We start from the raw sequence: 121896 nt of genomic DNA, 5'->3' as shown, positions 1-121896 counted from the left end.
GTCTTTGATACAGTAGATCAAAGTAAACATCTGTTGAATGAAAGGTTGATGGAGGAGGTGGGGGTGGGGTTCTAAGGCAGAATGACTGCTAATGGGAAGGGGTTTCTTTCGGCTGGTGGCTAAGCGTTATTTGCATAACAAAGGGGTCCCCCAGAATTTCCTTTACCTATGGAGCTCTAGTAGGTCAATACCATTTAAGGGTCTTTTTACATTTCTTAGGGGCAGATAAGAATCTGACGGGACCTTCTCCCATTGAATCCTTGAAGTCATTTAGCCCGGAAGGGGCTGAGTGACAGGTTCAAAGTCACAGGGCTAGAAAGCTGCAGGGCCATTATCCACTCTCAGTCTTGCTTAACTCCCAGCACCCACCCTCTTCATGAGGCCTCAGAGGCCCAACCGAGAACTGACAGCATGAGAGGGGAGGGGGGGCACGGAAGGATGAAGATTACAGAGAAACTCAAAGTCCCTGCCAATTAAGGGTCCAAGGAAATGCATGTAAAGCATCTCCAACACGTGGGAGCAGGTCACTAGCGTCTTCACATGACTTCTTCAGGGTCACAGTCCGTGAGTTGCTCATCTGGTGCCAAATACGCTTACCCCCCATGAGCTAGCCCTGCTCAGACCCACTCAGGCTTGCTTTCTTGGCCGCAGTGAGAACTCTCTTGGCAACATGGAAGCATCCAGTCTGGGAACTGGGGGCCCCACGTGATCGCTCAGGATATTCAGTGACAGCAACTTGCGTCAGGCTCATCCAGTGAGAATGAGGCTCCTGAGCTCCTGAGGCTCACTCCCTGGTCAGAAAATCCTCATCAGGCTAAGCCAAGAAGACACCACCCACAGAATCATTAAATTATAACAAGCCCTGAAACTCACTCCAGAAGCCTGGGTCTGTTTGTCCTTGCAGTCGGAAGGAAGCAGCTGATTGGCTGTCTGAGCTCAGACTAGCAGGCCTTATCTCGGACTAGTTATTATTTGATTAAAGAGGCCTCCTCCTGTGGTGTTTCAAAACCATGCTGGGAGAGTTTACTGCTGCCTAGGGACTTTTTCTGAGGTTACTACAGAACACCCAAAGTCCTTCAGTCTCCAGCTATACAAACAGACACCCAGAGGAGCTTTGTCCACTTCCACACCCAGGCGGGGGCTGTGTTCTCCAGAGTCTCCAGCAGCTTTGCTAATCAGCTGGTTGAAAATAATTCCTTAAACACCACAGAGTCAAGGATACAGGTATTAAAGGTAATTTGGCGGGGGTGGGGGGGTGTCTAATTTCCTAGGATGTCATGGCATTCGAAAAGGGGGTAGGGTGCAGGTCTGGGGTGCAGAGTGGAGAGCAGGAGAGGCAGAGGAAATGGAAAAAGAATGTGCAAGAAAAAAGAAATCTTGAAATTCTACAAAAGGCAAGGCCAAGGTGTGAGTTATTTGCAGCTGGAGAGAGGCGTGAGCATGATCGCGATGTATCATTCACATCTGCAGGCTTTTGCTCCCCGGGAAACCTTTCTCGAGGTCTGTCCACTCCCTTGGTATGTCTGTCATCCTTCCCCCTGGCTCAGAACCCCAAAGTCCCAGTAGGGTTTTGGGCATTATGAGAATCTGGTGGCTTTAGCTTGAAACATTGTCTGATGTGATTTGCAAATGGGACAAGGCCCCCTGAAGGTTCTGCTTGGTGACACGCATCCTTGTGATGTTGACCACAGAGAGAAAAATGGGGCCGAGCATCTCATTTATGAGAATTTGTTTCCCGCTTTGCCTGGGATCTGTGTGTGATGTGCACTCTCGGTTCTCACGCCCCTCATGGCCCCAGCTCGGCGATGTTTTCCGCGCTTGGGCTGAGAGGTCAAGTCAAAGGGCTTCCTCGCTAAGAATGCAAGCTGGGCTCTGGGCTCCACATGATGCCAGCAGGGATTTACCCACCTGGGAAGAGGATGGAAAAGTCCCCTCTAATTGTTACATTTGGCTGGAGGTGCCCGAGGAGGGGAGGATATGATGCAAGACAAGGAAAACATCATTTTATTTGGGTGGAAAACAACGCTTTCATAGTAAATCAGCATTAAAATTGTTGGGTTTTTTTCTTTCTTTCTTTTTGTTTTTTGCTGTGCATTTTCGATTACTGCATTTCCTCTCTCTGGCCGTAGTGGTTGTCTTAATTTCCACATGTTTCCATCCAGGTTGTCTTCATTGTGAACTGTTTGTACCTGGGTTGCTTGCGCTGTGTCAGCTTTGGCAGCATGTTTTCCTGGCTTGCCCCCCCCGCCCCCCCCCCCCCCCCCCGCCAACCCCCGCCAACCAGCTCTGCAGGAGGGGGCGTGGGGGGGGGGAGATTTTCTCGGCAGAGGCCCCATTGGATTTCCTGAGACTATTTGGGGTAATGGTCTGAGGCGCTTGTCAAAGTAAATCCCCTCCCCCCTCACAATTTTAAGGGAAATGGCAAGAGGGAGGACAAACTCAGAGCCAGGAGTTGTACCTCCTGGACCTGGTTCCTTCCTGCTCTTTTGGGAGCACTTTCTCCCTTTACCATCATCCGGATGGCCTGAGTCTGCTCCTCCTCTCTCACTGTTCTCCCATCTCTGTTCTCCACACGGACACTCATTCTTTGCACCCACCATGGCGGCCTTCTTGCATGTTACCCTTTCTGCTCGGAGCATTTCCTCCCTTCCCTGCCCCCTGCTCTGGCCAAGTCAACAGATTAGTGAGGTCTCTGAGTAAAGCTTCTTCCTCTGGGACTAGGTTAGGATCCCCTGGACCTCACCTCACTGACCCCCCAACTGTGTCGTCTCATGATGGCTTGTTTCCTCATCCACTGCCTCGCACTGGCAGCTCTGTGAAGCCAGGGGCCTTGCTTCCAGCCCAGCAGTGTCCAGCACCCAAGAGACTCTTACTGGCAATAACAGGTAACACTGACGGAGCACCTTCTAGCTGCCTGGCACTGTTCCGAGGGCTCTTACACTTTTTAACTCAGTCCTCAAACTGGGAGGTGTCAACCCATTTAACAGACAAGGGAACTGTATAAAGAAACACGTTGGGGCACCTGGCTGGCTCCTTTGGTTGAGTGTCCAACTTCTGATTTCGGCTCAGTTCATGATCCCAGGGTGGTGGGATCAAGCCCCACATTGGGCTCCATGCTCCATCCTCTCTCCCTCCCTCCCTCCCTCCCTCTCCATTCCCCACCCCCCACCACCAAAAAAAAAAAAAAAAAAAAAAAAAAAAAAAGAAAGGAGTTAACCTAGTAAACAGTGGACTTCAGAGCCCATGCTTTCACTCCTATGCCACAATGCCAATCTGGTGCCGAATGAATCCGTGAAAAACGAATGATAGCGGGGTAACGAAGAGAACACTAGGCCACTCTCCCATCTGCTCTGTTGGACCCTTTCACTCAGCCTACTGCACATGAGCCACAGAGCAGGTTGTGGGCAAGGCTCTGAGGATATGGTAGGAAATGGGTGCAGACCCTGACCTGAGTTCACTTTAGTTTTGAGCTACGTCCTCTCTGTCAGGATCCGCTTTCTCCGTCAGCCTCTCACCTACCTTTGTTTTAATCACTTATGGGCTCTGACCTCATGACTGAGAGGGGCTCCAAGTCAGGAATTTGGTCCTGCCTTGAAGGAAGCGCTTACAGAAACTAACACTGCCTGGATGCTTGCAGCAGATCGGGCATTGTGCTAAGGGCTTTCCCTGCCTTAGTTCATTTACCCTCCTTGTGAGGGAGGGGGTTAGCATCATCCTATGTCCTAGAGGAATAAGTTAAGGCTAAGAGAACTAACGTTCCCAAGCTGGTAAGTGCAGCATCTGAGACTCTGATGTATCCAGCCTCATACCCGCATACCAGGGGGTTTCATAAACACTTAGCTCTGGGCTCACTGCCTCCTGGTGACTGGTCCCCTCTGGAATTCAGGCAGATATTTCTGTTTCACTGTCTGCTTCTCCAGTTGCTGTGTGGGGACCTCCTCACTGCTATGTGATCTTCAGCATTATCTTTCCTGCCTGGACCACAATCTAGCCCCGAGCTTCACAAGACCAGAGACTGGTTTGGGAACATCTGGTCCTAGAACATCACAGCCAAAAAGCCTAAACCAAGGCCCCCAGCTTAAGGGAAACTCCAAAATCTGAAGACCTTTCTTAGAAAAGTAGTACAGCATGGGGGTGGGGGGAGGGGGGGATGTCATTCAGATCCACTGCTGAATTTTGCTTTCCCCACTTGTTATTTATGTTGTCTAAGCCCCAGTTTCCTTATCTGTAAAATGGGTATCATATGTCTCTGGTGTGGTTACCTTGAATTTTTTTTTAATGTTGATTTATTTTTAAGAGATGAAGAGACAGAGTGTGAGTGGGGAAGGGGCAGAGAGAAAGAAGGAGACACAGAATCCAGAGCAGGCTCCAGGCTCTGAGCCATCCGCACAGAGCCCGATGTGGGGCTTGAACCCACCAGCCGTGAGATCATGACCCGAGCTGAAGTCGGACGCCCAACCAACTGAGCCACCCAGATGCCCCTGGTGCTGTTACTTTGAGAATAGAGATGTTCTGTTCACTAAATGCAGGTGTGTGCCTGCCATGTGTGAGGAACAGTGGAGAATGAGGCCGAGAAAGATCCCTGCCCTTGTGGAAGTTACAGTTGAATAGGAGACAATAAGCATTAAAACAAAAACAAGAACAAAACACACACACACACAAATAAATCATTCCCATTTGTGATGAGAAAAAAAAAAAAAAGGACCATATTTAGGTAGGGGAGGAAAGCTTGTCAGGCAAGACCTCCCTGGTGAACCGATAGCATCTGAGCACCTAACACGCTATCATGAGCAAGAATGCTCAGCACGTGTGACCCTGGCCAACCACCTGTAACTCTAGGATTCAGAGGCTGTGAGTATAAAGTGAGGGGGGTGGACCAAATGCTTCCTAAGGCTGAGTTGTCCATCTCTGGTATTTATAATTCCATAGCAAGACAGAGTCAGATTAAAGGAGACTCCCCTGACTTCCTGTCCAGTACTCTTCTACCCAGCTATCTCCATGGATAGACAGAGTCTGAGTCCAAACTCAAGAAGGCCAGGGGGAAGGCTTGGCTAATTCTGTCTCCCAGAAACCCCTTTCTCTAGTGCCTCCCTCTCTTCCCCAGCTAGAGCTCAGCATCTTCACTCCCCTATGGTCACTCCCACCAGACAGAAATCCCTAAGCCCTTTCCCAGGAATGGAAAAGAGGTTCTCTCTGTCCTTGTCCCCCAGGTTCCTACACATCCAGCCTGGATGATTAACCCACCTGGGGCAATCATCTCTGGTGGTGGAATTCCAAGCACAGGCAGGCTGGGGCAGGGAGCAGAGAGCTGAGGATGTGGGCACGGGCCCATCATCTTCCTTGGCTGCCCATGAGTGCTCCCAAGGCTGCCCCTTTCCCCACCCACTCAGCTTCCTCCCCCAGGAGCACCATGTTCCTTTTGCACTGCACACAGTGTCTTTTGTGAGCTCTGCGGCCAGGGACTTAGTGACAGCTCTTGTGAAGAACTGGTTAGCATTTTTTCCAGACAAAGCCAGAAACTCTGGGAGGTGATGGGAAGGCTAAGCTTGCCAAGTGTGTTGAAAGGAAATGATCAGTTCAGGCTCCTGAAAGAATGGTCTTCAATCCTGTTCCACCTTCCCCACGGGGGACCCTGTCCCCTTGACCTCCAAGGGCATATCGACTCTCTTTCCATCTCCTCTTCCTTACCTGGGGCCTAACTCTTGCCTTCAGCTGTCTGTTAACCAATCCCCACCTACTGCTTACTGTCCACAATGCTTAGTAGGACCTCCCAGGGACGGGTTTTAGCCAGCGATGCCTAAGGGAGCAATGATGGTGGGAAGGCAGGCTATAGATTTGATAACTCAAGGGACATAACTGTCTTCACATGAGCTCAGGATTTGAAAACCTTTGTTTGGTTGGGGAGTCAAAGATTAGATGGATGTTGAGAAAGGACTATCTAACGCTGTGCAATAGATAATACGTTGTATCAGAGCGTTTCCTTTTTTTAAAGTTTATTTATTTATTTTGAGAAGGGGGGGGGGGGGGAGTAGAGAGAGCTCAGTGGGAGTCTCGGACTCACAAACTGTGAGGTCATTACCTGAGCTGAAATCAAGAGGCTGGCACTTAACCAACTGAGCCACCCAGGCTCCCCAAGAGCATTTCCAAAGAGACATGGAATAGCAAGTTGTACCCAGAGGCAAACTCTCCCCAACAGGTCATAAAAGGAAAGTGGCAGGATATTTGCAGTGGGAAGCCCACCCTCACCATTCGGTCCCCAGAACCTGTAGCCTTGCTAATCTTGCCAAGGGGAAGCCTGGTTCTGCAGCCAGGAGCGGCATTTCAGATGTGTATTGGGGCTCCAAGTTGTCCTGCTGAGCCAGTACTAATGAAAATACTCCATCACTCCTGATCTCTCAAGCAGCAGGGCAACAGGAACCCTCTTCCCACCCCGTCCTCTCTCCTTGCCTCTGTGTGTTTTACTTACTGAGCTTTGCATTTGGCCTTTCTCTAACCTGCCCTGTGGGTCTGGTGGGAAGTTTAGCTGAGGTTGACTCTGTGCATTGGGCTTCAACACCCTGCCAGGAGTCAGGTTGACCCCCCAAAAAAAAAATCCAAAACTACCCAAAATGAGTTTTAAAAGAAAACATCCTTTTTCCCATGAGCTGGACTTTCTCTGCAGGGAAGAGCAGTTTTTGTGGATCTTAACATGGGCGGAGGTGGGGGGTCAGGGGGGCGGACTACTTAGTAACAGTGTGGCTGATGTTTTCTTTCTGTCAATTCCGAATCAGAAGTGACTGTGAGGCACTGGGGCCTGGGAAAATGGAACACCCTGGGGCTGAGAGCTCTTCTCTGACTTGGCAATGGCAGTACCAGTGGGATCAAGCAGCAGGCAGGCTGGAGGCTGGCTGTTCCACACCCCAGCCCTGCTTCAGCCCAGACAGCTCAGGGGACTTGGGAGAGGAGCTGAGCCTTTACTCGGTAGTCCCCTGGCACCTCCCGGGGCGGCAGCAGCCCTAACTCCCATCACACTCCCCTTGGGGCTCATTTTAATCATCTTGAGGGATGATGCTCAGGGCTAGCCTGTGGGTAGGTTGGAGGTGGGGCCCCTCATCCACTGCACCAGCCACAAACAGCACGCATGATTATAGAAATGTGCCCTCTAATCGTCAGACTGTGCGGGTTCGTGAAGCAGCATTGTGTGTTCCTGGTTCTTTGCCATTGCTCCTTCACAATCTCCCTTGCTATACTACCAGGCCTGCCCCACGACTAACTAGCTCCTTGACTCAGGGCAACAAGGCACAGCCACTGCTCTCAAGGAACTCAAAGCCCAGTGGAAGAGATGAGTAATCAAGCAATTTAGGGTAATGTCGCCATGTGGAAGACTGCCATCAAAGAGCAGCGAGGTTTATTCTCAGGACAACTTCAGTCCCTCCAATCCTACCCTTATCTGTCCCTCTCCTTATCCTGCAACATCTTCTCTGTTCCATCTGGCTCACAAGCCTAATTCTTCTCCCAGCAACTCCAGTGGCTCCTCACAGTACCCATATTTCAGACTGCAGATGAGTGCTGGCCTATGACGTTTTTCCAACCCAGGGTGACTTAAGAACTAAGGACAGAATAGCCAGTCTTTAGTACACCTGTGTGTATTCAGTTTGAGGAACTTGCCTTCGTTTGGAGAGGCTATCCCTTCTGTCTGTCTGTCGAGATGTTGAAACATTCTTTCATTTATGAAAGGATGGTATTTGTAGATGTCAACTCAGGTTGAATTTAATTTTAATATTACCATTGGGCAGGAAAAAAAAAGTTAGGATCCATTGTTTACTGCACTGTGGTAGCTCAAAGTCTGGGAAGCATTGCCTAACAAACTGCTTGTCACCAAGGTTAACACCTATGTCCAAACTCAAGCGGGAGCCCCTGGGGTGTCTTTCTTAGTGTCTGATTTCCCAGTCTGTGGCAGACTGGCAGAGCTGATGTATTCAAATTCAACTCACTTCCCCAAGACACTTAGCTGGCTGTAGTGGCCTAATCCTTAAATGGACGCTCCTGTTTTCTTGGCATCCCGGGCTGCTGTATGTTTAATGACTTGAGTATCCAATTTCTGGGCCAAACTCATGAAAATCTAAAGGGGCATTATCCGTCTCAGAAAGTAGTTGCAATGGAAATAAAAGCAATTCGTACTCAGTGTTATCAGGATGTTTAATTTTTCATTGAAATTTCAAGATAAAAGGTGATCTTGAGAGTTGTGTTAACCCAGATCTTCGGCTTCCATTGATATGCAGCTTAGAAACTGCTGGAAAAGATGCCAGTCTGGCTTGGAGCAGCCTTTTGGGAGTCGAAGGATCTGGTATAGTTCATTGAAGTCCCATACTACATCAGGTTATCCTGCCATTTTAGATATGGTTTGGGCTTTGGAAGTCCCCATGAAGCTTGATGGATAGAAGAAAATGCCCATCAGGCAAGCCAGATCCCAGTAATATAAATGGCAAACTTCAATCTCTTCGGTTGTGGTTGAACATTTCTGTTAACCATTGTTTAAAATAAGTGATTCATGCTAGGCTTAGATAATTTATTTTTAAAAATTTTTTAACATTTATTTATTTTTGAGAGAGAGAAGGAGAGAGAGACAAAGCGGGGAAGGGGCAGAGAGAGAGGGAGACACAGAATCCGAAGCAGGCTCCAGATTTTCTGAGCTGTCAGCACAGAGCCTGATGCAGGGCTCAAACTCAAGAACCGCAAGATTGTGACCTAAGCCAAAGTCAGATACTTAATTGACTGAGCCACCCAGGCGCCCCATTAGATAATTTAGCTGCAAGGAGGGTTTTGCTTTACCATTCTGCAATGTTGGTTTTACTTTGTGATGGCAATTGCAAAGGAGATTCTCATGTTTGGACTGAGTGCTTCTTGAGGTCAAGGGTGTGCCTTGTGTATGCTATTAGTGAACACATTCTTCTACTTCTGTCTATCTCTCTGCTGGGACCAAACACATCTCTTGGCACATAAGATGTCAAAAAATTGTTGTTGTGATACCAATAATGCAAATGCCTGATATATTTTGGAGAGAATTCATTTCTGGCAGTTTCTACCTTGGCCTAATATGATCACTTAATCAATCATTCATTTTTTTTTTCAACTTGCCTATTGAATTATTAGAAGAAAATTCTTTGACTTGACAATTCTGTTTTGGTTTGCAACCCTACAAAAAGGAAGAAGTGGGCATATGGCGGGCATCAAAGACCTCTAGTGAGCAGTTTGTGTTCCAAGCCTTGGTACCTAGTTTTCTGGAACCTCCATTGGCTGCTTAGTCAGGGTCTGGGGAGCAACAGGCATGGTCCATTTGACCTTGCATAACTGTATTTGGTTTGCCTGGGCAATTTGGCCAACACAGTCTTTTCCACTTAACTCACCCTTCTTGTGGCAGGCAGCCCTCTGGCTGGTCAGCAGCCTGAGGTCCGAAGAGAATAATCTAGAAGGCTTAGGGAAGTTTGTCATCCTAGCTTTGCCATTGCTCAGTTATATGGCCCTGGGCAAGTCATCTGTCTCCCTGGGTCATGTGAACCATGGCCTGTGAACCATGTTGGAATAGATCAGAATTTCTCAACCTTGGCACTGGCGACATTATGGGTAAGATAAGTTTTGGTTGTGGGGTGACTGTCCTGTGCTTTGTAGGATGCCTAGCGGCATCCTGGCTTCTACCCACTAGACGCCAGTGGTGCTCTTCCCCTCTTTTGTAACGACCAAAAGACATTTGGACACTTCCAAATGTCTTCCTAAGGGCAAAGTCATCCCCAGTTGAGAACTATTGGATCAGATTATATTTACCTCTGTCTCTGAAGCCACAGTGAGTTGTTAATCCATTCTGTTTTATCAAACACCTACCATAAGCTAGGCATTATATTAGGTCTTGTAGCCTCAGTATTTTGTACAGCTATTCCATTGAGTAAGTGCCATCTACTTCATGAAACTCTGAATTAGAGCTAGAATGGCGTCTACAGGGGCACTGAGGTAGAATGAAGAAAAGAGAGAATCTCTATTTGGACTCTACCTAGCCTCATCTATAAAACATCAACCTTATACATTGTTGTCAGGACCTGATGCTTAGTGTATATGAAAGACCTTAAATGATAGTAGACATTCAGTAATTAACCTCATTCTCCTTTCTTCTTCCTCACCCCTGAGAGAATCAGATCTACACAAACCATTATCAGCTTTGCTCTGCTATCTCTAGGAATCTACCCTTCTCCTACCACATGCCCCCAATCTGCTCCCCAGGCAGGCCAATACTGATATGTCCTTTTGAAAATCTCCAACTGGGTGGGTCTGACTTCAGCTCAGGTCATGATCTCAGAGTTCGTGGGTTTGAAACCCACATCTGGCTCTCTGCTGTCAGTGTAGAGCCTGCTTTGGATCCTCAGTCTCACTCTCTCTCGGCCCCTCCCCTGCTTGCTCTCTGTGTCTCAAAAATAAACAAACATTAAAAAAAACTCCAACTATATGTTTCAAGGAGAGCCCCCACCCCACCCCCAATGTCTTCTATTGCCAGATTATTAACTTGGTGCATTTTTGAAGGAGTTGCCTCTCCCTAGTGAAGAAAAAGATTCTCCAGAGAATAACCAGAGATGAGCAGAGGCCATTGTTTTGTGTTTGCTTTTGCACGGTGACAATAAGGAACTGAGGAAGCCCCAGGTCCTCCTCTTTGAGTCATCAACATTGCTTCTCCTGGGTCACTGATTGGGCCATGGGTTTTATCATGGGTTCTGAGTGTCTCAGGGGCAAAGATCCTGCATTGGACTTCCATGGGAGCTCCTACACCACCTTCTCCAGGGAACACATGTTGGTATTTTGTAGCCTGATATGGTGAGAAGTATCATGGTGCAGTAGTAAGCAGTTCAGGGCAAGGGAGTTTGAATCTGTACTTTCTTCTCGGGTCAGACACTGACCAGGGGCTATGGAGAACATGAAGACAGTGTAACTCTTGGAAAAAATAGGTTCAGGCTCAAATCCCAGCTCTGTCACTCTCTGTTTGGCCTTGGGAAATGTATGTTACTACTCTGAACCTTGGCTGTCATAGCTGAGAAGTCTGCAATCATAAGGGTCCCTCTTCATTTGGAGGTTGTATTAAATAATAGAATATGTGGAAAGCATATGGTACAATCCTGGTCATTTTTTTGAGAGAGAGAGAGAGAGAGAGAGAGAGAGAGAGAGAGGAGCACAAGCAAGTGTAGGGAAGGGGCAGAGAGACAGAATCTTAAGCAGGCTCCACGTTCAGCACAGAGCCCGATGTGGGGCTCAATCTCATGACCATGCAATCATGACCTGAGCTGAAATCAAGAGTTGGATGCTTAATCGACTGCTCTGAATCCTGGAAAATAATAAGTGCTCAATAGAAATCCACTTTAATTAATAATATGTGTCATCTTAAAGAGTAACTATAAGCAGTAATAAATATGATAGGTATTACATAACAAAAAGATGGATTTGGGTGGATGAAAAGGTATGTATGAGATTGACTTGTTCCATTACTGATGAGAAAATGGGCTCAGAAGGGGAAGCAAGGGGAAGGGTACCCAGGTTAATGGCAGAGCTGGGGCAGATCTTACATCTCTAGATTCCCCTCTAGATGCTGGTTCTACTGTCCTGGGGTTGCTTTCCTGTATTAAAGAAGAAATTACTCAATAACAATTATAACATGATATGGCAGACTATTCAGGACTCTCGCCAGAGGTATAGGCACCACCACGATGGGGATTTTACAGTATAGAAGACAGACTAGACTTAACTCCAAATACAGCATGGGCAAGAAACAGGGTGGGGGCCTTGGATGGAAAAGTACTAAAAGGAGACAACAAGGTTAAGGGGGACTCTGGGTAAACCGACCTAACATGATTCTTCCCTGAACACAGGTTGGGGTGGTCAGACAACACCTGGGGAATGGTGGAGGGCTAGGAGCCTGATCAGATATCGAAGGTTGGGGCTCTGGCTAAACTGACTTAGCAGCATTCTTGCGAATACTGGATTTTACAAGGAGGTGCATGGATGGGCCTAGGAGAAGGTTCAGGAGACTGACTAAAGTTTGACTTTTTGTCACCTGCTTGAACATTTAATGGCCAAGTTTAGAAAATTGCATACAAATTGAGGAAAATGCACCAGTTGGTTTAAGTACCATGTGCTGTTTTCAGAGGGATTTCTTCTTTAGAATAAGAGAGAAATAAATATTGTTTAATGGGTTTCTGATGACCTAGGGCTGCCCTAGAGAAAATCAAGGTTTGAGCGGGGGTACCTAGCCACCCAAGGCTCCAGCTACACCAGCCAGTCCTTACATACCACCAAGCACTCTAGCAATTATTGCCTTCATCCCTCCATCTCCCACCTTCTCAAAGTTCAGCCCTGACCTCCCAGCCCAGACCCAAGGGCCTGGTGAGTTCATCTTTTGCCTTAATGCTGATACTTGGTCTCGAGAGCCACCATGAATGACTATATAACTGAGCACAAATAGCGTTTCCCTTCCCAACGAGGCTGCAAGAGATTTCTCTGGGCTGGCTCAGACCTGTGACTCATATCTTATCTTTCACCTCTTGCCAATAAATCATGGGCTTGCTTGAGAAGAAAAGACTGAAGGTTTTAGGCTCATTGTTCAAAGAGGAAGAATTTTAACAGAGTGTCTTGCCGCACTTGGTCCTTCAATATTGACTATTTGGGGCCTGCTTGCAATGGAGGTTATGTGGTTCTGTTCGGGTTCTGACATCATGATAATTCACATGATGCCACATCACGTGTCATTACACAGTAAGTGGAACCATGGTATAAATGGAATAACTCATTTGCTTTAACTCTACTGTAGTCTTAAAGAATGGTCATAATTCAGTCAAGAAGTTGAATCAGTAGAGTCCTGTTTCCTACCAGAATTCTATCTCCTATTTCACTTTTTTTTAAACTAAATTAAAATTTAACTGAAAGTGGGTGTCCTTCTTCTCTGAAGAAGAGGCTCACCACGCACAGAATACACATTTTAATGCTTTTCTTTTACTCCCCTCCCCCTCTTTTGTTTAACCCCTTTCTGGCACAGCACATGTCAACTGATGATTTAAAGGACGGCTCTGCAGATTACAGCTCCTGGGCCAAATCCTGGCCACCACTTGTTTTATAAATAAAGTTTTATTGGCACACAGCCACATCCATTCATTTATGTATTTATTATCTATGTCTGCTCTCATACTACTACAGAATGGAGTAGTTGTGATAGAGACCATATGCCCAAAGCCTTAAATACTTACTAGCTAGCCCTTTACAGAAAAATTGTGCCGATTCCTGATTTAGAGTATGAGTGTTGGGGTCAAACATGCCTAGGTTCAAATGAGGTCTAGGTTACTCATTAGCGTGTAACAAGCTAGCTTTGACATTGGAAAAGCTATGTGACTTCTCTGAAACATAAGCTGTACCATGGAGATAATAGATAAATACCTACTACCTTGCAGGGTTGGTGTGAGAATTCGGTGAGATAGTATTTGTAAAAACTACAGCCCTGTGCCTGGCACAGAACAAATGCTCCATAAATAGTAGCTATTCCTGAACATTCATTGCTTTAGCCAACAAATGTATATCTAGTGGTTTCTCTGTGCCACACGTGGGGTGGGGGCCACAGCAATGCTTGACACAGACAGTTCTGCCTCTCAGAGAGCTCACGTTCTAATGAAGAGAGGCAGCATAAAGAAAATGAACTAGAGATCATTATCAAATAGTGATGAGCGCTATAAATAAAATCAAATAGGATGACATACAAGAAAATGACGAGGCAGGGAATAGAAAATTGCTAACCAAGCTAAGACCTAAACATAAGAATGAATCAGCCATGTGCATATCCAGAGAAGAAATATTCTCCACAGCAGGGACAGGGAGTAAGGAGTCCCTGAACCAGGGATGAGCTTGGGATGGTCCAGGAAGACAGGTGGCCTCGGGGACTGGGGCGGTGATGGAGACGGGGATGACAGAGGTTGGCAAGGGTAACAGCATGTTGACACTTTCAGGTCTTGAGAAGACTTGAGAGGCAGGGGTGCAATCTGAGACCATAATGGAGCAGAAATGAAGTCCTTGGCCTCATTCTACGACGTTTGTTGTAAATATATGATCCTTCCTCTTTGGTCTCTGGCATTTGTTGCTGTTGGAAACCAGAAACGAGAAGGGACCTTGGGGACCCTCGGCAGAGTGGAAGCTTTTGGTTGTCGCAAGTCCATCCCACCACCCCTGCTGATCCCGGCCCCCTCATTTGGGCTTTTCTCCTTACAGTACCCCTGACTCACCCAAAAGATCTTCTGGCCGATGCTATTACCTCTTTGAAATCTTTCTTATCAGGAGCCTTTAATGCTTCTCCAGGCAGAGCACTTACGGTGAAAACCAGTTAATGTAATCTTAAAACACTCTAATAAATTTCCAGCAACATAAGACCACCAGATAATCACTTTGTCCCTAGGCTCACTCAGAATTCACAGCTCAGATCCCACAATTAGCATTTCTTTTGTGTCTGAATCATTGAATAGGCGTGAAGAGCCCCAGTGATAATATTTTGCCTTTTGGAGGTTTTAAAGAAAGCTGTCGATATCATCAGTTACCCAAACTGCCTTTCGAGTTGCTAATAGGAACAGCCAGGCTGCAGTTCCCAGTTTCAAAGCCCTGCTGCATACCTAGCTACTTAAAAGTCTGCCTTTATCTTCATTCTCCCCTTTCTTCATCATCCTCATCCTCACCAAAACCCCTTACTGGAAAGTACTTAGCTGGCTGATAGTAACTCGTACTTCCTTTACAGTGTGCAGAAATGTGTTTCGGTCTCCTCTTGCTTTAGACATTGTTAGAAGAACAAGATCCCACATGTGGCTGTCTTCCAAGCCATGCTTTCAAACTGACGCCGAGTCTTACTTTGGGGTCCCTGAATGACCGCAGAGTGGAGGGTTATAAACCCCCTGAAATCAAATGCAAACTTCTACATGTGCCTTCCCCCCCCCCCCCCCCCCCCCCCGCCGTTGGGAGAGAATTTAGAGCTTCATCTGACTCTCAGCGTTCCCTGACTCCAAAAAGTTAGGAACGACGGCTTGCAAGACTTTAGTGACACAATCCGTAGTATAGTCATTGAAGGAAAACTCTATGCGGATTTGTAACTGGAAATGGGAAGTTGTTGGGGTTGGAGCTGGGGAAGCCTGCGATTCTGAAACACCACATTGATCAATTATGGCCTGTGAAAGCAAGTGGGATTGATACCTGGATCAAATGAGGCTTCTCTTTTTAATGGATTAGACATTTTCTCAGGAACTCTTAGGATAACAGCAAACATTAGGTATTGCCTGCTACGTGCCAGGTAGTGTCCCAGTGCCTTCCATATTTTAACTCTTAATCCTCACATCTACCGTATAAAGTAGATACTGTTATTAGTCTTGTTTTACAGATGAGGAAAATGAGGCACAGAGAGATTAAAACCATAGACTGAGTTAGCACTCAACATTCCAAGACCCTTCATAGTTCTGGATAATGTAGTTTGTCAAGCTGTAATTAATCGTTCAGAATAATTACCATTTTGGATATGGCTGAATGGTGGCCGTGTTGTAATCTTCAAGCCCGTGCCTAATCAATAATAGGATTCCCTTATGTGCCACTCTGGTTTTGTGAATAAGAACAGATTGTAGGTTATGTGCAGAGGACGCCCAGCTGACTCCTCTTTTAATTAGAATTTGTCTAAGCATCCTGTGGTTTATAAAATGGGGTTACTGACCTAGTAGATAATTTTATTGTGACTATTATCACCACTAAAAAATTCATGCCATGAACATAAGGCATGCCATGACCCTGTAGAGCTTAAAGTTAACTAAACCTTATCTCTGGGAGGTCAAAATTCCATTCATTCCAGGATTTGATCAATTTATGGGGCTGTAGATATAATTCACCCTTTACCTAGATTCTATATATTTAATAGTTAATGAGCAGGTGACCTAGGAGCTTACAGACTATCCTCTAAAAGCATCGTTTATAATTAACCTAGAGAAAACCAACATTGTGGATATTAAGGTTTCTTTAATCCCATATGTAACCCATAATGGTTGCTAGGAATTCTACTATTTGTGGATGCGTGCTAAATTTACATATATGTGCCTATGATTTGTAGAGGTAAAGTAGGAACTCTGGACCAGAACTGACAGCCTTTGGAAAAAGTAACTATAAAATAATTTGATAAAGGGGACACATGTTTTGCCGTCTCCTAAGCAGAACTGGATGTGCAAGAGGGTGCAATGGGTGAGGTGTAAGTCAGCCTGGGTGAAGGGTTGGGCTCTGACCTGCTCAGTCAGTGGTATTAACCAAGTAGGGCTAGGAGAGGGGATTGTACCCTGTGACTCTGGATTATGGAAAGCCTATTATACAATATCTTACTTTCATGTTGGAGATCGTCCTTGTAATCCATTTCAAATATTTTATGGAATAATATGATGGCTGTCAGAAAAGATTTGGTAGTAATCATAGTCAGTTGTATTATTATGCTTATTCGAGTTTTGCTTTATACCAGGTAATTTAGATAATTGGAAACTGGGTTGGTATTACTCTTTGAAAACCTTTTCTGTTGGGAAATCTGTAAGTTAAAAGCTAAAGATAGTTAAAAGGAGTATGTTTAGAGCACTCAAGAGAATGCGTTTCTGAAGGAAAATCTTGGAGCCTCTACGTCCTCAAAAGTAATAAAACTAAATTTCTTTAAAAGTTTTCTAAATTGAGACTTAATTGAACTTAGATTAATCTTCTTCCTGTTGAGACTTAATACGTGAAGCTCTAATGTACTTTCTTCTCTTAGAAAAAAGAATACTTTCAATGCAAAGTAGTTCTGCTTCTCCTTGCCTTCGTTGTGAATTTTTTTTTTCCTTTTTGACAAAAACTGATCCTGAGGAGGACAAATAAAAATAGGTCTATCTCCAGCCATGTCTAGCTCTCAAGTATTTTCAAATTCCTTCCTTCAAGTGTACTGGGCACACGCATGTTTGCCTCCTTATTCATAGTGTTCCCTCCCCTCTGACGCAAAGATTGGGAGTGGGAGAAGAATGGGTAATCTGCTTCCTACCTCTCTACCAAGCTTGAATACATGCTTCTCCAAGACCCATAGAATACTGAGCCCCTAAAGCTCTATGGTTCATAGATCCCTCCTTGAATCCCTCTATTCTTAACGTTATGCTTGTCCAGGATTGTTGACAGTTGTAACAGCCATTCACGTTCTCCTTTATTAAATAGTTGATCAATCTCATCTTGTACTTAGACATGCAACAAACACCTTGAGCATCTGTTTTGTGCAAGGCACTGTTAGATGCTAGGAAATCAAGATGGGAATGGGAGAAGTCAAGAATTTAAGAGGGACAGGCAGACATTAAATGGCTAATTCTACAATGGAGTCTTCAATTATAATTGTGATAAGTCCCATGGGGGAGAAGCATACAACAAGGGGTTCTGACCTAGTCTGGGAATCGATGAAAGTTGTCATGAGGAGGTGAGACCTGAACTGTGTTATGAAGCATGAGTTGTAGAGAAAACAGGGGGTTGTAGTAGGGACCACTGCCAGCAGAGAAGAGAAGGGCAGTGCAAGAGAAGGGCAGAGGCATTTTTCTTAAGAAACTGAAAGCCAGACAGTGTAGCCAAAGTCAGAAAGAAAGGGCAAGTGAGAGAAGATGAGGCGGTGAGGCTAGCAAGATAAGGGTGGTGAGGTTACTTAATACCAGGTATTAGAGGCCATGTTGAAGACTTTTTTCTAAAAGTCCCTATCCTAAAAGTCCAAGGCCTTTGTCCTAAAGACTGCAAGGAACAATTTAAAGGATTTTAATCACCTGCAGTGGGGATCAGGCAGAGAAATGGGGGTGTTAGAAATGCTCAGTGTTGCATTTTCAAATGTCTGCTCTGGAGGATGTGTGGGGAGTTTGGGAGGGTGGGGGGTGGGGAGCTGACATGAGGAGTCCGGGTAGTAAGTTTTGTGCCTTCCAGGAAAGGTGGTGGTGGCCTGCATTAGGACAATGCAGATAGCGAGGAGGTAAATGGGTGATGGGCTTAAAGCTATTTAGAAGGCAAAATTGCTAGAAGTTACTGTTGGATTGGAGGCAGGAAGAGGTTAAAAATGACTCCTAGGCTCCTGGTTTGCTGAGGAGAGAGTAAGGAGAGAGAATGAAGGAGGCCTTTGAGCCAGTAAAAGTTGCCAAGGAAAAACATCTAGGTAGGGAGAGAGAAATCCAGGAAGCGTGGGATTGTGAAAGCAGAGGAAAGGTCTTGCTCCTTCCCCTAGAGCTTGAACTTGCTCAACAAACCATCAGTATCCAATAATCTGACATCAAGTTGTACAACAGTAGAGGGGCTCTGGGTAGGTCTGGACACTCATGATCTAGTCCACGTTAGGATCCCTCTTCCAGAAGACAAGGTACTTTGTTTCCAGCTAGTCTCACAACTCCACAAACCACCTTGGACAATACCTTCCAAAAACCAAGAGTGATTTTCAGAGAAATGACTTAAGAAATACTTAGGAACAAAAAGTTTTCCTAAACTGACATGCTGTCATCATAAATGCAACAAAGGCACAGCAAAGACAAACTTTTATGATATCATATGGGGCTGGCTTGTCAGAAGCTCCTAAAGCTCTTCATTCCAGATTGGGAACTTTGCTTTATCTAGCCCAACCAGAAGGTTCTCTGAGGTTGTTCTGATAGTCATTAGGGCTGTTCATAAATGTTTGGTTAGCTTCCTTTGGGCACACGACAGGATTACGTTTCTTTACCCAGTTGCTTTATATAATGCTTTACCTAATGAAATGGGAACAGAAGTTAAGTCTGGATTAAGAGCCAGTACCTGGTTTCCACTCTCCATTCCTGGCCTCAGCAAATAAGGAAGTGCACGTCAATAAAGAGCTTCCCTCAGTGTCCTTTATGAGCAGAGCTCCTATAATAACCTGTAGTTTACATGTATCATAGGCAAGAAATAAACTTTGTTGTCTTAAGACTCTGAGATGTTTGTTACTGTATCATAACCTAGCCCATCCTGACTGATATAGAGACACCCTTTCCAGAACAAAGTGACCTTAAGAGTTCATGTGAGTTCCAAAGATTTTAGAACAAATTCTTTGCCAGGCAAGCTCAAACAAATAGGATCTGTCCTTTGTCTCCTGAGTCTCTGCAAGAGGAGACTATTACCAATCATAGTAATAGCTACTGTTTAGTAACTCTTAACCATGCAGCAGGGACTGTGCTAATAATCTTGCAGCATACATGATTCTATTTTATCTAAAATTAACCCAATAAGGAAGTGGACATGAGCAAATCCACTTTAAAAATGAGAGAATTGAGGCCTAGAGAGGTTAAATAGATTGCCCAGGGTCACACAGCTGGTAGATGGCAGAACCAAGATTGGAACCCAGGTTGTCTGGCTCCAAAGTCCTTGCAGAGTTCTCATTCTGCTAGAAGATTCAGGGTTGGCCTACTGGTGTCCTGACTCAGCTCAGTTCTTAAACCAACTTCATCTGAGTGTTTTATAGAGTGGGGTTTAAAACATATGCTTTTCAGACATGGGACGTGACTATTCTTAGCTACCAGGCTCTTACCTAAGCTGGCTGAAATGTATGTTACGTGTTTGTGCTTTTTAAAAACAATTTTTTAACGTTTATTTATTTATTATTGAGAGCTGGAGAGAAAAAGAGCATGAGCAGGGGTGGGGCAGAGAGTGGGGGAGACACAGAATCCGAAGCAGGCTCTAGGCTCTGAGTTCTCAGCGCAGAGCCCAATGGAGGGCTTGAACCCACGAACTGTGAGATCATGACCTGAGCCAAAGTGGGATGCTCAACCAACTGAGCCACCCAGGTGCCCCTGTGTTTGTGCTTTAGAATCAGATAGATCTGAATTCAAACTGGGGTTCTACCAGGTACTAGATTCGCTTAAGCTCTTGCTGTGCATCAGTTTCCCCATCTGAAAAATGGGGGTAATAATCCTTCCTGGCTTATGGGGCTGCCCTTGTTTTTCTGTTTGCTCTCAGATGCCCTCTCCATCCTTCCCTGCTCTACTTTATGTCTGGGAGAGGAGTGGACCCTGCAATCTCATTCCTTAGGCTTCTCTGCAGCTTGCTTCAGCCAATAGGAGGGGCTTGCAGGTGGTGGGAGGGCAGAAAGAGGAGGAAGCCAGGGAGGGTGTCTCTCAGTTTTTCAGGTGACTCCTCCAGCAGGGGCAGCTCTGTGGTTTTGGCTCCTCCTAGGCAGCCCCTCTTTCCTTGGTCTCAAATGTTGCTCTGGCTCCCGGTTCTGTTAATATCTTCCTTTGTTGTTCCAGCCCTAGGATGGTGTCTGCTGTTGGAAATCTCTGGGCTGCCTCACAGTCCCCTTTTGTTCTTTCAGCTTTTTCAAGACCTTTCTAAGAAGGATTCTGTATGAAAGTCCCACTTCCAGTGGTCTGGCCCGAGCTATTTTCTAGATTGTGCCATGGCTGATTTAGAGGATTGTTTGAGATAATGCCCGTGAAGTATTTAGAACAGGGCTTGGCACATAAAAAGTGCTCAAACAAAGGTAGCTTACAAAATGTGCTCACTTTCCTCTTACGGACATACTCTGTGGCCAGTTTGCCCCAGGCAGGCGCCTGCCTGCATGATAGCCTCTGAGTCATGCCCCGTCCTCCTTCTTCCAGGCTGGCCAGGTCTGTGGACCTGGGCTTCTGTTTTGATTCATCCTACTCTAATTTTTACAGAATGAAGGGCATGCGAATTCCTCCATAACATTTTTGACTCATGTCACAGTGTTGTTTTTAATTTTCAAAACTTCTTACTGTGGCTAAGAAAGCACTGCTTCATCTTGGGATAAAGGAGGCTTGGCTTGCCAACACCTCCCTCTGCCCCATTCCCCCTTCCTCCACTGCAGCCCACAGCGCTCACTTGTGTCTGTCAACTCTGTCCTCCTGCAGGACTTTGGCACATGGAATTCTCCCTTCTTGGAAGGGTCTTTTCTGGGCTCCTTTCAGACAAGGTCCTTCGCACACCATAGCCTCGGGGTAGCTGCTCCCTCCTTAGAGGTCCTCCCTGACCACCTTCTCTACTGCTGCTCACTGCTGTTGACCTCTGTGACAGAGGCTGTTTGGATCTTCATTGTACTTTCCACGACTTGTCTCTGTCCCAACATGCCACACACCATTAGACTTTTAACCCCACAAGGGCAGGACCTATGTGTGACATCCCCATATCTTCATCTTGTATCCTCAGCGACTAGGAAAGACTGTCTTAAAGGCACTCTTGGTCAGTATGTCACAAAAGAAAAGATGCTGAAATAATCTCATGTCAAGGGTTCGTAGAAGTCCAACAGTGATGATTTTTGGGGTCCTCCTCCTCTCCCTTACCCAGGCACTTATGCAGAAAGCTTGAAATCCAGTCTCCTTGACCACTGCTCCCTGCCCAGGCCCCGTGTAGTGTGTGGACCTCCATCCCCTTCACAACACGCTCGGCCACTGGGATCTTCACTGAGGCTCCCAAGACTCTACATTCAGCCCTCTCAGTCTTCCTGGGGTCACTCTCCTTCTGCAGACCGGCCACCTCCAAGGCCCTCCATGAAGCAATCTCAGACGGAATCCAGAACCAGTATCCTCAACACCTAACCCCTCCTCAGCGCCGTGCTGGTCCCCAACCCGTTCTCAGACAACCTCTTCTCACACAATCCAGCTTACTTCCACAGGAAAAACAAAGGGCCCATTCAGGTTTTGTCTTCTTGGTGGCCAACCCAATCATTAGTTACTGGTTTTTTTTGTTGTTGTTGTGAGTTTTTTTTTTTTTTTTTTTTGGCTTTCAGCAACAAAAAGGCTGCTAATTGCAATTACTTAGCCTCCCTTAAGGGCTTGGGGAATCCAGGGTCTTCAACCAAAGGGCCTGGCTACACTCCTGGGAGAAGGGGAAAAATACCTTTCATTTCTTAAGAATGAACTGACAAATTGTAAAAAAGGAAAAAAAAGGTGACTTGTAAGCTCTTTCTTAATTAGCCTGCCTGATCCAGTGCCCCAGATTCCTTCTGGAGCCGGTGCCCTGCCCTGAGGCATAGCTCATGGCTGAAACAAAGTCTGGATCCCCACCTAGTTCCTTCTGGCCTTCCTTCTTGGGGGTAGGGGGCTGGGGGTGGGGCTGGGTAGCCCCTTGGGGGTAGGGGGCTGGGTAGCTGTCAGGTAGCCCATCCTGTAGGAGATGCCAAGACAGATCTTCCAGAAGCCTGACTGCCTCCTGCTTGGGCCATTTGAAGTTTGTGGCTTAATTTACTACTAAAGCAGTTTTTAGACGAATTGAACTCCTTATTCTGCCACAAATGTGGTAAACTTGAGTCAGAGGGGTTCCATTCTCTTCTGGTCTAGGATTCTTTCTAAATGCCTGGCTCTGAGGTCACTTTCATTGCTACAAGCCCCCACAAGATACACTGGCAGGGACTTTTTTTTTTTAATTTTTATTATTTTTTTAATTTAAATCCAAGTTAGTTAACATATAGTGTAATAATGATTTCAGAAACAGAATTTAGTGATTCATCCCTTACATGTATCACCCAGTGCTCATCCCAAGTGTCCTTCTTAATGCCCCTTCCCCGTTTGGCCCATCTCCCCACCCAACACCCAGCCAGCAACCTTCAGTTTGTTCTCTGTATTTAAGAGGGTCTTATGGTTTGTTTCCCTCTCTGTTTTTATATTAATTTTGCTTCCCTTCCCTTATGTTCATCTGTTTTGTATCTTAAATTGGCAGGGACTATTTCTTAACTCTTTCTCTCTCCCCCCACCCCCATATATTTGAGTCATTATAGTGGCTAGAATTGTGCTCAAAATTAAATATGAGCCAGACACTCATTTGCTTGTGAGTAACAGAAAGTAAGATTATAGTGGTTTAAACAGAGATTTAACAAAATGCAGAGGTATGTGATTGGTGGCATTGGGTTTGGACATCAAGTTACGGAAAAAACGGGGGAAAAAAGTGAAAAAAAAGCCGTGCCAGCTCCCTGTTCCCTTTTACTAAGAAAGAAAATCTTCTCTGGAAATCCTCAAATTTGACTTTCTCTTAGGTCTCATTGCCCAGAACTGGGTCACATGACCATCTTGGCTGTAATGGATAGCTGGACTATGTATGTCAGAGCATGCCTTTATTTTGTCTTATTTTTGAAATACATCTATTTGGGGAAAAGAATTCTAGATTGGGTTTTTCTTTGAGTACTTAAAAGATGCTACTTTCCTGACTTGTTTGCAAACTTCTGTTGAGACATCTGCTGTCATTTTATCTTTGTCTCTTTACATAGATACGCATCTTTTTTTAATTAAAAAATTTTTTTTTACATTTATTTATGTTTGAGAGACAGAGCACAAGTGGGGGAGGGGCAGAGAGAGAATGAGACATAGAATCTGAAGCAGGTTCCAGGCTCTGCGCTGTCAGCACAGAGCCTGATGCAGGACCTGAACCAACAAACCGTGAGATCATGACCTGAGCCCAAGTTGGACGCCTAACCGACTGCGCCCCTTAATTTTTAAAATATTTATTTATTTTTGAGAGAGAGAGAGAGAGAGAGAGAGAGAGACAGACAGAGAGAAAGGGAGACACAGAATCCGAAGCAGGCTCCAGGCTCTGAGCTGTCAGCCCAGAGTCCGACGCAAGGCTCAAACCCATGAACCATGCGATCATGACCTGAGCTGAAGTCGAAAGGTCAACACACTGAGCCACCCAGGCGTCCCTTTTTTTCCACTCTTTCAAGATTTTCACTTTAGCACTGGTTTTAAGCAATTTAATGGTGATGTTCCTTAGTATAGTTTTCTATGTATTTCTACTTAGAGCTTGTTGAGCTTCTGGGATTTGTGAGTTGATAGTTTTTACCAAAATTGGGAAGTTTCTAGACACTATGTCTTGGAATTTTTTTTTCTGCCTCTGCTGACTCCTCCTCACTCTCATATTTGCTTCAGGGATTCCACCTGCATGTATGTTAACCTCATGGATACTCTGCTTATATTTTCAGTCTTTTTATTCCCTCTGTATTTCATTTGGGATAGTTTTTATTGCAATGTTTTCAGGTTCTTTAACTTTTGTTTTTTTTTTCAGTAATATTTAATCTGAAAGAAATGTAGGGCTGTGTGTGTTGAAAATCTCAGACAACGTTCTTTTAATTTCTAGGCGTTTGCTTTGGGTCTTTTAAAAAGATTCCATGTCTCTACTTCTTTTGGCCACATAGAATACAGATCTAATTATTTTTTTTAAATTTTTAAAATGTTTTTATTTATTTTTGAGACAGAGAGAGAGAGCATGAGCAGGGGAGGGGCAGAGAGAGAGGGAGACAGAATCAGAAGCAGGCTCCAGGCTCTAGCTGTCAGCACAGAGCCCGAGGTGGGGCTCGACCTCACGGAGTGTGAGATCATGACCTGAGATGAAGTCGGACGCTTAACCGACTGAGCCACCCAGTTGCCCCTCGAATTGTTTTCTAATGTCCTAGTTTACTGAGTCTGTAATCTCTGTCATTTCTGTGATTCTTTCAATTGATTCATTTTTCTCCGTATATGGACCATTTTTTCCCACTTTTTTTTTGTATGTCTGATCATTTTCAGTTGGTTGCCAGACATTGTGAACTGGGTGCTGGATTTTTCTGATTTCCTTCAGAAAAGGAATTTCATTTCCTTTTCTGATTTCCAAGTACTGTTGGGCCTTGTTCTGGGACACTGTTCTTGGAATCGGTTTGATCCTTTTGGGGCTAGCATTTAACATTTGTTAGGTACGACCAGAACAGCAATTACCCTAAGGTTATTTTTACTCCACTCCCAAGGCAAGACCTACTGAGTCATAAATTATGAGGTTTCTGATCTGGGTGCCAGGATCAGGTCCTGTTCCTGGTCCTGTACGATCGCTGGGTACCTTTCCACTCTGACTTGTGGGAACAGAACCATTTCCCTGCCCCATGCAACCTTTGGTGATTGTTCGCTCTCTCTGTCTAGGTGGCTCTTTCCCTGGCCTTGGTTAGTTTCCTCCCATTCACGTGCTAATAATCAGCGGAAGACTGGAGCACGACCTGACCTGTAGGTCTTCACAGCTCCTCCTAACACGTGTAGTTCTCTTCTCTCTAGGTCTCTACTCCCAGCTCCAGCTGTTTGGGCTTCCCTGGTCTCCCGATTCTATCTCCTCAACTCAGGGAGTCTGTCTAGCTTTTTCTGGATCCCCCTCTCTGCACTGCTGTCTGGCACCTGCCTTAGTAAGCGGAGTGCTCACCTTATTTGTCTGCTCTCTCTTATGGTCTGCCCTGCCCTGCTGCCTATTTTATTTCTTTAGTTGTTTTAGTAGGAGAGTAAATTCAGTCAATGTTGTTCCATCTTAGCTGCCTTAGCTGCTGGATTACTATAAATTATTGTTGTTCTGTTGATAAAACAGATTGCTGAGGTTGTCAGCTGTTTCCCGAAACAACTCTCCTTACGTAACCTGAAACACCTTGCACTGCAATCCACATCTCCTGCAAGTACAGTTCATCCTTGTGCAATGGATGTTACAGAAGAGTAACTACAAATAAACTCTGTGAAAGAGAATGTAATTTTCCCCTCTGGCTTCCATTTCCATTCCTGTAATGCTCTCTCTCTTTCATTTCACATTACTTTCTCTTTAGCTGTGACTTCAAACCCTGAGACGTTCCTCTGTTTTCTTTTTTTCTTTTTGCTCAGGGACCAGAAATCTATACACAAAATGTCATGATGTTTTGGGATTTGAATTCATGGTATTCTAGTCAACACAGCCTTTGAAGACTTAGGTGTGTGCTTGGAGTTAAGGTGTGTGTGGGTTTGAATAAAGACAGGAATTTGGACTTCAAGCAGCTCAATCTTTTTTTTTTTTTTTTCTTGCATCGCCACTCCTACAGTTTTGGATTGTTTTAAAAGAAGGACCCCCTGAATTCTGAGATGAATTTAGAAATAGAAGCAGAAAGTTCAAGAAAAGGAACTCTTGTTTTTCTTCTTGTTCCTCAGCTTCAAGAGTAGCTATTGAGGGTTTACCATAAAGGAGTGCTGTTTTTACTGAGACCCAGAAAAGTCAGACATTGACGATGAGTTCGTACTCTTGTGGAAGAATGACACAAATTGATAAAGATCCAGAATGTGGCACCTGGGTAAATCTGTGAGCTTTCACAGAAGGGTGTGATTACTGAGGGCTGGAGAAGTTAGGGAAGGCTTGGGGACCTAGTTCAGGAAAGAATGATGGAATTTAGAAAAGAGTGGTGTGGGCACGATTAAGACTACGGGAGCCCGTGTTTTGACTAGGGACAACCAGAGAGGTTGCTGTAGGAGCTCCTCTTGGCGACTGCGGGAAAGTCTGGCTGTTGGAGGCCTATCTGTTGGAGGCCTACGTGCCAGGCTCCGGCATGTGGACTGTGGAGAGCTCTGGATGGTTTTTGATGGGGGGACGCGGAGGGCATGTTTCGATAGAAGTGGGGGTTAACGTTCATAGAGGAGATGAGGACTGGCAGCAGAGGTGTGAGACCACGGACTCTGCTCCGTCTTAATCACCTTCGTATTCCCATCTGCCAGTTCAAACAATGTTTGTTGTTAAGGTGGGGTAAAACGTTATCTTTTGCCTTCCGAATTGCTAATGTTCTTGATAACCACTGGCCTTGTCAATGGCATGACAAATATTGTGAAAGAACTTCCTTGTGACCCCAAGTTATTTTGTTTGAAGGGTGAGAGGTAGGCAGATTTGGGCTCGGGCTCTTTTAAGCCTTATTTATTTTTCTTCCATTGTAAGGAAAAGGCACTCAGCCACCGTTAACAGACATTACACAACAGGGCCGCTCCCGATCCGCAGCTCCCCCAACCCTGACAATTTCGGCAGTCTTACAAATTTCCTAACCCCACACACACGCACAAGTGAACCAAACGGCCCAGGCGAACACTCCCCAAAGAGCGAGGCGGGGGTACAGACCTCCAGATGCGCAGAGTTGACACAATGGAGCCTTAGGCGCACGTGCAGCAACGCGCAGGCGCGCGCACACGTGACTCTGCGCCGAGGCAGAGTAACCTTCCGATTAGGCGCTCGCGCTCCGTTATTGGCCCCACCGGCCTCCTTGTGTGCGCACGTTCTATTGCGATCCGAACGCGGAGCCCGGGCGCCGCCCCCCTCCTCCCCCACCCACCCCCCGCCCACGTCTGAGGTCGGCCCACTCCCTCAGGCTCCGCTCACTCGCGGGCGCCGCCTGCGTCATCGGGACGCGACGTTGCAGCAGCACCGGCGGAGACTTGAAGTGCCGGCAGCTGCAGCAGCCGTAGCCGAAGCCGGCGCAGCTGCCGGGCGCGGACCGCGAGGGCGAGAGCGGCTGCGGGAGGCTGCTCGGGCCCGGAGCGCCGCGCCAAGGGAGTCGTCGCCCTCTCCGCTGGACCCGGCGCGACGCCGGCAGGTTGTTCTTATCCCCCGAGCTCCGGGGTTCCTCCTGAGAAGTGGGCCCGGCTCGTGCTGGGTGGGGGGTCGGGATGGTTCTCTCCCTGGGAGACCGGGCCGCGGTGTGGGCTCCGCTGGAGGAGGGAAGTTCCCGTGGACTGAGTAGCCTACGCACCTCATTGCCTTTGAGGCTGCTGGGGTGCCCTGCAAGCAGCTGGTGCTGAGAACAGTCCGATGGCACATGACCATTGATTGGTCTGAGCGTGGCACCGTGTGTCAGACGCTGGGTTAGGCACTTTATAGGTACAATCCAGCCCTCCCAGCAACCCCCAGGAGGTAGGATCTAGCATTATGCCCATTTTCCAGATGGGGAAACCCAGGCATAGAAGTTAACCAACTTGTTCAAAGTCACACAGATGGTCAGCAGTGGGTGGTTTGAATTCGTGTATGTTTGGCTTCCGAGGTGAGCCTCCTCCGATCGCTGTTCTTACAAAACCCAGAGTTGGTTCCCCTCAGCCCATAGTCTGGCGCCTCCAGATTTTGATTTAGTTAGGGACCTCGGATCAACGCTGTAGGGAGGGAGGAGCGAAGCGGTGACTTCCTATTGGCAATCCGCTCTCTCTTCTTCCACTCCTCCAGCTCTGGGGCCACCAGGGACTTTTTCTCGGGCCGCAGCGGGGCTCCCCATGTTTTAGCTACATTCTGCATGGGAAACTGATAGCTGATTTATTTTACAATCGTGAAGAGCTTTCATGCCAGGTGTATTGCTTTCCTATTTTCTCCTGGCCTGTTAGGTTAGGTTGATGCCATGTTAAATTGTTAAGGATGTGCTATATAATGGTTGTGCCGAGGACAGTAGTTGCCGCAGCAAACACGTATGGGGATTATAACGAAATCAGAATATACGCTCCAAATAACAGTTACCCTGGACGTGACCTTTCAGAATTTTAAAGGAATAATTTAAGGCCAGGTGAGAAATAGACAAAAGCTGAAGCAATTTGAGAATTAGGGAGTTTTTATATTTTAGGTTAATCTCTGTTTTCTTTAGCAGTGCACCGTTAGTGAACATTTTCCCTTAGGGTATGAAAAGACATCGAAAAGGGTGAAAGCTTTTAAGTCCGATATTTCAAGATGGTGTGGTTTTGATTTAAAGCTTTGTAGATGTATTAAAAGTGCAAATGCCATTGCATTTAAGACATCACGAGAAAATTGAGAGCTCAATTCAGTTTAAGTGGGGAACTTTAGAGGCGCTCTCTCTAAAGGCTCTTGCCTTTACCCATGCTTCCATTGCATAGTATGTATGACCAAAAATTACCAGCACATAATTAAGGAAAATTACCTATTTGTGTGCATACATGTAACTTATATTTAATCAAATAAACACATGGCCTCCATTCTCCCAGGAACTATTCAGTTATTAATGCAAATAAAATAATTCTTCGTCACCTACCTGAAATAAGCTATTATTTACGTTGCCCTTTCATGGCTGTTTTATTCAATAAGTCTAAAGATGCAGATGTTGATTTAAAAAAAAAAAATAAGAACAGTCTACCGGAGATGTTGTTGAGTTTAAACACATCAAACACTGTTTTTACACATCAACTAAACATGGTGGAAGCCCATCAGAGGTCATTTGACATCGTATGATGGAACAAAATAACGTCAAGGTCAGAATTTTGAGTTTTGGTGTCTACTGTCTGGCTTATTAATTTAAATGGTGTATATATCTTTTTTTTTTTTTTTTTTATAGCACATGATCTGGGAGTTACCCCTTGTGACATGGATGAATCTGCACTGACCCTTGGCACAATAGATGTTTCTTACCTGCCAAATTCATCAGAATACAGTGTTGGTCGATGTAAGCATGCAAACGAGGAATGGGTAAGTTGAATAGGGGTTAAAAACATTCAAAGATGTTCATTTTAATGTTGTTTATGAAGGTGGAGAACTGGAAGCGACATAATATCGAGTAGAGGTTAATATCTAAAGAAACTGCCTCCAGCTGTTAGAAGGTATGCCTATGAGACCTCATATTTAAAAATTCTTATGGTTTTATGTTAATTGGGAAGAGACAGTTGGGTAGGATATTTAAGCACAGTGATTATGTTAAAAAGCAAAATACTTTGCATAGAAAAAAAAAACCTAGGAGTTGTTTTGGATGGTGTACTTTCTGTATCTGTTTTCCATAATGTAATAAGTATGAATTTTGTAATGGAAATAAAGGGTTTTTTTTTTTTCTTCTAAATGGGAAATAAATTTTAGTATGAATCTCAATTCAAAGGATATGCATTTTCTTGTATTGTGTTTCCCCCCCCCCCCATTTTGACATAACATGGCTTGTTTAAAATATTTCTTGAACACTCTGCTTTATATAAAAATGATATCAGAGTTTTGGGGGGGGGGGTTTCTGCTAATTTTTGAGAATGTTTTGTCTGGTATTTGAGCAACTAATGAACTCAATGAACAAAATGTTTAAAACAGGAGCAGAATTTGACCCTAACTGGACAGTACAGCTATAATTTAAATTCCAGCCAGGATAAAGGAATGTTACATAAGTTTACCTTGTTTTTTAATTTAAAATATTTCAAGTTGTATGTAACAACTTGCTTACTATGTAAGACTTTGTAGTGCTTTTGTGGGCATCTGTGATTGAAGAGGAATAAGATTAACTCTTCCCTGTATGGATCCAGGAGCCTGATTTTATTTACCTGCTACTGTCATGGGCTGTTTAATCTTGCCTTTGAACCTCTGAGTGTGCAGACGTCCTTGCTAGCCATTATCATTCTTCAGTGTTCAATTTTTGCTTATGTTCCAAGTTTTGTTCCAAGTGTTGATGATGGAGGGGAGTACCATGAAGGAAAATTACACTGAGGAACTTATACTACCAAAAGAAATCGAAGTACTAAGTTTCTCTTCTGAAATATCTTAGTTTTAGAGAGAAAGTGGACAAGTATAGTTTTCTTGCCATTCAGACACTTTTTCCCCTTAATGTTTATTAGGGTGAGTGTGGTTTCAGACCTACTGTCTTCAGATCTGCAACCTTAAAATGGAAAGAAAGCCTAATGAGCCGGAAAAGGCCATTTGTTGGAAGATGTTGTTATTCCTGTACTCCCCAGAGCTGGGTAAGAGTGTTACTGCTTGTTGACCTTTAATAAACAGAGTGAAATTCCAACTTTGTGTGAATCTTATTACTGGGTAGTCTTAATGGACTTAATTTGTTTTAAGAACTTAGGCCCATGTTTATAAACCAAATTATTGCAAGTAATGACGTTGACTCAATTTGTCTTTCCATTCATTTATTCAGTAAATATTGGTTAAACAGTTGATGCTAAGTGATAATTTGGTTGTTTTAGTTTAGTATGACTTTAGGGGAAGAGTAGATCTTACTTTTAGATAACTAAGAGTTGGTGGGAACCTTCATGTAACTTCTACATGTTGAACTTTTAACTCAATGTTCAACTTCTAGCAAGATGAGCAAGGGGTAGCAGGAGAGAGTTTTAAAGCTTCAAAACTATGGCTTTGCCTTACTCTCCTTTTGGTAAGTTTCTGTTGGGAGAGGGTGAGTAGGGATGGAGGGTGTCTGTTGACTATGATAGTGAAGATAAATGTTAGGATGAAGATTTAATTTATTTTTTTGAGAGAGAGCGCAAGCACGTGGGGGAGGGGCAGAGGGAAAGGCAGAGAGAGAATCCCAAGCAGGCTCCATACCCAGGTCAGAGCCCCCCATGGAGCTCCATCTAATCACCATGAGATCATGACCTGACCCGAAATCAAGTGTAAGATACTTAACTAGGGCCAGTTGCCTCCCAGGTGAGGGCCACCCAGGTGCCTCAAGGATGAATATTTTAAATAGAGTGTATATGGGCTTGTTGTTTGTGTCTTGGTGAAACAGACACAAGTCATGCAAAATCATCCATATTACAGTGTAGTATTTGAAAAGTCACTCGAATGAGTGGTCAGCCTCTGTTGGCAGTTTGCTAGAGGGATGAGTTAGCACAGGAATTTAGAATCTAATGTGGCTGTGTTCTCCGGCAGTAGAGTTGCCTTTTAAAAGGTATGCCTGGACGTTCAGCTCTCTCTGGGATGGGCCAGTTATCAGGACAGAAATTCTGCCATCTAAGTGCCTGTCATTTATAGAGATTGCTTGTAATCTGTATAAATATCTAGCTGTACTGCGTGAATGTTCTATTCTGGGTTGGCTTGGCAGGAAGTAGAATTCTGAGTCTGGTATAAAGGGATTTACTAACTTGGAAAAGATTTGTGTGGGACCCAAGAAGTTTATGTTAAATATTCAGGTCTGCTCAAGAATGTCTTAATCATAAATATTGTTCCTTTTAGAACAGAAGTGCTATGTTGGTAGAATGGAACGGTCATGATAATTTGTGGTCCGGGAGTATGGCCAGTTCAGGTTAATAGGCCAGTAGAAATACAAATTTAAATAGATGATCATGTGGCTTTCTTTTTAGACCTGGCATCTTATCTAATTCTAATTTCAAATGCTTAAAAGATCAAAATAATACCTTGACTCTAATGTGTTCTTAAGTCAGAAGAGAATACAGGAAATTACTTGCTGGTGGTGATAGGAGTGGTTTGGGGTAGGAATAGGTCAGTAGTATAGTATATAATTGATTTTTGCTTAAATACAGTTCCTGTTGGAGCTGAACTTGATCTTTGATGTTCTTCCATGGCATGTTTATTTAAAATGATTTTTAAAATACTTACTAGAGAACGTGAGTAGGGGAGGGGCAGAGAGAGGAGGAGAGAGAGGGAGGAGAAAATCCCAAGCAGGCTCCATACCTTCAGCGCAGAGCCTGACATGGGACTCAATCCCGTGACCAGTGAGATCATGACCCGAGCTGAAATCCAAAGTCGCATGTTCAACCAACTGAGCCACCCAGGTGTCCCTATTTAAAATTATTTTAAATAATATTTTTATAATTTTTTTTTTGATATTTGCTACCCTTTCTCTGATACCGTTTTCCTGATCTCTAAAGAGATTCACTTAAATATTTTTATATCTTTTATTGAAGGTACATTATGCTTTCCCAACATTTATCTGTGGAAAGCTTACCTTTTTGTCCACACTGATAAAGCTATAGACTTTCTCTTTTGAGCAGAATTCTCTCTGAATTATACCTTAAGGTTTCCTGTAAAGAGAGTCCCCTTCAGCCATACGTTTTCTAATGAAGTAAACATTTAGAGCAAGATGTAGATTTGAATATTAAAAACTCCTGTCCGTCTCAATTTTTCTGTCTGTAAAATGGGGATAATAATTACTGTGTCAGCATTATTGCCAGATTTAGTAATCTAAAGATAACTATGGTACTTAGCACGGTATTTTTACATGTGGGAAACACTGAAATCTTCAGTGTTCCTGTCGTTGATTTAAGCTCTCTGTAGCTTTAACTCTTTTGGGTTGAGGGTGGGGAATGAGGCAGGACAGGGAGGCACAATTTCCTTTGCAAGTTTGTGACCTTCTCTGAAAGCCAAAAAGTACTTTTCTCAATAAAATGTAATTTTTCTTCATCACTTAGATTTTTGCAATGCCAAACTTCATACTTGAGTTATAAAAGTTATCAAGAAGTGGTAATGTGAGCTCTTTGCCAGAAATCCAATTGTATATTTATGTCTGTGTGTATTTCGTTTCATGTAGGATAAATTTTTCAACTCCAGTATCCCATCTTTGGGTTTGCGGAATGTTATTTATATCAATGAAACTCACACAAGGTAAAAAGAAATTTCTTATGTTTCTAATACATCTCAAAAGAAGAACTGTAATAATCAGTGCCTATACCTTAAGATGAATCTCTTCATGTTTTTGAGTTAATAGAATTGAGCTTGTGACACAAGAGGCTTTATCTAAAAATTGGAAGCAGTACAGCCACCTGAGAGATCTGTTACTATTACTGCTATGTAATTATATGGTAACTATTTCATGAGGGTGTAGATATCACCTATAGCTTTCTCTTTTTGTTGTGTGTGTGTGTGTGTACATTTTAATTTTTTGATGTTTTATTTCATTTTTTGAGAGACATGGAAAGACAGAGTACCAGCAGGGAAGGGGCAGACGGAGAGGGAGACACAGAACCCGAAGCAGGCTCTAGGCTCTGAGCTGTCAGCACAGAGCCCAATGTGGGGCTCAAACTCACAAACCACGAGATCATGACCTGAGCCAAAGTCAGACGCTCAACCAACTGAGCCACCCAGGCGCCCCATTTGTATATATATTTTTATTAAAAAAATTTTTTTTAATGTTTTATTTATTTTTGAAAGAGAGAGAAAGAGACTGAGTATGAGCAGGGTGTGTGTGTGTGTGGGGGGGGGGGTGGGCAGAGAGAGAGGGAGACAGAATCCAAAGCAGGCTCCAGGCTTTGAGCTGTCAGCACAGAGTCCAACACGGGGCTTGAACTCATGAACTATGAGATCATGACCTGAGCTGAAGTCGAATGCTTAACTAAGCCACCCAGGCGTCCCAGTATATATATATTTTTAAAGCTTATTCATTTATTTTGAGAGAGAGTGAGTGGGGGAGGGGCAGAGAGAGGGAGAGAGAATCAATCCCAAGCAGGCTGTGTGCTGCCAGGGCAAAGCCTGACGAGGGGCTTGATCCCATGGACCGTGAGACCATGACCTAAGCTGAAATCAAGAGTTGGATGCTCAACCAACCGAGCCACCCAGGGGCCCCTGTATACTGATTTTATATCTGAAGTGTGACAAAACATGGTAAAGATTTATCTGAGGAAAGGGTAGGGTTGAATGGCTTATAAATTATTATTATTTTATACTTAAAAATTGAAATCAGCCTGATCTATGGAGTTTTAGAAGATATTTTCCTATATTGAGCAAATGCTCTTTCATTTATTATTAGCTTAAGACGTTTTTTAGAATTCTTCCAGACTTCAGACACATGGGGATGGGCTGTTGGGCATCTGAGTGAGAGAAAAGAGGCTTTGTTTTAGTGAATCTAGGCTAGGGGATAAGGGAGGGGGGAGGGAAGATTGTGTGAAAGTCTGTGAGGCGGGAGAGAATGGCAGCCAAAAATGCTACCAGTCCTTATAATTCTAAGAGTAAATGCCTGGGATAGGTCAGTAGTAGGCTCAGGTGATGAGAAATGCTTTAAATTCTGTGAAAATTTATCTAAGAAGTCAAATAGTTAAATTTGAAGGCTTTCTGGAATTACTAATCATATTTTGGTGATGAGATCATAATTGAGAATGACAATACTTGCATATATATTAAATGCCTTTTTTTTTTAATAGAACTAAAATCAAGGGACATATTTTTTCCCATTCCCATGCTACCCTTCTGTCTCTATCTTACATTTAAAGGAGAGAGGAGAAATTCTGGGCCACTGATGTTTTTTTTTCCCCTTTTTGACTTGATTAAGATCCTAAGAAAAGGGATCTCATAGAGAGCCTCTTCTTGTTTATGTAAGTAGACATTTTATGTATAAAGTCAGAGGGTTCATTTGTTGTCCTCAGTTGGAGGCAGTTAAGAAAAAAAAAAGCATATGCCATATTGACTCAGTGATATGAAACCATTCAATGTGATAATGACTCGGTGATATGAAACCGTTCGGTGTAATAAACTGCCTGTGTGGTTGAGCTGGCTGTTTGGCTGCTCTGTGTGTTACATGAAGTGAAGGGTAGACGTTTTTATACACACACACACACACACACACACACACACACACAGAGCTTTCAGTCCATTTCAAAAGGATTTCATCAAGAACTGGGACTTTGTGCATTCTTTTTTTTTTTTTTTAATTTTTTTTTTAACGTGTATTTATTTTTTGAGACAGAGACAGAACATGAACGGGGGAGGGTCAGAGAGAGAGGGAGACACAGAATCAGAAACTGGCTCCAGGCTCTGAGCTGTCAGCACAGAGCCCGAAGCAGGGCTCAAACCCACAGACCGCGAGATCATGACCTGAGCCGAAGTCAGACGCTCAACCGACGGAGCCACCCAGGCACCCCTGAGACTGTACATTCTAATAACAGTTCTGAAAGTATTCACTCAAGGAAGAATTTAGAATTAAATACTTACCCTATTGGACCAAATTTGCAGACAACTCGGAAGGGAGGAAGAAAAAGAGAATGTCAGCAAAAAAGATGAAGGAACGAGTGATTCCATAGTTCTTCCTCAAATTTCTTCAACTGAAGGCTTTTCAGAGTTCATGAATTTATATTTGAAATCTGGCCATTTGAATGTCCTTAAGGGGGAAATGATAATGAGGCATTACACAATCATTAATCATTACACATGGTTTCATAATATTGCATATGAAGGTTTCTAACCTTCTTTTTCTGAGTTCTCTGTCCCCAAGCCCCCATATAAATAACACATAGCCACCAACATTGGTGTGCATATGTCCTATCCCTTAGAAATGTCAAATGTGGGGGAAGAAAAAGGCAAAGAACTTCTGGCCTCATGAGCCCTGTATATAGGTGTTCAGGCCATACTTTAGTTATCCTTGACTTCCCTTGACTAATTTGCCTTGTCCACTCAATTTGAGAGTTAGCGATTATCTTAGAAGAATTACTGTAATAACAAAAAAAGCCCTTTATGGTAGGAAAAGACTTCCAAATTATCTCTTTATAGCCCACAGCCGATTTGGTTTATTATTTGCAGAGTACACTATTCAGGCATTTTAGTACTCAAATTCCAAGTTTAAATTTTAGTTGAGAGTACATGAAAGAAATTGTGAGTGAAATTGCCACGGATCATCTTGAACTGCCAAGGCGAATTTGCTATAGGATAACACCAGATAGCAGGAAGAGATGAAATGAGGCTTTGTTTCTACATCAGGGAAACAGCTGTATAATTTAAGCAGTTCATTTTAGGTGTTCCTAAGTCTTTTTTTTTTTTTTTTCCCTTTCACGTTGCAGGCATCGAGGATGGCTTGCAAGACGTCTTTCTTATGTGCTTTTTGTTCAAGAGCGAGATGTCCATACAGGCATGTTTGCCGCCAACGTGACAGAAAATGTCCTGAACAGCAGTAGGTAAGGGTGGGGATGCTGTTGTAAAAGGAAGAGACAGGGAAGGGAGGTGGGGCAGGGCAGTATTGCCTTATTAACCTTGGGACTCTGGGACTCTGTCTCAAGAGGGGTTTCCATTTCCAAATGTCAGATATTAAACTGCAAAGGAAAGCAGGGAAAGGCGGGAGAACAGATGGTTTTGGTGAGCGGTGCCATGTGGGAATAGCAGTCTTGTTTTATGCATTAACGATTGAATGAATGGGTTTCTAATATATGAAAGGAGAGTTGGAATTCAGAGATGCACATATTTCCAGTTCTCTGTTTTCTGTAATATATATGTTTGGGACCTTGTGTTTTCCTGTTTTATTTGTTACTTGTTTTTTAAACTTGCTACTTCATAAAAAGTTTTTTTAATGTTTATTTATTTTTGAGAGAGAGAGAGAGAGAGACACAGAGTGCAAGTGGGGGTGGGGCAGAGAGAGACGGAGACCCAGAATTGGAAGCAGGCTCCAGGCTCGGAGCTGTCTGCACAGAGCCCGATGCTGAGCTCGAACTCATGAACCATGAGACCATGACCTGAGCCAAAGTCAGGTGCTTAACCGACTGAGCCACCCAGGTGCCCCTTGTGTTTCCTGTTTTATAACCAAAAGAGAAGCATGTTTGATATTTCTGTCAAATAATTTTTGAGGATGTAGGCACAAACTCTTGTACTAGAAAATCATTACTAGAAATTTTAAGAGAATAAGGTTCTGTCCTTGCTCTCAGAGGAACTTGCTTAGAAGATAGCAGAGACTGGCTTGAAATCAGATCAAACAGGGAAAGAAGTCATTCTCAAGTTTAGGCATTAGAATATGGGAGTTTGCATGAAGATCAGTCTCTACTCTGCCTCATTGGTGTGGCCTGTGGTGGACATCTACCTTGATTTGGGGAGCCAGAGACTACAGTGGTTTGAAAAGACTGCTTAGAAATGTAGATCTGGGGGCGCCTGGGTGGCTCAGTGGGTTAAGCGTCTGACTTCGGCTCAGGTCATGATCTCACGGTTTGTGAGTTCGAGCCCTGCATCGGGCTCTGTGCTGACAGCTCAGAGCCTGGAGCCTGCTTCAGATTCTGTTTCTCCCTCTCTCTGACCCTCCCCCGTTCATGCTCTGTTTCTCCCTGTCTCAAAAATAAATAAACATTAAAAAAATTTTAAAAAAATAAAAGAAATGCAGATCCTGTAGTGTGGCTATGAAGACCTGAACAGTGGTGGCCCATGGTAGGTACTCAGTAAGTATTTATTGAATGAATGAGTAAATAGTTGATAATGGAGATTTAATTATCTTGTTAATTACTTGTAAAAACATTCCTGGCCAGATTGAAATAAAGGTATTAAAAGCATCAGTGTCCTGTGGAATTGGTCTTTTGTATTGATGAGTTATGGGGCTCACGGAGCTTTGCTCCGTGCTGGTCTAAAATCAGTAGCAACAGTGGGAGAAAAAGGAATTATTTGAAACTCCTTTGGGTTACTATATATTCTGTTTTCTAGGTAAAAACCTCCAAGTATGTTTTATCCCACCCAGGTGTTTTGACTAGTAACTAGAATATTAAAAGTGATTTAAGGAGGTTTAATCTCGTATGTTCTTCCCCAAGTCACGTGGAAGATTTACCAAACTGGATTAAATCTTCTCTCTTAACTTCACTGTTTATTGTTGTGTGTTGTTTTAATCTTGAGCGGCGCCTTTCTTACATTACTGGTTTAAAATGGAAAACGCTTGTAAATATCTATGCCCCTCTTTGATCCCTCCTAGAGAGTTTTACATATAGTTCTAATAAAGTCACAGTATAAATGAGTAATAAATTAGATCTTCAAAAGAAAAATCTCATGTTACTTTGGCAGTGAGCTTTGGATACCTCTGAACTATATGCCTAAAGGGATAACCTTTCTTTCTCTCCCCTCTGCTAGAGTGCAACTTTGTGTCCCTCACAGCATATCTGGAACGTTTCAATTGATGTCCTTGTTACCCATTGAATTTGAGTTAAATTCTTAAATCTGCCTTCCAGATTCCTCAGGGATTCATTGATTCAGGAATATAATATTCCTAATATTCAGTAGGCAGCCAAACAAAACACATCTAACTTGAGCTTATTGTGTGAATCACATATTAAAGAGAAGATAAGTTTTGTGTTGTGATTTATATCTATGATTTAGAAAATACTGAATGCAGGATGTCACATAGAAACAGTTACATTGTCTTTCTGCTTTCAATTCAGAGTACAGGAGGCAATTGCAGAAGTGGCTGCTGAATTAAATCCTGATGGTTCTGCCCAGCAGCAGTCAAAAGCCATCAATAAAGTGAAAAAGAAAGCCAAAAGGATCCTTCAAGAAATGGTTGCCACTGTCTCACCAACGATGATCAGGTATTAAAAGGCAAAGCAAAAAGCTTTCAATGAGGGCTGTTTTGAGCAAACAGGGACTGAACCATTGGGCTTTCCTAGCACAGTGGTTTTGGTCCAAAAGAAATTGGACATAATCTGATGGGAAAACTAACTCCTTTTTATTTTTATATTTGTATTCAAATTATGTGGGAAGTAGCACTGTGGTAGATTTTAAGGTTCCTTAATCTTTGTTAACTAATAACAGCCACTGAATTACTGCTGACCTCTCTCTAGACTTGTGAGCCAGGGTTCACACTCCCATATCTTAAAGGGAGTGGTTTTATATGGCATTCTGCTCACCTAAATGTTCATTTGATCATTTGTTTCTGATGTGTAAAGTCTGCTGTTTGAGTGAAATGAAGATTTTAGTCTGTAATAAATAAAAATGGAAGATTTTAGTCTGTAATAAGTAATCTGTATCTATGAGTCTATATGTAAAAGTTCAGATGCAGATACAGACACTAAGTCACTTGAAAGCACTTTTAGGTTGTAGGTTCAGAAACTTGAATAGATAAAAGTCAACGTCTATATAAATGTATGTATATGCATTTAAATTCCTTTTCTTCTCTCCCCCCTCCCCCTTAGACTGACGGGATGGGTGTTGCTCAAACTGTTCAACAGCTTCTTTTGGAATATTCAAATTCACAAAGGCCAACTTGAGATGGTTAAAGCTGCAACTGAGGCAAGAGTTTCTGTGATCTGTCATTCCATTTTCCCCATGTTTGTGGATGATGTTAGAGCTCTTCTGTATGGAAATGTTCTTTTGTGTGCTGTGTGCATTCCTGCCCATTCAGCAGATGCCCCCCCTGAGAGATGTACCACAGTAGCATTTGGTGAGGGGCTGAGAGGTGGGTGAAGGGGGACCTGCCAGCTGTGCAGGATTCCTTGGGTGGGTTGCTTTGCAACAACTCAAAGAGCAGGTGGGATAATCCCTATTTATAAATGAGGAAATATAAAGCACAGACAGATTAAGATTTCCCAGTCATGGCTGGTAAATGATCGCCTGTGATTTCAAGCCAAACCAGGCTTGCCTCTCAACCCTTTGCCTTTTTTCTTTTTTCTTTTTTTTTTTTTTTTTTAAACATAATCAGGGCTGCCTCTCAGCAGACAGAGAGAGTCCACTTGAACTCTCCATTGTGCTTCTCCTTCCCCAGCTCCTTTTTATTGTGGCTCTGGTGGTTTTCAGCCGCGGAAGTATTACAATGCAAGACGTTCATGTTACCGGAAAATGTTTTTCAAGAACGAGTCGTTGATCAGCCTGTGTTTGAGTGATTCTGACCAAATACGAAGTTGCAGAGTGTGATCCAAGTTCGCGTTTGAGTTTGAACTTTGGCATTTTTTTCTTTTACTAGATGAATTTGCCACTTCTGTTTCTACCAGTTCACAGATCACACATTGATTATCTGCTGCTCACGTTCATTCTCTTCTGCCATAACATCAAGGCGCCATACATCGCTTCTGGCAACAATCTCAACATTCCCATCTTCAGGTAAGATCAGCTTGTTTTGAAATGTAAGGTATGGAAAAGATTGTATTTTACATTTTTCTTTTTTTTCCTTTTATGGTTTGAACCACGTTACTGTAAAGATGACATGAGCTGCTTTACTTTCATTATAAAAATTTATTGTGGAAAAGTTGAAAAGTACAAAAAAGCTGTAAGACTATCACCGTTCTTCCTGTGTTCTGTATGGAATGCTTGGTGAACTGTGAATACCTCAACTTCATGGGCAATATTTATCAAATGGCTGAAAGGCAGTTAGACCACATAGCAAATTACTGTATCAGAGTTGGCAGTAGGGAAGATGGGGGTGGGGGTGGACGGTGGTGTTGGTACAAAGTAGGTGAGAAGAACCACACCTGTTAACTTTGACCTCGTAATTTAGTAACACTAGAAACATGTAATGATTTCAGCATGACGCAAAAGGTGTATTTTAGAAGTTTTCAGAGGATGCGGTGGGTTCCGTTCAGAGGAAATAGCATGTGAAGATGCAGAAAGTTTCAAGTGTGTGGTACGGTTAGGAAGCGGCAGACAGTTCAATAGGGTTAGGGTTAGAGTGCAGGATACGGTGGGAAGGGTCAGAGGCCAGAGGTGGCCATTGCGTAGGGAGTGAGAGCTGGGTCAGAACAATTTTTAAGCCGAGAGTTTAGAGTGTATCCTGTAGTTGAGAAGTGGTCAGATTTGCATTTTGAAAAGTCACTCTCGATTAGAGGGAGTTAGAACCATTCTGACTGTATTGTAAGAGTTCAGGCAAAAGATAACGAAGGCTTAGATTAAAATTTGTAGTGGTGCTCTTGGTGAGGAGGGCATAGATTTGAAAAGTATTTAGTAAGGTGAATTTATAAGACCAAATGCTAGTCCAGAGTGGGAGAGGGGTTGATGAGGGAGGGACACTCCTTGATCTTTACCGCCAGGGTACTAGGTACATAGTGGAGCTGAGCACCAATGGGGAATGAACAAGGAGTAGGTTTAGTTGGTTTGGGATATTGATGGCTCAAATTTCAAAGCATAGAGCATCCCTGAGGTGTCAGCTCTGAGCAAGCAGTAGGGAGTATGAGGAGGATGGACTTACAGTAACAGGAAGGGAAGTGGGCTTGTGGGTTGTGCACACAGGGTCTCACAAAGTGGCAGTCCTCTCCCTTTCCTCAGCCTCACAGTCCAAGGAGCTCCTTCCTAATTGCTGGGCTCAGAGTTCTGTGGCTAACCAGACTCATGTGAATGGTTGAGCGGAGCCATTCTTTCATTCAGTCAGCTGATTCTTACCCAGCTATACTTTAGACAAGAGTGAAGAAGTTCTGTGTCCTTTCCTTCAAATTGCTCATAATCTACTGGGGAATGTAGACAAATAGCTCTAATACAATGTGATATACCCGTACGGGGCAGACATGCTTCTCTAGGGACTAGAACATCTGTTTACTCTTCTGCGCACCTCTTCCCAGTATTGAGGAACCTGGGAAGTTGCATTAGAAAGTCATCAGAAAGTTGGGGTGTCTGGGCAGCCCAGTCAGTTAAGCGTCCAACTCTTGATCTCAGCTCAGGTCTTGATCTTAGGGTTGTGAGTTCAAGCCCCATGTTGGGCTTCGCACTGGGCATGAAGCCCACTGGAGGGGAAGAGTGTCATCTGAAAGTTGTTGGCAGGCATAGATTTAGAGCCAAGAGGAGTGTTCCCTTCGGGCTCTAGGAGGCCCTGCCCTGTACAGTTTGCCTTTCCTACAATGAGAATAACTCCTGTAATCATTCCCTCCAGGTTCTCAGCTTGGAAGTGCTCCTGGAAGGATCCCATGGAAATGCATGTTAAAAATTGATAATTTCGCATAATCCAACTTTTCTTTTCATGAACTCTATACCAGTCGTTGCTTAGCTCGTCTTTCCTTCATACGTGACAGCCAGTCAGTGACCTTACCTGTTGATTCGCAGCTTTCTTTTGTTACATGCCAACCTATACATTCACAAGTCACTTTCTGGGGCGGGTTGTTCCGTGGGTGGCTCATCTCACATTCTCTATGAACTTCTCTGCAGTCTTGTTCTCAGAGGGTGATATTTAGCTCTGGGGACATCTTACTGTTGCCTCCTTATCCTGACTACAGAAGATACTGGAAATATGTGTTGATATTGCTATTTTAATATCACTCTATTAGAGAAGAATTAGGAAGAGGCTCTGTGTTTGGAAAGGTTGACTTGCATATTATAAAATTTCATCGTAATATAAAAATCCATCAATGTTGTAGAAAGAAACAAGGGATTGAGAAAAGAATCGCTTTATCCCGTGTAAGTGTACATGAAGCACAGTCTTGTTTCACGTTTTGGAAAATTGGTTATGCTTGGTTTGGGTTTGATAAAATTATCATGGGCTCACAGAGATACTCTCTAAGCAGTACTTTCTTGAAAAAATGTCCCTATAGGAGCTTTTGTAACCTCATATTCATTTTGTAGTTCATGTGCCAGAAGCACATTTCAGGATGTCTAATGGTTGGTGCCCTGAGACCCTTGACAGGGTTTTAAAATTTAGCAGTATTTCATAATCCTCTTAAAATCTGTAACACCACCTTTGCAGGGATATCGTACAGACTTCTTTTGGTTGTGAACAGACATTAATAGGGCTTCGGTACACAAAGTGATGTTCTGAAGGCTGATGAATGATGTAAGCGACTGAAACATCAGTAATATGGAAAGTGGAAAAATATCAGCAGCTCAAACGACACGTGGTTTATATTCATATGGTGTATGTTGTGAAGTAAGTTGGAACTTAAGTATTCGTATATTTTTCTATATAAATAACTAACGCATTCTTCAATATCTAGTACCTTGATCCATAAGCTTGGGGGCTTTTTCATCCGACGAAGGCTAGATGAAACACCAGATGGGCGGAAGGATATTCTCTATAGAGCTTTGCTCCACGGGGTATGTATGCTGTCTCAGTGTCCTTAAAGCAGTTATAGTCGTTATTCCACAGTAGAAGAAAAAGAGACTTGATTGAGATTTAAAAAAAAAAAAAAGAATGTTGTCTGTGTAATTATTTGAGTGGTATTGTTTGGGTATGGGTTTGATGATTATTTTTGTAATCACCAAAATAGAGCTTGGAGGAGCTGACTTGCTATTATTTACCTGAGTAAAACACTTTGTCAGTAGTGAAGTTCTAGGTTTTCATTTGTTGGAAGATTTAACTTGGCTGAGCTTGTTCTAAGTGGTGCGGGCTTGATTTCATGTTTACATTCTCCTTCTGTTCCAGCATATAGTTGAACTACTTCGACAGCAGCAGTTCTTAGAGATTTTTCTGGAAGGCACACGCTCTAGGAGTGGGAAAACCTCCTGTGCTCGGGCAGGACTTTTGTCAGTTGTGGTTGATACGCTGTCTACCAATACCATCCCAGACATCTTGATCATACCTGTTGGAATCTCCTACGATCGCATTATTGAAGGTCACTACAATGGCGAACAACTGGTAAGAGGATTGCCCACCCAAAAGTCTTCTTCACTTTCAAGTCTTTTGCTTTTAGAGAAGTGCTTTTGGAATTAGGAGGGTTTCTGGTACTGTTTAAAACAGGATACATGTAGAATGGGCATGGTGAGTAGTTTTCATCTTCTGTGCCCGCCTGATGGGTAGTGCTAATGTGGCGCTTCCCTGCTCTCGGAGGGAGTGGTGTGGCTAGATTCTTCAGTGCTGGCCTCGATCGTGGGATCGGGATCGGGAAATGGGAGAACACTTGGCCCCATGTTGCCATCTCTGCCTGGAGGGTTATATATATGTCGTTTTCCCCGGGGTTGTAGTTTGTGTATAAATTGTAAGTTCAGCCTGACGAAATGCTGAGATCATGTTGATAAAGCAATTTAGAATAAATTAACTTGGTAGGTGGCAGTAACTTCTTAGTAAACTTTTTATTGAAGTGAGTATAGTAAGTTGCAGAAGAATGCACAGATCATAAGCCTGTAGCTTGAATTATCCTATCCCAAAGTGAACATGCCCGAGGAATCACGCACAGCAAGGGACGATATTATTAGCCCCTAGGAGCCCCCCTTGTGCCCCTTTCTTCACTGTCCCCTCAAGGGTAACTGTTTATCTTGACTTCTTACAGAATAGATTGGTTTTGCCTATTTTTGGACTCTTACCTAAATGAAATTGTGTAGTGTGTGGTCTTCTGGTTTTCCTTGCTCAAGTAGGTGTTGGTGGGATTCATCCATGCTGCATATAGTTAGAGTGTGTTCATTCTCATAGTCATGTAGTATTCCAGTGTATGCGTGTACTATGGTTTATTCAGTTGAAAACAGTTTGGTTTCTAGTTTTTTGACTATGGTCAATCTTGTATATTTCTCTTGATGAACACAGGTATGCATTTTGTTAGGTATGTACCTAGGAGTGGAAATGGTTGGGTCATAAAGTATACATATGTTCAGCTTTAGTAGATAGTGAGTTTTCGAGAGTGCTCTTACCAACTTCCCATTCCTACCTGCATTGTGAGAGTTCCCGAGAGATTTTGTTTTGCTCTTGTTGAGTGTGGAAGCATGCCAGAAGCTGAAGGACACTAGATAATTAGAGGCTTTACGAATGAAGTGATGAGCTGAACTGTTACCTGAGTTTCTCTTAGGAGACCCCTCCTTGTGTATATTTGTCTGTCTTGAAGGTGTGCACCACTCACCCTGTCTCATGAGGCCATATCAGAGTCCTGTGTCCCTTATATGCCTGTCATTGTGCCTTATGTCAGTTAATGTTCAGGAAATGTTACTAAATGAATAATAGGGTTAAAGGCCACCGTGGGGCTGGATTTGGCGTTCAGTTGCCTAATGTTAGATATTTGGACGCTGGTGATCATCAGACTTCATATTAAGTGGCTTCTTTGACATCTTATTTTTCTCAGAACTGCAAACCGTTCTCTTTCCTGTTGCACCAGTTTTATCTTTCGTTGATTTGCAGTGGTATTTTTTTTTTTCTTTTTTAAGCTTTAAATTTTAGTTCCAGTACAGTTACACAGTGTTATGTTGGTTTCAGGTGTACAAGATAGTGACTCAACAATTCTCTACATTACTCAGTGCTCATTGCAAGTGCAGTCTTCACCCCCTTCACCTGTTTCCTACACCCCCAGGTTACCAGGTTACCCCCTCTGGTATCCATCTGTTTGTTCTCTATAGTTTTGAGTCTGTTTCTTGGTTTCTCTCTCTTTTCCTTTGTTATTTGTTTTGTTTCTTGAATTCCACATATAAGTGAAATCATATGGTATTTGTGTTTCTCTGAGTGGGTTTATTTTGCTCAGCATTATACTCTCTAGTTCTCTCTCTGTCGCCACAAATGGCAAGATTTCATACTTTTTGTGGCCGAGTAATATTCCATTGTGTATGTATGCACCACATCTGTATCCATTCATCTGTCGATGGACACTTGGGCTCCTTCCATAATTTGGCTGTTGTAAATACTGCAATAAAATAGGGGTGCGTGTATCCCTTTAAAGCCTTTTTTTTTTTTTTTTGATTTTTGGGTAAATACCCAGTAGTGCGATTCCTGGATCATAGGGTAGTTCTGTTTTTGACTTTTTGAGGAACCTCCATACCGTTTGCCACAGTGGCTGCACCAGTTTGCATTCCCACCAGCAGTGCACAAGAGGGATTCTTTTTCTCCACATCGTTGCCAACACTTGTTATTTCTTGTGTTTTTGATTTTAGCCATTCTGACAGATGTGAGGTGATATCTCATTGTAGTTTTGATTTGCATTTCCCTGATGATGAGTGATGTTCAGCATTTTTTCATGTATTGGCCATCTGTAAGTCTTCTTTGGAGACTTATCTATTCATGTGTTCTGCCCATTTTTAATTGGATTATTTGTTTTTTCTGGTGTTAAGTTGTATCACTTCTTTGTATATTTTAACACTAACCTTTATCACATATTTTGTTTGCAAATATCTTCTCCCATTCAGTAGGACATCTTTTAGTTTTGTTAAATGTTTCTTTTGTTATGCAAAAACTTTTTATTTTGATGTAGTCCCAATAGTTTATTTTTGCTTTTTTTGCCCTTGCCTCAGGAGACCTATCTAGAAAAATGTTGCTATGGCTGATGTCAGAGAAATTACTACTTGTGCTCTCTTCAGGGATTTTTATGGTTTCAGGTCTCACATTTAGGTCTTTAATCCATTTCAAGTTTATTTTTGTGTGTGGTGAAAGAATGTGGTCCGTTTTTCATTCTTTGCTTGCTGCTGTCCAGTTTTCCCAACGCCGTTTGTTGAAGAGGCTGTCTTTTTCCTATTGCATATTCTTTCCTCCTTTGTCAAAGATTAATTGACCATATAATTGTGGGTTTATTTCTGGACTTTGTACTCTGTTCCATTGATCTATGTTTTTATTTTTGTGCCAGCACCATAGTTTGTAGTGGTGTTTTTGTGAATGGTGTGAACAGTGTACTAAATGAATTAGCGTTAAGTGGTCTGTTTTTCGTTGACCAAACTGCCTCCCCTCATGAAAGGATTACATCTTGTAGCATCTTGTGTGCTGACCATTTTCTGACAGGTCTCAGTCAATGAATACGTACTTTCCCTCTTTATTCAGTGTTGTCCTTTTCAATACAAACCTCCAGTTTCCATAAAAATAACTGGTAGTTTTTGTATGGCAGGATACCTGTTAGCTTTATCTCTTATCCACACTATTCTTTTGAAAATTGTAATTTAGGGAAAACCTAAGAAGAACGAGAGCCTTTGGAGCGTAGCTAGAGGCGTTATCAGAATGTTACGAAAAAACTACGGATGTGTCAGAGTGGATTTTGCACAACCATTTTCCTTAAAGGTGAGTGTTGGAATGAGGCTCTGTTAAAGCCTTGGCGTAGCTCCGAGTCAGAAGATGTGGCCTCTGCCCCTGCCTCTGTTGCATCCTCTCTGTGTGACCTCAGTTTCTTCTCTTGTAAAATGAGGACTGTGGCAAGAATGGCATTTCCTAAATTATCCCACCAAAGTATGCCTGTTGGCATGATACTAAATGTCTGTCTTTGGGAAATAGCGGGGTCCGTATTTATTATTTTTTTTAGTTCGCGGGAATTTTGCATGTTGCTTCATAATATATGTTGCTATTTTATATTATGTTCTAAAATCGCCTTTATGGAAAAATTTCAAAACCTAGCCCCTAAAGTAGGGTACAGTTGACAGTCCAGGATGATGTTCTGTTCTACTGAGTGGAATCTCGCACCCGCACATTCAAAGGGATAGTGCTGTTCTTATGGAGGAGCCTGGGGCTGTGGGTCCCTGGGATCCTGGCAGTTTTAAATTCCTAAGACTTTCAAGTTGGTAAAGAAGGAGAAGGATGAGTATGGAAATTGGGAGCCCAGGGGTAAGGAGCAGAAGTCCTGCTTTTTCCTTTTTCATACCTTTACTTTAAAGACTCTAACTGCCGGGCTGGACGCTTCCTGGCCTTACACGCTTTCACCTTCTAGGAGCCTTGCCATTTCTTACCATTTTGTCTTTTTCAAAACCATTGCACATCTTCCCTGTATTGTTAGGATTTGCTTTTGGATGGAGGTTCTTTTGACTATTATGTAACCCTCAGGTTGTCAGATTTCCTTTAAAAAGCATGGTTGTATTGATTATCACTAATAGTAATAATTGGGAATGTCAAATAATTTCGTGTAGATGTGAGAAAAGTTATGAGTTTTCCTTTAACTTTTATTTATTTTTATTTTATTTTTTTAATATGAAATTTATTGTCAAATTGGTTTCCTTACAACGCCCAGTGCTCATCCCAACAGGTACCCTCCTCAGTGCCCATCACCCACCCCACCCCCACCCCCACCCTCCCATCAACCCTCAGTTCTCAGTTTTTAAGAGTCTCTTATGGTTTGGCTCTCTCCCTCTCTCTTTTTTTTTTTTTTCCCTTTCCCCTCCCCCATGGTCTTCTGTTAAGTTTCTCAGGATCCACATAAGAGTGAACACATATGGTATCTGTCTTTCTCTGTATGACTTATTTCACTTAGCATGACACTCTCCAGTTCCATCCACGTTGCTACAAAAGGCCATATTTCATTCTTTCTCATTCCTTTAACTTTTAAATAATTGAGCTTAAGCATCACTGTCCCATCCTTTCTATCATCAGTCTTTCGGTTTTGCGCTTGCCAGCATTCTGGGGTGAGTCCGCGCTTCTGAAGGTCCTTGAGTGTGGTACTTCTGCCCTGTAGTGGGGCTCATTTTATAAACTATTCCCTTTTTACTTTTTGAAGAGCAAATTGTATTTTATGTATGTTTATGTAAGCAAGACAATGAGAGTTAATGATTGTGTTGTATTTCCCCACGGCTCCAGGAATATTTAGAAAGCCAGAGTCAGAAACCCGCATCTGCTCCACTCTCCCTGGAGCAGGCATTGCTACCAGCCATCCTTCCTCCAAGGTAAGATTTGTGGAAATGTTGTATACTAACGAAACCAACAAGTATCTATTGTTCCCTCCACGGCATAGAAAAATAGGTTACTTTTCTGAAGAATGTGCATGTTCTCGTTTTCACTTCCTCACTTTGAGGAACTTTTCTCTTGGTTTGATAAAGGATAGTGAAGTGATGGGTTTTCATATTAGTCTGGAGGTTTCTGATTATTTGCCTTATAAAATCTTTTTGAGTGTATGAATCGGGTAAGAGTTCTTGTTTGATTTATGCTTTTGAATGTGGGAACTGAATTCCTTTTGGTAGTAGCTTAGGTTATGTATATTGTTAGTGCAGAGTATGAAAGGGTTTTCCTATGTCAGTTTTCCAGAACTCAAATTGAATTGTAACTTAGAGAAATTAAATATTAAGCCCTTCCCTTAATGTGTTCAAGTGTTGAAATTTTAGAAATGTTTCAAAATGAGGTATCGGGGACACCTAGGTGGCTTAGTCGGTTAAGCAGCAGACTCTTGATTTCGGCCTGGGTCACGATCTCATGGTCTGTGAGATTGAGCCCCATGTTAGGATCTGCTCTGATAGCATGGAGCCTGCTTGAGATTCTCTCTCTCTCCCTACCTCCCCCACTTGTGCACACACGCTCTCTCTCTCTCTCTCTCTCAAAATAAATAAACATTTTTAAAAGATTAAAAAAAAATCAAAAATAAAATGAGGTATCAGGGCACCTGGTTGGCCCAGTCAGTTAAGTGTCTGACTCTTGATTTTGGCTCAGGTCATGATCTCACATGATCATGGGATGAAGCCCGCATGAGGCTCTGGGCTCAGTACGGAGCCTGCTTGGAATTCTCCCTCCCCCTCCCCCACTTGTGCTCTTTCTCTCTCTCAAAAAAAAAAAAAAAAAAAAAAAACTAACGATAATAAAATGAGATATCTTGCTTTATGCAGTTTTTTTGACCAGCCAGTGGGTTTTGGGGGTGATGTACCAATAGACTAGTCCTAACTCAATAAAAGTCTTTTGGTCAGGAGAGTGTGTTAAACCCAATAAAGTATATTATGGAGGAAGACAGTGCACAGAAATAATCTGTTGGTGGTTTAAATGTAGACTGTGTAGTGGTTGGAAGTGTCTGATACATTTACGCCTTAGTTCTAGATAGTTTGCTTATAAAAGAGTGTGGTTGTAGAGTCTAATTAAAAAAAAATCTTTTCAGACCCAGTGATGCTGCTGATGAAGGTGCAGACACATCCGTTACCGAGCCCAGAAATGCAACGGGTGAATCCTTCCGAAGAAGATTAATTGCCAATCTGGCCGAGCACATCCTCTTCAGTAAGTCCAACGCCAGACTCTTTATAATCCTGCCCTGCAGACTCAGCACATGCAGGGCAGACCACACTGGTTTTGGAGACCGCTGTAGTCAGGCTGTACCTCTGGTGGCATCACCCGCTACAGGGGTGGTGATGGCAAGTTATTAGAAAGGGGATGCTGTGGGCATCTGAACGAATCGAGGAAAACCTCACACACAGCGCCTGGTAATTAGGTGCTCATGTGGTAGGTCTTCTGCTTTCTAAAAAGTAGTACCGTCAAGATGATCTGTTGCCTCTTTTGCTCACGAACTTGTTTGTTTGAACTAACTAGAAGTATGGCATCTAGTTTTAGAGTCGCGTGTCCCTTTGCCTGCTGACCCCATGCTTATTTTCACCCAGCAGATATCGAGGGGCCATTATGTATGTGTAAAGCTTTGTTTTCGCTGTGGGGAATACAAACTGAATAATTAGCAGTTCTGTACGAGCTTGTGCTGCTCCTGGTGGCATAGTTGTGCACAAATAATTCAAGTGGGAGTGAGCCGGGGTAGAGAGAGTGGGGGTACAGAATCAGCCTCCTCTAAGCCCCAAGTGGCAACGTGTGTCATGTTGTAGAATCTGCTTGGCCGTCCTGTGGCAGGCAGTGCTGTGGTCCCTTAGTGCACAGCCCAGGTGGGCTGTCCCTGCCCTTCCCCGAGCCTCACCGCGAGTCAGGCCAGACTCTCAGCCCCTCCTGGTGGCGCCACCGTGGGGGCTTCCTGGCCCAGCCTCGCTCCTGCCCTCCTGCTTCACACGAGGGCGGAGTCTCCTTTCTTAAGCTCCCGTCTGTGTCTCTCTCCTGCTTAAGTTCCGTGTGCTCAAAATAATACGTGCGTAATGTTGGGAAGTTGGGAGATAAAGATAAAACCCACTGCCCAGATAACCAGGGATGTTGCCATCTGGTCTTTAAAAGTATTTTTTACAGGCTTATATAGTGCTGTTTTCCAGTTGTAACACACATATTTATGTTTTTAAAAAACTCTTGACAAATATTCTTTTTAATGACAATAAATATGGTACTTGGTACGTTGTTTTTCAAACACTGGAGATAACACTGTGAGTGGAGTATTCATGAATTCGTTATCTCAGAATGTTCACAAGCGGTGTGTTTATTTCGGAATATTCCATAGATACTTATTTGACTTATATGATGATAATTTTCTACGAACTCAGAGTACTGGGTTAGGGGCCATAGTAACTCTCAGATACACTTCTGTCCTCTCCCTCCCTCCCTCTGACCTGGAAGGTTGATCATGTACCCTCAGTCCAGTGCACGCGGCACATTTCATCTTAGCAGTGCGGAACTTGTGGCATGGGGGTGGAAGCAATTTCCCCCAAGTTATGAAATTAGTGTAGGAATTAGGATTTGAGCCCAAATTTTCTGACTTCAAGCCTACTACCCTCTTCTCCCACTACACCTTTCTTTTACTGTGATGGTGAATCTGCCTGCACCAGGAGAGCAGGAGGCACAGTTCTCGTGGACTGCAGCTGGGAACAAGTCCAGAAACACGCAAGTGTGATGCCCCATAGAAGCACCACAACAGGCGTATAATTTGGGTCTTGGTATTTCCCTAAAGGTGTCTCTCAGTCATTCAGTAACAAAGTTCCACTGGCCTGTTTGGAAGGTGGAGCCATTTTAGGCTAGTTTCTGTTATAATAGTGATCTCTAGTGAGGTTCTGTGGGCCCAGAACATGGTATAATGTTGTAATTTCCCTTCAGTAAATCATAGTTCTGGGAAATGTGGTAGATGTGGAGGTATTTAGAGTTTTAAACACTCCTGTTCGAGGTTTAGGTACTTTGAGGGGCACCAGGGTGGCTTAGTTGGTTAAGTGGCTGACTCTTGATTACAGCTCGGGTCATGATCTCATGGTTTGTGGGATCGAGCCCCGTGTCAGGCTCCATGCTGACAGTGCAGAGCCTGCTTGGGATTCCTTCTCTCCCTCTCTCTCTCTGCCTCTCCCCTGCTCGCTCATACTCTTTCTCTCTGTCTCTCTTTGAAAATAAATAAAAGATTTAGGTACTTTTAGAAACTTCCAGCTATATTAAAAGAGAAAGGAACCTAAAGCTTTGTGTTTGCCTTCCAGCTGCTAGCAAGTCCTGTGCCATTATGTCAACACACATCGTGGCCTGCCTGCTCCTCTACAGACACAGGCAGGTATGTCTGCAGTGTTACTGGAGTTGAGAAAGCACGAGAAGGCTTGGGCAGCTGTCCAGATACTCGCTCGCTAATAAGTCTGGCCCAGTTCCGGCTTGTGCTCGTGAGATACGCAGTAAAATAAGCTAAGCAGCCTGCCCACAGGAGCTTACAACTCTGATGGAGAAAGTCCATGTGAAAAGAAACCTCAGAGACTGCATGATATATGTGGCAATAAGACATGCCTTGAGTAATACAGTTCACGTACATAAGGCATATCGCGTTGATGTGCAGTAAGTGTTCTGACAGCTGACGGTTTCCAAGCTATTTGATTTGTATTTAGGACCATCTTCCCTTAATGCGTCTGTCTAAGCCCTGTGACAGGAGAGTGTGTCTGTCCCATTCACAGTCATTTCTCAACACCAAACATAGTGCCTGTGTGTGTGTGTGTGTATACATATGCATCAAATAAGTAGTTGTCAGATAAATATTTAAAATGAGGGAAATTACTGCTAAGAAATAAGCACTTCTTACTTTTAGATGGCTGCTGCTTCCCTTTGTCACCTTATATGCTCCTATCACGTGTGGTGGCCAGAGTGTTCTCTGGATGTGAATATCTTGGCTTTCTGGAGGACCGGCCTTTTCACCAGTTTTCTGACCACCTGTGCACTGATATTCTGGCCCTTTTCCTGTATGTGCCAACAGCAGGCTGCAGGAAAGCCAAGGCAAGGAGAAAACTCCTCGGAATGGCCTCATGGCCTTCTGGGACGTAGGTTTTCCACTGTCGTGAGACCATTTCTGTCTGTTTCTCTAGGGAATTGATCTCTCCACATTAGTGGAGGACTTCTTTGTGATGAAGGAGGAAGTCCTGGCTCGAGATTTTGACCTGGGGTTCTCAGGAAACTCCGAAGACGTAGTTATGCACGCCATCCAGCTGCTGGGAAATTGTGTCACGATCACTCACACCAGCAGGAACGATGAGTTTTTTATTACTCCTAGCACAACTGTCCCGTCAGTCTTTGAACTCAACTTCTACAGCAACGGGGTACTCCACGTCTTCATCATGGAGGCCATCATAGGTATGGCCTGCCCCGGGGTACCCTCATGGGCAGGAAAAGGGCCTAAAGCACAGAGTGGTGTTGATTTGGATGGTAGCCCCTTGTTTAAGGGAATGTGTTGCTGTATTTTCAGTTTTCAAATAAAAATAGAATCTCTATCACTATAGCTTATTCATACATTTATCAGCAAATAGTTACTGAATTACTGTTTGCATAGTATACTTATTACTGAGGAGGAGAGGGAACATGTTTTGCTCTCAGGAGCTGGAAACGTGACTGAGACAGCGCTACACGTAGCAGTAAAATGAGTGTAGGGCGCTCAGTTGCGATCAAGAGGGGGCAGAGGAGAAGGAGAGCAGGAGGGTCGGAAGTGCCTGAGGAACGTGTTTGATGGAGTTGGGATCCCATGGAATCATGAGCCCTGGATCCTGAAGGGATTTATGGAAATTCTTGGAGCTGTAAGGCTGTTGGCTTCATTGACGCATCTCTTTCCTTAAGCCTGCAGCCTTTATGCGGTTCTGCACAAGAGGGGCTCCGGAGGGTCTGCGGGAACGTCCCCTAACTTGATCAGCCAGGAGCAGCTCGTGCGGAAGGCCGCCAGCCTGTGCTATCTGCTCTCTAATGAAGGCACCATAGCTCTCGTAAGTGAACAGTCCTTCGTGTTGCCTGTTCTTTTTCTCGAGCATTTTTGTGAAAACACGAGCCACCTTTGTGTTTTTGTCTCAGAGGCTGTTTGGTCTGTTTTTAAAGCTGTACGCTCTACTCCTGGGTCTCAGTGACCATCCGGTCAACATGTTGTGTACTATCTTTGTTTGCTGTTGGGGTCACTGCTCCAGTGAACCTTTCATGCAGCTGGGAGGCGTGATGGGACAGATGGCTCAACGTTCTCCATCAGATCCAAAGTTATTGAGCTCTTATAGTACATAAGGCACTGGGTCAGAGGTTTGTAAATTATTAACATGCCCAGAAGATAAGAGCTAGAAACAGTCTTAAAAATCATCTTTGCAAGCCCTTGTCATTTTACAAATGGGAAAACTGAGACCCAGAAGTACTGATGAGCATTTATGTTCTATTCAGGCACTTCTAGACATTCACAATGAGACATACCTATTAGGCAATAGATTCTGTTTCCTCAAAATCATCAACAAAAAGAACTCGTATTCTATTTAAAGTCTAATACTCTTTCCTACTCATTTGAACGTGTCCTGGAACATTTATGAGTACATGTATTGTGAGTACAGCCCTCCTCCGTAGTAGCATTATTTATGTGTGGTATATTGTCGTCCCGTTGGGGAATCTGTTTTGCATGAACTTTGGACAGCAGGATGGAATGGGGTAGGTAAAGCTCCCAGGATTGACCTTGTCCTTTTCCTGAGTCATTTTTGAGCTATTTGAGTATTGTCTTTCCTCATCTACCACTTTTATGTACAGTATTTACTGTGAGGTAGCATTTGCAGAGAAATTGTCTCAGAAAGAAAAAGAAATAGGTGGTAGGGCCCGACAGGCAGTCCTGATGAGGACTTGCTCCCCTGCGGGAGACGCTGAGCTCGGGGCACCCTTTGCACGTGGTGGCACCCTTTGCACGTGGTGGCACCCTGGGTGCTCTGACAGAACGAGGGCTCTTCATGGGCTTTGCCTTTGACCAGGCATTTAGCGAGAGGGTGGGCAACGGGGATCTTAAGGCTTCCCAGTGGCGGGAGGGGGTTGATACGGAAGCATTTGGCAGTCACCTTGTACTGTGTTTCTGTCTTTAGAAAAGTCGGCGACATTTATATTTAAATGCCTTTTCTTTTCAGCCCTGCCAGACATTTTACCAAATTTGCCACGAGACAGTAGGAAGGTTTATCCAGTATGGCATTCTCACAGTGGCAGAGGTGAGAGGTGGCTTTGCTTTATTCACCTTTGCTTAGGTTCTCACTCTTCCTTCTCTTTCCTCCCGATTATTTTAACTAATGTTACAGGCAGTTGTTTCAGCCAGTAATCACATTTGGTATATAGTCAAGCCCACATGAAAAGAAAAGTAAGGATAGGGAGAGTAAATGTCTTTGGGGATTGTTTTTAATACTTTGGTTTCTTTTGTATCACTGGTCTTGTCCGGAACCCATTGTGACTTGATTCTGTGATACCCAGAAGTTTGCATTCCAAGATGAGATGTTTTACATATCAGTGCTTGTGGTTTGCACACACATGTTTTTCTCTTTTGAGATTTTAAGTTTTGTAGATTTAGGACAGCAAGTACGGCCTGGGAAAGTAGATACCAATTTAGAGGAGGTGGGGGTATTATTATTTGCTCTGTCTGGTAGCTTCCCCCGCTGCCTCTTTCTTGTTTCCTTCCTTGCTCTCTCCCAAGTGATTCTGATTTTGGAGAGGGAGGTGCTCTGTGGATGCTGTGGATGGCTAACAGGAGTAGGGGAGGGCAGTGAGAGAGGATACTTTGTCTGCTGTCCAGCCAGGCAGATGTCTGTGTGCCTGCGCATATTTATTTCCTGTTGGTCATCTCTTTGGCATAGCAAGATGACCAAGAAGATACTAGTCCTGGTCTCGCTGAGCAGCAGTGGGATAAGAAGCTTCCGGAGCCTTTGTCTTGGAGAAGCGATGAAGAAGATGAAGACAGTGATTTTGGTGAGGAGCAGCGAGATTGCTACCTGAAGGTACTTCGGTGAAGAATTCTGGTGGACGTTACACTGAAGAGTTGGGGTTTATGTTGCCCTTAGTTAGTGAGGTTCTTATAAACGGGACTCGGGTGGCTTATTCCTATCTCTGGCACCCATAAACCAGCCGCAGTGCTTTCTGCCTGGTAAAGATACTCAAATGTTTGAGGTGAATGAACACCCCCCAGTGGTTCAGCTTGGGTGTAGGCAATGGAAAAGGACATAGAAGTGCAAATTCGGGAAGATGAACGTCGGGAAGGAGACCTGTCACAGCCCTGTCATCAGAATGCACAGGTACAGGTGCAAATGTGTTTCCCTACATTTACGCTCACTCCTGAGGAGGGAGGACTTTCACTCAGTCATCAGTAAAGCCAGGCAGTGCCCAGAGTTGGGGAGGGATTTCTATTCGGCTGTCACTGGCCGGTGACTCTTTCTGAGTCATTCTCAGTCTTGCCAACCGTCCCAGAATTTCATACATTGAGGTCTTTGCCTTCAGTTAAAACAAATCCGGATCATCAGAGGAGAAAATTTAGATTTCTAAGAGATTGATTGTCTCTGGTTTGTAATTTTATAAGTTGATGACCTATGTTTTTCTGAGTATTTTAAGTGGATTACTCTTTAAAAATTTTTTTTAATGTTTATTCTTGAAAGAGAGAGAGAGAGAGAGACTGAATGTGAGCAGAGGAGGGGCAGAGAGAGGGGGAGACACAGAATCCAAAGCAGGCTCCAGGCTCTGAGCTGTCAGCACAGAGCCCAACGCAGGGCTCGAACTCATGAACTGCAAGATCATGACCTGAGCCAGAGTCAGCTGCATAACCAGCTGAGCCACCCAGGCGGCCTGGCACTAAGTAGTTTACACTTTTTGCAGTGGTATGATACCTCCAATTCACACACACACACACACACACACACACACACACACACACGTACACACACACCCCACAGACTCAGGAGGTGTAACTTTTGGAGAGTCGAAATGACCTGTAGGAGTTTTTCCATTTTGAGTGTTCACGGTTTTAAGAGGGGGAGTGGTCTTACCTCGGCACTGCCAGGGGCTTGTCCGAGCTGGCCTGTTAGGGGTGGGTGCAGTGAGAGCCCCGTCTGCCACACGCACCTTGTCACCACTACTGTCATCCCCACTGTGTTACCATGTGGGCCCGAGGCCACTTAGTGGTGGCAGCCAGTGCAGGCTGGGAAGGACCGAGCCTTGCCAGGTGGTCTTGCCAGGTGCCTTCTTTCACACTCGAGTGCTGTGGAGCTGGGCTTCGAACCCTGGAGGGCCCAGCTTTGGGACCCGCTATTTTCAGTGATGGCAAAATGTCATAATTCTGTCATTTAAGTATGACCGGTTCTTCCAGGCAGCTGCTTAGTGAATGTAAATCTCAAGTACTGCAGGAAAGAGGACTGTCGTGAAGAACCCATTTCACATCCAGAGTCCTTTCCGGCAGAGGGTCTGTGCCCCCAGAGTGGCAGGCTGCTTCTGGGGGGTGACTAGTGAGAGGCCGCCGTCTCAGTTGCCGCCTCTCGGGAGGCCCCTGTGTCCTCGCGCTTGCTTCTTCTCTCCCGCCGGGTGACCGCATGGCCCGCTCTCGCACTCCCAGGTGAGCCAGTCCAAGGAGCACCAGCAGTTCATCACCTTCCTGCAGAGGCTCCTGGGGCCCCTGTTGGAGGCCTATAGCTCTGCCGCCATCTTCATCCACAACTTCGCCGGCCCGGTTCCGGAGCCAGAGTATCTGCAGAAGTTGCACAAATACCTGATCGCCAGGACGGAAAGAAGCGTCGCTGTGTATGGTATGTGTGTCGCCACCGTGGCTTCTTTTGGAAGCTGTGCCTCTTTCGGTTATAGGAATCTGCTAATTGTAGACAGTTAGGAAAAATTGCACACTTAACCTGACCTCTGACTTCATAGACTCCTGTTAGTGTCTGTTTTTGTACGTTATATAAACGGAATGATACAGTTACTTAGTCTTATGTCCGGCTTTTTTCACCTAACATCGTAAGTGAGGTTCGTAACATGTTAGTGCATGTGGGCGGTTGTTCATTCTGTTGCCTTACAGTACTCCACCATATAAATACTTCTTGCATATAATTTCTATCCATCACCGATGGATAGTTGGGTTGTCTGCACTTCGGAGCTACTCTGACAGGCGCCACTGTGAATGTGTCCTACGTCCTGGGCAAACACACGCCCACTTGTACACTGGGTGCATCTAGCAGTCGTCTGGCAGCTTCAGTAAGCGCTGCAGGTGATTCCTGGGTGGTCGTGCCCATTTGCACTCCAGCAGCCTCGTGTTTCCAGTGCTCCACACCCGGCTGGCATTCGCTGTATAAGAAGTGTGATCTGGTGGGAATAGTGTTTTATATAGTTAACGGCTTAGGACTGACACTGCTTTGGAATCGATATTTTCTAGAGCTGGAAGGGATCTAGAGATAATTTCTCTCTAGGCATCTCTCTCTGTCTCTCCATATCCATATAGATGAATATCTAGAGATAGAGCCACCCACTTAATAGATGAGGAAACTATCGTAGATCACATAGCTAGTTAATGGGCAAACCCGGGTCCAGAATTCTCTTCTTCTAACCTCTAGATTTGTGCCCATTCTGGTTCCACTGAAGTGAGCATCGTCTGTGCGTCACTGTGCAGTTTAACGAATTTCTACACCCTGTCTTGGTTGCCTCTCTCAAGAACCTTTCAAGATGGTTGTTGGTGTTTCTTCTTCTTTTCCTTTTCTCTCTCGTTTCCTCCCTCCCTCTCTCTCTCTGTCTGTCTTCTTGCTGTTTTTTCCTTAAAAGATGACAGAGCAAGTTTAAGGAAACAGCAGATCCTTTGAGACCTCGCGGGTTGCAGTAGCAGAAATGGAGCTTGGCCCCAGTCTGCTGATGTGCACAAGGCCTCCAGCACCTCCTGCACTTTCTTACTGTGGATGTTGGCATTTTTGTGTTTGCTGAACTTTTTGACAAGGTCTTATCCTGTCTCTACAGCTGAGAGTGCCACTTACTGCCTTGTGAAGAATGCTGTGAAAATGTTCAAGGATATTGGGGTGAGTGCCCACCACTTACAGTACAAAGTTGTGTCTTCTGTTCTCTTTCCGCCCAGATCTAGTCTATCTGAGCCACCTTTGTTTGGGGTGGGCCCTGAGAAAAGCAGTTTCTGCTGGACGAATCATGACAGCGTTTCTGGGGATTGAGAGAGGCGGGTTATGCTGAAGGTGAGGCCCATCAGTACAGACTTATTTGGATGTTCCAGAACTTTGCTGATCATCTTCTTCATCCCCAAACCCTTTACATACAACAGGTGCTGGGGTGTTTCAAGCTGCTAATACAGTTTTGGTAGGGATGTTAATGAAGCCATATGATTTTCAGTTGTTGTGTTTTTGCTGGTATTGAGAGAAGTATTGTCCAGTGTACTTTACCTTGCTGTGGGACATGAGTTCCATGGAGGTACTGATAGCCTTTGTAAGGGACTTATTTGTGACTTTATTTTAACACAAATTTTAAAGTATACTGATTGGACTCTGCCCAAGAACACCACACCCACGTCCATAACCTCCCCACCCCGTACTCGTAAACACCCACATGCACATTTGCTTAAAGCCAGGATATGATTTTATGTGCCTTCCTGCCTCTCGGGGTCTAGGACACAGGTCAGGGTTGGTGCCAGAAATGTCTCCTTTCTTCGGTTTGTCTTTAATTTCAACTTTCTCTCTAGGTTTTCAAAGAGACCAAACAAAAGAGAGTGTCTGTTTTAGAACTCAGCAGCACGTTTCTACCTCAGTGCAACCGGCAAAAACTCCTAGAATACATTCTGAGCTTCGTGGTGCTGTAGGTGACTCCTGGCCCCGTGGCGAGTGAAGGGAGTGGGGCATGTCCCTCGTGGGCTCCAGCCTCTGGCTCGAGAGTTGAAGGCGCCGGCGTGTGGTCAGGCCTGACCTGTCCTGATGTGACCTGCAGGAACACAAGTGCCTTCCCCTCCGCGGCCCTGTGCTTCTCCCACCCTGAGATGACACGGCAGCCCCCGTGCAGGTGACACTGGGGCCTCTGCCTCCGCTTGCAAATCGTCGGTAGATGACACAATGAGATATCAAAAAATCATCTTGGAGTCTATTAGAGATTCACCTTTAACCATAACTGTTAAGAACTAATTCCTGTGATGGGCACAAAAACGTAGATTCATTCTAGAACCGAATCTTGTATAGTGTACCTAATACTGTTGGATAATTCGTCGGTATATTTTCTGATTAACGGTTAATGCTTCCTTTAAACATGATCGGGTCATCCATTCGTTGTGTGTGGTTTTGTTTTTTTTTGTTTTGTTTTTGTTTTTTTCCAGTTTTATATTTGTCAATAGTAGCTAAATTTTAAAGGGGACACCTTTCATCCCAAAGTGCTTTACAAATGAACGGGCTGATCTGTATCACACCCAGGTATCACTATCACTGTGCTGTCCTTCGCAGTCAGATTTAGAAAGTGTTTTAAGAGCTACATGAAAACATGAGGTTAGGTCAGAAATAGAGCTAATGTGATCAAACAGTTAACATCAGGAAGTAAATTTGGCTGGCAAAATTCAAGGTAAACTTTGCCAGAACACTGACTTTGAACACTTCTGCCCATATAAAAAGTGCCATTGAGTTTTAAATGACCAGCAAGTATTTAGGAACAAGTCCTGTTTTATTTCTGCACTGTCTCCCACCCCTCTTGGCACCTGCCTCTCAACAGGTGCAGCTACTTCTTAGAGATCTTTCCGCTAAATAGCACCTGGCCTAACTTGATTAGCTTGGCCTGATGGACTGTGATAGTGTTAAGTATTGGGGCTCTAGGCTGCCAACCCGGGGCTCTCATGTACTGCGTACAGGTTGTGTACTGCCCCAGTCCAGGTGACTGGTACCCACTCAGGCTGTGTGGTATACAGCATGTGGTGGCCCTCTCGACAGGCAAATGGTTGAAAGCATTTATGGAGTTTTAGCTGCGAGGAAAAACAATGGGTTTTTAAAAACGTGTATGGGCTAATATGCCGAAACCCTGAGGCCACATAGTGGCAAACTATGATGAAAAATTGCTCGTAATGGGTAGGTGCCTTTTTATGAGCAGGAGCATAATTATTTGTTGTAGTGATGGTGTGGATTTCATAAAGATCATGTGATATTAAAACATTTTCTAACAGCTTATTTATTGTTCTTTCTGTTCACGGTATTATGGAATTAGGAATTTTTCCTGATGAATATGGCATATAGTCTTTGAATTTAAAGGTACTGAGAATTAAGTTTGTACTTTTATAAGCTTGGACTTTAAACACTAATAGTATCTCATAAATATCCCGTGCGTGTCGGGAGAGGGAAGGGTACTGGTTGGTATTTCACAGTGTATGAAATAGCTCGTTTGAAACTCCTAGCAATAACGCTGTGCCGTTGCGATCTTTTTCCAGTCTTCTCAAATTCCACGTTTAAAATATGTTCGTTCTTTGTAGGAACTCATGTACCCTTAAGCCATCGTCAGTGTTGTAGCGGCTCTGGTGCGGAGCGGGCCCTTCACCTTGTAGCACTCCATTTTGCTAACCGGGAGAGAGGAGCGTGTCTGCTTTTGGCTGGAGCTGTGCACATGGGGAACACCCACGGAGGCTGTCTTATTCCCCGTGAGTGGCCCTTTTCTAGGCAGGCAGTCATTGCACTCATCTCTCTCATTCCCCTTCTAAATTATAGATCAAGGATTACTCAGGCTGTCTCTTACTTACCTGGAGGGTCAAGGTTGGGACTGACCATGAGTGGAATCGGCTGCACTGCCTGTGACTTCTGCTAAGAGCTCCCGCCATGCCCGCCCAAGCAGGAAACAATGGCTTCTCTGGCTTCATTTCCCTTTTCAGTTGGTTTGTCTTCTAGAAATCTAATCAGATGCTTTGGGGAATGCAACGTATGATTTGCTAGCTCTCTTGCAACTTAACTCACTGTGAGAATAAATATGCATGCTTTTTGTAATTAACTGGTGCTTTGAAAACCTTTTTTAAGGAAGAAAAATCTCAACCAAAGTTATGCTCATCCACACAAGCTGACCCTGAGTTAATTTTAGCACAACTCATTCTTCAGTGCCTCATTACTGAAAACAACATACATCATCACAGTAAGGCTTCCAGATAGCACTGTTTTGCGTAAAGATTTATTCTCACTGTTTTCCAAAAGCGAATGGCTTCCATGTAAGAATAAACAAACTAGGTGCTTGTAAATAATTTATTACAGTTTACTCTATTGCATTTCTGTAAACCTGAAATGCATGCCCTCCAGGGGAAGACTGTGAGTCAAATTAAAAAACAAAATCCAATAACAAGCAATACGAAACTGCACGCTTTCAAATTACCAATGTCCTAAGTGATTTCAGAAAAGGGGAAGGAATTTCTGCTCGCTTAGCTTTGAAGAAAAACAAAGGGAAGGCACTAGTGTGAACCGTGTAGCACTAGTAACAGAGAAAGTATTCCGAATCTTCCTTCTCGGATTTGTCGTCTCTGGAAGTCAGAGAGGTGAGCGGATTGCAATGAATGTAAACTCAGATTGTGGAACTTGCGGTCCCCCAAAGGGGAAAAGCACATCCCGTGGTTCTCCATGTAATCTGAGTGCGCTGTGAGATGCTCATTGGTGTTTTGTAGAAGTGTTGCTGGGTAAAATAAAAGTGTACGCGAATCCTCTTTTTTTAGAAACTCATGGTTTGCTCTAGTGTAGCAAGGGCTCAGGGTGTGCCGGTCCCAAGCCTATTTAACCCAGCATTTCCAAACTATTGTGACCCCAGGATCTTTTTCAAAACCCCTTTACACCCCTACGAACCTCCACGAAGCCAGGGAAAACATTTTGGGAAGCACTACGTTAAACAGTAACGGCAGGGAGGCAGAATTTGCATGCATTTTGTATAATCTAATGTTCTAGTTATTGGGTGTACGTTTCCTCCCCTGGAGACAATAAGCACAGAAAACTGTAATATAGGTAGTCTGATATCTTTCCTTTGATGGAAAGATCAGCTGTCAATGATCCTGGGTTTTTCCCTGAAAGTAGCAAAATTAACACAAGGATTAACTGGGGTAAATAATGAAGATTTTAATTCAGATCTAGAAGAAAATATTGCACAACTGAATGCAGATTTTTATCCACAGATAGTTCTAGTGTTTAGAAATGATAAGACCTATCACTGAAGTTTATAAGACGTAATTTGGATGTAAATCTGTTTTTTAAAACACTCTTTTTAGGAACTTGAGACTTGGCATCTGGCATTCTAGTTTAATACAAACTAATGATCGCACATTTGGAAGAATTTTGCCTTTATTTCTAAACATCTAAAGCTCCGAAATGCCTTGATGGAAGGTGTTATTTTCCTGTTGTACAAAGAAATGTTAAATTGTTGTAAAAAGGCTTACTATAAAGTACTGTGAAATAATACTATGTGATTTTGTGAACGAAACTTATTTGGAAACGTTGATTGATTTTTATGCCTGTTAATGTATTGTCAGAAGCACAGAAGTGTAGTTTTGTTTTAATAAACCAAAAAATGAATATATTCTTGATATCTCAAATTCGTAGTTGAAAGTTCCCTAATAGGTTATTATACCATTGCTCTTGTTGGACTTTACATAGGACTTTAATAAAATGTTCATAGGAAATAGCCTTGCATAAATTTATGGGCCCCCAGTGGATGGTTTTTATCACTGACCCAGAGCTCTTCAAATTTGATCAAGCTTTTTATCTCCTTAATAAATATTCGTATCACAGAGATCTACTTTGAGTTTCTGTAAAGATTCCTTTAAACCTGGTGCTTCTGTCATATCTTTCTATACTGAAGTGTTAGGTTTTTTCCACTAGTTCATAATAGTTGCTCAGAAATTACTTTTTTGACAAGTAAGACAAGTATTTTCTTAGAGCACTATTTTCTGTGGATCCTTCGAAAGCCTTCAAATGCAGCCTTCTCGAGAGTGCGCCCTCCAGAAAGGGTGGCGACCACGTGCCTGGACCATGCAGCCATGCCCTTTGGGTACATGACATGTCTGTGACCCTGACACCCCAGACCACGAACCCTGCTCTCCCCCAGACCCTCTATCTGAACTTGGTACTTTGTTCCCTCTGATTTGCTCTGGAAGGTTCTTGCCAGGACTATATCCTTGCCTTCTGGTGCGTTCATTCTTTGCTTTGGCAACTTTCTTGCTGCCGCCCAACGTGACCTTCCCCTTATCATACAAAGTTCCATTTTTTACAACCACTTACTCTAAATGGATGTTAATTGATTTTGAAGTCTCATCTCTTAATGTTCAATTCTGTGCTCACTCATTTTAGTCCTGTTTATTCCCCCTTTTCACACCTTGCAGTCCTCACACCTATCTAGTAAAATTCTAATGCCCCTCCTTGATGAATACAAAGTCATTTTCCTACTTGTCCGCAGCATCTGTGGTGTCCCTGCCACAGCCTGTCTTCTCACTGAGATGCTTTCTTGTTCTTCCAGTTTCCATGGCCCTCTGGTCTTCTGTCTCTTCAGGATTCCACCCTTCACCTCTTCCTTGCCTCCCACCCTTTATCAGATGGTCCTGCTATTGTTTCGGGAAACTCTGAGTTAAAAAAAAAAAAAAAAGTGAATTTTGTCCGAAATTTTTATTTGTTTTTTTAATATGAAAGCACCTGGTTTTTACATGGTGGTGCGACAAACTGTGTGGATGGTGTACACGGCTTTCCAGGACCGCGTAGATCTTGGCAGCTGCCAGTTCACGCCTTCTGGCCTGGCTGAAAGCAGTTACGAAAGCACCAGTTCCAGAGGCCCCTTCCAAGAGCCAGAGGGCGATCCATTGTTGGGAGAAGGTTGACCTTGCTCCTCTGAGTTCGGCAGGGATGAAGTCTCAAACCAAGGCTTTGATGATGACCACTGGCTAGTGTTTAACCAGGCAGGCAATGGGCCTCTGAGTCGGCCTTTGATGTTGGGCTCATTTCCATGCCCACGTCGAGGAAAGTGCACGTCCAAACAAGTCAGTGTTGCCACAGGCGGTGGCTTTGGTGTTAGTGCAAAAGCTGCTTCTGACAGGAAGTGATTAGAATAAATTCACAGGCTCAATTTCCAGCCTTCTGGGAAGACGTCTTGCCACCTTCGCATTGCAGGTCAGTTGAAGATTAGAAGGCAAAGAATCCGTACAGATACTCTGTCAAACACCTGCCGAAAGTCCTCAAGTTGTGTAGCCAAGGTAGAGAACTCAGTGTGGTGCCTGCATACAGCAAAGACCTCCTCTGGGGTTCTTCGTTGGTGAGCTGATCCTATACCTAGACCCCCGTTTGCCTGCTGTGGTCCCTTCCTAACTATGAGTAATGCCCTTTTGGCTCTCAGAAGAGACTAGGTGCAGATCATAGGTCATGTGGTCACTGTATCCATGGGGATACGCATCTGCCGGTCAGTGACAGAGAGGATCCTCCTGCTAGCCTGGAGAAAGAAGCTACTTTGTTGGGATACCATTAGTTTATTATAAAAGACATGGACGTTATTTGCATGGTGGACGATTTCACTGGAATGGGCAGCTTTGCTTGATGCTGTTTCAATAATGATTTCTTTCAGTCTGCATCCTCTCCGATATTGTCACCATCTCTCAAATAATCCGTGTCATCTGAACTACTTTGGTGCCTCCATATTCTAGGAGAAGAACTATCTCCAATGTTCACGGGGAATCTCTCCACCCTTTGCTTTTAGAGTCTGATCCACTCCGGTGGTATTGCTACCACTGTTGCTTGCAGTATTGTTCCTTGAGACTTTTCCAGAAGCATGATGTCTCTGTTTGTTACAGTTTTGGCTGCTCTCTTTTCAACTAAAACTCCGTCAGAGAGGGGAAAAAGTTTTTTACATTTTATTTTAAAGAGAGCACGAGACGAGGAGAGGGAGAAGGAGAGAGAACCTTAAGCAGGCTCCATGCTCAGTGTGGAGCTCTAGGCAGGGCTCGATCCCACGACACTGGGATCATGACCTGAGCTGAAATCAATAGTCGAACCTCAACCAACTGAGCCACCCAGGCGTCCTCAAGGGAAGAGACTTTCTAAATGGCTGTCCTGCCATGACTCTGGCTGTTGCAGTTTGGACTTCACTACATTTTTTTTTTTTTATTATACTCAGATGTTTACCACTTGAGAACTTTACCAACTTCAAATTTGCTTGTAAGGAAATGTTTATAAACATCTAACTGCCGCCTCTTGAGCGAATCTGAGCACTTATGGGGGGACAGCAGAGACACAACGCCGATGCTCTCTAATCTTTCCGTTTTTCAGGATCCCCCAAAGTGCATCTCCGCTAGTACTTTTGGAGGGTTTGAGGCCAAATCTGCATGCTTTGTAATTTCCCTGTTAAATACCACTGTTAAAATGGTGAGCAAAATACCCTGCTTCTCTTTGTATGACTCTAGGTGTGCATGGTGGGGAAGAGAGCTACCTGTCTCCCTTCACCTAATAAGGAAAACCAGAGCGGCATGGGGCCCAGGATAAGGATTTCAAGGAGGGAATGGATACGGTTGCTCTCTGTTGATTGGTGGTTCTCTAGGGTGATCGCCAGACAAGCAACATCAGCACCACTTGGGAACTTGTTGGAAAAGCAAATACTTTTGGCCGCACCCCAGTGCCCAGCGGTCTGTTTTAACAAACCCTCAGTGGTCTGAGAAGCTCTTTTGGAGACCTTTGAGAAGCTCCAGACACACTGCCTTGGCAAAAGTTGAAGTGTCACACTTGTGCACATTTTAATCAGGAAGTAGAAACGAGGGGACAGAGATTGGTAATAAATACCCTTTCCAAAAGCCTTCTTCTCGGGAAAGTATGAAAGCCATCAAGTAAACTTGACCGAATTGGGCTATGGGATGACAGAGCTTGGACTCTATGCATGTTGAGGCACATCTGCATTGGGAAATGGTAATAGTGAGGCTGGTCATCGCTTAGCTGTCTCTAGATGAGGACAGGCATACCTCCTGCCTTGTGTGACTTGTCATCTGGGTGGTTCTCAGCACTCAATTTATGAAAAGAAAGGCATGCCCAAGTGTTGTTCTGTGTGTGAATTTTATAGAGCCCTTCAAATCAATGTTTGTCATTATTTTTTTTAAATTTTTTTAACTTTTATTTATTTTTGAGAGACAGAGACAGAGCACAAGCGGGGCAGGGGCAGAGAGAGAGGGAAACACAGAATCCGAAGCAGGTTCCAGGCTCTGAGCTGTCAGCACAGAGCCTGACATGGGGCTCAATTCGCACACTGAGAAATCATGACCTGAGCCGAAGTTGGATGCTTAACCGACTGAGCCAGCCAGCTGTCCCAGTTTTTATTATTTGTCATAAAAATTATTTTTAATAAAATGTCTAACACATTGTTTTGCTGGAGCCAATCAACTTTCTTGTAGTTTCACATCTTCATGTAATTTTCTAAGTTCCGCACTAAATGGGTAAATTGTCTCTACATCGCTGCGTGGCAGTTTGATCATTTTACTTACTCGTTTGCACTCCGTTTGGCCGGTGGTCAAACAACGACGCTTCTGTTCTAGATTCTGTCATCAACTTAACTGTGTGAATGCGGGCAACTTTCTCTTCTGTAACGCTTGGCGGCCGGATGCTAGGTGACTCCTAATTTCCCTTTCAGAGCCAAACCTTCTGTCCTAAAGTGGATGTATGGGACAGCAAATACCACCCAATTGCAAGCCTTTAAAATTTACAAAGCACTTCCACATTCATTCCAATGAATTGTTTCTTGGAGGATCCATTGTGAGGTCACCCTCACACAATAGGACAGCCACGCTCCCTGAGGTGCTGTGACTTGCTCAGAGAATTTTGCAGAAGCCTTCTTTCCACTGTGCTGTTTGCAACAGAGTTGAGCAGGAGGAGAGCTTTTGAGGTTGTGAGATGGCCAGAACTGGCTACCATTTATTATTTGATACAAGACAGAGCCAAAACTCGGCAATGATTGACCGCATGTGTTGGAGGAGGTTATCGAGAGAATGTGACCTCCACTTGACCCGCAAACTGAACCGGGGCAGTGGGAGGTCCTCACCCTCTCCCCTGTCCGTGGAATGTACATTTCGCCCATTATTCCCGCGCTAGCAGCCATTTGAGGGATGGAAGTGTTGGCAGAGGAAGGTGTTGTTCAGACCAGTTTCTGGCACTGATCCCAGTTAGGGTCTGTCTGTGAACTTTTAAGATCCCGACACGCGGGTGCAGAGATCTCCCTGTCTTGCAGCTGCCCAGGATAAGCCTCGTAAGTTCCCTTACTTATTTAAGTCCACCACCTACCAATCTGGAGTGGTCTGCCTTTTTCTTTGGTGTCTCCTGCCCTTCGTGTACAAGGGCCAGTTTGTGAACCGATCATACGATAGCCTTTTGATTATCACGCATGTCCAGAACCATGCGGATCCCTTGGTGGTGGTCCAAAAGACCCTAAGGGGAAACTGAATGTAAGCAATTACTCAAGGTCATGTTTCTCGCAGACTGTGGGGCTCGTTTTCAGACTCGATCTTCAGCACTGTGTTTTACAAATGCTCAGTGGAGGCACTCCGCCTCCCTGGTGGGTCCGTGTCTGGAAGAGAGAACAAATAACACTGAAACAGAATCTGCAGATGGCATTTATCTGGGAGGTGTTTTGAGCACAAGGCAGACTTTGGTTGGGCTCACTCTGAAGTCTTCCACTGTGTTCACTGGGTTGGAAAAGTCACTGTCTCACGTGGAGGGAAGAGGTGGCATTTCCACCTGTCCTCCCCCGCTGCAGTCTGCAGTTCTGGCCCCTCCATCTGGGGTCAGGAGATACCCCCTCCCCTACAAAGCACTGAGTAAAACCTTCTGAACCTGCACTCCTGGGCCAGTAATGATATTAACAGGGTCATAGCTACCTAATGGTGTAAGGCTCAAAACCGCTAGTCAGTTTTTATAGAAAGTTTGTCTCTATCTCTGGATTGGGAAGTTTTACAGAATCTGTTTTGTAGGGGCCTTCCAGCCTCATTAACTGTCCCCACTGAAGTGCCCTCTCCCCGTAAGCACAGAGCAGGAAATTAATTTGGAAAGAGTGTTTCAAATGGGCGGTGGAACACAGCCATTGTCTTTGATCAGGACGAAGCTTAATTTTTATTGGCAACAACCTTCCATTTGAGGCCATCCTTGATGAAAATTCACTGTGCTCTCTAGTCTGTTGTACCTGGAGCATCAGCAGAATGGTGTGTCCACGGTCACTGTTTTAATTCAATTTTATTAACAATAGAATTCTGTCAGTACCCAGAAAATAGCTTTACATAAATAAAGGGGAAATGTAGAGATTGAAAGAGTACTTGTCAGAAAGGGCATCCGGGTCTCATGACACTGGAAGGGGCCAGAATACGGCAGACACTGAATATGGGGGTTCCTGTAGCAGAGACGACCCACAAGCACACAAAGACAGATGACACCGAGAACCAGACAAATTCCTGAAAAGATGTGAGAAAATCAACTCAAAAAGTTATAAAATAGTTTGGAAGGATGAAATGCTTTTCTATGTAAAGTAACCTCCTGGCAAGGTCTTTAGTGATAGAAAGTTCATCAAGTCTGCAAATTAGAGTCAGTTACTGTTTATATCCATCTGGGCAAACGCTTGATTTCTCCCTTTTGTAAATTACAGCACCGAGAAATGACTCCGCACCTATCACAGGAAACCAAAATGAGCCTGTGGGCGATGCTTTGAAAGTATAATTTATTCTCTTAGGGTCATGGAACTGTGTTTTCTGGAGGCAGAGTCCTTGCAGTAGATTCTCTAGGACTCTGCCTATACCCTCGTGGCCACCTGGGGGTCACCCAAGGACATTCCTGCACCCCTTGTCTGCCTAGATCTCCCTGCTGAGGGCTTTCTCTGACTGGAAAGCATGGGGGGACCACAGAGCAAGCCAGAAGCGCTGGGGTGCTAACATCCCACGAGTCAACCAAGAAGGGGTTGGACCCAGGGGATAAATAGTTGGCTTTTTTGCCCCTCGTCGGCACAGTTCAGAGGATCCCCAATGGGATTAAGCTCCAACTGGCCATGGCAGTCACCCACTCATTATACTTTTTTCTTGGCTTTCCCTCTTCCGACTGTGTCCCTTTGGTCATCCCTGCTTCCTGGCATCAGCTCACACATAAATGACTTGGAGGCAAATTCTCGTCTCACGAGCTGCTTTTAGGGGAACCCAAACTAAGACAGCCCTCATGACTATTCATTGACTAGATGCTGAGCTACAAGCGATGTTAAGAGTGTTTCCAAAGACTGTGAAGTTGGACCTACCAGTGCACTGACATACTAGCCAGCCGAACAATTAGAGAGAGAGAAAGAGAGAACCCGACATCTCTAATTCCCAGTTTGAGATCCACGCTCAATGATGGCGATGAGGAACGATCTATGAACATCGCCCTGCCTCCTTTGCTGGTTGCCGTGAGAAAGATCAACACGGTGTTTGGAGAGATTAGAATTCAGGGTGGTAAATGCTGAGGGAGTGTTACTGTTATCAGTAGCCATCACTGACAGAGTTTAATAGGCAGGAGAAAGGATACAAAGCATAAAGTGTGGTGTTTGTCTCCTAGGGGACGCAGGACTTTTCCCAACAAAAGTCACCTGGAGGCAAATACAGAAACAGCTGTGGGAGATCGGGTGGTGACTGAGGGGGATACATGACAATCAGTCTTCAGTTGGACCTGGAAGGAAGGGTGAGAACCGGATGGTGGGGACAGGAATCCTTACAAAATCTCACTTGATAATTAAATTTTATCAAACTATTTAAAAAAAAAATGTTTATTTATTTACTTATTTTTTTTTTTAATGCTTATTTTTGAGAGAGAGAGAGAGAGAGAGAGAGAGACAGAGACAGAGCATGAGCAGGGGAGGGGCAGAGAGAGAGGGAGACACAGAATCCAAAGCAGGCCCCAGGCTCTGAGCTGTCAGCACAGAGCCGGACGTGGGGCTCAAACCCACAGACCCTGAGATCATGACCTGAGCCGAAGTCAGACATTTAACAGACTGAGTCACCCAGGTGCCTCATTGTTTATTTATTTTTGAGAGAGAGAGTGCAAGTTGGGCAGGGGCAGAGACAGGAGGCCAGAGGATCCAAAGCGGCCTCTGCACTGACAGCAGAGAGCCCGATGTGAGGCTCGAACTCACGAACTGCTAGCTGGTGCCCTGAGCCAAAGTCGGATGCTTAACTGCCTGAACCACCCAGGTGCCCCAAATTTCACTGAACTATGAAGGGCGCATGTGCAGACCCGTGCACACGTGTGCCCTGTAGGCTTAATTCAGCCCACAGACCTGCCTCATTTGGTAACTTGAAATGCCAGACAAATGGAGTCAGTGTTTAAGATTATCAAAAGGTTTCTAAATTCTAAAGTTCAAGTAAAATTCTAGCTTTTGTTAGGATTACTAGAAGATCTGGCAGCCCTGGGTCTGCATTCTACCAGGAACAGGGCGTTGATGATGAGTAGAGGTTATTTAGATGAGGCGTGTGCCTTTTAGTTTGCTACAGCTCTCCGCGCCCCGCCCCCCCTCCCCCCCCACCGGATTATCCTGTGGCATCCGCGTCAGGGTCAGGGGTCACTGAACCACTGGGCTTGCAGTTTCTTCTTTTTCCCCCCAAATAGACAGCAATGTCTCTAAATGCGTGTTTGTGCTTAAAATGACAAAAAAGAAAGCCATCTGAGTGTGCAGATGGGAAATTTGTTATTTTCAGGGGAGAAAACGTGGTACATATTGAGCGCAAACTAATTGCCAGTCGCTGAGCTAACAGATTCACAGGCACAACCAGCCACTCCCCATTTTACAGATGAAGAAGTGGAGGCGTGAACATCTTGGGAAACGCCTCAAGTTTCTTCAGGGAAGCGTGGCCAGCCTGGTCCTCAAACCTCTGCTCTTTCCACCGAGTGCCAGGGTTTCCTTGACCATGAGCTTCTTCCTGAGTGTTTGAATGTCAGGATCTGGGTGTGGTAAGTCTGTCACCACATTCGGGGGTGTGGTAGGGATGGGGGTAGTGGGAGGGAGAGAAGGGTGACGCACCTGGAGGTGGGGTCTTAGGGTCACCCCTATGATTTGAAGTCCTGCTCCCAGGACCTGCACGTCTGCCTCAGGGGTTAAACTCGCCCACTCAGGGACAGAGAGGCTGCCGCTGTTGCTGGGGGGGGCGGGACGTGAGGGCTGGTGCTGACCCATTGACAGATGGGTCAAAAGTCTGGGGCCTCTGGATTAGGAAAAAGAAGGCCATGACCAGGAAGTCACGGGTGACTCCATTTTCGTGGCTTTCTTTGGGTACAGAGCCGTGAACTGCCAGCATAGTTTTGAGCAGGTAGAGTCCCCTGTGGGAGTCTGGGGGCTTCTGGGTTAACTGTCTTCGTGACGTGACTGCTGTTGAGGCATTCATAGCTTTGTGATTCAATCCATGCCTAGAATCTGCCTAGGCTTACCTGGGTTCAAATCCCAGCTCCCTACTCACCAGCCCAGAGACCTTGCAGTTATTTCTTGATTAACCTCCTCCACCCATCGGGGATATAATGAAATAACAAATGTTGAGGAAGCACTTAGCATCAGGTCTGGCATATGGAAAATGCGTTATAAGTGTTAGCTCTGTAAAGGGTCTGTCCCTTTCCAGATGACTCAGAAACCTTCCCGCGGACCCTCTGCTTTTTCTACTTCCACCTGCCCACTCTCTCCCTCCGCCAGCGATCTCCGGGATACTCTGAAAAAGGCTATGCCAGCCACACGCAGGGACACCCGTGTTCGGGAGTAGTGTTTCCCTAGCCTCCTTAGCCTTCCTGAGGTCATGAAGTCTCAGAGGCCAGTTTGCTTGAATCTGATGCAGGCTGGGGCCATGCCGCGCATTCCAGCTCTGTCCACTAGGTGGTGCTAGAACTTCATCTAGGGCTCCCAGACCCGGCACTGAAAAAAAGTCCGGCCACCGCCCAGACCTCAGGACTATAGTATGTGCTTCCAGGAGGGCTTGGAGAAGGCTCCTTATGCACTTCAGCAATGACTGCCACAGATGAGACCTCAGGATGGAGCCTCCAGGTGGAGGAAAGGGAAGGGAAGAGACAGAAATGGAGAGGGATGGGATATAAGCAGCACTGGGTGTGGTTCGTGCAACCCTGGGTCTCTTGTCTCCCTTTTGTCTTGTGATTGTTCCTTCTTCTGAAGCCTCATTGCATCCCTCCCGTGGCCCTGGACTCTTTGATCCTTTCATCCCGGTATTCTCCGGCACCTACTACATGCAGCAAGGTGCTGGGGATGCAATGGTGAACGGTAATGACATGCCGGCCCTCAGGGAGCTTGCATTCCAGTCTGTGAGATAGGTCGGGAAGGAGTAAACGGGAGTGTAGACTAGGATGAGTGCAGTGAACAAAGCTAATGGGGTGCTGTGCTGTGAGAGAGTGTAACTGTGGGGTGTGGACTGGGGGAGACTTCTCTGAGCAAGTTGACAGTTAAGCTGAGAGACTTAAGTCTGACAAAGAGCCAGCTTTGCAAGGGGCTCAGGAGTGGGTCGTTCCTGCCTAGGGGACAGCACAAGTAGGGTGCCGGGATGGGAAGATACTGGGCTGTAGAGAAGCTGGAAGAAGGCTGGAACCCAGCACCAGAGCACAAGGTAGGAAGCCATGGAAGGGAAATCCACAGGGTTTAAGACTTTTCCTCTGGTTCTGTTTTTAAATGTTTATTTATTTGAGACACACACACAGAGAGAGAGAGAGAGAGAGTGAGCCAGTCAGGGGCAGAGAGAGAGGGGGGCACAGAGGATCTGAAGCAGGTTCTGTGCTGACAGCCCACAGCCGGACACGGGGCTCTAACTCACAAACTGTGGGATCATGACCTGGGCCAAAATCAGAAGCTTAACCAACTGAGCCACTCAGGCGCCCCCAAGGTTTAAGACTTTTTTTTTTTAATTAACATTTATTTATTTTTGAGAGACAAACAGAGCAGCAGAGAGAGGCAGAGAGAGCAGAGGGGCAGAGAGAGAGGGAGACACAGAATCCGAAGCAGGCTCCAGGCTCTGGGATGTCAGCACAGAACCCGACGCGGGTTGCAGCCAGCCCTGGGGGGAGTGCAGGAGGGCAGTGTGGCCTGGAAGGATGATGTGACATTTGATGCATAGACTCAAAACTTCAGGAAGGCAGGAACTGTGCTTGATTAATTGTTGTGTCCCCAAAAGCGTTTCCTGGGGGGGGGGGGCTCCGTTTGGCAAAACAAGCATAAATATTTGAAACCATTGGGGATACGGGTGCCAACAGGGCTGAAGCAGGGTCCCCCATCTCTTCTTGCTGCTGGCTGGCCGAGGAATGCTTGTAATGGCTGCAGACAGTGAGGGGCCAGGCTGGGCTGTCTCTTGTCCCCTTTGCTCTGTGCCAGGGGCCTCTGAGCCCACTCGGCCCTCACGGCTATTGCGTAAGCAGAGAGCTCCAGATCCCTCCTGTTCTCCGTTGTGGCCCACCTGCATGCTTCTTCACCTCTGGAAAGTGGGGTGCCTCAGGAGTCCTGCAGGGCAGATAGATGGGTCTGCAGAAGGGACAGTGGGTGTCCCTCCCATGCCACCCAGAAACACATCCTGGATGTCTGAATCCTGTCAGAACTTCACTCCTAACGAAGATTTCGCTGGCTCTACACTCCTTCCTCCTGAGAAGGCTACCCTATTAGGTCTCCTTTACAGTGTAAATTTTGCACCTTTAGTGAACTTTTCAGAGCAAGCTGTAAGGGGGGTAGCGAGGAAGTGTGACTTTGGGTCCGGGACCTGCGGGAAGATGGGCAAACGCTGAGGAGGGGCGGAGGGAGGGACTGGGGCCTGACGGCTGGTGCGCCGCGCTTCACAGTTTTGCTCTGGTCGTGCCCCTCTGGGACCCTGAGCGTGAACCTTCCTCCCCGCCCAGAGGGAAGCAGCTCCCGCCCCTGGAGACGGCAGGCGCGGCGGAATAGGACCTTCGGCACTTCCACCGCTAGAGGGCGCCAGCCCCCGTCAGTGTGGCCCGGAGTCGTCTGTAGGCTTGAAAGCCGCTGGTGGGAGAATTCGGGGTGTCTCGGGGACCTCATATGGAAATACTGTAGTGCCTGGAACTGCTGTCTCGCATCCTCTGGGCTCCCTCCTCCACTCTGGTGCTCAGACGTGGCTGCTGCTTCCTTGGGCCTGTTGCAGACCAGCTGTGGCCCCACAACCGGCCATGGGAGCCCTGGGAGTGGGGACTTCTGGCCAGGGCCCTCGGGGCTTTGGGCCGCTGTGGTGAACATTAGAAGGGCTCCCTGAGTTGGGTCCAGTGTGTGTAGATGGGTCTGCCTGTCCAGGAACCTGTGAGGGCCTCCAGCCTCCTCCCCACGGGGTGAGTTTCCTGGGGGAGAACCCGCCGTGGGCCTGTCACTGCCCCCCTGCCCTTCAGGCCTGGCTGGCTGTGGCACTCAGGAGCTCATCAAATGCACTAGACCTGTGTGTCTACACGGGTCCGCTCCTGCACACTGCTGGCTGGGGCGGAGGCAATGCCTTGGGAAGTAACGAGTGGGTGAGGAGGCTGGGGCTCCGCGGGGCCTGCGGGGTGAGGGGACACTGAGTGAGGGAGGAGGGCTGAGCCGGAAGGAGGGGGGAGGCGGGACCACAGCACCTAGAGGAGGAAGTGGGGTAGGAGGAGGCAGGGGAGGGCGGAGGAGGGTTCAGACAGGCAGGGAGGATCTATATCCAGAGAAGGTTTGGCCCGGTGGCCACCGTGGCCTGTCACTGTTCGAGAAGCAACCCATTAAGCCAGCTCTGCTTCCACCCCCAAAGCTGTCTCCTCCAGGCTGCTCCGCACTGGGGCGCAGGGATGTTTCCCTTTAAGCACAGGGCCCAGCTCTCTGGAGGACCCGGGGAGACCCACCATCCAAGGCTGCCTTTGTGCTCCCCTGGGGCCACTGAGGCCCTGACGGCTGCGGGCACAGGTGTCTTGTTTGCGGCGGTTTCGGTTGGCGAGTCTTGCTGCCGGCATCTCTGAACATCGCCGACCGCGTGTGACGCTGCCTCAAGTTCTTGGGTCTGCCGCCTTCCCAGTGTGGGCTGTAGACACCCTGGGCAGGTGGCCTTCTCTTCCCCCAGCGGATACAGCTTCCACGCTGGCAGCTGGAGGACATTGCTCGTTTGTCAATCTCCAGCAGCCATTTCTTGGGTCTGAAAATAAACCCTCTTTGTGTCTAGGGCTTGTGTGAAATGTTCATATATTTGGTTTCAAATGTCATTGGTAGAGGATTTCCATCCTAAGGAGAGCCTTAGCGACGGAAATTGTCCAGAGCCTGAGGACTCTTGGGGAGCTGGGGTGGAACAGGGTGGAGTCTGATGAAGGGAGGGTCAGCGGGTTGGAGGTGGTGGTGTTGCTTCTGAAGGCAAAGATGGACGGATACAGGGGTTGTGTTACCAACACGGGTTCGCCAGAAACCAGGCGGCAGTGAGCTGCGGCCAGATTTCCATTCATTCTGTGTTGCAACGTGATTGTAGTGTGACTTTATTAGAGGAGAGGCTCAGAGAGGCTTAGATTCCTGCCAAGGGCCACACAGCAAAGCAGAGACAGAGCAAGGCTCAGAAGGCAGATTTCTTCTGCCTCTAGAGCTTTGGAGTTCTTTCTGCAAAATGAGACATGGAAAGGTGGTTGGTTTCGTGTATTCAGTTGGTCAAATAATCTTCAAGCCCTCCTGCATGCTAGCTGTTGAGGCTAGCTCAGGGTCTGATGGGGGATGAGGACAAGTGGATGGGCCATTACCACATAAGGATGATGGGTACACTGTGTGGGAAGGCCCGGCAGGGTGTCAGGGTGACTCAGAGGAAGGACTCACCTTGGCTGAGTTGGGGACAAAGCCAGACTTCTTAGAGGAAGTGTAAGATAGTGGAGCTCTGTTGGAGGATAATCCAGGAATTAGACACCCCATTGAGAATGTCCCAAGAGAATCAGAGAGGACACACTAACAAAAAGACAGAGAAGTAGCAGAGATAACTGACTAGATGGAGTTCTTAGACACTGGTCCTGCAAAGCAGGAATCCATACCCTGAGGGGACTGGCTGGGAGCGGCCAGGGGCCCCCAGCTGGTCAGTGGAGGCTGGGAGTCTACTGAACAGGGGACTTTTTCTTTCCTTTAAAAAAAAAAAAAATTCCTGTTCATCATGGAAAATTTCAAACACGTACGACAGTGGAGAGACTCGTGCCACAAAACCCCACGCTTACATCAGCCAGCTTCAACAACCGCCAACTTCGGGCCAATTCCGTTTCATCTGTTTTCTTCCTGCTCCCCCACCTCTGGATTATTTCAAAGCAAATCCCTGACATCGGATCATTTTCTCCATAAATATTTCAGCAGGCGGCTCTAAAGGATAATGACTCTTTAAAAACATAATCACAATAGCATGATCGCACCTAAAAACAGCAGTCATTCTAGTTGGTGTTCGATGTTCAATTACCTCAATTTTTTTTTTTTTAACAGCTTGTTTGTTCAAGTCAGGATCCAAGTAGGAGCCACACACGGCAAGCAATGAGGTCTTTTAAGTTTCTTTTGAGCTGTACTTTTTCTCTCTCATTTTTTCCTCCTTGCAATGAATGTGTTAAGGCACCGGGTGCATTACTCTGTGGTTTCCCACACCTGGTTCTTGTCATTGGCATCCTCAATGTCCTGTATAACATGTTCCTCTGTCCCCTGTATTGCCTGTAATCTGGAAATCTGGAACTTGGATCTGGAGGCTTGATCCCATTCAGGTGCAATTTTTGTGTCTCTGGCATTCTTTTTGTTTTAATTTTAATGTTTATTTTTGAGAGAGAGAGTGTGAACAGAGGAGGGGCAGAGAGAGACAGAGATAGGGAATCTGAAGCAGGCTTTGAGCTGTCAGTGCAGAACCCCACGCAGGGCTCGAACCCTTGAGCTGTGAGATCATGACCTGAGTGGAAGTTGGGTGCTAAACCGACTGAGCCACCCAGGCATGCCTGTGTCTCTGGCTTTCTTAAAGCACAAAATCGAAAGGCAGCCTGTTGAGCAACGTGTGTGTGTTTTCCAGTGTGTGCACACACATGTGCATTTACCTATGGGCTACTTTCTTCCCCCTTTGGCCACTTCCCAGAAGCCACTGTTTTCTGATGTTCCCAGGCTTCTCTCAAGATTGCAAAGCTGCTTCAAGGCTACTTGCCAAAATGAAGGCCAGGAACTGTAGAAAATATCCCTTTACTCAAAGTCAGTCCCTGGGATGCTACCTCGAAAAAGCCTTCTTCGGGGGGACACAATTCTTTGTGATGTCTGCACTCTGGTCTGCTGTTTCCTCCTTTTGTGGCCCATATTTTGACATAGAGTCCTTCCTGTCAGGGACCCTGAAAGTTCTGAGAACCCAGCTTTCTCCTCCCCCTCCCCACCCCCATTATTCAGTGCTGGCTCTTTGCCAAAGTTGAGAAGTTAGATGTGAGCCTCTGCTTCTGGCCCAAAGGTCTCATGGGCTGATGTGGCAGAGATGGCGTGAAAGCTGAAGTGACAGTGATCACCCCAACACCCAGGGTGCCCTGGAAACAGGAGGAGGGCAGGAGGGTTGATCAGGGAGCACGGGTCTACTCTCTCTCCTACGGGATGGAAACCCTCACGTAAGCCAAAGACAGTGCCTGGAGGGGACAGCTGCAAAGTGGAGGAAGAGGCCTCGTGCTCACCTCCTAGGATTTCTGTCCTGGGAACAGAACTGAACCATCCACCAACACACGGGTATTTGGGAAGAAATACCCAGGGGGAAGAAAGTATCGTTTTATACCTTCAAAGTGTGCTTGGTCCCGTGGGCAAACCATGGGGAGGCATTCTTGATCCCTCTCCTTTGTCTCTCATGTCCCATCATCCATGGCCAACGGTGTGAACTCAACCTCCAAAACAGATGTAGAATTTGTCTTCTTCTTTCCAATCTCCCCCAGCCCAGCCCCCACCTCCCTCATCTCCCCTCTGCTCCTCAGACTCTTACTTTCCCACCCTAGTCCATCCCTCAGATTGCAGCCAGAGCCATAGGTTTGAAATACAGATCCCATCATACCTGTCCCCTGCCTCAAATCTTGTAGTGGGTTGACTGGTTTCCCTAAAACTCGCGTCTACCTGGGACCTCAGAATGTGACCTTATTTGGAAATAGATTTGTTGCATATGTGGTTTAAATAAGGTCTTCCTGGTTGAAGGTGGGCCATAAACCCAATGACTGGCATCCTTAAAAGAAGAGGAGAGGTCTTCTCTGTGGAGAAGGCAGGTGGACTGGAGTGATGTCTACAAGCCAACGAATAGCAAAGATTGCTGGCCACACCAGAAGCTGGGAAAAAGCATGGAAGGATTCTTCCCTGGAGCTTTCAGAGGGAGCACAGCCCTGCCCACTCTTAGAGTTCAGGATTGTAGCCTCCAGGACTGTGAGAGGAAACAGGTCAGCTGTTTTAAGCCAGTTTGTGGTACTTTGTTATGATGGCCCCAGGCAACTAATACAAACCCTTAAGAAATGGCATTCGAAATCACCTAGAATAAGGTGGCCCATCCTGTCCTGCCGCCAGGCCCATGCTCCTCCTGACAAGTGGAACTGGCTTCCCTTCAAGTGTCGTTTCCCAGAGTGGCCTTTCCAGAACAGCCTCCTCCCCCTGACCCTGCGCTAACCAACATTAGCACCTGTCTGTCTGTCTCATATCTTTCTGTTGTAACTTCCTTCTTAGCACTTATTACAAGTTATAATTCACTTAAAATTTTTTTAATGTTTATTCACATTTGAGAGAGAGAAAGAGAGACAGAGCACGAGTCGGGGAGGGACAGAGAGAGAAGGAGACACAGAATCGAAAGCAGACTCCAGGCTGTGAGCTGTCAGCACTGGGCTTGAACCCACGAACCATGAGATCATGACCTGAGCCGAAGTCAGGTGCTTAACCCACTGAGCCACCCAGGCGCCCCGCAAGTTATAATTTAAATAGACTGTGATGCCGTTTCCCGACCAGATCGACAAGCATGCGTGTCTGTCTTTTTGTCCTGTATCCCTAGCTCTTCATACTGGGCCTGACACCTTGTAAGGGCTTTGCAAATATTTGTGGAGTAAAAGAACCCAATGTATACAAGTGAAAATATTTCATGGGATGAGGGTAGGCGGAGAACCAGTCAGTGAGGCGGGGGGGGGGGGGGGGGGGGCACTGTGAGTCTGGGGGAGGTCAGGAATGACCCAATCCACAGGCCCTGGGTAGGACATATTGATGAAGGTGGGTCAGTGCCAGCATCTGTGTTTCCTTGTGAACTCTGGGGTGCCACATGCTTGTCACGATGTGCCAGACTCCTCTACCAAATGGACAGAACTTGGCCCTGCTGGCCGGTGAGGAGAGCCCTGAGTCTGAGCAGGGAAGGCCTTTCAGCCCCATGTGCTGTGATTTATGGGGCCCAGGCAGAGGGCAGGTGATCATGATTTACAGGAGCCACAGACCCTTTGGGGCAGTGCCTATGGTGAATTACATCACCCAGCAGAGGAGATTTATGGCCCAGGCAAGACACCAGAGCCTCCAGGAGCATCTGCCCCAAGTTCACAGGTGGGTCCACTGAGGCCCTGGGATGGCACATGACTTGCTCAGGGCCAAATACGGGCATCCTCCCTGGGGCAGGGCAGGACTGGAATCCAGCTGTCTGTGGACTATCCCGGACTATCCCCTGGGGACTTTCCTCAGGAAACCAGTCAAAACCAAGTAGAAAACCATCCCCATCCCCCATGCTCGCTGGGAGGCTGGCATTTCAATCACTTCATCTGGCCCAGCTTTTGCCTACAGGTAATAAAGGTGACAGTTTTATTTCATTTAAAAGTTAAGCTTTTTAAAACTTCCCAGTTTTCCACCAGTGGAGCGGGTGCTGATAGGTCACGGATGCTCTTCCTCAGCCTCAGCCTCCGCTGTCCTTTTGATTCTTTGATGCCTGGGAACTGGAGACAGACATGGGTGGAGGGGGGCCGAGTGTCACCGGCACAGAGGAGGCCTGCGACCTCATTCACCTGTCCTCATTTCTCATGAGACTGCCAACTGCATCCAGGTGGGACCTGCACACCTGGCTTTGTGTTGCCTAATTAAGGTGGTGCACTTAGTGGCGCTTAATTAAGGTGGATGGATGCAATGAACAGCCAGGGATGGCACGAGTACCTGCAGGCCAGGTGATCCTTTTTGTGATCTGCCCCCTCCTCTGCATTATCGCTGTCTCCCCACTTAGAGAAATGGAGCCTCTCAGAGCTAAGAGGGCCTGGGGGCCCTTTCCACCCACCTGCTCCGATCAGAAACCTGTTAGTCATTCTTGAGTCTTTCCTTTGCTCCCCTCTGCATGGCCTCCACCTGTAAGAACTGTGGGCTCGATCACTCCAGTGTGTCTCAAATGCCCCCCTGCTCTCCATTACCATGGCCATCCCCACCCAGCTCCCGAAAGACGCCCTTCCCCCTGTCCCCGCTGCCACTCTTGCCTCCCATGTACTTCATGTTTCACAAAGCAGCTTTACGAGGGGCCGTGCTTTAAGACAAAACACACTCAAATCATGTTAACCCTCTGCTTAAAACTGTCAGTGGCTTTCTGTTGCACTTGGAGTAAAATTCTGACCCTTTGTAGGGCCCATAGGGAGGGCCCGCCCACGTGGGTGCCCCCTACTGGTGCCAACAGCCCCTTTAGCCCCGCACCTCCTCTCTCCACTGTTCTGTTGTCTCCACGCTTGCTCACAGCCCGTCCCTGCCCTGGGTTCCCTGTGCGGGGAGGCTCTGTCCTCTTTCTGCCCCTTCAAGACTTGGCTTACACATTACCTTCTTCGGGACATCCCCTCTACCTTCCTGCCCCCCATGCATCATGCTCAGGAGTCACCAAGCTCGTGGGCCAAATCTGACTGCAGCCTGATTTCATAAATGAAGTTTATTGGAACACAGCCGCACCTGTTCCTTTACCTGTTCGGCTGCCTTGGGGTTGTAAGGGCAGAGCCGAGAGGTGGAGACACAAGCTGTATGGTTCACAAAGCATAAAAATATTTACCATCTGGCCCTTTTTAGAAAAAAAAAACACACACACACAAAAAAAACTTACCGACTCCTGTTCTAGCCCAGCCTAAGCTTTTTCACATAATGTTGCCATTTTTCACATAAAAGAATCACTTTACCTATTTTCATGTTTACTTTTGTTTCAGCCTATCTCCCTATAAAAGTGTAAATTCCCAGAGTGTAGGGACATTATATGAGATAGATGATACCTCCGTGCCCTGTCTGAGCATGGGGATGGGCGCACAGGAGGCATTCAATTATTATTTGACCGAAAGAATTATGATGTCCAATAATTTTTAGGACTGATCTAGTAATTAATTACCGGTCAGATTAGTATTTTCAGATTTTGTTGAGCCCACTTGCCCCAAACACGTGTACACACCCCCTGGGTGGGACAACTGAGTGTTGAGTATGTATTAATAGCCCTCTTGCTCACGGCAGTCACACCTGAGCACAGACTCTTCCCTTTCTCTCCCAACCTGATTGGCCTTCTAGATAATTTTTGGGAATAAATTGATTACAAATGGTAAAATATATATATGTGTATATATCCATATATATATATATATATATACACACACACACATGGATAAAATGTTTTCTTTCCCAGGAGTAAACAGGATGGAGGATAGACAATGGGCTGGTTTCTGGAAGAAGGAAACTGGGCCCAGCATCATGTTCTAGTCTTGATGCCATGAACTTGTTGTGAACGGCCTCAATTTCTTTGCAAGTAGGTAGGTTATCAGTTACCTATTCTGGGCCATAGTGTCTTCATCTGGAAAATGGTTTCTGAAGAGTACAGATAACTCTTTAACTTCCTGGGGCTCTCATGTTAGAGTCAGATTCCCCATGTGTGACCAGGTTGTTTTGACTCCTAGCCTGACCCACTGGATTAAAAGGAGTTTGGATTTTCTCCTGTATCTCTTATTCTTTAAAAAAAAATTTTAATGTTTATTTTTTTGAGAGAAAGAGAGAGCAAGCGAGCTGGGGAGGAGCAGAGAGAGAGAGAGACAGAGAGAGAGGCAAGCAAGATAAATTCAAAGCAGTCTCTGTGATTTCAGCACCAAGCCTGATGTGGGGCTCCACCTCATGACCTGTGAGATCATGACCTGTGTCAAAACCAAGAGTTGGACGCTTAACCGACCAAGCCACCCTGGCGCCCCTCTATGTCTCCTATTTGTGCTACGAACTCCTGGTTCAGGTTTTCCCATAAGCATTTGCTTGGTGTCTTTGGGCAAGATGCTGCACGTCTCTGAACCTGTCTCTTAATCTGTGGTGGGATACTTAAAAAATATTAACTGGTTATTTCTTTTTCCTTCCCGTCTCTTCCTTCCATCCATTAGTGGGAGTCCTGTCTTTCTCCATATGCCTTCCCGCGAGAGCAGAAAGGAGAAGGGAAAATTCTCTCTTCCTGGCTTTTGAGTTTCAGTAGCCTAGAAAGGACTCATGTCAGAGGAAACAAGATACATGAGAGCAAGACCCTCTTCCCACCCCCGTCTCTGACCAGAAAGAGCCTCTGGGATGCAGGTGGGGAGGCAACTTGGAAGGGAGGCAGGGGAGGAGTAGACATGGAGAGACCTCACCAGGGCTTGGCTTCCTGCTCCCCAGGCTGAGCCCTGGAGAAGGAGCCACCTTGCCAGATGTGCCTGAGGGCAGAGGAGACTTGTGTCTGTCTTTCACAGAGGCAGCATGGCCTCAGGGGGAAAGGACACCCTAATGAGTCTTGATAAAGAATTCACTGAATTGCCTCCTTTATCCGACCTAAAATGAAAAAAAGAACAGATTATTCCAGAAGGGTCAAGGGCAACAGGGACCTCAGGGGCAAGAATGGGGATGATGGTAGCAACCTGGCAAGGGGAGATGATGTCAAAATCCTTCTCCCTCCCCCACCTCAGCATTGCATCGGCCCTCCTGGAACTCCTGGGCAACCTCATGGCGAGAGGAGGGTAGGCCTGGATTGGCCGGTGTTATTCCACCACCATAAGCAGGCAAAAAAGAGTGTCTCTCCCCTCACCTCGCTGATACAAATTTGAAGTTGGGCTTGAAAATGGGGACAAAATAGGATATGGGGTTTTAAACCAATGAAAAGTTTGGCTTGGAATAGAAGTGCAGAGAGGAAGGGGAGAGAGGGAAAGCGAGGAAGCAGGGAGAGGGATTGAAAAATCAATCCCCCAGCTGCCAGCAGCCCAGCTGGTAGGCAGCAGATGGGGAAACGATGATGTGCAGATCAGGTGCTGTTAACAAGGCTGATGGCAACCATGAGAAACCACCTGCAGCCGGCTTTGCGGAAAATCTGGCTTCCGAGCAAGGGGCTTCGGGTAATCCATCTTGGGAGCCACTGAGCCATCAACTTGTTAAGTGGTATTCACTGGAGACCCGATCGTCTTACACTCGGCTGCAGATGGTGGCAGCATCTCTGCCCCTGGAAGCCCAGATGGCGCAAATGGGGGTGGTGGTCCCGCGGCCCCGGCCTGCGTGGGCAGCTCCTGGGTCAGCTGGACTCATGTTGCTGGCACTCCCAGAGCATTTGAGAGGTGCATCTGTTCACTACGTGAATGCCATTTTCTTTCTTCCGATGGCCACTCTCCTCTGGCCAGCCTCTGCCCCTCTGCTCTGGTGGCACGAGTGCTTGTGCTTAGTTCCCTCTCTAAGGGTCCGGCTGGTTGCGATGAAGAATGGAGGCTGCTGCAAGCAGCAGGGCTGGATGGTGGAGCACAGTGGGTACCGGAGCCCTGGGGTCAGATGACCTTGGACCCCAATCCTGGCTCAGCCCTGACCTGTGAGACTAGGGCAAGTGACTCAAAGCACTGTAAGCCTCGTTTTCCGCAATAGATACAAGGATTCAATGGAGTAATGTAAACAGAGTGCTTAGGCCAGTACCTGACACCTAGTACCTGGTACCTATCCAGTAAGTATAACTTGGAGACTACAACCAACCACCCTCATGCCGGGCTTGCGTGGCCCATGACACATAACGGCCCCTCGGGCACTGGCACAGCACAGAGTCCCCACAGCGCAGGGGCCAGGTGCTTGCTTTCCTCGTGAGACTGTCACTCTCCAGACTGTCACTACCAGATACCTCGGTAATCTGGTCTTTTAGTCCTGTTTTCCCCACTCCTCCTGGAACGTGTCCTCTTTCCTTCTCCCCAGGGCGGGCCTTGCGAGAGTCCCAGCTGCACGTGACGGTGGACGCAGACTCTTCCCAGGCAGAATTGTATTAGAGGGTTCCATTTCCTGAAACCCTGCCCATCGGAGATAGCCTGTTTCCAATTACTGTACCTACCGGTAATTAGATGAGAGCAAACTGAAAAAATGGCTTTTGTGGGAGCTACTGGCATGGGATTGGCTTCAAAGCTTGTAGCCTCATTATTAATAATAAACATTTTGGCGATGAACTTTTGACCATGCCCTCATTGAACATCTTTCCTCATAAGCATGCTTTCCTGGAGAAGCACACGGTGCATGTGGCAGAAAGGGACTGCCCTTGACATTGGAAGGTCGGAGTTAAGGTCCTTGGTTGTGCCTGAAAGCTCAGTTCCTCTCTCTGTGCCTCAGTTTCCTCAACTGTAACATGAGAGCGTTAGACCATCTGACCTCTCGGGTAAAAATGCTTTTTAGAGCTTCAACTCTTATAGGAAAAAAAACCCACTGAGATCTAGAGTAAGAAGCTCAGAATGGCAGTGGTTTTAAAAATCACTTCTCCAGGAATCAACTTTAGTGAGTGACGACACTCTGGGACCCTCTCTGAGGGAAATGTTGGGAAATGATCCTGGACTGACACAGCTTTCATGAGAATAATTTTTCATTCTGAGGGTGCTCTGGATTGGATTAATCACGTCTTTCTAAGTCGTTCTTGACCTTGGCTTTTCCTCGGAGTTATCTGGGGAGATTTTCAACATTTCAGTGCACAGACCACACCTCAGAACAATTACGGCAGAATCTCTGGGGGTGAGATGAGGCCTCAGTACTTTGTAAAACTTGCCCATGTGATTTCCTTGTGTGGCTGAGGTTGAGAATCACTGCGTAAGAATAGGACATCTCAAACTTTCACGCGGACATGAATCACTGGGGACTTTGAGAAAATGCAGGTTTTGATTCAGTAGGACAGTGGTGGGGCCTGGGGCTAATAAGCTCCCAGGTGATACGCGCTGTCCGGTTCCAGGGCCACACTTTGTGTAGCAGGACTTGGAAGGCTTAGAGGCCTGGCTCTGCTGTGGGAAGTTACAAATCTGTGAGAGACTAAGGTTATAAGAAGTCACCTGGGAAACTTCTCTCCTCATCCTCACCAGCAGAATGAGACAGGAAAGTGTGGGTGCCCTGGCCAAGCTAATAATTCGGCCCCTCTTCAAATGGATGGTCTTTAAATAGTTGTTCAACATTTTTTTTTCGTTTGTTTTTGGAGTGGGGGTGGCATTGGTGTTAGCAAGGGGTTTTAAAAATTGTGACTGGAATGTTCTGTCTGCCCCAAGGAACGTGGGGAACTTGCTTTTAGAGCCAGACAGCATCCAAATCTTCTTCTTGTTCTTTGGGAGCGATCCACTGTGCATCTCACTAGGCAGCCATTCATGGAAACTGATGGAGCAGCCCAGTGAGGACCTTACTTGCCCTTGGCTTGGAAAATTGGGTGCTTCTGCCTCAGGCTTTGACTCGAGTAAGGTTGTGGCTCAAAGACACAAGACCAGTTAGAGTTGACTAACTAGCATGAGCGTGCCCAGGTGTGGGGCTGGTGGTGACAACAATGCTGACCCACATTCAGCAGTGGCAGTGGTTGTTCCTGGCCTGTGGTTTGACCGGAGCTGGGATTCTGGCCATCCAGTATTGCTTGGTTCCAGGTATCCCAATGCTTTTGCGAGCTACCCTTTCAATAAATGCATTTTCTGCTTAAATAGGCTTGATTTCTGTTGTGTGAACTCAAGATTCCTGATGGATACAGAGGGTTGCAGCTGGGTTCAATGACACAATCCATTCAGAGAGCTTACACTTCTTCGCAACACATAGAAAACAACCAGTCAGTGTGAGTTATGTTGATGGAGAAGAAGAGGAAGAAGAAGGTATGGGGGGGGGGGGAGGAGAAAAAAAAAAACAGGAAGCAGAGAGGGACAATATTGAGGGGACTTGCTTTCAGTAGAGAGGTCAAGAAGACTCCTGTAGGACATGCCATGAAAGTTCACACTTGGAAAATGAAAAGACAGCCTGCAAAATTAGGCCATGTGTGAAGTTTGTCTCGGGGTAGAGTGTCCACCTCCTTGGATGGTTCGTTCCCCTCATGCAGGCTCAGATGCTCACTACATTCATCTGTCTGGTTGTGGAGGTCTTTCTTCAGAAGAAATTTCTATTAGTTAACGTGGGATAGGCTATGCTACAGTAACATTCCCCCTGAATCGCAATGACTTAACACGGCAGAGGTGGGTCCAGCAACTCTCTGGTGCAGTTGTGCTTAATGTAGTAACTCAGCAATTCTGGCTGCTTTGATCTTGTGGTGCCATCAGCTCCTCATAAAGCTTCTCGGTCACAGTGGCCGGAGACGGCAGATGGAGGGTCAATTATCGGCTGTTATATGTCAGTTATATCGGCAAGGACTCGTCATACAGCCTCTCTTACATGCAAAAAGGCTGAGAGTACACGGAGTATTTGGGGAGCATGGTTGGTTCTGCCACACCATTTAATCTAGTCGAGTTTTTTACCTTAGGAGAAATTGGCATTAAAGGCCAACACTTGTATACTTGTTGCCGTATCTTAATTAAACCTCACCGTAACCATATGAGGCTAAGCACTGATATATATCATCTCCACTGTAATATGAAGAAACAGAGGCTTGGCGAGTGAGTGTATTACTGAGGATTTGTGGTTGCTAATGTTAAGAATCCAGGTCCGTCGGTGTAGGCAAATAGAGAGGAATTTATTTATATAAGAAATTCTAAGGCTTCAGACACAGCTGCATCTAGGGTCTTAATGATGTCATCAGGCCTCCACTCATTCTCTTGGTCGTGTTTTCTGTTGTGTTGGTGGGCTTTCTTGGCGCGCTAGCCCCAGCAGCTTCAGGTGTATGTCCTCTCAGTTTCAAATATAGTAACAGAGAGAGAGCGAGAGAGCAAGTTTTTTCCTTCTCAGAGGTCCCAACTCCAAATCCCAGGATTAAGCGTCTTTGTTTTTTTAATTTTTAAATTTTTAAATTTATTTTTGAAAGAGACACAGAGGGCGAGCAGGGGAGAGGAAGAGAGAGGGGGAGACACAAGCAGCACCGCGAGGACCGCCGGGTGACCTCCTGGGTACCCGCCCAGTGTGGCCTCCACCAGTCAGCTGGGCGGAGCCACGTTCCCCCAGCGGCAGGGAAATTATTCCTGTGGATCCACTTCTGCAGAGCGTGAATGTGGAGTGAAACGTGCTTTCTTCTTCTTAAGGGGAACACATTTCAGTCCAAATGTTCCCTTCCACGGGGGTAGCTACAGTGTAATCGCGGCTCTAGGCCTGGTGCACAGTGAAGGCCCCCCCACTGAAGGAACAGGGGGAGATCACTGTGGAGAGGAGGGCAGGGGACGCGGGCATCCTTGAGGCCCTGAGATTTGCAGCACGTCAGTGCTCCTGGCAGCAGCTCCCAACTCCCACTTGGCACAATCAGAAATGCCTCCAGACGCTGTCAATTTTCCCCCAGGGCAAAATTGTCCCTGGTTGAGAACCACTGCCATAGACAGTGCTTCCACTCGGGGCTTGCAGTCACACGCTTCGATCAACACAAAGAGGTCATTAGAAGAGAGGGGTTCACATCACCACTGAGGCAGAGATGCCTCTAAATGAAGCCATGGCTGGGTGACTTTTGAGCCTGGCAATAGCCTGAGAGAGACGCAAGTCTCTCGAGTGGGAGGTTGGGGAGCATCACAGCAGCACATAACTCACACCCTCACGGGACAGGGAGGTCCACCACGTTCCCTCAACTCCTGAGAAGCCATTTGGACATGAGGAGCTAGGATCCACCAGGCTGGTTTGTCATGTTGGGAAGTCAGCATTCTAATAATGAATGTTTACTGAGCTCTTGCTTTATGCAGAGCGCTGTGCTGAGTTCTTTGCATAGATGATCATTTTTGATATTCCCAGCAGCGTTATGATGTGGCTTCTGTTATCATCCCTATGAAACAAACAAGAAAAGTGTGTGTTAAATCCTGTGTCCAAACGGTTGGCCTGGGATTTAAACGTGGACAATCTGGCCCCAGAGACCCCATTATAAATCACTGTGCTGCATATATATACATGTTTCTTCTCATTTCCTAAAAAATACACCCCAGTTCCTGCCCAAATGCCAGGGAAATACTATTTTAGGTGAAAACAAATTATAGTAAGCATTAAGGGATGCTTTTATTTATTTTATTTATTTTTATTTATTTATTTTTTTACATTTACATCCAAGTTAGTTAGCATATAGTGCAACAATGATTTCAGGAGTAGATTCCTTGGTGCCCCTTACCCATTTAGCCCATCCCCCCTCCCACGACCCCTCCAGTAACCCTCTGTTTGTTCTCCGTATTTAAGAGTCTCTTCTGTTTTGTCCCCCTCCCTGTGTTCATATTATTTTTGCTTCCCTTCCCTTATGTTCATCTGTTTAGTATCTTAAAGTCCTCATATGAGTGAAGTCATATGATATTTGTCTTTCTCTGACTAATTTCTCTTAGGATAATATCCTCTGGTTCTGTCCACGTACTTGCAAATGGCAAGATTTCATTCTTTTTGATCGCTGAGTAATATTCCATTGTGTGTGTGTGTGTGTGTGTGTGTGTGTGTGTGTGTACACCACATCTTCTTTATTCATCCATCGATGGATATTTGGGCTCTTTCCATACTTTGGCTATTGTTGATAGTGCCGCTATAAACATTGGGGTGCTTTTTGAGCTAAGCCTCCCTGATGGAGGACCAGGACACCTCAGCCTTCTGGGAGCAGCACAAGAATGAAGTCCCACCCAGGGTGTGTGGTCAGGCACTTCCTCTGTCCATGTTCCCACCTATTCGAAAAGTTTTGGAGTGTCAGGGAGTGCAGAAGAGCAGTGGGGGAGGTGGTGGTGAAGACGAGGGCCAGAGGACACTGAATGCGGCTCAGACATAGACCCACCTTCCCCACTGGGAGGTTTTTGGCAAAGCTCTTTGTGAATTTTTACAAACACCCCCAGCAAGCCCCATGGGATAATAGGAGCTTTGGGTTGGACGGTGCTGGGAGGGCTCCCACTGTGCCTGGCTTTATTCCCTGAAGATTAGCAAGTAGGGGAAAAGCAAAGGCATCGTTTAGAATGGCTTTGCTTCTGCTAATGAGCACACTGCTAGAGTAGTTAAAAACCCCTTAATTTAGATGTGGGCTGGAAATAGAGAAATGCAAGGAAAAGTGGAGTAGGAGGCCAGTGTACCTGCAGAGCGCCCATGAGCTAGGGATGACTTATGAGATGCTGCCACACTATGATCAGTGTGTCAAGGTTATTGTGTGGTAGCTGAATGATCATGGTAAAGGAGCAGGATGGTGAGTGCTTGGGACCAGTGCTGTCGTGGGCAGGTTACAAATCGTCAGAAGAGAGAAGAGGGTGGCATCCATCATTAAGGGCAAGCCAGTGGGGGCACCTGGCTGGCTCAGTCGTTTAAGTGTCCAACTTCAGCCCAGGCCATGATCTCACGGTGCGTTAGTTGGAGCCCAGCGCCGGGCTCTGTGCTGACAGCTCAGAGCCTGGAGCTTGCTTCAGATTCTGTGTCTCCCTCTCTCTCGGCCCCTCCCCACTCACACTCTGTCTCTCTCTCAAAAATAAATAAACATTAAAAAAAAAAAAAAAGACAAGTCAGTGGGGGAAGACAGTTGGCATATTTAGTGGAACATGACAGTGATTTGCCTTATCCATACATCAGGAAAGTGTGGTCAAGGCACAAACAGGGATATTCAGAGAGTAGCCTGGTACTGAAGGAGGTCCATGCGGATTGGATGGTGATTGTGGAAAAACAATTCTAAGTCATGCGCCCATTGGGACTTTTGTTTGTAAGTAACAGAAATTCAATTTAAACTGATTTAAGCAAAACAAAAAACAAAGCAGAAAACAAGAGTGAGTGTGTGAAGGTCATTAAGTAACCTAATGGAAAATTCGGAGGTAATTTATTTCAGGCACAGAATGTCAAGAAGCTCAAAGGATAGGAGTAGGGCTCTGTTTCTCTTGACAATACTTTCCTCTGTTGGCCGCTCCCAGAGGTGGGTTCTCTGCAGGATGGGCCCAGTGCGCCTTGCTTCAAGTTCTAAGAATGAAGAGTCTTCTCTTTCTCATCGGTCCAAGCCTATGCCCTGACTTGAGTCTCAGGGGCCAGTCCTGGGTTCCAGGCTTCCCTCAAACGGGAGGTGTAGGCCAGGCCCACCCAAACTGCATGGCCCGGGAGTAAGGGAGGGGCCTCACTCAAAGCGGGGTGGGGGGGTAACCTCACAGGCTCTTGATGGATTCAGATGCGCAACTTGATCTCTTTCGTTCCGCACGGAACAGTGAGAGCTGTTCCACATGGAACAGCCACAAGCTTGCTGATCAGGCGGGGGTCACACAAAGCATTCCTGCCCCCCTAATTTCCCATCTGTTCTATAATAAGCTTGGCTGGCAATTTGATTTCACTGATAGTCATCACATCCTAACTGGTGATTTCTGATTAAAAAAAATAGTAAAGTCCAGGGATGAATTTACTGATAAATACCACATGAATTCCTAGAGATGAGCATAAAACATCACTTTTTTTTCTTTCTTTTTTAATGTATAAGCTTCTTAGAAAAACATTTTTTTAATGTTTCCTTTTGAGAGACAGAGCATGAGTGGGGGAGGGGCGGGGGGGGGGTAGTTACAGAATCTGATATAGGCTCCAGGCTCTGAGCTGTCAGCACAGAGTCCCACACAGGGCTCGAACTCACAGGCCGCGAGATCATGACCCGTGCTGAAGTTGGATGCTTAACCGACCGAGCCACCCAAGCGCCTCTAACGTCTAAGCTTCTTAAAGCGAGAGCAGGTCTTGGCATATCTTCTAAACCTTCTGTCAACCAACCCAGCGGTTCCTGCGATTTCCTGTAACACAAGCTGCCTCACACAAACCTCAGGACTAGAAGGCCCACCTTGACCTTCTGCCTTCTGCTTTGCGGTGCCTCCTTCCCTGCAGTGAGGCCACCAGTGAGAGATGGGGAGGGGAGGGGAACACGCTGACATGTACTGTATTTAATAGTGGCCAAGACCACAGCTGTGGTGAGAATTGGTTTGGGGTCCAAGATGTTTCTGACTGAAAGGCTCAGGACAGCCTTCCCACGTTGATTTACAGCCTTGGACCATCTTCTTGTGGTCCAATCGTTGGTCCAATGCCCCTTTAGGATCAAAGCAAGATCATAAAGGGGCTTTGTGTAAGCCTCTCTCAAACTCCAACCAGATCTCACCGCGAGGCAAGTCAGCAAGACCAAATTCCCGCTTATCAGGTTATGATGTTTTTCCTCATGAGATCATCCACATGAGGGCATGAATTGAGCAAACGGGGATGGTGCCTACTTGGCAAATTCTCAGCTGGTGTCTCCTTTCTTGCTGGAACCAGAATGGGGCTCTTGATTCCCTTCTTTCTGGAAGCCCAAGGACATAATTTTCCATTCACTATTCATATTGGTTACATCTTCCAATGTCTCCCCTGAAATCACTGATGGTACTTTCAGGTCCTATTAATAATATAGGGACCTTCTAGATCCCTTAACTTTATATAGTTGTTTATGTCCTCAGAATATAGGTTTTATTTTGATGTTGGGGGCAGAGATGTCTGAATCACATTCCACAACTTTAAGCTTCAAAAAGCCATGGACATCATTAGCCACAAGGGAAATATAAATCCAAACCACCATGAGATGCCACTTAATAATCACTAGGATGGCCACAGTAAGAAAAACGGACGTAACAAGTGTTGGTGAGGGTGCAGAGAAAGGAGAACCCTCCAACACGTCTGGTGGGAATGTAACATGGTGCAATGATTTGGAAAACAGTCTTGCTCTTCCTCGAAAGGTAAAACGTAGAGTTTCCACGTGGCTCATCAATTCTACTCCCAGGTATATACATGAAAAAGAAATAAACACATGTCTACACAAGTATTTGTGTGTGAATATTCATAACAACTTTATTCATAATAGGCAAAAACTGGAAAGGACCCAAACGTCTATCAACTATAAATGGGTAAACAAAATGTGGATTAACTTTAAAAAGAATATGCTAAGTGAGAGAAGCTTGTCACAAAAGACTATATATTGTATAATTTCATTTCTGTGAGGTTTCCTTGTGGGGTGATGAAATGTATTGGATAATGGTGGTAGTTGCACAAGTTAGGGAGCATACCAAAAACCGAATTGCACATTTTAAATGGGTGAATTGTATGATATGTAAATTATCCCTCAAACATATATATGTATGTATATATAATATAGTTATATATGCATATAACATGCAATTATATATGTAAATATATAAAATACAATTATATATGTATATATAATACAATTATATACAATTATATGTGTGTGTATACATGTATGTTCTATATGGGTATATATATATATATATATATATATATATATACACAGAGAGAGAGAGAGAGAGAGAGAGAGTCAGACAGAAAAACTAGCTGAATCTGACATCAAGGGCACTCTAATGACAGAATTCTCTGATAGGAGTAGAAAGTAGCCAAAGAAAATATTCAGTATTAAAGTAATAATGGTAGAATGTCTTTCTCCCCATAAGCCAGACTAATCACTTCTGATCATGTGTTCGGTCTCTAATTCCTTATATTAATTCAGGACAATTCCTGTTATTGAGCAGAAAGATCGAAAATTCTTAATTTTGAGGACAAATATGTAAATCCTACCTTTGAGGGGGTTGGTGTATGAGACCATGTTTGCCATGGGAAATGGACAGCGCCTTCTGATTAGGAGGTAATGGGGAAGCATCTCCCAGTTCCAAATGAAAGGGGACAAATGAGACTCTTGAAACAAGTACAATTTCTCTCTCACTTAAGGATGGAAATGTTATATTTATAAGAGCAATCCGAAGTGTTTTATTCATCTCAGGTTTCTCCTAGTGTGATGACTTACGGGAGCTCTGTTCTCCCCACGCTGTGCTGTCTTTGGATTTAACGTTAGGGACAGATCTAGAGGGGCACTTCAGGGGCTGGTGCAGGGAGGCTAGAGGGTTTTTTTTTCCACCAGAGTCAGAATCCATGTTCTTGGCTAACCAAGAGGACAATACTGGAGTCACAGTTGGCTATAAGCAACTTGAAATTACAAACTGGGTCCCGGCCAAGTGGATATCCATAGGACCCAGCATTGCCTCTGACACACAGTAGGCATTTAATATTATTTTCTTGAATGCTAAATGTTAACAAGAATACAATGGACGACACAGATACAGGCCCTTACAGAAATAGCAAGGGACACGTTAATCAAATAATCACATAGAGATGAAATTATAAACTGTGAAATACTTTAAGGCAAAAACATGCAGGGGCATGTAGAATTATTGATGACTGAGTGTCCACGTGGCATCCTTGAAAACTTCACCTCTGGCACACTTTAGGTCTCTATAAGCGGATGTGTTTAGACAGAGGAGAAACTAGTTTACTTATCCGTCACCAGGGCTGAGATGGTCAGGACTAATTTGCTCAAAGGAAAACTGCTTACGCCAGCCTGTCTCCTTGTTGAAGAAGGGAAGGGCAAATGGCTAGGGCCTCCTTGGAAACCATCTTGCAGGTAACCGTGTGTATCCTGGGCCACCAATCAGGCACTGAACTCCACCGGGAAGCCAGAGGGGAACGGGTCCCCAAGGAGGAGGAGTCTCTGTGCTGCCCCCATGTGGTGAAAGTAGAGAATGCGCCTTCTGCGGCTGCCTCCCATTCTTCAGGTGTATACGCCGTCCACACTGGCCCATCAGAGAGCCCAAGGTGTCCTTTCCCATTGCTTATTACCTTTGTTGTTCTTATAAGTGCATGTTGTAAGCGCTTCTGACCTTACATCCGTCAGCCTATTGCATATGTCTCTACTTAGAAGCCCCGTAGAAATCTGATGTTTAAAATATCTGAAAATGAACTTACCACTTCTCTTCTCCTTCTATACTGTGTAGCCTGGTAAACAGCATCATTCAGTCCCCTCCTCTCCCTCTGCCCAGGGCTAAGCAATCACATGCTTATTCACCAAGACTCTATATATTTCACTGAATTTATCCTCTCTTTCCCATCCCCAATGCTGTTCTGTTAGTGATTAAAAGTTTTTTGTTCAGGAAGCATATACAGAGTATGCAGGTTTGTTGTTTTATTAAAAGGTTATTATTTGACTTGCTGTTTCTTGGGGTAATTGTTCTTGTCCAGAGCAAAAGCTTTCCTACATTTAAAGGGCATTGGCCTGTTTGGTTGGAAATAGGCCCCCTTCTAGGAACATTACCAGTTATTCGCTTCATTTAGCTATAAATAAACTGAAAACAAAATGACCCCACCATCTATCCATTTTCTGATGGAGTTGTAAATCTGATCCGAAAAAGACAAAATACTTCATTGTCTGGAAATAATAATGTGTACACTCTGTAAATGCCATCCACATCTATCTTTGAGTTTAGAGGAATGTGTTTTAAAGGTAAATCAAACAGTGCAAATGCACATCTTGCAGATATCCATAATTAAATGGAGTTTTCCTGATTAGTGCTGTAAGTCACAATTTGCCGTTTAGTCCAAAATGCCTTGTGTACCACTCACTATTAATCAATTAATCGGTTAAAAAAAATAATAAACAGTTCCTATGAAATATTTATTATGTGTTCTCTTGCCTGGAGAAATTTTTAGCATTTAAGTTGTGATGTTATAATCTATGATCCTAACAGTGGTTTGACCCTTTTTAATTGTCAAGCGTGTGTCATCTGAATGGAAAAGATGGGCAGCAAAATTTATTTCACTAGAGGTGTTTGGCCTTTGAGAGAGTATAGGTCACTGGATTGCTAAACGCTTCACATTGTTTTTGGTTTTACAAAGAATTGGAATTAGAAAAGAGAAATCAGTCTTTCTTTTGGTGAAAATATTCCAAATTTCTTAGTGTCTCCATGGCTTGGGTACTATCTGTTGCTCTATTTGTTTCCATTAATCTTGGATTTCCGGTGTTGCAGAATCATAGACTATTAGCTCAGCATACTACTTTGAGATCATCCTCAGATAGGATCTTCTGGAAAGATTCACAGTTTATTTTAATCTTCTGTGTACAAAGTTGGAGATACTTGGGCCTGACTTTGGTCTGGGTAGCCAAATGCATTATTTTCTTCCTTTCCTTTGCCCCTTCCCATGCCTTTCTTCTATAAGCAATCCCAAAGGGATTATTGGTAACCTCTCACTCATTCTGCCTGTGGCCTTGACAAGGTGCAACAATCATGAATTCTACTGAGACATGCTGTATTTCCCAGGTGTCTCTAGTAAATAGTGCTGCATGCGTGGTGAACTGAAGCAAATGAATTTATCTGCTGGCACAAAGCCGATGGCATGGAACCACTGTTGTTTTATTGAGTTATCTGTCTTGTTTGGCATAGTAAGTTGTGTTGAAATTCTTCCCACTTCTTTGTCTTTTTTAGTTTAAAATTTGTGGGTTTTAATGAGGGTGGTGCTTAAGGTAGATGTTAATATGATGTGCAATTATCTCTGTCGTGTTCCGTTAGATTTAAGCACCTTTTTTGGTCCATAATGGGGTGAGTCAGCAGAAGACTACGCCCTTTGCTTGGGGGGTCCCACGTTGAGTAAGCTCGCGTTAAACTTCATAAATTATTTGTGAACATTGAAACTACGCACTTCAGAAATGAACTCCATTCCTGTTCCCCTGGAAATTACTTGAAAAGCTAGCGTCTCTGCACGTGACCAGAGCCTGCTGTTTGGTTCAATTTTTCTTTTTCCTTCTTTTACCATGGCTTCACTGTGTCATGTAAATCTGGTTTCTGCCTTAGCATTTCCATCCTTTGATTACAGCAGATCCTTGGCATTTGCAGATTTCCCAACTCATGGGATTGACTATATTCTAAAGCAACTGTAGTTATTTGTACTTTTACAGAAATAAGAATGAGAATTGTGTCTATCATAGGCTGGTAAGCTGGAGAGAGGCCCTTTGCTAATAAATACGCTTGACTAACCCCCAAACATTAGCGTGGAATCACTTCTCAATCATGAATTTTCCAGCTGCCTCTGGGTAACTTAATCTTTACTCATCCTACATTATAGATTTATGGACTAAATTACAGGCTATAGAGGTATATGTGGATTTGGAGTTTTGTGATGGTTTAGGACACTGTTTCTCAAGCTTTTAAATAATTGCTAATGCCTGGGAAACATCGCTGGAAATTCTGATTCATTGTTTTGAGGTGGGGCCTGAAGATATGTATTTTTAAAAATTTCTCCAGGCAATTCTCATGTGCAAACAGAGTTGGGGGCCAGTGGACTAGGAGGTACTTCAACACTTCATAAACCCCAAGCTCCAGTTTAAAAGACTTATATGGTCCAACCCCTTTAATGTCTCCTAAATGAAAGTTTCTTAGGATTTGGGCTCTGCATTCCTACTGTAGCCTCTCATTTCCTGTGTACATATCTTAGCCTCTGGTATGCACCTGACTCCTTCCTTCTATGACCTTCGGATATCCTCTTCCCTTTGCTGGAAAAAGCTCTTTTCACCTCCCTGGCCCTCGTGGACTCCTATGCATCCTGCAGATCTCAGCCCAACCACATTTCCTCAGGCAAGCCCTTTCCCCACACTTGCTCACTCTCTCACTTCCTTATAGCTTACAGTTGTGGTTGAGGTGATTCTCTGCCTCGTGCCCCTCTCCCCAACAATGGCCATAATGGGGTGAGTCAGCAGAAGACTATGCCCGTGGAAGGTAAGCTCCATGAGGGCAGGACCATGTTTTCTTTGCTCTAGAACTGTCTTTCCAGCATAATGCTTACATATAATGCTTGCTTAAGACAGTCCCTGAGTGAATGAATATAAGGTTTACAGTATTCTTCATCTGTCATATTGACTATTTCACCATCAGGATAGAAATGGATTCATTCATTTAGAACTAAATGAAGTTGGGGCACCTGAGTGGCTCAGTCACTTAAGCATCAGACTTCAGCTCAGGTCATGATCTCGCGGTTCATGAGTTTGAGCCCTGTGTTGGGCTCTGTGCTGACACCTTGGAGCCTAGAGCCTGCTTTGGGTTCTGTGTCTCCCTCTCTCTTTGCCTCTCTCTCTCTCTCTCAAAAATAAATGAACATTAAAAAAAATTAGAACTAAATGAGGTTGATTAGTTGCTGATTAAGTACTATTCAGAACATTGTTTTAAGCCAGGGTTTCCCAGTCTGGGTGCTCTTGACATTTTGGGTTGGATAATTTGTTCTGGGGGCTGTCCCGTGCATGGAAGATATTGAACAGCATCCCTGGCCTCTATCCACTAGATAGCAGTAGAACCTCCCCAGTTGTGCCAAACAAAAATGTCTACAGACACTGCCACATGTCTCCTGGTGTCACAAACGAACCTTCATCGTTCTAGGCAACGGAGGCAGAGAGACCAGGATCAGAAGTTACCATGACTACCTATGGTGGTGAACTCCATCACACTTCCCTGTTATTCTTTGAGCTGCTGTGAAGGAGGAACTTCGTCATTCCTCAGGTCATCACAAACTGATAAGCGAGAAAAAGAAAGAAAGAAAGAAAAAAAGAACAATTTGAAAATGTGGAGTCCTACTGGAGGGCTTTCTTCTATGTGCCCCTGGAAATTTTGGATTTAAGATGAAAAAAAAAAAAAAGAGAGTGATGGCAATTGATAGTGACTCATTTTTGTGGACCATGAGGGTCCTCATAATGAAGTCTGGGCGGTGGTGTGTGCCTGAGGGAAGCAGGCCCCTCTGAGCCCTCCCAAGATAAAGTCCTTGCTTCCTGTCTTTTTGGCAAAGTCTGGTTCCTCAAAGGTTTTCTGCTTAACTGATTTCAAACTTGGCCAGTCAACAAAATGATAGGAGATGGGGCGCCTGGGGGCTCAGTTGGTTCAGCATCCGACTTCCTCTCAGGTCATGATCTCACGGTCTGTGAGTTCGAGCCCCACGTCGGGCTCTGTGCTGACAGCTCACAGCCTGGAGCCTGCCTCAGATTCTGTGTCTCCCTCTCTCTCTCTGTCCACCCACCCCCCCACTCGTGGTCTGCTCTCTTTCAAAAATAAATAAACATTAAAAAAATTTTTTAAAAATGATAGGAGAACCTTCTAGAGGTAGATATGCCTAGCCCTCTGCCATGGAGATTCGGAGTCAGGACAGGACTCTGAAAATGTGAGGCGCTTCCTCAGTGGTGCCGAAGATCCTCTGCGTGTGAGAGATGCTCCCCTGAAGCACAGGCCTTGCCTGTAGCCAGGACTTGAGCAGCTAAGCCGTTTTAGCATCAGTGGGTAGCTGGGAGTCAGGCTTCATGCCAAAGAGTCAGGGTTTGGGGTGTATGTGTGTGGGGGCTTCCTGAAGGCTGCAGGATGGGCCAACATTCTGTAAAAAGGCACAGTGGGAGGAAATGGGTGGTGGTCTATGGAGCTAGGAGCATATGACCTGCCTGAAATAGGGAAGGGCTGAAGGGAGTGTTTAGATCAGGGACAATATCTGTAGCACCAGATAACTCAAATCCTTTGTTACTAAAATCCATTTGGTCACCAAGAGGGGTTATCATTTTTTTTTTTAATTTTAATCTTTATTTTTGAGAGAGAGAGAGAGAGCAAGAGAGAGAGAGCAAAAGAGAGAGAGAGCAAGCAAGCAGGGGAGGGGCAGAGAGAGGGAGACACAGAATCCGAAGCACGCTCCGGGCTCTGAGCTGTCAGCACAGAGCCTGACACGGGGCTCGAACTCACGAACTGCGAGATCATGACCTGAACCGAAGTCAGACACTTAAGCGATTGAGCCACCCAGGTGGAGGGGCTCTCGATTGTCATCCCCCTCCCTCCCTATTTGTCCCTCAATGAAATAAGGCTTCCAGCATTTTTCTAATATTTTTATTTAGGGGAAAGAGAAGGAAGATGGGAGAAAGGTGCTCTAAGTGTTTTTGCAACAGGCAAAATTTCCCTCTACCTGGAAAACCTTGAGAAGTCTAAGAACTGCTCACCAAATAGCGATCTCCTGGAGCTGGACCCCTCAGGGCAGGGACAGTAGACACAGGGGTGTGCACAGGTGCTCTGGGCATGTCCAGCTTTACCTGGGAACTTCCATATGGTCCAGAGGGGAGTGGGCAGGGTGGGGGCAAGAGCTCATGTTCTCCGGGAGCGTCAGGGTGGATGCCGGGAGGATTTCTTCACACATTCCAAGTAGCGCTTACAGACTGTGTAACAAGTTCAATTTGTAAGAATCTGCTTAAAAGATGTCAACACACATGTCCAGAAAAAAAAAGAAAAAAAAAGAAAGAAAAAAAAAAAAAACCACCAACAACTAAACAAAACAAAAAAAACAAAACCCTATCCTCCCAGGGAAGGAGGTGGTCACGTTTCTTACTGCAGACAATTTGAAGGAATGGGGTTTGGATGACAGGACATGAGTGCAATACAAATGTAATTGTTTGGAGGTAATTTGAAGAAAAATGAAGTGTGCTCTCTTGTGCTGAGAGTTCAAGAACATCAAACAGTCTTTATATGATGGAGTTTGGGGTGAAATTTCTCTTGGAAATTACAGTCTGAGTCCTGAGCTGTCAGTCCAGGGACTGGGTCCTCCGCTGCGGATAAACTCGCAGCGCCCCAGGGGGACAGCAGCTGTTCTAAAAATTCTTCGCCATTCAGGGGCTTCTCTTGTGGTTCTATGTAAGCGGGCACTTTAATTTTTAGCACTTTTTCTTTTTTACCATAGCGCATAATCCCGTGGACGTTGTTTGTCAGAGTGTTGGGGCCCGAGCTTTCACAATGACAGTGTTTCCTTAGGTAGAAGTGAGGCTGGCTTCCCCCTTCTACTGGCTCCAGCTTTTGGAAGAGCTGACGAAGGTGTAAATGATTGCTTATCGATGTGGCATTGAACATATGTTTGCATAATAACTAGGAGGTTTAACTTGGAAGGAAAATACCGGGGGAGCTCAAACCAGAACCACAGAATCTGGACATCTGGGAGTGTGAACGGCTACCTGAGTATGCAGTGGTTAGAACTCAGGGCTCCAATCCACCCTTCCTGGGCTCCAATCCAGTCCCAGCACCGTTAGCTGTGGTAGATTAACGGCTTCCCCCAATCCGTGCCCTCTGCAATGTGTCTAAGCTCTTCCCGTTGAGGAGCAGAGTCTGTCTCCTGCCCCATGAATCTGGGCTAGCCTGTGACCTGTTCCAGTCAACAGAATGCAGGGAACGTGCTATTGTGTCAATTCCAAGGCTAGGCCGGAAGAATTCTTACATCCTTCCGCTTTTACTTGGAGCCCTGCGTGAGCCCTGCGTCTGCCCTGCGAGCAGGCCAGAGCCAGCCGGCTGGAGCACGGGAGACCACGTGGAGGCTGGTGGAGGCTCCTTAGCCAACAGCCAGCCTACCGCCCGGATCAGAGATACCTAGAAACATCCAGAAGCATCACCACATAGTAGATGGCAAAGAGGAAGGAACATAGCCAAGAGGAGAAGAAATGCATAGTTGAGCCTTGCTTAAATTTTGAAGGAGTTTTGGGGCTTTTTGTAACAGCCATAGCGAACAGCCGTGTTAGTGACAAGATCACAGACATGTTGCTTAATTTTTTCTGTACCTGTTCCCTTGACTGCAAAATGGGTGTTGTAATGTTATCTCAGAGCAACGCTCGTGAAGCTCTTACCCAGTGCCTTGTGCATGCTAAGTGGTGACAGGCGTCAGTCGCTATTCTTACGGGCAGAGGTGCTTCTGTGCGAGTATGCCAGTAACAGGTAGAGAGCTGTAGAGAGTTTCAGCCTCTAGGCTCTTCTGTGAGGGAGAGGAAATATGGGTAGGTGGATGGAAGGCAGGGCTTTCTCTCCCATTTCTGAGAAAGTAGGAAGAGGGAAGGAGGAAGCTCTCTTTGGAGGGAAGCCTGCCCAGCGGGGTGGCCCTTTGCTCTCTGCAGCCCAGACCCTGCTTTGCTTTTCGTTTCGTTTCTTTTCTTTTTTCTTTTCATTTTTCGTAATGTTTGTGTACTTTTGAGACAGAGAGAGAGAGAGAGAGAGAGAGAGAGAGAGAGGCAGAGAGAGAAGGAGACACAGAATCCCAAGCAGGCTCCAGGCTCTGAGCTGTCAGCGCAGAACCTAATGCGGGGCTTGAACTCACGAACTGTGAGACCATGACCTGAGCCAAAGTTGGAAGCTTAACCGACTGAGCCACCCAGGTGCCTCCAGACTCTGCCTTCACTTGATGTACAGGTTTTGAACGCTTAGCATCGAGTAAAGTTATAATTTATTTTATGGAACTGGATACTTCAAAGGAAAGGAACACCAGATTGGTGTTGATTCTGTGTTGGATGGTGGGAACATGGGCAAACCTCACTCTCTCAGGCTTTAAACACACATAGAAAAGACCCAGTCAGACTTGATCAGGATAACAGTCCAGGCCTGGGAAGTGTGAGCAGTGGACACAGAAGGCACAGAGAAGCAAGGCGGGCACCAGGAAGTGAAGGACACAGACAGCAGAGAGCCGCTCCTGACCCCTGTTCCCAGGCCCCTGTGACCAGTCACAGCTACTCTCCTTCCAAGATGCAGCCCGGTTTTTCCTCTGTGAGGAAATGTACCTCCGCAGAGATGAGCCCATGTCGTCCTCTTTATAGATTATTGTTTTCAATTACCGAAGAGCCTGTTTGCACACCAGGCCTTACGTTTGCTGCTTACAGGGACATCAGCGATCAGAAAGACATAGTTCCTATCCTCAGGAAGGTTAAACTCCTGCAGTGTTCTGTCACTGACTGAATATTAGAATCACCCGAGAGCTTAAAAAAGCAATGTCTGGGCTCCACCATAGTCTGATGAAGCCAGAATCTCTGGGCGTGGAACTGGGGCATTGGAATGTTTTAAATGTTCCTCATCTTTTTCAGGTTGAAAACTGCTGACTTGAGTGGCAGATGTTTTCCACATTTCAAATAATAAAAAGGAGAGAGTGGTTGTACCGTTGGTCAATATATGGCTCAGTTATTGCAAGAACCCACGTTATTTTCACATTTCTTCTCTGCCATCTTCGCCATGTTGGTTTTGGCCTCCGCCTCATGGTTGCAAAATGGCAGCAGTGGTGCCATGCATTACCTCCTTATCACTCTTGTTGCATCTTGAGACATAAAGATGTGTGAATAATGCCTTTCTCAGAATTTCCTGGGAGATTTCCCTCATAATTCCTGGCCCAGAACAGTGTCACATGCCCAAGCCTAAATCAGTCTCTGGCAAGGTAAATGTAACCATTGTAATCTGCTGAGATCAATGGATGACTCACCCTCCTGGGGCTGAAGAGACAGCCACTTACTCTGATCATGTGGCCATGGAGACTGAACCATGGATAATGTTGAGGCTTTGCCAGGATGGAAGGAGGGGATAGAAGTGGCTGGTGGATAGTACCTGGCAGGAGAGGATGGGCTGTGCTATGGTGACAAGGAAACTCCAGCCTCCCGGTGGCTTTAGCACAACAAAAGTTGACTTCACAATCAGAGTCTGACACAGGTTAAGTCACCATCTGGTGACTTGGATCCATGCTCCCTTGTCCCTCCATCTTGTGAGGCCCCTATCTCAGCACATGGCTTCCCGGCTTGATACAACAAGGGAAAGAGTGATGGCAGAGGCATTTGTTTGTAACTCCCTCGACCCGGAAGTGACACACTTTGCCTCCGCTCATTGTCTATTGACTGGGACTACTTAGTCGGTCCTGACCCAACTCTAAGGGAGTCTGGGAAGAGTTGGGGGACACATAGAGAATTTTATGAGCGCGAATTGTTTTCGCCACAGCAGGCAACTAAACCAGAAGTAGAAGCAGAAAATGTAAGCGGAGTTCAGAGGAAAAAGCGTGTTGGGTCAGACATGCATGTTGGTTACATGCTCAACTTTTGCTTCCAATCTTATTGGACTCCCATGGTCTCTACTACAAAGATGGAACACCAGTTGCCACTTGTATTGACATTGCCAAGCTGTTTGATGGCCCTGAAGCTCCAGTCGCTACTCAGCTGTGTGTCTACATCCTGACATGGCAAAAAGTGACGATACTTACAGCTCAGCTTCCTCGTGTCTTGGCTGAGTAGCCCTGAAGACCCCTTCCTCAACAGTTAGTGACTTTTCCCTAAGTCCTTGAATTATTTTTCAGAGAGCCCTTATACTGGCTCATCTCCTTTCCCAGGAGAAGGTGGGTCATGTCTGTTCTTAAATGCAAGTGTGTTTGTACATCTGTGGGGCTGTGCATTGAATTTTGGGCATCCAGAACTTACGATATAAACATCTTGTCATTAAAAGAGACTGTAAACTTTCCCAGAGCTAAAAGTATGACTTAACATCTTCGCAGTACCTAGCATGGTCCTGGGTAATTTCTGTGAAATTATCCAAGGCTTTATTTAGATTGCCAGGGAAAACTGATTCTCTGCGTCGCGTGTTATTTTGAACTGTCCACAGGAATCCTCCACTTTAATATCAAGAAGGACCCTGGGAAGGACCAGTTGCATAGATTTGTTCCGCCTTTTCCTCTCTGTGAAAGGAAATGATGATGAGGTGGGGGGTCGGGTGAGGCAAGGCCATGGATGGAAAATGTCTTTGCGTGTCCTGTAGCCTTGGCAGCCACCCTGGACAAATCCGAAAGAACCGGCCAAGGAGAACGCTATCCGGAGACTACAGTGTCTATGTGTCATGTATGAGTACAATTCACCTGAATCCATTTCTCCTGCCTTCTTGCTCTGTGATAAGTCCTAGGATCCACTGAAAATCAGCAGCTATGGCATGATGTGACTGAGTGTGACTATTGAGGAATGAAAAGGTGCTGTGGGAGTATCCGGGAGGGAAACCTGATTCGGATCAGTGTGGTCAGTGAAGGCGCCTTCCGGGGGGGAACAGGTGGCTGGGATGGGGCATGCACCTGAGTAAGAGCGAGCCAGGTGAAGAGAGGGGAGTAGGGAAGGGCTGGTGGTGATAAATTCCAGGGACTGAATGAAAGTGGCTCGCCAGGATCCAGCATGTGCCACAGACGGGGTGTGCTGAGTGGAAGGTGAGTGGAATGAAGGGGGGCCAGCTCACAAACACCTTGTATACTGGGTTCAGGAATTTGGATTTTTCCCGAGGCCACTGGAGAAATTTCTGGAAAGGGCACAGCCAGCTCTGCACTTTAGAATTCCCATTCTGATTCCAGGAGGACAAGAGACTGGTGGAGGCAGGGAGGGCTGGTAACAGATCGGGAGTGACGATGTTGCCGAGCCCTGGAGATGAAGGCTCAAGTCATTCCAAAAAAAGACAGAACCAAACTTCATGTTTGTTCCTTTCTCCTAAGGAATTGCAACTAATTCTAATAGACCAGATTTATTTTTCAAGAGTGAGTGGTGATGGTTGGGAAGCTTTCAGGCTTGGGGTGGTGATGGATGCAGGATAATTGAGACACCTGGGTATAAAAAAAAATGGGCATGAAATAGCTGCTGAGTTCCCATTGCACCTGCTCCTATGCTGGGGTCCCAGCCATGAGGCAGTGCTTCCTCTGGGTCTGCACAGTGACCGCAGCGGGCCCTGGGATCCATTTATGTCTCAAGCATTGCCTCTAGGCTGAGTAACCAATACTCCGCACACAGGTGCAAATCTTCAAATTCACGTGCTAGATGCACTACAAACTCATTTATAAGTGTAATGAATTCAGACTAGATTCCTTTGTGGATGTTTTCAATCCAACAGAGCTAAAAGCATAATTGCCATCAGGTGGGGTACTGAGAAATATTTTGTCATTAATAACATCCTCATATGTAAAGGCTGAGAACTACTGTTTTAGAGGGAAGGATAAGGCACAGTCTCAGCCCTCATATAGCTCCTGGCCCTGATTGATCACCAGCTACAGATTTGGATCCAACCCAAACAGTTGGTTTTAAGTGGACTTCTATGAGGAACAGGAGCATGGCGAGTGGATTTAACTGAGGTTCGAATGACTTACTCATTTTGAATACTGTTTCCTCTCCTTTTCTTGGTTAGCACTGGTGTTTCCTCTCCTCGCAAACTGGGGTCCTCACAGATAGCATATGGTGACTTGGCCTAACTAGGCCTTCAGCTGGAATTGCAGACATCCAGATACAATTTCACAGCAAGTTCTTAAAATCTCCTGATGTGATTTGATGATGATATTAACAACCGTAACTAACACAAAAACACTGTGAATAACAAGAGGCTTGACATTTATGGAGCCTTTGAAAATGAGCCTTTGCCGAGCCTCGCCAGTCTCTCCTGCAGGGGCTGAGCGTGCAGATTAAGTGCACTCATGGAGCTGCCCATGTTCGGGGAAGCAAGACAGGTGGGGTGGAGAAAGCCAATGCAGGATCTGCCTCGGAGCAAAACTGCAGGGCTTTGCACGCCCCAGGGCAGTGCCTCCCCATGGTAGCTGACTGTTAGAATCGCTTTGGGAATTTTGAAAGCAGAGATGTCCAGGCCCCAGTGAGGCTGAACTCGATCAGGATCTTTGGAGTAGGGAGTGAGTATGTGAATTTTTCAACGCTCCCAGTGCAGTCACCTTAATGGACACCAGTTGTCCTGGAGGGCTTATTTCAACACAGATCAAAGGGTCCCACTCCCAGAGTGTCTGATTCAGTAAGTCTGGGTGGTGCCTGAGAATATGCATTTCTAACAAGTTCCTTGGTGATATCATTGCTGCTGCTGTTCTGCTCTAAGCTCTTAGGATACCGATGCCTAAATTCGAGCCTGTAACCCCATTCTGTAGGGGGCGGTCTCCAGTTTTCTCTTCCACTGTGTCTGGAAGAACTTTGAAGACAGATCAAACTAGTAGTATGTTTTCCCAGCTCCAGGAACAATTTAATAAAGTCACAAGTGGTTGGATGTCCCTTGATGCACCATCCTTCGTTGCTTAGGTTAGATGATGTGACGTGACAAGATTGTCATGGATATTTTCCTACATGAACTCCATTGCATTACTTCAGCTTACAATGCTTCGGTGGGAAAGTACAAATGTAGCTATAGTGTTGGGATGGCTGTCATTTGGGTTTTTCTATCCTTTCCTTCTTCACCTGAAGCTGGGCTTCAGGGGTGGGTTGTGCGACTGGTGTTTAGGTTCGTAGCCGCCACAGTGCCTATTGCTGTGTGAGTCAGGCTGGGGCCAGGATAGATCTGTTCCTTGAGTAGGGATGGGCACCAGAGACAGTGTCTGGAAGAAATGTCAGTAAGAGGTGGCTTTGCTAATGGTCAGCTCCAGAGAAGGCCACTCCAGAGTGTTGGGGTAGAATAAGGTGAAGGTCTAACGGAGGAGTTAATGTCCTATATGGATGGAACCAGAGAAGGCATGGGGTTCTCTGTCATTGGGCTGGCACCTCTATCACTCTGAAGACTGATAAGTTAGGGTTGAACTTCCATCCTTTTAGGGATAGAGGTCCAAGGCAGACATTGAGGCATGGAGCACGAAACAAGGTTCTGTGAATGAGGAACTGGGTTTTAGGAACAAGAAAGAGGCCTAGTTATTCAAATTGGGTTCAAGGTTGAGACCTGAGCACCCACCAACTAGGTACATGCGACGCCTAAGTGGCCCAAGTGCCTCTAGCATCTTTTTTCAACAGGCTTCTTTCAAGAGAACAGGCAAGGTGGAACCTTCAGCAGAGGCCAGCTGGCCTCCACTCTGGAGAGAGGTTGGATATCATCAAAGTCTGCTATATTGGGGATAAGCCTTCCTTCAGTGGAGCCTCATGTGTTTCTGTTACCTAAGCCCCAGTCAGTTGAGCTGCTTTAAAATGTTTGTATGAAACATCATGTCACTGCCTGAATATTCTCCAGTGGATCATGCTAGAATATGCTTGCACAGGTGGTCGGTATACATTTCCAGTCTCCTGTCCTACAGTGAGGGAGGTATGCCCTGCACAGAGGAAGTGGGTTACAGTAACTCTGAGATCTTCTCACAGAGATGAGTTTAGTCTATTAAAACAGCTATCGTATTTTGTTTACATAAAAGGTTTTCCGAAATTTCTTTCTCTGGAAACAGACTGTGTCCTTATAGTCAAAGGGTGGTCCTGTGAGCGAGGCATGGCTAATTATAATCAACAACAGTCTGAGGGATGAGCAGGTAATCATTGCAAGACTAGTTAGAGTCCTTCTCTGCAACTGACACATGAATTCAAAGAAGAAACTTATTTCTCCTTTGGCTGGGTTTGCTAAGTTGAGTTTGCTGGAAGCCATTCTCCCGTCATACAGAAATGGCCTGGCATGAACACAAAGACCAAGCTGATATGTAAGGCTGTGCGGAAACCAACATACCCATACCTATCAGTGCACATCTAGGGTGTGGAATGTCTGGGTCTGGTTCTGGCAACTTTTTTTTTTTTTTTTTGAGTGCTATTTCTGATGATCAAGGCTAATATATTCTCCCCTATGTTTGATTAGCTCGATTAATAACACAGATCCCAAATTAAGAGTGTGTGGGCTGGGACTCTCAGAGAAGAGAAAAGGAGCCCAGAGAACTAAAAGCAAAGATCAGAAAAAGTTGCCAATGAGCTCTCCTGGAAGGTTGAGTCAACGAGAAGGCACCTCCCTTAGGCACGCGCCGCCTATGAAGCTGAATTAGAAACCTAGAGAACGCAATCCTGGTCCTGCTCTGCACTGGCTGGTTATGTGACCTGCAGTGTCCTCAGCTGTAAATTGAGGGGATCGACGAGCTCAATTTTATCAGTGTCCATTCCGGGTCTGGCCAGCAGAGGTGTCTCCATTTATGAGAGGGGCTCTGTCAGAGCACCCCAATCCTGAGGCTGAACGCTTCTTCCACAGGAGTCCTCTCTGAAGCACAGCATGATTGGAATGAACTCTCCTTAAGAATGCTAATATTTTTGGCTCATTCAGTCTCATGCAGGTCAATAACATTTTTGAAACCCATCAAACCTTGGAAAGTACAGCGTGTTGAAATTAAGTGATTTAATTAGCCTTTATAAGCTAATAAAACACATTCTGTTTATCTTTTGGAGATGCAGCTGGACGAAGCTATGGAGTGGGGTGAGAAGCGATTTGCGCCAGAAGCCTCGATGCGTAGATATACCATTAGAAGAGAAAACAGGGACAGCACTGAACACGTTTACATGCTGTGTCTGTTTTAGCCAGGATTGTGCTGGAAGCACTTGTATTTGCCTTGAAATTAGGCCATGAGATTGCTGAAACCAGAGGCTTGATTTCCTGGAAATGGGTTTTTCGGGCTTGGGAGAGGGTAGGGATGGCAGGCAGGTGTCTTAGCCACCAGGGCTGTGCTGAGAGCTTCCTGTCTGAGACCACCCACACTCCCAGTCATCCTAGACCCCTACACTTTGATGTTGGCACTTGGAGCACGTCCCGTCGCTGCAAAAGGGAACATTAGTGAGACACATTTTCCCGTCTACTGCATGCGTCTTCATTATGAAGATGAGAGCGGGGCGCCCAAGTGTGAGAGCACATGTGCACACCCCTCACATCCATCACACTTGCCTCCTTCCACAACGTCTACCCTGTATCCTAATCAAGCCACCTGCTCCCCAAGAGAATTGATCTGTAGGGTAGGGAAGAATTTCTGTTTTTGTTTTCCATGTTGGGGCTCCCAAGGGTTGCCACGTTGTAAAGTGGAGTGGAGACAGCTGAGAGAGACAAGTAGCGAGATGAATTACTTCATCAGGAGGTCAGTGAACCGCCAGAGGGCGGAGGGAAGGAAGAGCGAGGGGGCAGGGAAGACACAGGCAAGATGCTATCAGTTAGAAAGACAAGTCAGGTTATTTCTAACTTGGCAAAGCCAATGGCCAAGAGCTTCAAGATGCAGTTGTTCCTGTTTTCCATCATTAAACAATGTACCACAGAAAAATTTCCATTTAAAATACAATTAGCCAGGACATGAACCTATTTTGGTCCTGCAAATGCTCCTGGCTTAGCGATGGTCAAGGAAATTCTACAAGGCCCCTTTGAAGATCGAGGGTTGAATGAGATGGAAAAGGAAAATTCGGAGTCCTTATTTAGAACAAGGAATTTAACTTTTTAAATTATTCTGGGTCTGCTTCACTAAGCACAGCACCAACCTGCTTTATTTCCTTTTGTGACAAAACCTATTCCAAATTTCTGCTCAAATGGGAACCCTGGGAAACTGACACTTGTACATAATTACGTGGGAGCCCAGTCAGCCCCCAACAATGATGTTGGATGTGTAATCTTGGCATCAGGGATGAATGGGGAAGAACGAGCAGTTTCCTTCCCTAAAGGACAAGGCAGGAGGGTTTTATATTAGAACAATAAGGATTCATGTAAGATACTGGGAATTCAAATTTAACTCATTCTACAAAACATAAATCCTCCAAATCCAATTAGGAACTCAGGGGACTGTGGATTAGCTAATCTCATCTTTTCTATAAGATGTATAACGAAAGAGGCAGTCCTGTGTCACACTTCTCTCTACTTGTGACACTTGTTCCCAGAGGCGACTGAAGTTCTCTACTGGTTTCTCCCTCCATTACTTTCATATTTTTTAAAACCATGCAAAATATACTATTCTTTTTGATTGTTCATTGTTACGTATTATCTATTGACTTCTACAGTTGAAGATAGTTCTTGAAAATTTTTCCTTTACTCTGTCTTTCAACAGTTAAATTTTTTGTCAATTCAACACTCAGTGTTTACCTTATTATGAATATATTTAATCCCACCTAACAAGCCATATGTGCATGGGTGTGTATGTGTCCCATCCTTCTGGAGTTTCTCTGCCATTTTAGTGGTTCCCTTAGACTGTCATCCATATCGGATCCCCCATTTCCTAGGTCTTGTGTCTTTCCAGTATTGTTTGGATTTTGTTTGGGTGAGGATCATTCTTGTGTAGATGGTAAATACACCTTTGAAAACATGTATGACTGAAAATGTATAATTCTATCTTCACATTTGATCAATTGTTTGACTTGGTACAGAATTCTGGTAGTTGGGAGTGCTACATTGGTAGTAAATAATTTCTCTCATGATGTTAAAGACATTTTCTTATTCCTTCATTGTCATCATTGAAAAATGTGATTTGATTCTGATTCCCAGTCCTGGTATTACCTACTTTTTCTCTCTGGAAGTGTGGAGGGTCCACACTTCATTCACAATGTTGTAAAACATGCTGATGATGAGTCCTGGTCTGAGTCATTTTTCTTTCTTTGAACTGTATTTGCTGGATCTTTTTAACCTGGAGCTCAAACCCTCTGGTTCCGAGACATTTTCTTTAATTAATTTTTTGGTAATTTCCTTTCTTCCTGTGTTTCTGCTTTTTCTTTCTGAAACTCTTATGAGTGGGTTTTCCTAGATCTATATGCTGACTTTTTAATCTTCTCTTCCCTTCTCATCTCCTTTTCTGTTTTACTTTATAGAAGGTTTCCTCAATTTCATTTTCTAGACTGTCACTGAATTTTTCCCTCTATTATATTTTCCTTTTTCAGTATTTTTTTTCATATCTTCATGTTTCTTTTGAAAAAATAACATCATGTTCTTAGTTCATGGTTGCAATGTCCTTTTTTAAAAAAAATTTTTTAACGTTTATTTATTATTGAGAGACAGAGAGACACAGAGAGTGAGCAGGGGAGGGGTAGAGAGAGGCAGAGACACAGAATCTGAAATAGGCTCCAGGCTCTGAGCTGTCAGCACAGAGCCCGACGTGGGGCTCGAACTCACAAACTGTGAGATCATGACCTGAGCCGAAGTTGGTCACCCAACCAACTGAGCCACCCAGGCGCCCCTGCAATGTCCTTTTTTTTTTTTTTTTTTTTTTTTTTTTTATCACTCTGAGCATGTCTGCTTGTAGCTTTCTTTGGATTTTTTTTTTTCCTGTTTCCTACACACTCAATTTTCTCTGAATTTCTTTTTCTGTGTGTTATGGCGATTTTTATCTTTTATTAGCCACTTTTCTCAAATGTTTGAAGATCCTTGGCTCCCTGTTCAGCTTTGTTGTTGTTGTTTGTTTGTTTGTTTTTAACTAAAGCAGACAAGAGTGATGGGAAGCAGTGCACGTTGGTAGGACTTGCCAATGGTGGGCTTCACTTTGGTGACTAGGAAGTTATTTGGTGACTTCAATGGGGAGATTCCAACTGTTTCAATACCTGTTGGTCATTTTCTTGGGATTTTCAATTTTCCCAGAGAAAATTGTATCCAGCCTTCTGCTTGGGGCGTATAAACCTGACTGAGCATTATGGGTGAATGAGGAAAAGTGGGCTAAGCCTATCACCATGTACTACATACTCTCATAGGGGCCCTGTTTTCAGTATTACATTCTCAGTCACAGGGGGTGCCTAGAGTCCCTGAGTTCAGAGTCCTTTTGGTTCTAATTGCCGAAGGCTCCAGTCTCCTGGCATAGAGTAGGGACATCTGCTTGACAGCAGTGTGGACTAGGGTGGGGTGGAGATTTGGGAGTCTGATTAGTCCTTAGACCTTCCGCCTCTCCAGCCCCACCCACACCCTTCTGTTCAGAAGCACTTTGTGCCTCCAACTGCTGAGCCTTCCTAATAGTCTGCAGAACAGACAGGCATCATTTCCGGCCCCTTCAATTGCCAGCTTGTTTTCAGGGATTTTTTGCTATCTATAAATTTATTACCATAACTACTTTTTAAGATTTTTTTGCTATCATCTTCTCTCCCTTTGTCTTATTGGGTTATTTAAATTCATTTACTGAAATTTCAGAGGATTAGCCCACGTGAAGGTGTGTTGTTGGTCTCCCATCTTTAACAGAAGGCCCCACCTCCATTTATCACTGAGAAGACAGCCCCAGAGAGAGGAAGGCGTTTGCCTAAGGTTACATAAACATCAGAGGAAGAGTTAACCGTTTCAAATTTTTCAACTTAATTCGGGACTATTTTAATGTACCTCTTCTGTTCCTGAGAAGGTTTGCCCAAGTCATACTGTAACTATGTGAGTCCCGTTTTATTTTATTTTAATTAATTAATTAATTAATTTATTTATTTATTTATTTTTATTTTTTTCAACGTTTATTTATTTTTGGGACAGAGAGAGACAGAGCATGAACGGGGGAGGGGCAGAGAGAGAGGGAGACACAGAATCGGAAACAGGCTCCAGGCTCTGAGCCATCAGCCCAGAGCCTGACGCGGGGCTCGAACTCCCGGACCGCGAGATCCTGACCTGGTTGAAGTCGGATGCTTAACCGACTCTGCCACCCAGGCACCCCTGTGAGTCCCGTTTTAAAGGGCGTTGGTAGTGGCATCACCAGCATTGTCACCAAAAAACATTCTCTGATTTCATCCATTTAACAAATTTTGTTGAGCACCTATGGTGTTCCAGTAAAGTGGCACATAGTTCAGTGTATGGGCTTACACAAAAATGTCACTGTCCTTTCCCCCGTAGGGAAAGGGGAAGTATAGTGAGGAAGATAGATATCCATCAAATAATTATACTCTGGGATTTCACCTGCCAGCTGTGTGACTGCCTTCATGTTACCAAACCTCGCCACACTCAAGTGCAATGGTATTAATAAGATAGGATTAAATGAGATAATACATGGAAGGGCCTTCACACAGTGAGTGAAACTCCGCAAGCTCTTGATTATGTTTAGCTATTATTATTTTCATTATTACTAGTTGTGAAGGAAAATGAATAGCATTATGAGAAATTATAAGGGGATGTGTGTGTGTGTGTGTGTGTGTGTGTCATTGCACGCAAGATGACCGTCCTACTTTGAAGATCATCTACTTGTATAGGTCTGTAGTAGTTGCTGAAGGCACTTGGTTGGCTGTTTATTTATTTTTTTTAATGTTTATTTATTTTTGTGAGATAGAGATCGAGAGAGTGCGCACATGCGTGTGGGGGAGGGACAGAGAGAGAATTTCAAGTAGGCTCTGCACTGCAGTGTTAGCAAAGAGCCTGGTGTGGGGCTCAAACTCATGAACCGTGAGATCATGACCTGAGCTGAAAGCAAGAGTCAGACACTCACCTGACTGAGCCACCCAGGCACCCCAGCGGGATGTTTGAAAGAAACTTTGGTTTACGATTTTCCTACAGAAAGCAATTGCCCTTTGGTTTATTATTTGTGTAATATTGTGAATTATCGTGGAACATGCTTGTTTCTGTTGGTATTTGGAAGTTGAGACGTTGCCTCCAATGACCATGAGAAATTATAAAATGTCAAAAGAGATGTAGATGAGGCTACAGAGAGAGGAAGATGGAAGGCGTGGCATAGAGATGTTTTTACATGAGTCAGACTTCTAGGTGAAATATGTTATAAACTATTTCAGGACAGGAGACATCAAGTATCCATTCAATAGAAGGAAAGGTAGTTATCTGATTTCGAGTCCACTACAAAGAAAAAAAACTGAGGCTATTGGCCAAGATCTGAGATAGCAGATCAACCAAAGATGTGAATAAAGGAAAAGATCATAGAAGATCAGTAAGGATCTTGGGGGATGAAGATGTTGGGGCAGAAGAAGAGGACTTTGGAGTCCAAGGCACCATGAGAAGGGAGGGGAGGGACATAGGAGAGGTAAAGAATGTGCTTCTGAGTTCTATTTTGTCTGCAGTTAATGGAGACAAGAATATTGAATTTGTAGAAATGTTTCTGGTTTGTTAGGGAAAGAATGATAAATATGTAAACATGGAAATATCTTCTAAATATAAAACATAAGCGGATAACTCTGGGAGATAGGTGTCCTGTCTTTGCATTTCCCTAGAAGGAGAAACATGTGAGGCAATAAAAGGTCAGAAGGGACTTTCCAGAAGAGGACCAAGAAGTGAGGCATCACCAATTCCCTGCTCTGCCTCCCCATCTTCCTTCTTGGTGTGACTGGAAAGTGGATGGGTGATTATTTTATACATATGTATTTTTATTTATTTTTAATTTTTTAATGTTTATTTTATTTTGAGAGAGAGCGAGAGAGCGAGAGAGCAAGAGCATGAGTGGGGGGGAGGGCAGAGAGAGAGGGAGATACGGAATGTGAAGCAGGCTCCAGGCTCTGAGCTGTCAGCACAGAGCCCAACGTGGGGCCTCAACTTGGGAAGAGTGAGATCATGACCTGAGCCAAAGTCGGATGCTTAACCAACTGAGCCACCTAGATGCCCCTATTTTATATATATATTTGACTGTGACAATCGTGGCTATTCTTCTCAAAACTTTTTTCTGGGCCAGACAAGGTTTTCCTTTTGTATAAGCTTTGCCAAGGTTTCAATCTCTCAGAATAAAGTGGAAATTTCTTGGCAAATATAAGTGATGTATCTTGAAAAGCAGGGGAATGATTTGCATACAATTCAGGAGAGCAGTTCCTTCTGGAGAGGGAGAGGAGAAAGAAGGGAGAGAGAAGAGTGTGCTTTGGGCCAGGAGAAAATAGGTTGGGTTTTACAAAGATACTTTAGCTCCCTTCCTGGCAAACCTTTACTCCTTGAGGAGCTATTCTCTACTTACTGTAGGAAAAGACCTGAGTTCCTTCAAAACTTCTATGGATTGGCCATTGATGTGATTGCTCAGGAGAGGCTTTTTTTTTTCTTTCCCTTTTTCCCACTGTTGTCTCACATATAGTAATTAAGGTATCAAAGCTCGGATATAGATCCTAGGTCTTCAGCTCTAGATCTCATTGGTGATGCCCCAGTGCCTGGAATGAGTCTAGAACAAAGGTATGAAGTTTCAAGTTCCAGTTCTGTCCTCTCCCAGAAATAAGCATGACCACGGGCCAAGACCCTAGTCTTTGGAGTCAGAGAGTTTAGAGTTCAGATCCCAGATGAACTACTTCTTGAGTTGTCACTGGGGCAATTAACCTCTCAGATCCTGATTTAGCTCGTTTGTACAATAGACACAATAATACCTGGCCTGGAGGGATGTTCAGAGAATTAGAGATAGGTGGTGCTCAATAGTCACCATGAATAAGAATCACAACTACTGATATCTGGCTTTGCTTGAAAACCACTAGCCATCATGAAATAACCAGTTCCGGATAGGACTCAACATGACTTAGCATACAGAGTCGCCCTTGTGAAAAGCAGCTCAATTATAGCTTACTACCTGCAATTTGGGGTACCCACCCATTCAACCTTTATTTAGCGTTATTTCCCTTTCTATAGCCATGGAATGCTTACAGCTTGTATTTCTTGAACGGTCCTCCCACTGCATCTCAGTTTCAGCTGTGAAATTCAGAGTGGCTTTCATATACAGGTGTAGCTTGTGTTTTAAGTCAGACCATCCCAAACACGTCCTCCAATTTGGTGGGTAATCAGTCCAGTGGTTTTTCATTTGATGCAATAGCAGATGTACATAGAAATCTAATTTTATTCCTTTAGATGAGATAGACTACAACCACACATCTGCATCTGTCTGTGTCATTCTCAGGGCCCGAAGTTCCCTTAATGTCAGGGAATTCTATTTTGTTCAGTTTTAGGTTCCCAGTGTCCAGCATGGAGATGTCCCGTCTTAAATTGTTTAGTCATTTATTCAGCAAGGCATATTCAGGGACATTCAGGGCAAGATAAGTGCAGGATTTTGGGCTCTGACCCTGAACAAGACAAAGGTGAGCTTACAATCTAGGCAGAGACAGACATTAAGCAAACAGTCAGGCAAATAATTAATGGCTGTTGATAGAGCCTGAAGGAAAAGGACAGAGTTGCCATGAAACACACAATGGAGACCTGATCAGGGTATTTCGGGGTCAGGGGATTTGGAGGCTGGAAGAGCTGCCCAGTGAGCCTGACCACAGGGTGTCCTCCTGCTCCGAACTGGGTGTGTGGGGGTTCTTGTTATGCACCAGGTCTAGATACCCTGAAGACCAGCATTTTAGTTAATGTCTACACTCTAGATGATGATGAGGTTGTGCTTCTTCTACGCAACACGTTTTAAGTGCCTACTGTGTGCCTTGGGCTTTTGTATGTATTGCTTTATTTAGAACTCATAACAACCTAGTGTTTTTAGTGTAAGCCATACTTATATCTCAAGGTTCAGAAAAATTACGAAGGTTCTGTGTGTTTGAGTCCTACTTATACCTGCAGGCTCAGAAAGACCCTAAGTTTTCCACAGGCAATAATTGACTAATCCTGAAAAATACCTTGTCCTCTGATTTCAAGCAGTCTTTTGTTTGCAGTGGTTTTCTTTCTTTCTTCTTATTTTTTTTAATGTTTTTATTTATTTTTGAGAGAGAGAGAGAGAGAGAGAGAGAGAGATTGAGAGTGAGAGTGAGAGTGAGCAGGGGAGGGGCAGAGAGAGAGAGAAATACAGGATCCAAAGCGGGCTCTGTGCGCTGACAGCAGAGAGCCAGGCGTGGGACTTGAGCTCACAGACCGTGAGATCATGAGCTGGGCCAAAGTTGGACACTTAACCGACTGAGCCACCCAGGTGCTCCTATAGTGCTTTTCTTAAAGAATTTTTTTTTTTTTTTAGTAACAAAACTTTTTCTGAAGCAAAGTGCCATATATAAGCCTGTCGGGAGAAAGCTGCCCCACACAAATCGAGGAATGGAGGGTGCTAGTCTCCCCTTTGTCCCTCAGGCAGCCTCTAAATTGAACGACCTAAGAATTATAGGAGGCTTGGTTTTAAAACCATTCCTTTATGCCATATTGCACTCCTCAGCTCACAAAACCCTGCAGCTTAGTTACCATTGGATGAGCACAATTAGATGCCAGCAGTTAATAGAGTTTCGTGATTGTAAGGGAGACCTCTCTAAACCCAGTTAATGAGCAACCCCTGCTAAATATTCATGAGTGTTAACATTGGCCAGCTCCTTCTAATCTCAGGCTCATTTAGATTTTCACCTGTGATGCTTCTATGTCAACAAGGAAGCAGAAATGGCCTCCAGCAGGTGCAAAGTAAGTATTTGTTGATCTGATTTCCCATGTGAGCCCTGGAAGAGGAAGCGTTTGAGTACCTACAATGCAGACCACGCTCCTCCCTCTGGGACTAGCAGAGACGTAGGCTCTCTGGACCCTGGCCTCGAACGCTACACAGTCCAGCTGCAGATAGGATGTGTGTGCAGAAACAATTAGACAAGCCTACAAGTTGACAAGTCACCCATTGCTAAGTCATACATGGCAGCTACTGGTGCTATAAGAGGTCAGAGAAGAAAGAGATTAATGAGGGGGAAATGGAGTAATGGAGGTTAACTGTAGGGCCAAGTGGTCTTCTTGATAATTGGGTCTTGATAAATTGGTAAGAATTAGAAAGGAGAGGTAATTCAAGACAGGGGCAGCTAGACACAGAGTAAAGACACAGAGGCAGGAATCAACAGGAGAAAGAGGGAAAGGATAGGAATGCAGAAAATGGAAGTGGGGCCATGGGAAATGATATTCAGGGGTTATTTGGGGGGAATTAGTAAACATGATATACTTCTTAATGCAGCCACTCAAGAGAGCAAAAGGAGTCAGTGTTCTTGTGACTTGGTCCCAGCTCCTTGAGTATTCATAGCAGAGGGAATAGAACTAGAGCATATGAAGCCAGACAGAGGAACTGTTGCTTGATCTTATGGACAATAGGAAGCCATTATAGGTTCTGTGAGAGGGGGTCATGTTCTTGAAAGATTGCTCTTCAGCATGCTTTTGAAATATTGAAGGAATGCTTGCTCCCTTTAGCACACATTTCAAACTTGAGTCTTCCAATGCTTGTAAGCTCCCAGTGATGACCTAACTTGGAATTGGTTTTGTGAAATTATTTTTTTAATTTTTTAATGTTTTATTTTATTTTTTAAGAGAGAGAGAGGGACAGAGCATGAGCAGGGGAGGGGCAGAGAGAGAGGAAGACACAGAATTGGAAGCAGGCTCCAGGCTCTGAGCTGTCAGCACAGAGCCCGACGTGGGGCTCGAACTCGTGAACTGTGAGATCATGACCTGAGCCAGAGTCAGCTGCTTAACCAACTGAGCCACCCAGGCGTCCCTGGTTTTTTGAAATTCTTAATAATTACTTCCAGTTAGTTTCAGTTCCAAATAAACTGTAAATGTTAATCAATCCAAATGCTCTTATGAACAATAATTTGGTAAACAGAGTTAATGAAATGTTAACAATGAAACATGAAGAACCTCACTTAAGTAAACTGTTAGAAAATGTGATGTCCCTCTGACAGTATCCCTGCATTGACATTTTCGCAAACACAGAAAATACATTTAAAAGATCAGACTGTTCTATCAGGCAAGTACTAAGCCTGACCTCTGTAACAATGATGTCATTTGTGTATTGATTTCTGTGAATCAAGAACTGAAATATCGCCTCCCTCTTCAAATGTAGTTTATGACCTGCATGCTGGGTATCCACATTTCAGAGGGAATGCAGTCTGGGTCTCTCAGATCAGAGTGCAGAGAGGGATTGGAAATTAGACGTTGATTTGGTGCCTCAGAATTAGCCAACCACTGTGTTTAAATGGTGATGATGATATATACCATTTATCCAATTCCCAGCATTCAGTGATTGAAAACAGTTTACATTATTCATGAAATCTTCAAAAACACTCCATCATTTATAATATTTTTGTTACCTTAATTTTCTAGGTGAGGAAACTGGGCTTGAGAATTATTTGACTCATTGAGACACAGATAGGAAATGGTGGAACTATGGACATGAGTCTACATCTTCCTGATCAGATTCTATTCTTTTAACTTTCTCCTTATCTTGGTTCTCCATTATGTTGATGCTGATGGAGATTATAATGTCTCTGGCAGGCATTTTTAGTTGCCTACCCAACAGCTTGCTGTCTTCTTTACCCATAGATCTTGTTTGAGTAGGGTATTTACCCAGCTAAAAGACTTACCCGGACTCCCTTGCAGTTTAAGGGTGGTCATGTGATAGGATTCTGGCCAATGAGACATAAGCTGAAGGTTCTTGCTGATTTCCCAGTATAGGCACAGATCCTTCCAGCAACTCCCTTATTCCTATTCCTATCTTGAATGTGGATACAATGAGTTCATGTGTGATAGCCAATTTGCAGCCAGGTGGGCAAAAGCCAGATATTGAGGGAGTGGAGCAGGAACCTAGAGATAACTTGAGTCTTTGATGAGCAGCTGAATGGGTCTTGGCCTGCTTGCATCCTAACTACTTATTATGTGATAAAAACAAATCATTGACTATTTAATCCACTTCTATTACTTACTGCTTAATGCAATCCTAATTGATAGAATTTTTATGCCTTTATAGCCCTTGGCATACATTAAAGTTTCTCAATTGTGACTTATTGACATTTAGAGTCTGAATAACTCTTTGGGGGAGCCTGGGTGGCTAAGGTGGTCAAGTGTCCAACTCTAGATTTTGGCTCAGGTCATGATCTCACAGTTTGTGAGACTGAGAGCCTTCCAGTGCAGAGCCTGCTTGGGATTCTCTGTCTCCTTCTCTCTCTGTCCCACCCCTGCTCGCTCTTTCTCTCTCTCAAAATAAACTTGAAAAAAAATGCTTGAATAACTCTTTGTGGTTGGAGCTGTTCCGTTCTGTGCATTATAAGGTTTTTTTTTTTTAAGTTTATTTATTTTGAGAGACACAGAGACATCATGGGCCAGGGAGGGGGAGAGAAAGAAAGTGAGAGAGAGAGAATGCTAAGGAGGCTCTGCATTGCCAGAGGAAAGCCTGAAGTATGGCTTGAACCCATGAAACTGTGAGATCATGACCTGAGCCGAAATCAAGAGTCAGACACTCAACCAACTGAGCTACCCAGGTGCCCCTGTGCGTTATAAGATATTTAGCAGCATCCCTGGCCTCCACCCACCAATTGTGAGAGCCGAAAATGTCTCCGGATATTGCCAAGTGTCCCCTTGGGGGCTAAGTAGCCTTAGTTGAGGACTGTTGCCATACACAATTTCATGTGATTTCTCACTGTTTTTGGAGGTAGGTAGAAATGTTTAATTGGTTTCAGAGATAGGGAAACTAGACTCTAAGAAAGTGACCTGGCACGAATTACATTAGTAAGTAGACTGGAGCCCAGGACTTTTGGCTGAGATTCAGCATATTTTCCACTGCCTTATTGTTGTAAAGCACTATTGCAGTTGGGTGAAGCAGTGTTCTGTGACAAGAAGACCGTGGTATAACTTCCCCATCTTCCTCCCTTGAACAGAAATGTATTACTCAGTATTTCAAAGGGCCGTTCCCAGGTCAGGGCTTCTGAAGGGTGCTGACATCATTGCCCTGATGCAGTGGGATTGCCTTCTCTTATTTTCCAAAAAATACTCGTATACGCACGCAGATTCCATACTTTTCCTTAGCCTTTTCTCAGTCCCAATGGACACTTTGTCCTCTGTCAACTTTGGGGGATTAACCAAAAAAAAAAAAAAAAAAAAGGAGAGAGAAAAAGATTCCCTTTGATTTGATTCTTTTCACCGGCCCCCTCCCTTCATTTACTGTGAAAGTGATCTATAGCCAACAACAGCCGTATACACACTCAGACATCTCTCAGAGTCAGATGCCTCATCTGGCTTCTCTGACGTTTCCAGATTTCTCCACTGGCATCACCTATGGGGGTGTGATCTAAATGGCACTATCGTGAATTTCGGTTCTGGCCTGTAAACAAAACAACGCAGGCTCTCTTAGCCCCTTAATAACTGTTGAGAACTGCTCTTCAGCAGGAGGATGGGGCAGGGCAGGGAGTGCCTCTTGACGGAAGAGGATACCTTCAAGGGAACAGTACTTTATCGACCCACTACAGCCTTGACCTTTGGCTCTTCCTCATTTTTTTTAATGCTTTCAGACTAAAAGTCGATTTATTTTTAAGTACATCTGTGTCTGGTGTCTTCAGAGAATCTTTGTGAAGTCTGCTAGACTTGCTAATAGCTACCAAGGCTGAATCATGTTACCTCACTTACTACCAGCCTCTGTCAACATTGTCTGAGCTCTTTTTTGATGGAAGTTATTGGGCTGTTTAGAAATAGTGAAATGTTCTTGAAAAGTTGTTTGCCATGCCGTCTTGACACTATGGTAGACAGATGAACACTTCCAGTAAGAACAGTGTAAGAAAGGTAAACATTTCTTGATGGTCTTCCTTCATTTTCCTTACTTATTTTTAAATATATTTTTGTTTTCCTATATTGTATATTATCCTTTTGTTTCCTCTTCTGAATAAGGAGATAGTTAAATAAATAGTAAATGTGTGATCCCAGTTTTGTGAAACACGAGCCCATTGCATGGATAGGGAATTGTAAAATGAT

At 45.0% G+C, this 121896-nt stretch overlaps 1 protein-coding gene across 4 annotated transcripts; it reads left to right on the top strand.

The window, feature by feature from the left end:
- Positions 1-998: 998 nt before the first annotated feature.
- Positions 999-63292, top strand: GPAM (glycerol-3-phosphate acyltransferase, mitochondrial). 4 transcript variants are annotated; one of them, XM_053207875.1, is made up of 22 exons: positions 27179-27373; positions 28858-29021; positions 29105-29235; positions 30354-30476; positions 33008-33081; positions 36243-36356; positions 38583-38729; positions 39333-39429; positions 40100-40236; positions 43047-43146; positions 43475-43687; positions 46895-47008; positions 48509-48594; positions 49788-49903; positions 52003-52073; positions 52867-53131; positions 53609-53751; positions 54907-54984; positions 55621-55761; positions 57363-57552; positions 58745-58803; positions 59472-63292. In XM_053207875.1, the coding sequence occupies exons 3-22, from the start codon at positions 29134-29136 to the stop codon at positions 59586-59588; spliced, it is 2487 nt and encodes an 828-aa protein (XP_053063850.1). In that variant the 5' UTR covers positions 27179-27373; positions 28858-29021; positions 29105-29133; the 3' UTR covers positions 59589-63292. The 4 variants fall into 4 exon arrangements, with proteins under 4 accessions (XP_014938432.1, XP_014938429.1, XP_053063850.1 ...); XM_015082946.3 differs by lacking the exons at positions 27179-27373; positions 28858-29021 and adding an exon at positions 999-1224; XM_015082943.3 differs by lacking the exons at positions 27179-27373; positions 28858-29021 and adding an exon at positions 999-1233.
- Positions 63293-121896: the final 58604 nt, after the last annotated feature.

The sequence above is a fragment of the Acinonyx jubatus genome, chromosome D2, assembly GCF_027475565.1.
Source record: "Acinonyx jubatus isolate Ajub_Pintada_27869175 chromosome D2, VMU_Ajub_asm_v1.0, whole genome shotgun sequence".
NCBI classification, from domain to species: domain Eukaryota; kingdom Metazoa; phylum Chordata; class Mammalia; order Carnivora; family Felidae; genus Acinonyx; species Acinonyx jubatus.
The sequence above is the reverse complement of the archived record's forward strand: the minus strand, read 5'-3'. Positions and strand labels throughout refer to the sequence as shown.

Bases quoted from the DNA above. Each gene is read 5' to 3' on its own strand.
- GPAM (XM_015082946.3), top strand. From the start codon at position 29,134: ATGGATGAATCTGCACTGACCCTTGGCACAATAGATGTTTCTTACCTG. The intron at 36,357-38,582 runs GTAAGGGTGGGG...CTTTCAATTCAG, and splicing joins AATGTCCTGAACAGCAGTAG to AGTACAGGAGGCAATTGCAG. The intron at 52,074-52,866 runs GTATGTCTGCAG...CTGTTTCTCTAG, and splicing joins TCCTCTACAGACACAGGCAG to GGAATTGATCTCTCCACATT.